Source organism: Capra hircus, chromosome 7 (assembly GCF_001704415.2).
Source record: "Capra hircus breed San Clemente chromosome 7, ASM170441v1, whole genome shotgun sequence".
Lineage (NCBI taxonomy): Eukaryota > Metazoa > Chordata > Mammalia > Artiodactyla > Bovidae > Capra > Capra hircus.
This window is the reverse complement of record NC_030814.1, coordinates 67135971-67271826: the sequence shown is the minus strand read 5'-3', so window position 1 is coordinate 67271826 and position 135856 is coordinate 67135971. Positions and strand designations below refer to the sequence as shown.

General features: G+C 57.3%; 9 protein-coding genes across 16 annotated transcripts in view; 6 read left to right on the top strand and 3 right to left on the bottom strand.

The window, feature by feature from the left end:
- The window catches only part of BSG (basigin (Ok blood group)), a 6958-nt gene extending 4987 nt beyond the window's left edge, over positions 1 to 1971 (top strand). The window contains exons 3-7 of the mRNA XM_018050513.1: positions 113 to 195; positions 290 to 703; positions 1055 to 1079; positions 1202 to 1268; positions 1357 to 1971. Of these exons, the coding sequence (XP_017906002.1) occupies positions 113 to 195; positions 290 to 703; positions 1055 to 1079; positions 1202 to 1265 (586 nt within the window). The 3' untranslated portion in view covers positions 1266 to 1268; positions 1357 to 1971. The remainder of the gene's footprint in view (positions 1 to 112; positions 196 to 289; positions 704 to 1054; positions 1080 to 1201; positions 1269 to 1356) is intronic.
- Positions 7295 to 27588, top strand: HCN2 (hyperpolarization activated cyclic nucleotide gated potassium channel 2). Its single transcript, XM_018050508.1, has 8 exons — positions 7295 to 7991; positions 17109 to 17532; positions 18500 to 18661; positions 19878 to 20096; positions 21179 to 21325; positions 24432 to 24672; positions 24835 to 24999; positions 26266 to 27588. The coding sequence occupies exons 1-8, from the start codon at positions 7342 to 7344 to the stop codon at positions 26970 to 26972; spliced, it is 2715 nt and encodes a 904-aa protein (XP_017905997.1). The 5' UTR covers positions 7295 to 7341; the 3' UTR covers positions 26973 to 27588.
- Positions 27661 to 40962, bottom strand: POLRMT (RNA polymerase mitochondrial). The gene is made up of 21 exons (XM_018050507.1): positions 40801 to 40962; positions 40217 to 40315; positions 37356 to 37951; positions 34386 to 34516; positions 34110 to 34302; positions 32987 to 33136; positions 32641 to 32805; positions 32340 to 32495; positions 31908 to 32132; positions 30910 to 31716; positions 30431 to 30553; positions 30017 to 30139; positions 29635 to 29814; positions 29408 to 29494; positions 29218 to 29331; positions 29088 to 29140; positions 28882 to 28980; positions 28216 to 28288; positions 27987 to 28078; positions 27841 to 27902; positions 27661 to 27756 (listed from the first exon to the last, which is right to left on the bottom strand). The coding sequence occupies exons 1-21, from the start codon at positions 40886 to 40888 to the stop codon at positions 27707 to 27709; spliced, it is 3666 nt and encodes a 1221-aa protein (XP_017905996.1). The 5' UTR covers positions 40889 to 40962; the 3' UTR covers positions 27661 to 27706.
- On the top strand, positions 50778 to 54593 carry FGF22 (fibroblast growth factor 22). 2 transcript variants are annotated; one of them, XM_013965510.2, is made up of 3 exons: positions 50778 to 51085; positions 53129 to 53232; positions 53349 to 54593. In XM_013965510.2, exons 1-3 carry the CDS (start codon positions 50866 to 50868, stop codon positions 53565 to 53567), a joined length of 543 nt encoding a protein of 180 aa, XP_013820964.2. In that variant the 5' UTR covers positions 50778 to 50865; the 3' UTR covers positions 53568 to 54593. The 2 variants fall into 2 exon arrangements, with proteins under 2 accessions (XP_013820964.2, XP_005683341.2); XM_005683284.3 differs by having other exon boundaries at positions 53326 to 53739.
- Positions 54617 to 62760, bottom strand: RNF126 (ring finger protein 126). 4 transcript variants are annotated; one of them, XM_018050509.1, is made up of 9 exons: positions 62579 to 62760; positions 57610 to 57668; positions 57398 to 57464; positions 57061 to 57305; positions 56290 to 56358; positions 56149 to 56218; positions 55608 to 55701; positions 55360 to 55475; positions 54617 to 55272 (listed from the first exon to the last, which is right to left on the bottom strand). In XM_018050509.1, the coding sequence occupies exons 1-9, from the start codon at positions 62651 to 62653 to the stop codon at positions 55126 to 55128; spliced, it is 942 nt and encodes a 313-aa protein (XP_017905998.1). In that variant the 5' UTR covers positions 62654 to 62760; the 3' UTR covers positions 54617 to 55125. The 4 variants fall into 4 exon arrangements, with proteins under 4 accessions (XP_017905998.1, XP_017905999.1, XP_017906000.1 ...); XM_018050510.1 differs by having other exon boundaries at positions 57061 to 57272; positions 62579 to 62737; XM_018050511.1 differs by having other exon boundaries at positions 57142 to 57305; positions 62579 to 62736.
- On the top strand, positions 71530 to 77856 carry FSTL3 (follistatin like 3). The gene is made up of 5 exons (XM_018050505.1): positions 71530 to 71723; positions 73072 to 73257; positions 75591 to 75806; positions 76361 to 76588; positions 76679 to 77856. Exons 1-5 carry the CDS (start codon positions 71621 to 71623, stop codon positions 76732 to 76734), a joined length of 789 nt encoding a protein of 262 aa, XP_017905994.1. The 5' UTR covers positions 71530 to 71620; the 3' UTR covers positions 76735 to 77856.
- PRSS57 (protease, serine 57) lies at positions 78662 to 83847 on the bottom strand. The gene is made up of 5 exons (XM_018050506.1): positions 83719 to 83847; positions 83305 to 83458; positions 82306 to 82450; positions 80384 to 80647; positions 78662 to 79034 (listed from the first exon to the last, which is right to left on the bottom strand). The coding sequence occupies exons 1-5, from the start codon at positions 83795 to 83797 to the stop codon at positions 78807 to 78809; spliced, it is 870 nt and encodes a 289-aa protein (XP_017905995.1). The 5' UTR covers positions 83798 to 83847; the 3' UTR covers positions 78662 to 78806.
- Positions 90564 to 115407, top strand: PALM (paralemmin). 3 transcript variants are annotated; one of them, XM_018050502.1, is made up of 9 exons: positions 90564 to 90668; positions 101301 to 101352; positions 101844 to 101924; positions 102131 to 102261; positions 104003 to 104156; positions 105659 to 105680; positions 107215 to 107274; positions 109664 to 109795; positions 113340 to 115407. In XM_018050502.1, exons 1-9 carry the CDS (start codon positions 90664 to 90666, stop codon positions 113867 to 113869), a joined length of 1167 nt encoding a protein of 388 aa, XP_017905991.1. In that variant the 5' UTR covers positions 90564 to 90663; the 3' UTR covers positions 113870 to 115407. The 3 variants fall into 3 exon arrangements, with proteins under 3 accessions (XP_017905991.1, XP_017905992.1, XP_017905993.1); XM_018050503.1 differs by lacking the exon at positions 109664 to 109795; XM_018050504.1 differs by lacking the exons at positions 90564 to 90668; positions 101301 to 101352 and having other exon boundaries at positions 102092 to 102261.
- MISP (mitotic spindle positioning) lies at positions 115487 to 125739 on the top strand. Of its 2 annotated transcripts, none has more exons than XM_018050501.1 (5): positions 115487 to 115644; positions 120632 to 122499; positions 123077 to 123207; positions 124595 to 124633; positions 125393 to 125739. In XM_018050501.1, exons 2-5 carry the CDS (start codon positions 120690 to 120692, stop codon positions 125480 to 125482), a joined length of 2070 nt encoding a protein of 689 aa, XP_017905990.1. In that variant the 5' UTR covers positions 115487 to 115644; positions 120632 to 120689; the 3' UTR covers positions 125483 to 125739. The 2 variants fall into 2 exon arrangements, with proteins under 2 accessions (XP_017905990.1, XP_005682939.1); XM_005682882.3 differs by lacking the exon at positions 115487 to 115644 and adding an exon at positions 116939 to 116994.

The following is a 135856-nucleotide window of genomic DNA, read 5'->3' as shown; positions in this document are numbered from 1 at the left end:
AGCTGCAGAAGCTGCCATGGGCTTGGACGGTGGCCAGGCCAGGGCTCCTGGGTGTAGTGCCTCCTCCCTGGGAACCCGCCCTCTTCAGCCTGCTCCCTGCATCTGCTTGCAGGGTGGACTCGGAAGACCGCTCAGGCCAGTACTCCTGCATCTTCCTTCCGGAGCACGCGGGCCGCACCGATCTGGAAGTGAGGGGTAGGCGCAGATCCCACCTTGGGGGCTGGGGCAGGGCAGCTCCACCTCCATCTCTGGCTGGGGGTCAGGCTCCAGACTGCCCTCTTCCCCGCAGGACCCCCCAGCATCAAGGCTGTGAAGAAGTCAGAGCACGCCACAGAGGGGGAGACTGTGATCCTGGTCTGCAAATCGGACTCCTTCCCGCCGGTCATCAACTGGCTGTGGTACAAGGAGAGCGAGTCTGGGGACCAGGTCATCACCAACAGCACCCAGAGCAAGTTCTTCGTGGTCTCCTCGGAGAGCCGCACAGAGCTGCACATCCCCAACGTGGACCTGAAGGAGGACCCCGGCAAGTACGTGTGCAACGGCACCAGCTTGGAGGGCACCAGCCAGGCGGCCATCACGTTGCGCGTGCGCAACCGCTTCGCTGCCCTTTGGCCCTTCCTGGGCATCGTGGCCGAGGTGCTTGTGCTGGTCACCATCATCTTCATCTATGAGAAGAGGCGGAAGCCAGACGAGGTCCTGGATGGTGAGCCGGTGCCACAGTCCCTCCACTCCCTCCTGGGTGGGGGACCCTGGGCCTCTCCGGGGGGATGTGCTCCCTTCCCTGGCAGGGAGTCTTCTGGCCCAGGAGACCTCACCTCCCCTCTCCTCCTCACTGGGCTGCCTGGTGGGGCATTCGGGGCCAGGTGCCTGCCTGCGGGGGTGCTCCAGGGTACCAGACCCACCAAGACCCCAGACAGCCCATGCGAGGGTTCCTGTCCCAGGGGCGGCTGAGGGCAGAGTGCTGTGTGTTAGGGCCACCCAGTGAGGGGTCTGGTGTGGGGAACCCCTGACGCCTGCCCCTTCTCTTGCATGTGGCCGCCTCTGCTCTGCTCAGATGAAGACATAGGCTCTGCTCCACTGTAAGTCCCCTGCTGTGGAGTGGGTGGGCAGGGGAGGGGCTGGGACCCTGATCCAAGGAGAGGGGGTAGAAGGAGCAGGGAGTCCCAGCAGTCCCTCTTCCTGAGGTCTCCTTTGCCCCCAGGAAGAGCAGTGGGAACCCCTTGAATGACAAGGACAAGAATGTTCGCCTGAGGAACTCCAGCTGAGAGGTGAAGGGGAGGGGAGGGCATGGCATCTGGGGCTGGGGCGGGGCTGGGGCCCTGCTCCTGGGCTGGTCTGAGTCCCCACTTCCCACAGGACCAGGATGAGTCTACAGGCAGCGCAGAGAACAGCCCCACGCTCTTCCCTCTCTGGAAACCCCCCAGCGAAAGTAGACCGTGTTGTACATTCAGACTACACATTTTCTCTCCTTTTTTAAAAACTGAAGTAGGGTTTTCTATGTGTAGAATTCTGCTCCTTAGGGGCTTTGCTTTTCTTGTTTAAACATCTAGTGAGCACCCCAGGCCTCATGAGGTTTGTGTAAGGCTCCTGCTGCACCCCCCCATCCCACTGGTCCCCTGGGGTATTGGTGTCCTGATCTATTCACAGGGCGGGGTGAAGGCTCCTGCCCCAGGTCCACCTCTGAGGCTGCTGGGCTGGGCTGGGCTGGGCTGGAGCCAGGCCCCTGCCCTTTGTGGAAGGTCACAGGAAGGTCCCAGGCTGTGTGCCGTGCCAAGCGTCCTGCCGTGTGGAGCCAGTGTTGTCAGGTCACTGCAGGTCTGACCACGTGGCGGCCTTAAGGGCATCTGCCTCACCAACCCCGTCTGCACACACGGAGGGAGGTAGTCTGGCCGACAGTCTCAGAGCCGCTGTGCTGGGCCTTAGCCCCACTCCCTACCATCCTGCTCACAATAAAGTCTGACCCTTATCCTCCGTCCTCTGTTGTGTGTCTATGCGGGGCCTGGGGCTCACTACGAGAGCTTGGGAGATGGGGAGGTTTAGATGGTGAGGCTGAGCACTAAAACATGCGGAGACTAGAGCATAATGGCTGGAGTGCTGGGGCCTAGGTGAGGGGAAAAGGTGGGAAGGGATGGGAGGAGCCCTGCAGCAGAACTGGAGTCACCCGCTGGCTCTTCAGGCAGCAGCCCTTCTAATAAGCCTGTTTATGTCCTTCGAAGGGAACCTGGGCAAAACCAAGGCATCCTTCCCACAGGGCCCCCAGGTCAGGCAGCCCTCACCCCAGCTGCCAGGCACGCCCTTCCTTGGCAGACCACTCCGTGTCTTGGTGGGCCTCATTCGAGCTGAAAGTCTGTCCAGAAAGCATAGTGGGTGGGGTGGGGGACTCAAGGAGGGGCAGGGCCAATGCCCTGAGACCCTCCAGGGGGAGAAGAGGGTTGCCTGCTTGCCCATCCTGTACCCTAGTAGCTGGGCCAAATGGGGAAGCATGAGTGGAGCCAAACCCTGGGCATAGGCAACCTGAGCCGCAGGGTTGTATGGTCCCCCAGGTGCCCTCTGGAGGCCTGCAGACCTTCAGGTCTGGATGAGGGGCTCGGACCCCTGCTTTTCAGGAGAGGCAGGGGTCTCAGTGTTGGGCTGGCTTTTCCCATATTTCCAGAGAAGCTGGAGATCTGGTGGTGGTGGTTTAGTCGCTAAGTCGTGTCCACCTCTTGTGACCCCACAGACTAGCTTGCCAGGCTCTTCTGTCAATGGGATTCTCCCGGCAAGAATACTGGAGTGGGTTGCCATTTCCTGAAGGGGATCTTCCTGACCCAGGGATTGAACCCGGGTCTCCTGCATTGCAGGTATACTGTTTACCAACTGAGCTACAAGGGAAGCATTTTTCAACACTGGCAAAAATCCCCTACATACCCATGTGGATAAACTAGGCCCGCTGGCCGCCAGTGTGAGGCCTGGTAGGTTCTGAGGTAGAATGGACATGCCTCTCCCCAGCAGATCCCACTGCACCAGGCTGCTGACCAGGTGTGTCACAAAGTCACCTGCTGCTCTGGTTCCTCTGAGCGCCCGTGGAGTGAATAGGGGCCCTTTACAGGTACTTTGCACCCCACAGCCTAGAGAAGACGCCCTCATTCACAGGAACTGAGGCCACTGGTCCCAGAAAACCCAGGGGCTGGGGCAGAAGGGCTGCTGCTGGCCAGCCATTCCCTCCAGCCACCACCAGAGGGCACCTCGTGCACACCCCTGAGAGTACTGGTTCCCATGAAGTCAGAGAATCCTGTCAAGAAGCTTTGGGTTGCCCTGCCTGGTCCCATACAGAGGAGCCTGGGAGGCTGCAGTCCATGGGGTTGCTCTGAGTCGGACACTGAGCGACTTCACTCTCTCACTTTTCACTTTCATGCATTGAAGAAGGAAATGGCAACCCACTCCAGTGTTCTTGCCTGGAGAATCCTAGGGATGGGGGAGCCTGGTGGGCTGCTGTCCATTGGGTCGCACAGAGTCAGACACGACTGAAGCAACTTAGCAGCAGCAGCAGCAGCCTGGTCCCAAGTACCCCTTGCTGGACACACTGGGCCCTGGGCCCCAGGCACCCAACACTTTAGCTTCTCTGGACATCCCTACTGGGCAGCGTGGTCAGCACTGATGCACCTGGGGCTGGGTGTTCTGCCAGCACAGAGGTGATGACAAGGCCGGACCTTCTGGGGGTGCTGCCGAGGCTGGGGCTCAATATCAGTATGGAGGGGCCACGGGTAGAGGTTCCCTAGCTTGGGGCCTGTAACTCCAGACCCCTGGGGCTCCACCCATTCTGCCCAACCCCTTTCTGTTGTGCCCCCAGCACCCACACAGCAGCTTGGGGTTCAGGAGGCACTGCTGGTTTTTTCATCCAAAATGTGCAGCTTTCCCCAGGCAGCACCTTGAGGGACAGGGTGGGTGGTCCATGTGATGTGGGGAGGGAATCGGCTCCGAGATAGGCCACTGCTCACAGGGCCAGGCCGTGGGGCACAGACACATGGCTCCGCCTGTCTCCTTCACCAAGTGTTCCTGGCCGTTTCTGGAGCAAGTGTTTGGTGAGCGTGGTGGTCTGCGGCCCCTGTGCCACAGGAGCTGCCTCACTTTCCCCCGGGGGGATGTCACAGCTGTGTCCCAAGATCCAGGGAGACTGTCTGTGGCAAACGCCTGGAGGCTCTTGACCTGGGTCTGCATTGAGGTCCAGTGGCTGAGGCAGGGGCAGGACTGGGTGTGCCTTCCCTCTGGGCCACAGCCCCAGCTGCCCACCCCGTCCCTGCGCCCACCGCCCCTGAAGGTACCCCAAGGTACCACGGCAGTGGGCAGTAAAAGACGGATTGAGGGGTCTCGCCCAGCAGCAAAGGGCAGAGCTGAGAAGGAACAGCCCAAGGTGTGGGGGTCCTAAGACCCTGGTCCCCCCGTGCCCTTGTGCCCCCACCAGGTAGTTCTGGGGCTCTGTAGGGAAAGGAAATTCCAGGCCAACAGAGGACCCACCCTCACTGTGCAGGTGCCAGGACTCAGACCTGGGCAAGGGGCACTCTGCTTAACTAAGGCCACTGGCCAGGCAGGGTCTGACAATGGCACTCGTGCAGGCACCCCTGACCAAGAGACTTCCTCTCCAAGTTAGCGGTGCATGTGGGCGCCAGGCCACCATGCAAGGCTGAGGAGTTGTTCGGTGTTTCCCTTGAACTTATACTCTGGGCCCCTCTCTCGCTGGTCCCAGGCCTGCCAAGACCCTGGCCTAGTCTCATTTCCTTGGCCTAAAGCTGTTTTTCCCCAGACTGTGGGCTCCATGACATCAGACCTGGCTCTGCCCTGGCTGAGCAGGAAGTGTGGGTGGTGTGCTGAGGAGGTGCTGAGAGTCTGTGGCAGGGGGCTGGACAGCCAGATTGCAGGACAAACCCTCCAGGCCCCACCTGCTGGAGGCCCCCGGGCCCAGAACGCAATGCCAGTGAGGAAGAGGCAGAGACACAGGGTGGCAAGAACTGGGCTTTCCTTCCACAGACAATGGGGGTCCAGCAGTTAGGACAACAGACTATTAAGGACTGACTTAGAGCTTTAGTCCATCTGCACAGTCTGGTCCCCACCCCCTCCATCTCTGTGTGCTCATCTCCTACACCTCCCACCCCCTGGGGCCTCAGTATTCCTTCTACTCCACCAGCCAGGCACCAAGTTGCCCAAGGACCTTTACACAGGCCATGCTGCCTGCTGGACCCTCTTCCCACAGAAATTCACAGGGCCCCATCCCTTCTGTCGGGTCCTGGCTTGGCTTCAGACACCACCCCTAGCATCTCCTCATCCCCTGTCCTGGCTTAGGCTGAGCTCACCACCCTCTGAAGGATACAACTATGTCTGCTAACATCACACCTGCCATGCTGACTGTAGCCTCCGCTCGACTGTCACCTACCAGGGTAGGGATGGCCTGTTAGGTTCACTTCTGAATCCCAGCCCCTGATCAAGTGCCTAATAAGTATTCATTGAATGAAGGAATGAATGATGCTAAGAACACTCTGGTTTGGGCAAGTGGTGAGAGTGGGAGGGAGGGACAGGGGGCCTGATGGCGGCCTGGCTCAGGGTGGAGCCCGTGGGTTGGGGAGGGGTCTGTAGGAGAGGGGTTGGGACCCCGTTCCCCTGTGACTTACAGGTCCCTGGTGGCAGGGTGCCATTGTGCCCTTCCAAGGTCTGGTGGGTCCTTGGGCTGAGCTGTGGGCCCGCCTCCTCCCTACTCTCAACCCAGAGCCCCGGGGCTCTGGCGGTCTGCCCAGACTGACATCTTCCCAGGGTGAGCATGAAAGATCCCCCTTCAGCCAGAACACACATCTGCCCGGGGCGGGCGACAGCCTGGCACTGCAACTCCATGGCTGTCCAGCCTCTCTCTCACAGACTCAGGACAGACGGTGGCCCAGCCTGTCCGCCCATCTGGCTTCAGGTCTGGCTGAGGGCACAGCAGAGATGGCCCTCTGGGAGGCCCCTTGGGGCTCAGAACAGTCTAGAGGGGGCATGAGATGGCCCAGTTCAGCCCACCCACGGTCCACATGGGCCCATCCATCAATCAATGTTGAGTATCACCTACTGTGTGCAGCGTCAGGGCCCTCTCCAACCTCACCATCCTGGTCCTGACATCCAGGTGGATGGAGGCTCCCAATATATCAGGCCTGAAACCATTCAGAAGGCCCGATGGTCCTTGGAGGCCAGGGTCCCCCCACCCTCCCCCACTTCTCCAGGCCGTTCCTAATCTCTGCTCTTTGTCCATCAGAGAGCTCTGGTTGAGCTGGGGTGGGGACTGGAGGCTAGGAGGAGTCCCAGGCTTGTGGCCTATGTTATCTAACGCCAGGAGTCACCCCTACCCTCAGCCTGGCTACAGCCCCAAAAGCAGAGCCTCAGGTGTTTTCCCAGATGCGGGGACCCAGGGGTGAGGGGACGGCTGGGGCCTGAGCCCAAGAGGCTGAGAGAGGAGGCAGCCTAATGGGGATCACATGCGACCATCTGGTGAGAAAGGGTGACAGACCCTGGGTTCCCCTGTGACTCTGGGTAACTCCCCACTTTAAAGTCCACCTGCCTTTTGGGAGATCCCACTTCTCACTGTTTGAAAGTGGGATCCACAGCATCCTTGGGTGGCTCTTCCTCTTGGCCTCATCCTGCCCAGTTTGGCCTCAGTTTCCTCATATGCAGGAGGTGGTGGGGAGGCAGGGAGGCCACCGTGGAACCCGGAGACTCCTGGCCTGACCGCTCTTTGCCCCTCCCCCTCCACAGATACCTAAGGGTCCTTGTGGAGGGGCTCAAGTGACAAGGCAAGGAAGGGCTCTTGTGGCCTTTTATTGTGGAAAGTCTCAAACCTACAGAAAGGAGGGAGGCTGTCGCGGGGGCGGGTGGGGGGGCGGCCCCACTTCTCCGAGCCCCAGCTTCAGTGGTTCCCGCCCAGCTCTGCCCTCTGGAGAGAGGAGAACCGAAGTGCCAGGAGAAGGCCCCTCGCCAAGGTCGTGCGCGGAGGCCCCAGCTCCGCGGCTGGGCTCGGTGACCTTGGGCGCGTCCTTCCGTTTCGCGGGCCTCAGTTTCCCCTTCTGGGACTCAGCTTGATCGGGTCTCCGAGATCTTGAGCCGCGTGACCTTGGGCTGTCCCCGACCCAGCGGCCTCAGTTTCCCGGGCGCAGGACCGGGGCGGGGCGCGCCGGGAGTGGGCGCGGGCAGAGGAGGGGCTCCCACCCCCGCCCCTCCCCCGCGACCGCGGCTCCGCCCCCCGCGGCTCCGCCCCGCCCTACCCCCGCCTTCCCCCCCTCCCTCGGGCTCCGGCCGGCGGCGGCGGCGGCGGCTCCGCTCCGCACTGCCCGGCGCCGCCTCGCTATGGACGCGCGCGGGGGCGGCGGGCGGCCCGGGGAGAGCCCGGGCGCGACCCCCGTGCCGGGGCCGTCGCCGCCGCCGCCGCCGCCGCCCGCGGGCCCCCAGCAGCAGCAACCGCCGCCGCCGCCACCCGCGCCCCCTCCGGGCCCCGGACCGGCGCCCCCTCAGCAGGCGCCCCAGACCGAGGCGGCGCCCCCGGAGGCAGCAGACGAGGGCGGCCCGCGGGCCCGGCTCCGCAGCCGAGACAGCTCTTGCGGCCGCCCCGGCACCCCGGGCGCCGCGAGCACGGCCAAGGGCAGCCCGAACGGCGAGTGCGGGCGCGGCGAGCCGCAGTGCAGCCCCGCGGGGTCCGAGGGCCCGGCGCGGGGTCCCAAGGTGTCGTTCTCATGCCGCGGGGCAGCCCCGGGGCCCGGGCCGGGCTCTGGAGCCGGGCCCGGGCCGGCGGACGAGGCGGGCAGCGAGGAGGCGGGCCCGGCGGGGGAGTCGCGCGGCAGCCAGGCCAGCTTCATGCAGCGCCAGTTCGGCGCGCTCCTGCAGCCGGGCGTCAACAAGTTCTCGTTGCGGATGTTCGGCAGTCAGAAGGCCGTGGAGCGCGAGCAGGAGCGCGTCAAGTCAGCGGGGGCCTGGATCATCCACCCTTACAGCGACTTCAGGTACTGTCGCTCGGAGGGCCAGCCGGCCCGCGCGGAGGGGCACGGCGAGCGGACGCGCGCGGAGGCCGTCCTGGGAGCGCTTTGGGAAGGGCGGGGCGGTGCGCCCCACGGGTGACCTCGGGGCCCCCCTCAGTGACCTCGGGCGAGTCCGGGACCCGCCCCAGAAGGACCTGGGCGCCCAAGGCGCCGCCCTTGGAGGGGCGCTGGGAGATGCACGCAGGCTCGTGCCGTGACCCTGGCGCGCCCCCTCCCACGCAACCTGACATTCCCCGCCCTTCGAGTGGGCGCACGTCACGGGCCGCAGGACCAGGGTCTGAGCGCAGAGGGGCGGAGAGGACGAATAGAGGGGAACGTGGGTGCCGGGGAGGCGGAGGAGCGGAAGGAAGGAGGAAGGAAGGGCGCCCGGGAAGGACGCGCCCGGTAGAGGCTGGCGGAGAAAGGGTTAAGCGGACACGCCGGATCCCACGGTCTCCACCTGCGCCCCAGGCCGCAGAGAGGCGCGTCCCGGGTCCCTGGGCCTGGGTGTTCCGCGAGGAGTGGGTGCTGAGCGTGCTGATATCCCGCGGCTGTGTCTTCTCAGCCTCATCAGCTCAGGCGGCCGGGTGGCGTGCCCAGGTGTCGGTGGTTGGTTTGTCAATGTGGATTCAGCCGGCTGGTGCGTGGAAAGACTCAGAGCGAGGCCGGAGCAGGGTCATGCCGCGTTTGTTTGCAGTTCCGTTCCTGGGCGTGCGCTGTGTGGCCTGCGAGTGAGAACGATGCCTGTCACTGCAGTCTGTGTGTGTGATCAAGAGCATGTGACTGCGGGGGACGGGGGTCCTGGGGGGCGCGGGCTGAGCGCTCTGGGGGGTGTGTCTGCCCGGCAGATCGCGGCTGTATGTTGGGGAGAGATTGTGTTATATGTGTGTGTGTGTGAGTGTGTGTGAGTGTGCGAGGTGATGTGTCCATGACGACTGTGTGAGCTAGGGTGCATACGGTCTGTGTGCCCCCCTCCGCTCGCCTACTGGCTGTAGCTCCCAGGGCGGACGCGGTTTCAGCACCACGGACAGCAGTCCGGAGGCCTGCGGATCCTCTCCCTCCGCAGGTCTCGGGTCTCCCCCTCCTCTGAAGTCAGAGGTCTTTTGCTCCTGGACCCCCAGAGCTGGGAAAGGGGGCTGCGGGACTCTCCCTTTCTCTGGACGGCTGGGGAAACGGAGGCCCAGGGACACAAGTCAGGGGCAGAGGCTGGAGGAAAGTCCATGATTCCAGCTCCTCACCCTTCAGACCTTCCTGGGACGTGAGCGCAGCCTTGACTAGAGGTTTGGGTTCGGGAAGAGGCCAGGGGCAGAGGTCCCAGGGTCACATCCTTATGGGGTAGTAGGGGTCGGGTGGGGGGGCTCTGGATGGTCCCGACCTACCTGGGGCCTTTGCATCCTTCTGTAGATGGTTCTGGTCTGTGAAATGGGGAGGGACTTGACTTCCAGGGCTCTCTGGCCCACCTGGTCCCCCTGTGAACTGGGGGCTAACACCAGCTGGCTGGAAAGGGATATGGGGGACATGTGGGCAGTGGGAGGTAGCTGCAGAAAGTAGTCATTCCCCTGTCCCCTCCAGCATGTCTGTTTGCAGCTTCCCCAGGGCAGTGGGTGGCCTGAGCTTCCTCTCAGCTGCAGAAGCGGTGGTGGTGCTGGGAGAAGGAGCTGGATGTCCCCATCCTTCTGCCTGTCCCGCTCAGTCATTCGTGTGTCCCTGGGCAGATACCTTGTAAACTGGGGGTGATCAATGGGGTGAGGGTGAGGGAGGGGGCATGTGTGGCCTGTAGCTGGGACAAGGTAAGCCAGTCAAGGTAAAAACCCTAAGATCCTGCCAAGTTGGAGTGCAGCTACCCCAAATTTACACACCAGGAGAGGGGCACAAAGAGGTAAATTCACTTGCCCAAAGCCACACAGCTAGTCCCAAGCCAGGCAGAGTGGGGATTCGTGCCTGGGGAGGCTGGCCTCTGAATCCGCACTTTGAATTGTCAGGCAAGCTGGTCTCTGGCCATGTCCTGTCCAGGCCAAGAAGAAACAAGAGGAAAAAAGGCATCCTGTGTTCATGGGTGTGTGTTAGTTTTAAGAACCAGTCATGGAGCAGCAAGGAGGGTCCTTGGGTCTGCTTGTCCACATTTGGCTCTGTCTGTGCTGATGACCTGATGGTGCAGACACTGTCCCCGCTGGCACCCAGGTGAGCCCTGGACACGACTGAGAAGGGAAATGAGGCCAAGGGGCCAAGGCTCCCATACCAGCCCCAGGACCACTTCCTTGAGCAACAACTTTGTTCAGGTTGACCAGGCACCTGTCTGGTGTGGACAACAGGACAATTCACGTTTGATGAGCTGGAACAGCTGCAGCCATGCCTCACTCCAAGGACCACGAGGGCTTCCAGGAAGAGGGAGTGTCTGCAGAGGCCTCAGGGAGGAGGGCTCTTGAGGAAGGTGACCAGACCGAGACTGGGAGAGAGGAGTACAAAGTCTGGAACAGGCTGCGGAGGGGCTGGGGAAGTCTGCAGTGAGGCCCACAGCCCCTGTGTATAGCCTGGAGCCCTTCCCAGGCTTCCTTGCCTCAGTTTCCCCAAATTCAAGGTGTACCCCACTTCTCTTGATCCAACTTATGTATGCACCACCTGTGCACTTGGAAGCAGCCTTTCCCCCCTTGATACGCTTACCTGCCACTCTCACACCCTCCCGCACCATGGTTTCCTGGGGCCTGGCATGCAGGGGGGCCCAGGATGATTTGGGGAGCCCGCTGAGGGGCCCATGTGGGTGCCAGGTGAGGCCGTGAGTCAGGTCATGAGCGTCCGTGGGGTGGGGGAGGGGAGAAGCATGTTCCAGGGACAACAGGAAGCTCTCCCATTCTGGACCATCCACTCCTTCTGCCACTTTCTTCACCTCCTCGGATGGTGGTCACTTGGGGATCAAGGCAGCTGTGGTTGAGTGGGGGCCTGGGCATGTCTGGGATGGGGGGCCGGTGGCCCTATCTCCCCACAAAGAGTATGGGCGGTGGCTTCCCAGGGCCTTTCATCCTGTTTCCAAGTCTGTAAGCTCCTCTGAGTTCTGACCTGAGTCTCTCCTGCTGCTCAATGTTCCCAAATTTTGTGCCAGCAGAAGGCCTGGTTTTGCAGGGAAAAGAGAAGTGGGTCCCTTTCCTGGCCCTCAGCAGAGTTCAGACAAAGTCAGGTCCTGTGGATGCTGGCCTGTATCTGTGTGACACCCTAGGGGACCCCAAGAGCCTGGGGTGGTAGAGGGCTGGCCTGAAAATTCAACAGGACTAGAGGGCTTCTCCTGCCCCAGATGGCCCTATGGATCAGCGGGAGATGAGGATGCGTCAGCTCATGAGAATAAGCCTTGAATTATCCCGGGGTAGTGGGGGTGGGGTGGGGAGGGGAGGCAAGACAGGAACGGGGCCCAGAGCTTCCCTGGTTGTGAATCCAGTGCTCAGAGTTGGGGGCAGTGGACATGCCCATTTCCCAGGTGGAAGAGTTGTGGCCCAGGCCCACACAGCAGGGAGGAAGGGAGCTCCATTGTCCCTGTGAGGGGTCAGGGGCCCCTCGTCACTCTACGGCGTTCCTGCCTGAAGTTGGAGCTTCTGGTCCTTGAATTCCCTGCTTTAGATTGTCACACACCTATGCTCTGTGTCCACATCCAGGGCCTGGGCATGACCTGGGGGCTCAGGGGGAATGCTGGGAGAGTTTGCTTTATATAAGGTAGCTTCCTCAGCTACTCACTTGCTCAGAAAAGACCCTGCTTCACCTGGGCATGACCTGGGGGCTCAGGGGGAATGTTGGGAGAGTTCACTTTATATAAGGTAGCTTCCTCAGCTACTCACTTGCTCAGGAAAGACCCTGCTTCACTTCCCCCAAACACAGCGAGCACAGGCCACCCCACCTCCTGCCTGAACACCACCCTCCACCCCTTCCTGGCAGAGATGTTTGTCTTTCTCACTTTAAACTCACTCAGCCATGGCTATGGCTGACCCACAACCCCACAGAGCCCGGCTCCCACACCTCTCATCCCTTTTCACCTCCCTTTATGCCCCTGCTCCAGCCCCGGGCCTTCCAGCTGCCCAAAAGGCAAACTGCATGCTGGCTGTTCCCTGGGCCCAGGGTGCAGTGCCCTGTACTTTGCCTAGCGGCCCTCCTCCATCTTCTGCCCACATGCCACTTCCTCCAAGAAGCCCTCCTGATTCATCCTAGCTAAAGCAGCCCCTCTGAAGCATCTCAGTCATTTTTCTGTGTGGAACGTCCAGCTCCCCACCCGGGCTGGGGCCCTGAGGGAGTGCCAGGTTTGTCTGGTCACCACGTGTCCCCCTGGCCTGGCACCCAGTTGACCCCACAGTATGCCCTGTCTTGGGATCAACCAGGAATCCTCCCCCGGGGAGTCTCCCTTTCCAGATCACTGACACCCGCCTGGGATCTGTAACTCATGTCCAAGGGCTCAGGCTCTAATCCTCCACCCCCCACCCCCACCCCCAGGCTCATCCTTAGTTGCAGACCTCCAGCCCCTAATCCCCTGGGATTTGCCTGATCTGATCCATAATTCCTAGACTGCCTCCTGCCCAGTTCTTGGTTCTCCAACCTGGAATGGAGGGAGCTGCTACCCTTGTTCACCGTGTCCCTGGCCAGCAGCTTCAGGCTCCTGGGACGCCCCTGCCGGCCCCTCGCCTGGTCCTGCCTGCCTGGTACTGGAAGCACAGGCTGCTTGTCCAGTTTCCGGAGTTGAAGGGAGGGGCCTGGAGCACTGGAGATAGGGTGATCACGTGGTCCCCAGCTCTGGTTCTGAGGTCTGACTGCCTGGCTTCTGTCACTTAACCGTTTCCAGCCTCGGTTTCTCCATCTGCACAGAGAAAGGCCAGGCAGCTGCTGGAGCAGGTGCTGGGCTCCCAGTGGGCCCCACTGACATCAGAACCATGTGGCTGTGGCACCTGGGAGAGGGTTCTGAGTGTTCCTGTTCACAGAGTGCTGGGGTCATTGTGCTGAGCCCCCCACTTCCTGCCCGGGAGCCCTGGCCTCGCTGTCTTTCAGGGCCCAGTTCCTATCTGGGCACAGGTGGGGAACCAGGGTCTGAGTGTTTTCTCATGGGGTCTGTTTGTTCAGGGACTTCTCAATACAAGGTTTAATTACCGTCCCCAAAGACCCTGGGTAATTGAGGTAGCTGTGACCCCGGACCCTGAAGCCCTGACTTTGTCCTGGGAGTTCTTGGGGTCCTGGGGGGGGGGATTCCCTGGGTCCTGGTGAGAGGGGTCTCTGGGTCCCAAGGGTCCCTGGATCCCAGGGAATCTCTGGGTCCTGGGGGATGTCTCTGAGTCTCAGGGGTCTCTGAGTCCTGGGGATACTGGGAGGTATCTGGGGCCTAGGGGAGGTCTCTGAGTCTTGGGGAGTCTCTGGGTCCCAGGGGGTCCATGAGTTCTAGGGGGGACATCTCTGGGTCATGGGAGGGCATCTCTGGGTCTTTGGAGGTCTCTGAGATGGCCTACTGTTGGAGGGGCTTCCAGGATTGGGCAGATAAGGCATGGAGGCTTGGAGGAGAGTGATCAGCTCTGGGGCTGCACAGCCCAAGGGGGCAAGCAGGCCCAGGAGAGGTGGGGGTGCAGGGGAGGGGGGCCTGGAACCTTTACCCCAGGCCTCAGTCCTCTCCTCCTGCCCACCTCCAGGAGGACCACGTTGGCTGGAGGGGACGAGGCTGAGACCCTGGGCAGCCAGGGATAGTTCCCAGTGACCAAGGGGCATTGGCCAGGGCTCGGGCCTGCAGGTGGAGTTCCTGGCAGTGCGGGCAGTGGACAGGACAGGCCCAGGGGTGGCAGGCTGGCTCTCGGGTCTCTGGCCCCGCATCCCAAGGCTGGGCCACCTCTCTGGTCTATCAGTGGGAAGTGTGGTGTCTGCCCACACCTGCCCCCCCCTACCCACACCCTGACCACAGAACAAAAGGAGAGAATGTCTGTGATGTGTCACCTAGGGAGGGGAAGCACTTCTGCTTCTGGCCATTTAGACTTTCTGCCCCACCCTGGTGATTTCCAGGCCCCCCAGTTTAGACTGTTTCTAACCCCCTCTCATGGGTTTCTGGGCTCTCTGGAGGTTTCTTCTCCACTGGCCTTCAGTTACTCTTTCCTGCTTGCTTTGTCCTCAGGCATAAGCCCTTCAACCCCAAAACTGGGGCTCGGGGAGAAGGTCTCTATCCAAAAAGCGGGGTTTTAGGAGCTTTGCTGTGGATACACTGGGGGTGGAGGTGGGGAGCAGGCAGGTGAGGCCCCTCAGTCAGGTTGGGGCTGGGGTCCTGGGGGTCTCAAGGCTGAGAAGATGATGCAGAACAGAGGTCTGAGCCCTACATATGGTCTAGATTCATGTAAAGAATGCCTTGAACTGGGAGCAGTCCTTTGTTCTGCCCTTATCACTCACCCCAGATCATGTCGACACTTTCATCTCTAAAGGTCTCCATCCATCTCCACCCCAAGGTGGGTTTCCCAGCTGGAGTCCCCATGGCCACTGGGAGAAGCCCTCAGCATGTGTGGGTGGACAGGGCCAGGTGACCCTCAAAGCCTGCCTTTCCCTGGGCTCCTCCCAGACAGATAGAAGAGACTGAGGTTCCCAGGGGCTGGAGGGACTTGCCAAGGTCACACTTGCCAGTGGGCAGGAGCCCAGACCTGGCTGTTGTCACCACCGTCTTGGACTTTGGGTCCTTTCCAGGCTTGGCTCTTGCAGACCAGGCTGCTGTGAACATCTTGTTACAAATCACTTTTTAATTTTTTTCTCTTCCTCTTGGATGACTTCCTTGGGATCAGTTCCCCGAAGTGGAAGGCCTGGGTTACTGGGCAGGTGAGGTGCTATAGCTCTTCCCTAACAGGGCTGCTCCCAAGAGAGCTGACCCACAGCATCTCCCAAATCAGGGTGCTCACTGTAGTCAGGTCAGCACTGCTGTTTCCAGCTTTCTGTTAGTTTGTGCTAATTTGGGAGAGTCCCTCCAGCCCCTAGGAACCTCAGTCTCTTCTTCTGTCCATCTGGGGGAGGCCCAGGAAGTGGCAGGCTTTGAGGGTCCCCCAGCCCTGTCCTGCCTGCATATGCTAGAACCTTCTCCAAGAGGACGTGGGGACTCTGGCCATGAAGAGGAGGGCGCCTAGCCTACCAGATGGCCCAGGATACCTACCTCAGTGTGGGCGTCTCTTCCTGCACTGTGAGAGCCAAAATCAAACAAAGGACTCTGTTCTGAATTTTAGACCATCCTTTGTCTGAATCTTAACAGGGAGTGTGGCCTCAGACCCCGATCTGGGGCATCCTTTCATCGCTAAGACCCTGGTCCTCGGTGTTCTCTTTGTATACATGTGCTAACATAAATACAACATAGCATTTGGCCTTTAACCATTTAAAAGCGTACAGTCAAGTGACATTATGTACATTCACAATGTTGTGCAAGCACCACCTTTCATCCTTGCCAGAACGTTTTCATCTTCCCAAACAGAAACTCCACAGCCTCTGACAACCAGGAACCCACTCTCTGTGTCTGTGTATCTGCCTGTTCTGGACTTTTCCCATCAGTGGAGTCACACCCCATGTGTCCTCCTGTGTCTGCTTCTCTCACTGAGCACTGTGTTCTCAGGCTCCATCCACATGGTAGCGAGTATCAGGGCTTCTTCCCTTTTTGTGGCTGAGTGATGCTCCCATGTGTGGAGGGAACACATTATGTTTATATGTTCATCCACTGATGGATGCGTGGATTGTTTCCAATTCTGGCCAATGTAAGTTGTGCCATGGTGGACACTGGTGTACAAGAGTCTGTTTGAATACCTGTTTTCCATCCTTGGGTGTAGGTCCAGGACCCATGTGGAATTGCCAGGTCACATGGTAACTTTAACTTTCTGCAGCACCAGACAGTTTTGCCTCGTGTAGTTTTAATTCCTGTTTGTTGCAGGGCTGGGCATCTTTCCATGTGGCCTTTGCTGTGTCCATCTGTCCTCACAGGTAAATGTTGAACTCAGGACACGGTGCCCAGCTGTTGATAGATTTATTCCTCAAATGACAGGCTGTTTCACGAGAGCATAGCATTCCCAGGTGGAATTCTGGAATTGTGGAATTCTCAGGCACACGTTATCAGTCCTGGGTGTGTGTGTCTGGCAGTGGAAGCAACTAGTCATCCCATTTTCAGGCATATTTATCACATGAAACATCCAAGCCTGGCCAAGTCGGTTCACTCAGGTTCCTCTGTCGCCTATCCCTATGCTCTGCCTGCCAGGCCTTCCTCTTCCTTTCTCCCTGCCCCTGGGGCACCCCAGCCTCTTCCCTGTCTCCAGCGCCCCCCTACCCCCTGCACCCTGAGTGCTTTCAGAAATGGAGGGATAGCCAGTGACCCCTGCTCAACCTTCCAGTGCCCTACAGGAAAACTCAGCGGGGGTGGGGGGCCCGCACTCTGTCTGGCACCCATCCCATACCTGCAGCCACGGCCCAACCACCCAACACTCCTGGAGCCAATCCTCCACCCCACCCCTCCAGTTACTTCCTTGTCTCCTCTCTCCCTGCTCAGCCTTACTTCCTTTGGCATGCCACCCTTATGCCAGGCACATTGGACCTTTTTGGTCCCGGGAAACATTTAGTCAATTTTTGAGTGGCTATTCTAGGTCTCTGACTTCTTCAAAGAAAGATGGTCAGGCTGGGCCTGTGAGAGGAACTGGGCTGGAGGAGTCCAGGCAGCAGTAGAGTGCAATCTGGGAGGTGGGAGGGCTTCCTGGAGGCAAGGTCCACACTAGCCCTGTATGCTAAGTCACTCCAGTCGTTTTTCCGACTCTTTGCGACCCCATGGACTATAATCCTCCAGGCTCCTCGATCCATGGGATTCTCCAGGCAAGAATACTGCCCTCCTCCAGGGGATCTTCCCAATCCAGGGATCTAACCTGTGTCTCTTACATCCCCTGCATTGGCAGGAAGGTTCTTTACCACTAGCGCCATCTGGGAAACCCTCACCAACTATGACCCGGGGTGGGGGCAAATTGTCAGCTTTGCCCAAGTATGCGAGTTATGGGCTGGTCCTCAATGGTAGCTGCATGCACAGTGGGCCAGGCAGAAGCGCTCAGAGGAGGGCCCCACACAAAGGTGGAGTCGTGACCCACTGCGCCTCGCCCCCAGGTTCTACTGGGACTTTACCATGCTGCTCTTCATGGTGGGAAACCTCATCATCATCCCTGTGGGCATCACCTTCTTCAAGGACGAGACCACAGCCCCGTGGATTGTGTTCAACGTTGTCTCAGACACATTCTTCCTCATGGACCTGGTGCTGAACTTCCGCACGGGCATCGTGATCGAGGACAACACGGAGATCATCCTGGACCCCGAGAAGATCAAGAAGAAGTACCTGCGGACGTGGTTCGTGGTGGACTTCGTATCCTCCATCCCCGTGGACTACATCTTCCTCATCGTGGAGAAAGGCATCGACTCTGAGGTCTACAAGACGGCCCGCGCCCTGCGCATCGTGCGCTTCACCAAGATCCTCAGCCTGTTGCGCCTGCTCCGCTTGTCGCGCCTCATCCGCTACATCCATCAGTGGGAGGAGGTGAGCGGCTGCGCATGGGCGCAGGGGCGCGGCCACGGGCGTGAGCGGGGGTTGTGGGGCTGGGGCACAGAGGCAAGGGTGGGGTCAGTGGGGTCGTAATGGGCTGGAACTGGGCTGGGATGTAGGGGCAGGGTCGTGATGGGCGAGGGTGTGCTGATGGGTGAGGATGCTGTTATGGTGATGGGACCAGGCGATGGCTACAGGTGGCACCGGGAACAAAAAGGCCAGGCCATGATGGGAGACCCTTGGCAGGGGGTGCTGCAGGGTCCAGGGGCGTACTACAATGAGAAGACAGGCGGGATTAGACACACAAGAGTAGCGGTGTCACTGAGTACACTGCGCGGAGTTACAGGAGCTGCATAGAGGGTCCTTGGAAACTTAGGGGTGGAACCTGGGTGAGCTAGGGGCGTGGTCACAGGAGCCCCTACCTGCTGGGGAGTGGGGTCACAGGAAGCACTGCATGAATCCTTGACACATCTGCAGCCCTTCCTTCGTTCTGCCCTGTGAGAGGCAGAGTCCACAGCCCTGTTGGCAATGGGGAAACTGAGGCCCCAAGGAGTGAAATCATGACCCTCTCCCCCAGGTTCAGACCCACTTCTGGACTCAGTGTGACCTGACTTCTGCAGCCCATGGCCACCACACAGGCTCAGTCACCAGCACTTTCCAGGATAGTGACAGGCTGCCATCAGGGGAGCGGGTGGGGACTGGGTCACTGGAAGAGGTAGTGGTCCTCAGAGAGGACAGTGGATGGCCGGCCAGGCAGAGATTTGGTGCCTGGGCGGCAGGCTGGTAAGGGGCCATGTTCTCTAGTCTAGGACACTTCACTACCTTGAAAGGCCTACGGGGAGTGGGGGCTACGAGGAAGTAAGGGCTGCCCCTCACGGGGGACTGCGTCTTCCCACTGCTGGGGCACGAGTAACCATGGGTCTGCCGGACGCTCACGTGAGCTGCCCTGCCCTGCCCACAGATCTTCCACATGACCTACGACCTGGCGAGTGCGGTCATGCGCATCTGCAACCTCATCAGCATGATGCTGCTCCTCTGCCACTGGGATGGCTGCCTGCAGTTCCTGGTGCCCATGCTTCAGGACTTCCCACGCAACTGCTGGGTCTCCATCAACGGCATGGTGGTGAGCCCCGCGCCCGTGTCCCTCTTGCGTGCCTGGAGCACAGGGCGCCTGAAAACCCCTCTGGTGCTGAGCGCTCCTCTGGGCTGCTGTCCCAGTTGGAGCCTTGCAGATCCAGAACTATGGAGATCCGTTGCCGTTTGAGGGCACTAGAGCTGCTTTTGCCCCCCTCTCCCCTTTAGAAATCTCGTCATCTGCTTACTATTCTGTGATCCATTCCACTTTTTATTTGCACGCATGTATGTGCATGCTATTGCTTAGTCATGTCTCTTTTCGACCCTCTGGAGTGCAGCCCACCAGGTTCCTCTGTCCATGGGATTCTCCAGGCAAGAATACTGGAATGGGTCGCCATTTCCTCAAGGGCATTTTCCAAACCCAAGCATCGAACCCACATCTCCTGCATTGGCAGGCGGACTCTTTCCCACTGAACCACCTGGGAAGCCCATTTTATTTGCACCCATGTGTTTAAATGACAATTTTATCATAGTCCTCAGATGGGAAAGTAGTATCAACGGTCTTGAGAAGTAATAAATTGGGAGATTCAGGAGCACCTATTGCTTTCTGGCTGAGACTGTTAACAAGCCTTTCTCCTGCTGGGGTGCATTTGGGGCACAGGGCAGGTGGGCATCGATGGGCGGGAGCACTGGAGGGAAAACCCTTGGGCGCCCGGCCCAGCGCCTGGCACAGCTGCCTGGCTGAGGCAGCTCATTGTCTGGCCGGACACCCAGGCATGTGGTCCTGTTTCCTGAACAGGGCTCACTGCCCCTCCCCTAGCTGGTTCAACTGAGGACTGGTCGGGGGTGGTGGGTTTTTTCCTGGTCCTGTCTGATGCTTCTTCCACCCCGCCCCTCTGATCAGGATTTCAGTGTCCCCAGCTCGCTGTCCCCAGGACTTCCCCATTCTTTGGCCTCAAAGACACTCATCAGAGGTTGTGAAGTAGTGAGGGCTCTTGAACACCCAGGGCTGGACTCTAGCTGCTTGGAGCCTGTTTCCCCAGGAATGAAGTGGGGAGGTGGCTTCACGCCGGCCCTCTGCTGAGTTGCTGTAACATGTGTGCACATCACGTCGGCTGCCTAAATCTAGTTTCTCTTGGTTGACTCTGGACACAGGGAGCCGGATGCTTGGGGAAGGGTGGGCAGGCAGGGCCCTGGGGCGGGGCGGTCAAGGGGCTCCCTGGGGACGGCGAGCCCCTGCCCACCACCCACCCTTGGACTTGCAGAACCACTCATGGAGCGAGCTCTACTCCTTCGCGCTGTTCAAGGCCATGAGCCACATGCTGTGCATCGGGTACGGGCGGCAGGCGCCAGAGAGCATGACGGACATCTGGCTGACCATGCTGAGCATGATCGTGGGTGCCACCTGCTACGCCATGTTCATTGGCCACGCCACCGCCCTCATCCAGTCGCTGGACTCCTCGAGGCGCCAGTACCAGGAGAAGGTCTGAGGGGGGAGGAACCCCCGAGGGTCTGGGGTCCACCCCACATCCCTCCAGCTCCATGTGTTGTGCTCAGGATGGAGGCCAGAGGGGTAGAGGGGATGGGGACCTCATAAGGGCCTGTGACTGTGATCCGGACTGGACCCCCCCCCCCCAGTGGGGGGAGCAGCTCACAGAAGGACAGTGAGAAACCTCAGAATTCTGAGGAAGAAGTCTAGAGGGGACATAGGGGCTGATGAAGGGAAAAGGCCGGAGAAGAGGTCTAAAAAGGATAGGGCCAGGAGACCGCTTGGTGAGGGGTGTCTCTGGGCTGTCCCAGGAAGGGTGGGGGTGCTGGGGTTGCTCAAGGACACAAGGGAGGCCTCTGGGAAGCAAGGATGTCCTGGGACTTGGCCTCCCTGGGGCCAGTCCAATGTGGCCCCATAGGCCAGCCCTTCCTGGAGGTCAGCTTCAGTCTTCTGCCTCAGTTTCCCCTCCCTCAGGCCAAGGGTGGCCCAGTTCCCCAAACCCTGCCCCACTGTCCCTGTACTACTACCCCAGGGCTAGCCTTGGCCCAGTAGCTGCCTCACCCCCAGCAATGCCCAGCAGTCAGGTCGGCCGGGTCAGCTGGGCCTGGTGCCAGGCGCCCCGGCTGTCCGGAAGCCACCAGCCTCCCACCCAAACACGAGCTGGTGCCGCCACCCGCCTGCCGTCACGGGTTCCGCTGAGCTCAGGACAGCTGTGGCGGAAGCAGGGCCAGAGCTCCCCTGGGGGTGCCACCCTGGGGACAGTAGGGCCTGGCACCCCTAACTGGTGCCCTTGCCCCCAGCCCTGTTCAGGAGGGGCTGGGCTGGCAATTTCTAAAAAGATCATCGAGGAGGGGGCCACCAAAGGGTCGGGGGCGGTGGCAGGGGTTGCCAGAAGATATTCAGGACACAGGAGTTAACTTTTACTGCCAGGGTTAAACTTACCAGGGGCATTTTAGTTGTTCATCTGAAATTCAGATTCCCTGAGGGTCCCATATTGTCGTGGTCATAAGCCGAGGCCCGCTCAGGCTGGGGCTCTGGAGCAGACACTGCTGACCCGGGCCCCCTGTCCCGTTACAGTACAAGCAGGTGGAGCAGTACATGTCCTTCCACAAGCTGCCAGCCGACTTCCGCCAGAAGATCCACGACTACTACGAGCACCGCTACCAGGGCAAGATGTTCGATGAGGACAGCATCCTGGGCGAGCTCAACGGGCCCCTGAGGGAGGTAGGGCTTCTGAGAGAAGTGAGCTCCTGGCAATCTGTATTTGATCTTTACTTAGTCATTTACATTGTTAAACTGGCAAAACTGGATATAGGCAGAAAATACCCATCTTCTGTCCTGTCCCTCCACCGGGTTCCTCCGGCTCTCCATCCGTTTTCTTACGAAACCATGGACATCTGTGGGCCTCCAGGTGTCCGCAGCCCCAGTGCCCCCTCTCTGAGCCCCTCCTCCGCATTGAGGGAGGAGCTCACAGTGCCCAGAAAGGCGAGGGAGGGGCACACCCTTCGATCCCTCTGAGGTGTCATGAGGGACGCCCTGGGAGATGGTTCCCAAATGCTCAGTGAGAGGTGTGCCCCAAGGAACTACACTCAGGTGCATTCTCTTCTTTTGCGAGAGTGTCCCTGTGATCAAGGGCTTGTTTATTTGTGTTTCTTTTTCTGTGAATTATCCATAACTTTTGTTTGCTTTCCTTCGGAACTTTTGGCCTTTATTCGAAAATTTTATTTTTAATTGAAGTATAGTTGATCCTCTGGGAAGATCCCATGGAGGAGGCCACAGCAACTGACTCCAGTATACTTGCCTAGAGAATCCCATGGACAGAGGAGCCTGGTGGGCTACAGTCCATGGGGCCGCAAAGAGTCAGACACAACTGAAGCAACTTAGCACAGCACATAGTTGATTTATAATGCTGTGTCAGTTTCTGGTGTACAGCAAAGTGACTCATCTATCTATATACACTTTTATAGATTGTTTTCCATTATGGTTTATTACAGGTTGTTAAGAGCTTTCTGTGCTACATAGTAGGACCTTATCTATTTTACATATAGTATCTGCTAATCCCAAACTCTTCAATTACCTACGCCTTTCCCCTCTGGTAACTATTTTGTTTTTGGCCAAACCACGAGGCTGCCAGATGGTTCCTCAACTAAGGAACAACCCAAATCTGGGCCCTTGGCAATGACAGCATCGAGTCCTAGCCACTGGACCTGCCAGGGAATTCCCTAAAAACCTGAAGGACTTTACCTCTTGGTGATGTAAATTTCCACCCCGTAACCATTTGTCTTTTTAAAGATTTTTTTTCTGATGTGGACCATTTTTAGTCATCCTTGAATTTATTACACTATTGCTTCTGTTTTACGTTTTGGTTTTCTGGCCACAAGGTGTGTGGGATCTTGGCTCCCTGACCAGGGATTGAATCTGCTGCACTCCCTGCATCAGAAGGTAAAATCTTAACCACTGGACTGCCAGGGAAGTCCCACCCATTTGTCTTCAAACCTTGCTGATTGTGGTTTCTCCCCTATGTGGAATTTTTATGCTGTATACATCAGGTGCTCTGTGTATGCTTGCTGTGTACAGCAGGTATTCCATGTATGCTTGCTGTATACAGCAGGTACTCAAACCTGACTGCTGTACACAAGTTTTCAATATCTCCTCTCTGCGTATAGCAGGCATGCAGTACATGCTCGCTCTACAAAGCAGGTACCTACACCTGCCTGCTACACACCTAGGTTTTAGAGAAATTCTGTGTCTTCTTCCGGTATGTGTTTTGCATGTGGACCCCTGATGCCTTTGGAATCTGTCCTGGAACCTGGTGTGAGGAAGGGTCCAGGCTCTCCTGCTGTGGGGCTGCACCCTCAGGCTCTGGGTGAACCGCCCTTGTGCTTGGTCTGTTTCTGGACTTTTCTTCTTTTTTTTTTTTTATGTTTCTGGACTTTTCATCTGGCCCACAGGCCTGTCTGCTTTGTGTGCACCAAACCCACACTGTTTGCGTCGCAAGTTTTCAGTGTGTTTTGGTGCTTTGGAGGCTGAGTCCTCTGCTCTTTTTTATTTGGGGCTAAGCTGGGTCTTTGTTGCTACACAGGCTTTTCTCTAGTTGCGGTATGCAGGCTTCTCTTGTTTCGGAGCACAGGCTCTAGGGTGTGTAGGCTCATCATTGCAGTGGCTTGTTTCCTGGACACAGGCTCTAGAGTGTGCGGGCTTCAGAAGCTGCGGCACACAGGCTCAGTAGCTGCGGTTCCTGGGCTCTAGAGCACAGGCTCGGCAGTTGCGGTGCACTGGCTTAGCTGCCCTGTGGCATGTGGGATCTTCCCCAACCAGGGATCCAAGCTGTGGCTCCTGCATTGGCAGGCAGATTCTTTACCAACCGAGTCACCAGGGAACCCCCCTGCTCTTCTTTGTCATGGGTTTCCTTATGTTTCTGCTCGTGTATTCTGAGTGAACAGCCCCGGTTGTTAAGAAGCGAGCCAGGCAGCATTTTCACAGGCTGTGCACTGTGGCCCTACCCAGGGAGAATGGGTGTCTCCCGTGTCAAAGATGGTGAGCAGCGCATGTTCATGGCTCTTCTGTGCCTTTGGGGGGGTTACAGTGCATCTTCATGTAGGATTGGATGTGTCTTGTTAAACTCATGCTGCACCACCTCATGTAGCTCTTTATCTGGGTGGATACGGGGTCTTCTCACGCATTGCATCTTCTTTGGAGTGGCTTTGTTTGTACAAAAAGCTGGGTTTTCTCTTTATGGTAAGCATTCCTTCTTATTGAAATGTACCTTAGAGAAAAGTGCGTCTCCTGTCATCAGGGCTCACCTGATGGACATTCTATCAAGTAAAATCCACACGTAACCCCTACCCAGATCAAACATGGAATCTTCCCATCCCCCGAAGCTTCTCCACCAAAGATAAATGGTACCCTGTCTTCTACACCATGCATTCACTTTAAGGCTCTTGGTTTTCATGTTGTTTTTTAAAAATCACTTGCTATTCTGACTAACTTCCCTTGTTATAGTTTTCCATGGACTCTCTTGGTTTTTTCAGGCAGTCCTATTAATAGAAAGAGTAAAGAGATAATTTTACTTTTTCCTTTCCAGTTCTTATAATGCTAGAATGCTTTCCCATGTCTAATAGCATCGACCAGTGTTGCCAACACAGTTAAACAGTAGGGAATCTTTCCTTGATCCTGACCTTGGCAAAACCTCCAGTGACTGCCTATTAAGACGCTGGTCTTTGGGCTAAAGTGTTCAACTGCTTTCACAGACGGAGAGTTTGAGAGGTACAACCTCCAAAGGGAGGGTAAGATGGGGAAGCCTGACACTGTCCCCCTCCCACCCCCACAGGAGATCGTCAACTTCAACTGCCGGAAGCTGGTGGCCTCCATGCCACTGTTCGCCAATGCTGACCCCAACTTCGTCACAGCCATGCTGACCAAGCTCAAGTTTGAGGTCTTCCAGCCAGGCGACTACATCATCCGTGAGGGCACCATCGGCAAGAAGATGTACTTCATCCAACACGGTGTGGTCAGTGTGCTTACCAAGGGTAACAAGGAGATGAAGTTGTCTGATGGCTCCTACTTCGGGGGTGAGTGTTGGTGGGGAGCCGGAGGCCAGGGTGGCGAGCTTAGGGGCACAGGTGCAGCAGGAAGGACCCCAGATTGGGTGAGGGGAGCTGGGGCGCTATGCTGGCTGGAAGGGCCCTGGGGGATGGCCCAGCAGTGAGGCTGCCGCCCCTGGCCACACGCAGAGATCTGCCTGCTGACGCGGGGCCGGCGCACGGCGAGCGTGCGGGCCGACACCTACTGCCGCCTCTACTCGCTGAGTGTGGACAACTTCAATGAGGTGCTGGAGGAGTACCCCATGATGAGGCGGGCCTTTGAGACAGTCGCCATTGACCGCCTGGATCGCATTGGTGAGTGGACACAGCGGTCAGCCTCAGTGGCCGCCCAGCAGGGACAGTCTCGGGGGTGGTGGTGCTGTGGCCTAGCTGACCCTCAGGGCCCCTTCTCTGGTCCTGGGACCAGATTCCCCAACCCATTTTCTCCCTTGACCAAATACAGCCTGAGTTTCCCAAGGAAAAGGAAATTTCTGCTCAGCAGGCAAGTATTTGAGAACCTGCTGTGTGCTAGGAGGTGACAATGTGGCCCCTGAGAAGGATGGGGCAGCCACCCTCAAGTTTGTCATGGAGGAGAGGTGTGGGGGCAGGGAGCTTCCTTGTGATTCCAAGCAGAGACCCAGATGTGTAGGTGTTACCAGTAGAAAGACAGAGAGCATGACCTGGGAGTGGACACAGCATGTGCCAAGGCCCTGAGGTGGGAAAGGGGCCTGGATTACCGGGAGTCAGGGAAGCTGGGAGGAGGGAGGCTTGAGAGGCGTGGGCAGGCACAAGAGCCCTAGCGGGTGGTAGAGGAAGGCATTTGGACTGTAGATCAGAAGCAATAGGGAGCTATGGATCATTCTAGGCAGGGGAGGACCTGATCAGATGTATATCCTATGAGGCTGTGTATATACAGGAAGACTCTTGGAGCCTGGCCTGTCTATGTGTTGGGGGGTGTCCTGGGGAACTGGGGAGAGGCAGGGCAGGGGGTAATCTCGGAAATGGCTGAGCACTAGCTGAAGACTAGATGCAGGAGTCAGGGAGGCCCTTGGTACCATGTGTGGGAACAGATACAATGAATGGCTGCAGGACTGAGAGAGGGTAGAAGGGAGAGGGGAGCCAATAGAAAGAGGACTTCCCAGGATACAGAAAAAACACTCAGTATGTTTATAGACAACAAGCACATACAATGTAGCTCTATACAATAGGTGCTTAACATATGTACTATATACAGTAAGTGCTCAACAGCAGCTTGCTACATATACCACAGACCTTCAGCATGCTGAAGGCAGTGCACAATGCGCGCCACGGGAATTCCTGACTCTGTACAGGCAGGAATTCCACATGCTAGCTACACAGAAAGGTGCCTGCTTCCTGTATACAGTAGGTGCACAATTTCAGCTTCTTATACGCAGCAGATACTGGACTTCTGTTCACTCTGGCTGTACAGTCAGGGTCCAGTACGTGCTTGCTGTGCACACCAGGCACTGGGACACTGGCCTGCTGGTTGGAGGAGGCGCCCAGGCATGCCTGCTGTGCAGAGGCTGGCACCTCTGATACCAATCCCCACCCCGCCCCCAGGCAAGAAGAACTCGATCCTGCTACACAAGGTGCAGCACGACCTCAACTCTGGCGTGTTTAACAACCAGGAGAACGCCATCATCCAGGAGATTGTCAAGTATGACCGCGAGATGGTGCAGCAGGCTGAGCTGGGCCAGCGTGTCGGCCTCTTCCCGCCACCACCGCCACCTCCACAGGGCACCTCAGCCATCGCCACGCTGCAGCAGGCCGTGGCCATGAGCTTCTGCCCACAAGTCGCACGCCCGCTTGTCGGGCCCCTGGCACTTGGCTCGCCGCGCCTCGTGCGCCGCCTGCCCCCGGGGCCCGCGCCCACTGTCGCCACTGCTGCCGCCTCGCCCGGACCCGCCCCTGCAGCCAGTCCCCCTGGCGCGCCTGCCAGCCCCAGGGCACCGCGGACCTCGCCTTTTGGTGGCACACCCGGCTCCCCTGCCGCGCCTCGCGCTGGGCCTGCGCTACCTGCGCGCCGCCTAAGCCGCGCCTCGCGCCCGCTGTCTGCCTCACAGCCCTCGCTGCCCCATGGCGCACCCGGCCCCGCGGCCACGGCGCGACCGGCCAGCAGCTCCACGCCACGCCTGGGGCCCGCGCCCGCCGCCCGGGTCGCGGCACCCAGCCCGGACCGTAGGGACTCAGCCTCGCCCTCACCGGGCACCACCGGCGGACCCGACCCGCTGGACTCCGCGCGCTCACGCCTTTCGTCCAACTTGTGACCCTCACGCGCCGCCCCGAAATGGGGCGGGGCCGTCACCCAGACCAAAGCCATGCCATTGCGCAGCCCGGGCCGCCTGCCCCAGAAGCCATAGAGGAGATATAGGTAGTTGTAGTCGGACGGGCGGCCCGGGTAGGTGGGAACAGCCCCTCGCCGTGCCCCACCCCCCCATCGCCCTGCGCCCACCCACATCGCCCCTGCCCCCGGCAGCCGCGCACGGGCGAGGGGGCTCCCTTCACCTCGGTGCCTCAGTTCCCCCAACTGTGAAGGGGGGACGGGCTGGCCGCGGCCGAGGGGAGAGGGCCAGGGAGGCTGCCCGCGCCCGCCCTCTGACGAGGATCGGTTTTTAAGTGCAATACTTGGCCTGCCGGCTTCCTGCTGCCTCCGTTGCGCTCATGCAATAACCAGACCAGTCCCTGTCCAGGCGCATCCGCGGTGACCTCCCCTGAGCGGGCACACCCTTCTCCCTCCAGCGCCCCGGCGTGGGGGTGAGGCCGGGGGTCCCCGCCGTCGTGATGAATGTACTGACGAGCTGAGGCAGCAGCGCCCACCGCACCCCCCACGCCCCACTAACCCCCACACCCCCATTCCGCGCAATAAACGACAGCATTGGCGCCCAGCCTGCCGAGTCTGATTGCTCCGTGAGGACACAGCATGTAGTCACCCCTCCCCAGGCAGCAACCCCCATGTGGCGACAGACCTTTATTCACACTAGAGTACAGGGTGGCTGGGCAGTCAGCTGAAGAAGAACGTGGAATGCTTCACCTGCTCCAGGTCAAAGGTCCCTGCAGAGCAGAGGGAAACTGTGGACTCGATCTGGAGGCCCCACCCCCAGCCCACAGGGGTGGCCACCCCGCCGGGGGTCCCACCTGTCGGAGGCACAGACAGCAGCGTGTCCTTTAGCCTGGAGACCCACATGCTCTTGGAGGTTCTGAAGGCAAAGACAGGGTGGGGGTGAGGCCAGGGCAGCCTGGGGAGAGGACAGTAGCAGCGCTGGCGGGAGGGGGGCCCTTACCTAGAATCGGGGCAGAACCGCTTGAGGAGGAACCTGGACAGGTCATGGAGGATGGGCTGGCTGTGCAGTCGGACAAACTGCTCCCGGCAGACCTGGGGACCGGAAGCAGGGGAGGAGGGCATCAGCAGCCAGAAACCAGGCCCAAGCGGCGTGGAGAGTGGGCTCCCCGGTCAGGCAGGGTGGGGAGGAGGCTGGGGATGCGAAGCCACTAGTGGGAGCAGGGCCACACCTGGTTCATGACCCCGACGTCAGCCGCATGCGTCCAGAAGCAGTCGTGCACCGAGACGAAGGTCAGGCCCTTCCTGCAGCCAGAATGAGGGGCTCCTGTGGAGGCGCTGCACCTCAAGGTCCCCTCCCCACAATCCTCACCTCCCCCAACCCCCTCCGTTGACCCAGTTCTCACCTCAAGCCCCTCCCCACCACTCAGTGATGCCCACCCTCCTCCTGCCCATACCCCTGCGCACTCCAGCAGCTGTCTGTATGCACGCCCCATTCAGTGGGTAGGTGACAAGTTCTCCTCTCAGAAAATGCCTCTTTGCCACCCAACCCCAGCTGCTGCCTGATTCTTAGCTCCCTGTATGGGGCTGCTGATGCTGGGCCCTGGTCCACCACAGGGCTCCATCCCAGGGTAGCCACCCAGGGGGAGGAGGGGTCAGGAACACAAAACTCCAGTGGACACCAGGCTCACAACAGCCACACACACCACCCCCCACCATGTGAGCAGCTGTTCCTAACAACCGTCAACACTTCCCACCAGGTCAGAGGAGCTCAGGATAAACCAGACACCTCTGCCCGCCCCTAGAATGTCCATGCATGTTAGGGGACCCTCAGAGGGCCAGCTTCACACTCAGAGCCCCTCCCCTACACCCCCACACGAGGACCCTGACCGGCACACCTGTAACAGTGCAGGGCCGTGAGCATCATGTGCGTGGAGTCCAGTGAGTGGATGAAGTTGGGTGGGAAGCCGTTCTTCTGCTTCAACGTGTTGGGCTTCCTGGCGGCGAGCGGGGTACACAGTCAGGACTCAGCCTGGCCACAGCCTGGCCCCCGCCCATCCCTACCCAGATGGCCTCCTGCATGTCTGCCTGTGCCCACACTCACTGGTTGGTGTCCACACTGCTGCTGAAAGTGAGGCTCTGGAGCCCGCCTTTTATCTGCAGGGTGGATATGGGGGACACAGAGGTGAGTCCTGCCCTGCTCAGTGGGGGTGGGGGGCGGGGACGGCACATACCATGACCTTGGAGTCTCGGTGGTAGGGCTGGATGATGGGGACGCCCAGGGGCGTGATCCACTCCACAGCCGAGCCCGTGAGTGAGATGAGCCGGGCACTCTCAGTCAGCCAGCGCTGCAGGGACGGCCACCGGGTCAGAAGGGCTGGGTCTGGGGCCACAGCCCAGGGCAGGGGGAGGATGAGGCCTCACCTGGATGGACCGGGTGCCAGAGAACATCTCCTGGAGGCTGTTGAACACCTGGCGCACGAGGTAGTGAGATGCCTCCCATACGAACTCCTGGAGAAGAGTAGGGTGGATAGGGTTTGGGGTCCCTCGCAGGAAGTCCCCCCACACTCAGGGGGTGGGCTTGCTCTGGGGACCCCGCAGCGGGTAGAGCCAAGCCCCTCCATCAGAACTACCTACTGCCGGATGCGCACCTGGGGGAAGTCCTCGAGCTCCCGGAGGCGCCTCTCGATCTGCAGGCGGCCGCCATAGCGGGTGACACCATACACCACGGTCATCACTGTCTGCTTGACCACCTTGCGGCTAATGAAGCCCTCCAGCACCTGGGCCACCCGCACGCCCTGCTTGGCATCCTGCTTGCGGAATACCTCCACCTGCAGAGGCAGTGGGTGAGGCCACCCACCCAGAGGTGGAAGTTTCCTCTCCTCTTGTGAGTCACCCCCTCTGACACTTCCCAGGAACCCTGCTCATGGCCTGGTATGGTGAAAGCTGGTGGGCCATGGGGTCCAACATCCAGGCCCTGGTGGGTTTGGGGGATCAGGGCACACAGGGGTAGGGGGAGGTCATGGTGCCTACCTGTGCAGCCACCTCACTGTACACGTCCTGTGGCAGGTCAGAGGGTGACAGGTTGACGGAGGTGGCCCCCGTGCTGTCCCGGCCCAGGGCGGCATAGTGCTGGAGACCATTACAGGAGCCGTCCTGGGCAGGGGGTGGACAGTGACGGGCTGGGTGAGGTGGGCCAGTGTCCACGGTAGGGGGCTGGGGCTCCTGTTTCCCCAGCTCTGCTTAGGCAAGACCACCCTGGACCCGCACACTGACAGGCAGCCAAGAACCTCTGCAACGGGGAACTGAGGCACAGAGAAGCCCTACCCAGGAACACCAGCCAGTGCAGAGTGGACACCATGCCATCCCTCAGCTCCGTAGCCTGAGGAAACTTTGGCCAAGCCCACGAGGGATGGGCATGCTCCATAGCAAGGTCCCCCAGCTCACCTGGTGAACCGGAAAGTGGGAGATGTAGGTGGTAGGGTCGGGGGAGTGCACCACCTGGGCAATCTCCATGCAGCAGGCCAGGGTTTGCCACGGCTCATCCGCCTCCATCCACCACTTCCGGCCCTGTGGGAGGTAGTGGGCAGGGTGAGGCCAGGCCTGGCGTCTCCAGGCCCCACCCAGTGGGGTCAGAGCCAGCCTGGGAGTACTTCCTGGGCACAGGCAGCAGCTTGTTGGGCCCAGGTGGTAGGAAGACATAAGGAGGGCCTGGAGGCACGGAGAGTGATGGACCAGGGAGGGGACGGGCCTGGAGAGAGGGCCACTGTGGTATGAGAGGTGGCAGTGCTGTCCACGACCCAAGACAGAGCAAGAGGCCAGCAGGAGAGTGCCAGGAAAGAAGCAGGGGGCCGGGTTGCCTGCAGGGTTCCGAGGTGGGTGCCAGGGCAGCTGGGCACACCCGATGGTGAGGGGTCAGAGCCCACCGTCATGGGTCGTTCAGCTGAGTCCAGGATGTCCTCCATCACTGCGTCTGCGTAGTCCCGGCGCGTCTGTAGTGACTCGCGCTTCTTGAGCCCTGTGAGGTTGACCAGGTGGATCTTGAGCCAGTCGAGGCCATGGGGGCCAAGTGGGCGGCCCTGGGCAAATTCCAGCAGCGCGCGGGCCAGGTCACTGCCAAGGTGGTTGAAGTGTGGTGAACAGGGGTAGGTACGGCCTCGGAAGTCCATGTTGTGCGGCAGCCAGAAGACGTGGTTCCGCAGATGCTGGGCCAGCGACAGGCGGTAGAGTGCGTCTGCGCGCAGGCTCTGCATCTCCCGTGCCACCTTCAGCCGCCGTGCCAGCTCCCGCCGCATCTCTGCCTTGTCAGCAGGTGAGGCCTCGGGCAGCAGGCAGCCCTTGGGGGCCTGGCGGCCCTCGGGGGGCCGGGGGGCCTCGGTGGGCGGGGAGGGCACGCCCAGGCGAGGGCAGCCCTTGTCCCTGAAGAGGTCAAGCACCAGGTCGAGCACACGCCCATTGACGCGCCAAGCGCAATTGCCCAGCTGAGTGAGGGCATCCAGAGCGCCATGCAGCTCGGCGGGCGGGCAGCGCTCCAGCAGGAGCTGGTGCTGCTGGGTGCCCTCCAGGGACCGCATCATCTTGGTGGGGCTCAGCAGGAAGGCGCCCGAGTGTGGTGACGTCCAGGGCAGGGGTGGGCACAGCATGGGCACCTCCGTGGACTCAAAGATCAGTGTGCGCTCCGCCGCCGTCTCCTGCAGCTGAGTGAAGGCTGGATGTGGCTTCAGGATCCCGATCTGGGGGCAGGACAGGCCAAGAAGTCAGGGTGTACTGGAGGCAGCGAAGGAAAACCCCAGGGTCCCCTTAGACGCCATGACCCTGAGTCCAGGTCCTCAGGGTCTGGAGCCACAGCAGGATCCCAGTGCCCCACAGCCCCTGGGGCGCCCCCTCCCCCTTCCAGCGCGGAAAAGCACCACTGGAGAAGCACCTGGCGGAAGCTGCGGAAGGAATACACGTGGTAGAGCACAGGAATGAGTGTGCTGGGGCCCCGGGGCGCTGCCAGGCTGCTGGGCATCTGCACGGCTCGTACCAGCACCTCTGCCAGCTGCTTGCCCAGCTGCACCAGCACAGACATGGGCCAGGGCTGCTCCGGGGGGGCCTCAGGCATGCCCAGCGCTTCCCAGTGCTGGCGAGGCAGACAGGGCTCTGCTACCTGTGGGTGGGAGGGTGGTTCAGAGAGCTGAGAGTCCAGGTGCAGAGCTGAAGACCCTGGCTCAGCCCCTGGCAACGAGCAAGGTTAGGTGAGGAAACTGAGGTGGAGTTTGGGGGCCAATCTGGCCACCCCAGGCAAGGAGGGAGACCTCTGCTTGAGGCCTGGGGCACCCGGCCTGGGCCCCATGCTCAGGTTCCCCAGCCTCACCTGGGTGTCCGAGGCCAGCAGGTGCAGGTACTCAGAGTAGCGCTGCTCCAGCTCTTCCACCTGGTTCCTGAGCCGCTTCCTCTTCAACACACGCACGCCCAGCTCGTGCGCCAGGAAGAGGAGTGACTCTCCATGCGGGGGCAGCGCCTGCAGGGTCTGAGGGGAAAAGCCCGGGAGGACAGCACCATAAGCCCCATGCTCCATCGGGACCACCTGACCTACCCCCCACCCCCCGCAGCAGCACTCCTCCCACAGCCCCCCAACCTATAGCAGTGGCCCTGTCCCCTCCTGGTGTGCACACCTGCAGCAGCAGCCCCACTAATTCCTTCTCACTGAGCAGGCACAGGTAGGGGAAGAGGGATGGGCGGCCTTCTGCGGCAGCGCGGGCCTCACTCTCCTTGATCTCCTGCAGCTCCAGGGACAGCACCGACTCCCATTCTGCGCGCAAGGCCGCCAGGGTCTTCCGCTGGTGAGTGGGGGGGACAGGGCGGGGTTGCGCAAGGAGTCACCACTGTGCCCAGGCAACCTGGCCCAGCCCGGTGGTAGAGGTCCTGGCTCAGAGAAAGGACCTGGTGGGACAGGTGCTGGGATGAACCCTGCCCAGCGGATACCCAGCTCAACAGGCAGAAGCACCCCCAGCCCCTTACCGCCTGTAGGACCTCCTCGGTCAGGAGCGGGGCCTTCTCCACGGACTCCACGGTGACAGTGGTGGCCATCTCCACGCCCAGCTGCTGTCGGAAGAGGCCCTGCAGCTCCTTCAGGGACAAGTGCAGCTTCGGGTAGGACACAGAGGGGTCCTGCTGGGGCAACAGGCTGCCAGTGAGGCCCCGCTGCTGACCTCTCCACCCACCAGAGTAGCGCAGCGTCTCCCTGGCCTGGGGTGCGGGGGCGGGGGGAGGTGCTGGATACAGCGCGAGGCCCGGATGCTGCTGTTTTCTCTTCCAACTTGCAACTGTGTGACCCTTCTAAAGATAGGTACACTAAAGATAGCAAACCCAAAATATACATCCACACAAAGACTGGTCCACAGCCAGCCACAGGAGCCTGGTTTATGGTGGTCAAGTGTCCACCAAGGGATGATGGATAAACACCACGTGATCCCTCCACACATGGTCACCCCTCAGCTGTGAAAAAAGCTCAGATACTCGCTACCACCTGACCCTGAGAACATGATGCTCAGTGAGAGAAACAGACACAGGACACACAGGGTGTGAGTCCACTGATGGGAAACATTCAGAACAGGCCGATCCACACAGAGAGTGGGTTCCATGTTGTCAGGGGTTGGGGAGAGGGTAGGGGGTGACCACTGATGGGGATGGGCTTCCTTTCAGGGTTATGGAATGTTCTGGAAATAGAGATCAATGTACTAAAAACAACCCACTGGATTATACTTTAAAAGGTGAACTGCAGGTTAGGGGAAGCCTGTCCCAGTCAAAAAAGAAAACTCCTTGCGTCGCCCCAGGGATCTGGGTGTTATGCTCTCCTTCACCCTGGGAGGTGGCTTCACCTCATGCGCCCTGTGCCGCCTGCAGCATTAGCTGTGCAGTTTCAGGTGGGTACACTGGCCCTGCAATACCCCCATGCTGTGCCTAGGGTGCATCTCCATGTGGAAACCAAATATGGCAGGGTGTGGGCCCCCCTCGACAGGGCAGCCTCCCATCCACCAGCATGGGGTGGGGGGGCCAGTGCTGCCAGGAGAGACGAGGGGAGGGGCCGAGGTATCCAGTGACCACTCACCCCCTTCAGGTTCCCAGATGCAGGCCCGCTCACCTTGGCGTAGATCTCCTGGAGCAGTGGCGAGGTGTTGACCTGGGGTGGGGGCGGGGGTGGCGGCTGGGGGCTGAACGCTGGTCTGGCCTTGCGCACAGCACGCAGGAGCTCCTCCCGCTCCTCAGCGCTCAGGGGCACAGCTGAGAAGAGCCCCTGCAGCGACAGCCTGTCCTGCTCCATCTGCTTCAGGCACCTGAGGGCACACGCATCCAGCTGTTAGCACCAGCGGGGAGCCCCTGGGGTCCCATCCCAGCTCCACCACCACCCCTCACCCACCTTTGGATGGTGCCGGCATCCTGGTCCAGGCGCCCCATGCACTGCAGGGCGGCTGCATAGGACAGCAGGTCCGGGGCCAGGCCGGCATCTTTCAGCATGAAGAACACGTACATCAGCTCTTTGAAGGAGCCCTGGGGGGACCAAGCCAGGTGAGAGCTTGCAAGGAGGGTACAGGGGTGGGGGGGCGCCTGCTCCTTCCCCCAGTTACCCCACCACAGGCCTCCCAGCCAACTCAGTCAGCACCTTCCCCTTGGCCCTGAGGATCAAGGAGAAGTGCCACAGAGATGAGCATTGTCTGTGCCCTGCCCTGGGGCCCGCTCCCTGTCTGAGAGGTGAGTCTGCACGCGGGCCAGATGGGCCGGGGGCTGCCCAGTGCGGTAGTCACAGGGCACGCCGACCAGAGCTGTTTCATACCCAGTTTGGCAGCAGCAGGAGGCTGGTGCAGCTGAAGGAGATCGGCAAGGTCACAGAGAGCTCCATTGGACATGGCTAGTCTAGAACCAGACCATCTTTCCTGCCTTTCTAAACTCATAGGACTGTCACCACCACCAGGAAAACATGCACAGACCCTGCACACCATCCCCCCTTTACGGCTCCCCAAACCCAGCAGGGCTCGCCGTTCTGCAGATAGGGAAGCCAAGGCCCAGAGGGGATGGGAAGGGTGTGGCTCGAGGGGACCACGTGGCAGAAACAGGAGGGCTGCCTGACACATGCACCTGGAGCCTGAGCAGAGGACCTTGTCTGGAAGTAGGGTCTCTACAGGTGCTGTATACAGCCTGGACGCTGTATGGCACTCAAGGCAGAGGTCAGGAAGGAAGGATGGGATGCAGGGAGGGGGCCTGCCTCACCCTGACCTTGGACATCAGGCCTCTGGGACTAACAGAAAACGCGCGTCTACTGCTGGAAGCCTGCTGGATGGTTCAGCTGTTCTGGGGCCCCAGGAAGCTCGTCTAATCAGAAACCCGCTGCCCTGACAGAACTCTGTGCCAGCGGATGCCAGAGGGCCAGCACCGCAGGAAAGGAGACTGACGCCTGGAACTGAGCAGGCCTCCCACAAAGACAACGCAGGAAACCCCCTGTGACTGTTGCCGTGGAGACCCTGGCGCCTCCCAGGGCTGCCAGGCTGCTCTCGGCCCCATTCTGTGCGTGAGTCAGCACAGCTGAGGCCCTGTTGAGAACCTGCCTCCCGGAGCTGCACCCGCATTCGCAACCCTCCTTCACCGGCGCTAACTTTCTCCGATGCTCCTCAGATGAGGGTGCAGACGCACAGCAGGGAGGGTGCTGGGGAAGTCGTCTCCACAAGGGTGCTTAGGCAACTCTCCTCAGCAGTCACAGGTCAGAGGAGAAGTCACAAGTGAAAAGAGCACTTCCCTTGAGGGAAGTAGCTAAAGCTGCACCCAGAGGGAAATTCACAGCTGCGGATGGCTGCACCATAAGGTTCTCGTCCCAGACAAGAGCATCAAAGAGGCTGCCCTGAGAAGGGCCTACAGCGCCCCATGCACCAGAGCCCTGGCTGAGTAACCACACAGGAATGCTGTCTTCTGGCCCTTTTGTCATTTTCACATTTTCCATTGAGGGCCACGTGTGACTTATAATTAACAAGTCTAAAGAATTGTTAAATAGCCACACAAGAAAAGATGCTCAACATCACCATTAAAGAACGCAAATCAAAACTACAATGAGGCATCACCACACACCAGTCAGAATGCCATCATCAAAAACTCTCTACAAATAATAAATGCTGGAGAGGATGTGGAGAAAAGGGAACCCTCTCAACCTGTTGGTGAAAATGAAAATTGATACAGCCACTACGGAGAATGGTATGGAGATGCCTTTAAAAACTAGGAATAAATCTACCATATGACCCAACAATCCCACTACAGGCCATATACCCCGAGAGAGCCACAATTCTAAAAGACACATGTAACTCAATGTTTGTTGCATTCTAAGTCACTTCAGTCGTGTCAGACACTTTGAGACCCTACGGACTGTAGCCCGCCATGGGAGGAAAGAATACTGGAGTGGGTTACCATTTCCTTCTCCAGGGAATCTTCCTGACCCAGTGATCGAACCCACGTCTCTTATGTCTCCTGCACTGGCAGGTGGGTTCTTTACCACTAGTGCCACCTGGGAAGCCCCCAAGAGGTGGTACATATATACAATGGAATTTTACTCAGTCGTAAGAAAAGAACAAATTTTGAAAAGTAAGTCCAAATGAGGTGGATGGACCTAGAGCCTGTTATACAGAGTGAAGTGAGTCAGAAAGTGAAAAACAAATACTGGATATTAATGCATATATATGGAATCTAGAAAAATACTGCTCATGAACCTAACTGTGGGGAACGAATGAAGATGCAGGTACAGAGAACAGACTTGCGGACACAGGGTAAGGGGAAGGTGAGGGCTGGACGAAGGGAGAAAGCAGCAGTGACATATATACACGATCGTGTGTGAAACAGACACTGGTAATAAGTTGCTATGTGACACAAGGAGCCCAACCGAGCGCTCTGTGATGACCGAGAGGGGTGGGGGGAGGGGGAGGTTCACAAGCGAAGGTTATTTGTATAATTATGGCTGATTTGCGTTGTTGTACAGAAGAAACCAAGACAGCATGATAAAGCAATTTTCCTCCAATTAAAAAATAAATCAATAGAGAAGGAAATGACAACCCACTTCAGTATTCTTGCCTGGAAAATCTCATGGACAGAGGAGTCCGATGGGCTACAGTCCACGAGGTCACAAAGAATCAGATAGGACTTAGCGACTAAACAACAACAAAAAGAGTAGATATAACTGATTTGCTGTGCTACCTAACAACACTGTATATCAACTATACTCCAATAAAAAAAATCTAAAAAAACAAAGCTGTCAGCATAATAAAAACTGAAGGCCTGACTCCTGGAGCTGAGAGACCAGAGTTGGGATCTAGGTGTCCCAGGTTGGCTCCCGCCTCCGACCCCAGCCCCTCACCTGGCGAGCCCAGCCAAGCATGACGGTGTTGTACATGGGGAGTGTGAGCAGCTGCTGCTGTGGGGCCCGGCTGTGCTGTGCAACCAGCACGTGGTGGGCCAGGGGCAGGTGGCCCGTGAGCAGGCAGCATTCCAGGAAGGCCAGGAGCTTCTGGCGCTGGCCCTCCAGCCGGGATTCAGAGCCCTCATCTGCCTCCCGGCTCAGTCTCTGCGGGGCCTCCTGCAGCAGCCGGGCCAGCTGCTCCTCCCAGGGGCTCTGCGGCCTCTTGCGCTCCCACTGCTGCAGCTGGCCCGCCAGCTTCCTGCTCAGCAGCCGCGGCTCCGTGCGCAGATGCTTCTCCCAGGTCGGCTTCTCCACCATCTTCGGCAGCTTCCCATCCAGCTGCTGCCAGCGCTTCTCTATCAGGTGCTGATCCTTGTCCAGCTTCTGTGCCCAGCGGCTGCTGAGCATGGGGACAGCCCCTTCAGCCCCAAGTGGGGCCTGCCTGGGGGGCCAGATGCCACCAGCCTCCGGCGCCTGAGCCACGGCCACCCTCTTCACCGTCACCTCCTCTGCTGTGCCCTCCGCCTGCAGTTGCCGCACCCGTGCCTCAAGCACTGTGGGGAGAGAGATGTCAGGGGACCCCGCTGTCAGGAGGGGGGATCAGTCCCAGGTGTGTGTCTGCTCACCACCAAACGCACAGGTCTGCCTGGGCTGCTCAAACCCAGCCCCGAAGGAGCTCCTGAAGTTGCCCACCACCTGCTCCTCAACATCCTCCCGCCCCAGCAGCTCTGTCCTTCCCAGGGCTCTCTCCCTCCAGGTCCAGCCAGTCAGTGCCTCCTTGGGGCTCTGCCTTCAAAATCTACCCACAGCCCCCGGCTCCTTGAATCCCTGCCTCCCTTCGCTGTCTCCACTCCAGCTGTAATGGCCTCAGGGCCTTTGCACATGCATAAGCGTTCACAGCCACAGCCCACCCCTGCTCTGTGCTGCTTCACAGACAGCCAGCTCTCATGACTATATGGAGTCTGGGGCCACTGAGTTGGTGAACAGGGATCGACCACACCCAGGGAACACAGGGTTCCTGAGTACCCAAAGCCACACTTCCACTAGCAGATCCATGCATCACTCTGTTGTGAGTTTTCCCATCTGATACACCTTATTTCGTACACATATCCGTGATATGTACATATACAATGGCCAATACTGCTAGAACTCACTCCTGAACAAACTTCGCCGATGAGACAAACTTTCTCCAAAAGGCACATTACAGTCCCCTGGAGCTGAGGGGCTCAAGACGGTCCTGCAGCACCATGCCTGGGTCCATTTTAAACTGCTAAACCACCAACACAAAGCACAAAATGCAAACACAGGGCACTAGATATACCCTGAAAAGGATTCCTATTGACAGAGTGTCACCCAGCTCCACCTCAGCTGAGAAGGTGTACATTGACTGGGGTTTCAAGTAAAGTTCAGCTGGTAGGAGATTGTGCAAACACAGAATCCGCGAATGTGAGGACCTACCTGTGCCTCACTCACATAACATCAGCCCAGAGACAGGAGGGCCAGTCTGGAGCAGAAACACAGCAACAAGAAAGGCACAGCCCCCACCTCAGTGGATGGAAAGTCAGCAGACACTTTCTGAACGTGCAGGAGATGGTCAGTGGCAAAGTGCCAGAAAGGGCACGAGGTGGCCACATCTGAATCCCCTGGGGGGTGACCGGGGACAAGTAGGTACACTGATCACGCTGGTGGAAGCCAAGGACGCTGGCAGAGGCCACAGGGCTCTGAGGCCCTCAACAGGGGTGGAAAGGGAATTCTGCCAGAAAGGATATAGCCAGCTGGAGGGTCGAGACTGGGGAGTGACATGAAGTGATCATATTTTCAGACCCTGGGCTTTGCCTTAAAATAAGGTGGGTGAGAAATCAAAGAAGGTTGCTTCTAAAGCTGGTAGGACCTGTGGTTTCACTTCTGCACGTTTGCGATTTTCTGAAATCAGGCTTTTCTTTTTAAAGGCTCCCACATCCCACTCCTGGCTGCTGGCCACTCACCGGATGTGGGGCAGGAGGGAAGCAGGAGGCATTGGACACCTGAGAAGGAGGGGACAGTGATGCCCCCAGCTCGCTCTGGAGATGCCAGGACCTGGCTGTCCATCCCCAGTGACAAAGACCACCAGCAGACCCTATCAGGCGCCAGCTCCGGGAAGTTGAGCCAGGACCACTGAAGTCCGGCATGTCACAGGGCAAAGCCCAGCTCTGCACACAGCAGGCCAGTCTCTCCAGCCACAATTTAGGCTTCAAGTCTCTCATCTATCAGGGCTTCCTTGAGAGTTCAGTTGGTAAAGAATCTGCCTTTAATGCAGGAGACCCCAGTTTGATTCCTGGGTCAGGAAGATCCCTCAGAGAAGAGATAGGTTACCCACTCCAGTATTCCCGGGCTTCCCTTGTGGCTCAGCTGGTAAAGAATCCGCCTGCAATGTGGGAGACCTGGGTTCGATCCCTGGGTTAGGAAGATGCCCTGGGGAAGGAAAAGGCTACCCACTCCAGTATTCTGGCCTGGAGAATTCCATGGACTGTATAGTCTATGGGGTCTCAAAGAGTCCAACCCGACTGAGCGACTTTCACTTCATTCTCTCATTTGGAAAGTGGGAGCCCCTGGTGGGTTTGGGAAGACAAGGGAACTATAAGAGCTCACTGCACCCAGCATTCACTTCACAGTGGCACCAAGGGGAACCTTGGACCACTAGAGAGCAGACCGACAACCCTTCTCAATGGGGTGGAACCAAGGAACCTTGGAGGAACGAAGGAGGTAACTCCCAGCAGTATGATCAGCGGGGTGACAGTGAGAAAGGAGCATCAGGACCAGTGCCCTGGGATCAGGCTCACCCTCCAGCAGTTCTGCGTGACCGCAGCCCTTCCGGCGGTCCTGCTCACAAGCGCTGGCAGACAAGCTCCTCTTCCGGCCCCAGACGCCACCAAGGGTCCCTGCGGGAGAGACCAGGGAGGCTGAGGCGGGCGTGTGTCAGGGCTGGGGCAGGGAGGGCCGTCGCAGGGTCAGGAATCGCAGGATCAGGGGCAAAGGAACCCTGAAGACAGTGCAACTGTCAGTGGTCACCCGTCTCAAAGTAAACACCACAGGGTAAGGGAAAAAGGAAACTGGGGCCTGAGTTCGAAGATAAATGGTTCCGCGAACTAAGGCACGGACAGTTCAAAGGTTAAAAACTCTAATTCGTAAATAGTGGGTCATAGGACTCCAAAAGAACCCAGGAATCAAAGGTCAAAGTGCGCCGACGACCCCGGTCCGTAGAGTGGCCCAAGGGTGATTGAAAGCGGAATACAGTCACTCGGTTCGGCAGAATCACCAAAGCAAGTTAGCTGGATCCCTGGGGTCGAGAAGCCAAAGGTCACGGCGGCGGGTGAGGGGGCAGACCAGCGGTCCTGGAGTCATCCCCGGGCCTCCCCTGCTTTACCTTCTTCGGCCAGGAGGCAGGGGTAGCCCTTCGGCCACAGGGCCCTCCGAAGCCCCGCCGCCCCGCGGCCACAGCGCAGCGCCGACATGCCGTCTGCACGCGGGACCACCGCGCCACCGCAACGCGCCTGCGCCGCCTGCGCCCGCCGGGAGTTGTAGTTCCGCGGCCAACGGCGGCCGCGAAGAGACCACGAACCGGGAAGGCACCAGGAGAACCACAACTCCCAGGAGGCAGCAAGACCTGGAGCGAAGCGGGGACGGGGCATGAGCCGGTAGTGCCCGCCGATTGGCTGTTCCCTGTCCAGGAGGGGCGGGACAGAGCCGTTGCTTGGGCAACACTGTAAGCCATCTTTGGGAGGACCCGGAACCTGAGTTTTATTGTTATTTCTGTTTAAAGCGGTGGTTTCCAACGTTTTTGGCACCAGGGGCCGGTTTCGAAGACATTTTTTCCATTGGGGCGGGGGAGGAGGAAGATGGGTTGGGTTTTCCTCACCACTTACCGCCTTCTGTGCAGCTGGGTTCCTAACAGACCACAAAGGGCTTGAGTAGTGGCCCAGGGGGTTGGGGATCCCTGGTTTAAGGACTAGTCCTCCAATAATTAGGCTTTTTAGGTGGCTCAGTGGTAAAGACTCCACCTGCCAATGCAGGAGACACAGGAGACACGGGTTACATCCCCGGATGGGGACGTTCCCCTGGAGGAGGAAATGGCCACCCACTCCAGTATTGTTACCTGGAAAATTCCATGGACAGAGGAGTCTGGGGGCCTTACAGTCCACGGAGTCGCAAAGAGTCAGGGACGACTGAGCACTCATGCATGCCAAATAATTAGGACACCATTCTGCAATTTGCAGATTCCTGTCCATCTTCATTGATCCAATGATAGCTTTGGGGACGTAACTATTACTATCTCCAGTTTATCGGGAGGAAACTGAGGTTCAGAAGGTAAATAAAGTTGCCCAAAGACACATCACGAATATCAGAGACAGTGGAATGAAGGCCCAGGTCCATCTGACTCCAAGCCCCAAAGCCAAGGGTAGGTTACATCACGGTGTTTCCTAAACTTTACCCTTATACACTCTTTCTGGCCTCTGTTTACCCACTAGTTTCCAGGGCCAGAAGTGGAGTGGGGTGGGGAGAGCAATGATAATTGGAATGAAATATTCCCTGGAGCCTGAAACGTCTCCACCCTAGTCTCCAGGCAGATCCCACCAGAGCTTTGGAATCAGACCTGAAAGGTATGCCCCACCTTATCATTCAGGTGGAGAAACTGAGGTCAGAGGAGGGAGTGTCTGTTCTGGGATCAGCTGGTATGTGAAGGATGATAATAGGAATAAGTGGTGTAACTTTCCTTCAAGCTGCAATCCTATCTAATGCAAAAGCCTTGAGGTGAGAAAAATTGTGGATAAACTGTTGGAGCAGTGTTTGGGAGAGAAGTGGTTGTTGTTCAGTTGCTATGTTGTGTCCCATGCTATGTTGCTATGTTCTTTCTGACATGGACTGCATCACACCAGCCTCCCCTGTGATGCTATCTAACCATCTCATTCTCTGTCACTCCCTCCTGCCTCCAATCTTTCCCGGCATCAGGGTCTTTTCCAACGTTACCTCTTTGCATCAGGCACCTGAAGTGGCGGAGCTTCAGTTTCAGCATCAGTCCTTCCAATGAATATTCAGGGCTGATTCCCTTTAGGATTGACTGGTTTGGTCTCCTTGCAGTCCAAGAGACTCAGTAGAGTCTCCTACAGCACCACAGTTCAAAAGCATCAGTTCTTCAGCACTCAGCCTTCTTTATGGTCCCACTCTCGTATCCATACGTGACTACTGGAAAAACCAAAGGTTTGACTAGACAGACCTTTGTTGGCAAAATGATTTCTCTGCTTTTTTAATAATCTAGGCTTGTCATAGCTTTCCTTCCAAGGAGCAAGTGTCTTTTAATTTCATGGCTGCAGTCAGTCACTGTCTGCAGTGATTTAGGAGCCCAAGAAAAGAAAATGTGTCACTGCTTCTAGTTTTTCCCCTGTTTGTCATGAAGAGATGCAACCAGATGTCAGGATCTTAGTTTTTTGAATGTTGAATTTTAAGCCAGCTTTTTCACTCTGCTCTTTCACCCTCATCAAGAGGCTCTTTAGTTCCTCTTCGCTTTCTGCCATTAGAGGGGTATCATCTGCATGCCTGAGGTTATTTATATTTCTCCTGACAATCTTGATTCCAGCTTGTGATTCATCCAGCCTGGCATTTTGCATGATGTACTCTGCACAGAAGTTAAATAAGTAGGGTGACAATATATAACCTTGACGTACTCCTTTCCCAGTCCGTTGTTCCATGTCTGATTCTAACTGTTGCTTCTTGATCCACCTATAGGTTTCTCAGGAGACAGGTAAGATGGTCTGGTATTCCTGTCTCTTTAAGAATTTTCCACAGTTTTTGTAATCCACACAGTCAAAGCTTCCCTCTTAGCTCAGTCAGTGAAGAGTCTGCCTGCAATGCAGGAGACCCAGTTCCATCCCTGGGTCAGGAAGATTCCCCTGGAGGAGGAAATGGCAACTCACTCCAGTATTCTTGCTTGGAGAATCCCATGGACAGAGGAGCCTGGCAGGCTATAGTCTATGGGGTCGCAAGAATTGGACACGATTGAGTGACTAAGCACACACACAGTCAAAGGCTTTAGTGTAGTCAATGAAGCAGAAGTAGATGTTTTTTCTGGAATTTCCTTGCTTTCTCTATGAGCCATACATGTTGACGATTTGATTTCTGGTTTCGCTGCCTTTTCTAAACCTAGCTTGTACAGCAACTTGTATATCTGGAAGTTCTTGGTTCACATACTGCTGAAGCCTAGCTTGAAGGATTTTGAGCATTACCTTACTAGCATGTGAAATGTGTGCAATTGTACAGCACTTTGAACATTCTTCAGCGTTGCTCTTCTATGGGATTAGAATGAAAACTGACCTTTTCCAGTCCTGTGGCCACTGCTGAGTTTTCCAAATGTGCTGATGTATTGAGTGCAGCACTTTAACAGCATCATCTTTTAGGATTTTAAATAGCTTAGCTGAATTCCATCACCTCCACTAGTTGGTTCATAGTAATGCTTCCTAAGGTCTACTTGACCTCACACTCCAGGATGTCTGTCTCTAGGTGAGTGACTGTCATGGCTATCCAGATCATTAAGACCTTTTTTGTATAGTTCGTCTGTGGCATAAGTAGCTGGGTCATAGACTTGGATTACCATGATGTTGAATGGTTTGCCTTGGAAACAAACTGAAATCATTCTGTCATTTTTGAGATTGCACCCAAGTACTGCATTTCAAACTGTTTTGTTGACTATGAGGACTACTCCATTTCTTCTAAGGGATTGTTGCCCACAGTAGTAGATTTCATGGTCATCCGAGTTAAATGCACCCATTCCCATCCATTTTAGTTCACTGATTGCTGAAACATCGATGTTCACTCTTGCCATCTCTGGCTTGACCATTTACCTTGATTCAGGGAACTAACATTCCAGGTTCCTGTGCAATATTGTTCCTTACAGCATTGGACTTTACTTTCATCACCAGACATATCCACAGTTAAGCATCGTTTCCAGTTTGGCCCAGCTGCTTCATTCTTTCTGGAGCTTAGTAATTGCCCTCCCCTCTTCCCCAGTAGCATATTGGACACCTTCCAACCTGGGGGGGTGGGACTCATCTTCTGGTGTCATATCTTTTTGCCTTTTTTGTTGATGGGGTTCTCAAGAATACTCAAGTGAGCTGCCATTTCCTCCTCCAGTAGACTGCATTTTGTCAGAACTCTCCATCCTGACCCATCCATCTTGAGTGGCACGGCACAGCACGGCTCACAGCTTCACTGAGTTGCGCAAGCCCCTTCGTCATGACAAAGCTGTGATCCATGAAGCGGTGGGAGAGAGGAAGCAGAGACAAAGCTGGAAGGGTGTTCAGGGGTCACACCACAGCCGGCCTTGGGGCCTCAGCTCAAGCCGACACCTATCCCCAGATGCTCAGACCTCAGTCTCCCCAGTGTCAGTGTCGAGAGTGGAGGCTGAACCTGAACTCTGACGGGCCTGACTCCCAGGTCTGGGAGCTCTTGACAGCACATTCCAGACGCAGCTGCCCACGCGGGCCTGTGCGCCGTGATGCCACCGGCTGGGAATGTTTTCAACAGATGGCAGCGTCCTCTGGAACCCACCCATTCCACCCCAATATGCCCTGGGGGGCCATGACCTCAGAAGTGACTCACACCTGGGGTTGCCTTCCTGGCCTTGAGCAGGGTATGCTGAGTCAGCTGGGCCCCCCACTCCCTGAGACCTAAAGACAGCCGCATACATCCCCACAGGCTGGCAGTGCAAGGAGCCTGGGCTGGAAGCCAAGACTTCTGAATTCTTTTGCCTCAGTTTTCTCTTCTGTTCACTGGGACATCACATGCCCTAAAGCAGTGTCTCCTCACAAGCCAGCTCTTCTTCTCTCAGTTTCTGCTCAGTTTCTGCCTCTCAGTCTCACTCAGATTCTGAGTGCGGGTGGGCTCTCTTGGTGCCACCTGTGTGTCACCACATCACAGCTCCCAGGCTGGGATCCTGCTGCTCTGAGACCTTTTCACATGGTCTCTTCTCTTTGTATTTCTTCTTCAGCTGTCAGTGAGTCAGTGTGTAGCTCTGGTTTTCCACTCCTGATGGGGATATCACATTTCCTTATAAAACTGAAGCAAGAAAATATGAATAACTCATGAGACAGGTGGAGACAGATGCCCTTAAGAGAGGGATGTGGTGTCAAGATGTTGGGGCTTAGGCAAGACTACATTTCAGAAGCTGTTCATGTATGCCAGTGAACATACTAAAGATGCCAAAACATCTCACCCAGATCAAACAAAGAGACGCTCAGATGAGTTTAGGCTGTCGGACTCTCTATGTGACTTCAGAAGTGTTGAAAGGAAGGAGAGGGATAACTTGGGAGATTAGGATTGACATATACACACTGCTATATATAAAATAGATAACTGAGAGGTCCCTGGTGGTCCCAGAAATCTTCCTGCCAGTGTAGGGGACATGGATTAGATTCCTGGTTGGGGAAGATCCCTTGGAGCAACGAAGCCCATGTGCCACTTTGGGCTATTGAGCCTCTGCTCTGTAGCCTGTGCTCTGCAACAAGAGAAGCTACCATGATGAGAAGCCTGCATGCCACCACAGCGTAGCCCCACTTCCAGCAACAAAGAGCCAGCAGAGTTAGAAAAAAAAAAGGGGGGGATAACTAATGGGACTTCTCTGGAGGTTTAGAGGTTAACATTCCAAGTTTCCACTGCAGGAGGCATGTATTCAATCTCTGATAGGGGAATAAGATCCCACATGCTGCACAGCGTGGCCAAAAAAGTAAAAATAATTTTAAAATAAGTAATGAATAACTAAAATAGATAACTAATAAAGGACCTACTGCATAGCTCAGGGAACTCTACTCAATACTCTGTAATGACCTATATGGGAAAAGAATGTAAAAAAAGAGTGGATGTGTGTATACGTATAACCAATTCACTTTGCTGTACAGCAGAAACTAACACAATATTGTAAATCAACTACACTTCAGTAAACAATTAATTAAAAAATGAAGACATGTTGAGAAAGGCAAGGGCAACTCTCTAGATGGAAAAGCATGGCATCAGATTCTCTGGGCCACTGTAACAAATGACCACAAACTTGGTATCTCAAACAACAGATATGTCTTTTCTCATATTTCTGGAGACAAGACTTTCAGAACTAGCATCACTGAGATGAATTCAGGGTGTGGGCAAAGCCGTGACTTGTTCGGAGGCACCCTGGGAAGGTCCTTCCTGCTTCTTCCAGCTTCTGGGGCCCCAGGCATCCTGAGCTGGTGGCAGCCCCCCTCCAGCCTCTGCCTTCATTGTCACGTGGCCTCTGCTCTGAGTCTGTGTCTCTCATAAGGATACCTGCAGCTGCATTTAGGGCCCCTGAGGATGATCTCCTTGTCTGAAAACCTTAATTTAATGGCAGCTGCCAAGACTCTTTCCAAATAAGGTCAAATCCACAGGTTCTGGGGGTTAGAATGTAGATGCGTCTTTGTGGATCTTTATTCATTCAGTCACAGAGACAAAGGGGAAGGGAGGGCCCTACATGTGCCCCACCTAGATTTGGGATGAGAAAAAAGGGTGTTGGAGGATGTCACAGTGACAAGAGGGGACACTGGAGCGTGGATGAGGGATGACGTTGCAGCCTGGCTTCTGTGGAGGACCTCAGGGTTCAAGGCTCGTTTAGGAATTCCCTGGTGGTCTAGTGGTTAGGACTTGGCTCTTTCATTGCAGAGGGCCCAGAGAACTAAAATCTCACAAGCTGTGCAGCCTGACCAAAAGGAAAAAAAAAAAGCAAAACACTTTAACCAACAGACTTAAGGGTGAAGCAGCTGAATGTCAGAGGCTGCCTCTCAAATAGCCATGTACATAAACAGACCACAGGTGTGTATTTGGTAGAACATGGAACACTGCACACGTCAAAAATACAGTTCAATTAATCTTCCAGAACACAGAGTGTTCCAGAGAAGACCCAGCCTGTGAAACCCTCTCACGCCCCCCATCACTGCCCTCAAGGATGACACCCTTTGGACAGTTCTCACGGTGGGTGGGTTGGTTTTCCAGACTGTCCCATAGATCTCTGCTGTGTCCAACTGCTTCTTGTTCTGAAAGTCATCCATGTTGTTGTGTGTTCAGGGCGTTACTCTTTTTTCATGGCTGCATAGTGTGATTTTGCTGCAGTGTATATACCCATCCTCCAGCTGATGGAAATAAATAATATGAAGAATTGAGAACTCCCAGAACAGGGCGTTCATTGTGCTGCTCTTGTAACTTGTTCATAGGCTTGACATCTTCCAGAAAACCACAGCAACACACCGCTGTACCCTGCTGGGATGGCTGCAGTCAAAACCATGGCCCATAAACAGCTGCCAGTGAAGAGGTGGGGACACTGGAGCCCTTGTGCACAGCTGGTGGGAATGTAAGATGGGGCAGCTGCTGTGGAATAAGGCCCTCAGAAAGCCAACCAGGGACTTTCTTGGTGGTCCAGTGGTTGAGAATCTGCCTTCCAATGCAGGGGATATGGGTTTGATTCCTGCTTAGGGAACTAAGACCCCACATGCTGCAGGGCAACGAGGCCTGTGTGCCGCCACTAGAGAAGCCTGCCTGCCACAGCTAAGACCCTAGCCAGGCAAATAAATTAATTATTTAATTTTATAAAAAGAAGCCAACCACAGAATCACCATATGACCCAGCAGCTCCACTCCTGGGTACCTGCACGAGAGAAATGGAGACTTATGTTCACACATAAAGCTGTATATGAACGTCCACAGCAGCACAATTCACAGCAGCCAAAATGTGGAAACAACCTCAAATCCATCCATAGATGATTGATAGAATATGGTCCCTTCACACAGGGAGCATCACTTGGTCATGAAAAGAAGAGAAGCCCTGACACTCACTACCACATGGATGGACTTTGAGAACACGATGCCCAGTGAGAGAAGCAGACACAGAAGGACACACAGGGTGTGATTCCACTGATGGGAAACGTCTGGAACAGGTAGATCCACAGACAAAGAAATTGGGTTGTCAGGGGCTGCGGGAGGGGGTGGCAGTGCTGCTGATGAGGACAGGGCTTCTCTTTGGGAGATGGAATGTTCTGGAATTAGAGCTAAGCATTGACAACTCTGTGCTGAAAGCACTAATTGCAGTTTCCTGGGTGAACTGTGTGATGTGTGAATTCTATCTCAGTGATGCTGTTGTTAGCACCTGGAGCACAGCTATCTTTCGAGGCATGCTCCCCTCAACCCTGGTCACACAGAGTCCTGGATCTTGTCCTTCTGGCAGCTGGGGTTGGGACAGTCAAGGAAGGGAAGACCAAGCTCCTGGTGGGTGGGGACTGAAGGTGTCATTCTGAGGACAAGCAAGGTCATGGACTATCTCATCCATCCTTCTGGCCTGCCTCTCCTGCCCTATCTTCCAGAGGAGGAGCCAAGACTTGGGAGGGTGATGCCTATGGGCAAATCCCTCTGAGTGTGAGGAGACAGGCTGGGCAGGACCCCCATCTCAGTCCTGGGTGTCTGTCACACCCCCGCATGACCCTACTAGGCAGGAAGAAGAGTGGGGGAGCCCCAGAGCCACCAGGGAGGCATGTTGGCCATGCATCTGGCTGGACTGGTTACCCCCCCCCCCCCCGCAGAAGTCCATTAGAGCAGGCTTGTCACTGTTTCCTCACCCCAGTGCTACTTAAATGTGCCTTCTGTAGCTGTGGCCGTAGGACTGAGGCACTGGAAGCTGAAAGGCAGGGCTCTGAGACCAGGCACGTGTCCTGTGTGGGGTTTGGGGGAAGGCCCTGCCCTGCTTGGGCCTCAGTTTCTCTGCTTAGCAATGTTGCTGCTTGGCTGAGTCTGTGAAGCTTTACTGTACTCACCTTGTGGGGCCTATGGCTCCAGGTGTGTCTGTACATGACAAGCAGGTGTGGGTGTAATAGCCCCATTCCTACCCCCTTGGACGGGCAAAGCCAGATGCTAGGGATGGGTGCTGGCCTTGGTCGGCATCCTTGTTCCCACTGGCTGGCCTCAGACATGCCTACCTCTCCATCCTCCCGTCAGCCACCTTCCCGCCCAAACACCTCTGCTCACAGTATCCTTCAAATAGTTCACCTGCTCCTCTACCACATTTCCCTGGGCCAACCCTTCAGTGGAACCGCAGCCACCAGCCTGGCTCTCAGAAAGCTCCAGTTGGAAGGGTAGACTGATCCCCCTGTATTCCTGGGCATGCCCACCCAGTCCAGGGGTCTGGGTAACATGGGCAGACATTTGGGCCAGAACTTCCATCCCAACCTCCAGCCCCCAGGCAGCTCTCTGTCTCCTATTTTTCTGTCCAATTTTTCCTTACCTCTGTCTCTCTCATACTGTCTGTTTCTGTTTTACCAATCTTTATCCCAACTGGCTCTGTCTCTCCTTGTAGCTTTATCTCTTGTCTGTCTCTCCCTTTCAGTCTCTTGTCTCTGACTGTCTCTCTCTCTGGCTCGCTCTCTCTCTTTTTTAACCTTTTTTTAAAACAAATTGAAGTATAGTTAATTTACAATGTTGTGGACTTCCCTAGTTAAGAGAGAACACCGGTTCAATCCGTGGTAGGGGAAGAATCCACATGCCATGGGGCAACTAAGCCCATGCGCCTCACCGCAGCTCCAGAGTAGCCCTCACTCGCTGCAGCTAGAGAAAGTCTGTGTGCAGCAACAAAGACCCAGCACAGCCAAAAAGAAATATATAATTTTTTTTACAACGTTGTGTTAGTTTCACATGTATAGCAAAGTGATTTGGTTATACATACATATTCCTTTTCAGATTCTTTTCCTTTATGCTGCTCCTGCTTAGTCGCTCTGTGTTCGACTCTTTGCGACCCCATGGACACATGGCGCCCTCCAGGCTCCTCTGTTCATAGGGATTCTTCAGGCAAGAATACTAGATGGGTTGCCATGCCCTCCTCCAGGGCATCTTCCGAACCCAGGTCTCCCTCATTGCAGGCGGATTCTTCACCGTCTGAGCCACCAGGGAAGTCCAAGAATACTGGAGTGGGTAGGTTATTATTAGTACCAGATAATGAACGTAGTTCCCTACACCTTGGCTCTGTCTTTATGTCTCTCTGTCTCTGACTCCCTGTGGGTCTCTGCAGTCCACCTCTTTAACACTCACACGTCCGCAGTCCGTTCAGACCAATCTGGTGACTCAAGAAGCACCGCTTTCCCCGCCCCCAAGACAAACACGCGCAGTGACCACAGAGTTCCATCAATCTGCTGGGGCCGCCCACCCTCCCGGCTCCAGAGGCGTAGTTGTTCCGCAGTCTGCGGCTCTGGCCCCGCCCCTGAGGAGCCGCATTGGCCGGCCCCCGGACCACAGCCCCGCCCCGCACCCTGACCCGCCCCATCTGGCGCTGGCCCCGCCCCCGAGGCTTCCAATTGGCCTGCGTGGGGCGGCCGGGTCGGTTGCTCTGCTTGCTGATCTCGCAATGGCAGAGCCGCGGATGCTCGCGGGGAGGCGAGAACCGGCGGCGAGTTGGGCGCATGGCCATGCGCGGCCGCCTATGGCTGGGCCTGGTGTGGCTATTGCTGGCACGGGCGCCCGGCGCCGCGGGGACACCAAACACTCCGCGGAGACCACGCAGCTACCCGCACCTGGAGGGCGACGTGCGTTGGCGGCGTCTCTTCTCTTCCACCCACTTCTTCCTGCTCGTGGGCCCCAGCGGCCGCGTGCAAGGCACCCGCTGGCGCGACAACCCTGACAGTGAGTGGCCGGGGCCGCTGCCCGGGGGCGGGGGACAGGTAAGATAGGCGGACAAAGGCAAATAGCAAAGGCAGGGCAGGGCAGCAGGGATGTTGCACCAACTCAGGTTCTGTGCACTGTTCTCGTTCCTTCTCTCACTTGAGGGAGGTTCTGGAGGCTCCTCTGGCTGCGGGGTGGCGGCCAAGTCATTTCCCATCTGGGGCCTCAGTTTCCTCAACTATAAAATGGGCCCAACCCACTTGGAAGGAGAGTTGAACAGTTGAGGTCAAGGTCATGGGGGAAGCTCCCACCTCCAGGCCTGGCTCAGCAGCAGAAGGGTCTCAGAGAGATAGTTGAGGTTGGGACCACGGAGGCTCCAGAGGGGAAGGGGAGGGGAAGCTGGGACTGCGGGAAGAGCCTCCATGGGCCTGCGGGAAGAGCCTCCATGGGCCCAGCACATAATGAGGTGAGGGCAAAGTTGAGTCTGAACTCTGAACTCCCCACCCTGCAAAACCAAACTCAGGACCCATCTGAGTTGGGGTCCCCTGTATGTCTTCCTGGACACCCACTTGGCAGATGAGGAAACTAAGGCACAGAGAGGGCAAATGACCTACCTGGGGTGGGAGGTGGGGGCATGGAGCTGGGGCTCTACAGTGCCCAGAACCTCAATGAGTTGGTGTCACATCCCTGCTGCCCTGACCAGGAAAGAGTAGGCACTCAATAAGTGTTTGTGGAATATATAAGGTAAGAGAAGATGAAGGGGCAAAGAAAGAGAAGGAGGAGATTGGCAATAAAAGGGAGGCTAGGGCGGTCAATGACCCCAGGCCTGTCTCAGTTTCCCTGCAGAGTGGGAGGGGGGGAGCCGAGGCAGTGCTGGCCACTGCCTGAATCACCACCATTAGGGCAGATAATCACCTTGCCCTTCCCAGTTGCTTTCATCTGGGGCTCTCAAGGCCCTCATTAGTCTCACCAGACGAGGGCAAGGACAGGGGCGCTGGCTGGGCCAGTCGTCGCTCAGTGGTGGGCATGGCCAGGCAGGGTGGCCCTGGGCTGGGGGTGAAGTCTGGCTCTGCTGGATGGCTTAGGACAGTCACTGCTTCTCTCTGAGCCTTGGTTTCCCCACCTGGAATTGGATGTCTCACCAAAAAACAGTAGGTGCAAATGTCCTGTGGGACATGGGGTGAGTGCCCCATCACCAAAGACATCCAAGTCCAGGTTGAACACCAGAGGGCAGGGCTTTGACTCCAGATTAGGCCCCCGTCACTGGGTGGGGCTCAGAGTGTGAGCTGGGGCTTGTCCCCCAACCCTGCTCCACTGGACAGGAAACATCAGCTCAGATGGGGCAGGGCTGCCGTAGGGTCACCCATCCAGCAACAGGGCCTGAGAAACTGGCTCTGCCCCTTCTCAGGCCTCAGTTTCCCCACCTGAGAAGTGGGCACAGTTAGCACCTCTCTCCTGGAGCTGTGTGTGGGTTTGGTGGGATACAATGCCTGGCATACAGTTGGCACTCAAGCAGTGTTAGCAGGTAGTGTTGATCTGAACACCTTGTGCCCCACGCCCAGGCCGTTGGCTGGTTGGTGTCTCCTGTGTAAAGCTCGGCCCTGGCTAGCCGAGCTGTCAGCGTCAGATATGGTAACAGCACTGTGGGGCCTGTGCTCACTGCCAGGGATCTCTGTCTATCACAGAGGCACTCACCTCCTCTGACTTGGTTTTCTCACCCCTGACTAACAGGCTCCCCGCTACTGCAAAGCTTGGGGATGATCTCCACTGGCCTCCAGAGAAAGGCCTTACTCCTTCCCCACTGATTTTCACTCCTACCACCCCCCCTGCCCCGCCCCCCGGCCTGGAGTACTCTTTCCCCCACTGATCAGTCCCACAGCTTCAGGACCTGCATGGCTCCTGGTGCGTCCCCACACCCAGCACAGGGCCAGGCACACAGGAGGTACTTGGGAAATATTTCCAATAGGGAATGTTTCCCGCGTGAATGAATGAACAGAGAGAACGGGTTGGGGGGCAGTAGGGGAGTGGGGAGTGGGCGGGCCCTGACAGAGCCCCTCTCTGCAGGCGTCCTGGAGATCCGATCCATCCGTGTGGGCGTCGTGGTGCTCAAGGCAGTGCACAGTGGCTTCTACGTGGCCATGAACCGCCTTGGCAGACTCTATGGGTCGGTGAGTGGAAATGCACAGGGCGGTCGGGGGTGCGTGAAGTGTGCGGGGGCGTGTCCGGGGCGTGTCCAGGGCCGCTCACCGTCCACCCCGCAGCGGTTCTGCGCTGCGCACTGCAGGTTCCGGGAGCGCATCGAGGAGAATGGCTACAACACCTACGCGTCAGTCCGCTGGCGCCACCAAGGCCGGCCTATGTTCCTGGCTCTGGACGGTCGGGGCGCCCCGAGGCTCGGGGGCCGCACACAGCGACACCACCCGTCCACGCTCTTCCTGCCCGTCCTGGTCTCCTGAGTCCCAGGGTCAGTGACGCCTGGTCCGAGATTCCGGGAGACGCTTGAAGCTGGGGAAGGCGGGGTTTGGGGCGAGCCCGTGTCCAGTTACTCACTGGTTTCACCTGCATTGAGCACCTGCTCTGCTGGGCACTGGGGACGCCACCAGACCCCACAGATGTGGCCCCGCGCTCAGAGAGACTGAGTTGGAGGGGTGGTAGACAGTGAGCTGAGCAGGGGCGTAAGGAATTCAGCCACAAGCTGGGGGCCAGGGAGGCTTCAACAAAGGCACCGGCCAGGCTGGACATGGGGAGGCAAACATGCCGGGGTGGGAACCTACTGGGGTGTTTGAGGCAGCAAGGAGGTGGGGAGGCTGGGGGCTGGGGTACACTGATGCGATGGACTGGCAGCGACTGGTCCCAGGGCCCATGGACATTTCACCTTATGGGGCATAGGGGACTTTACAGGTGGGATTAAAGCCCCTGAGATGCGGACAACCCTGGATCCTTCGGGGGGCCGAGTGTCATCACAGGGTCCTTGTAAGAGGGAAGTGGGAGGGTCAGAGGCAGAGAGACGAGATGCTGAGCTGCTGGCTGTGAGGATGGAGGGAAGCTGTGAGCCAGTGATGTGGCACCTCTAGAAACTGGAAAAGTGGGGAGTCGGTACTCCCCTGGAGCCTCGGGAGGGACTAACCCTGCCCACGCCTGGATTTAGCCTTCTAAGACCCAGACTGTGACCCCAAGACTGAAGTTGATAAACATGTTGTTTGAAGCCATCAAGTTTGGTGATTTGTCACAGCCATCCTTGCAGACCCACACACACTGGCCTCAGATCCCCTTATAAGGTGTGCAGCCCCTCGGGGTGTGCAGGCCCAGGGGGATCCCAGGTCAGCTTCCTGGGGGCTGAGCTCCCCTGGGGGGGGCAGGGGTGGAGCCAGGAGGTGGGGGAAGGCTCCCACCCCTCCCAGTGGCCATTTCCACTTAAAAGACTAATTTGGGGGGCACTCCCATGGGGCACAGACTGGACACTCACCCACAGAGGGAGCAGAGTGATCCTGCTGTGGACAGACTGGGCCCCAGGCTGCACCGACGCACACAAGGAATAAACCGACCACCGGCTTTTTTCTAAGTAGGTGTATTTTTAAATAGCTTTCAAGATACACATATTTTCTCCTTTAAAAAACGTCTGTCAGAGCAGTCTTGTCCTTGTTTTGCTGGTTATCCTGGTGTCCCAGGCCCCAGTGCTCAGGGTGGGGAGCAGGGCCTGTCCACGCAGCCAGGACCCCAGCCGAGTGGCTCCACCCAGTCTCTCCACAGATCATGCAGGGCCGCAAGTGAGCTCAAACGTCCATTTATTTCAAAGCAGTAATAATTTAAAATTATAAAAACCTTTCCGCCGTTGAACATGTAGAGGGTGAGGTCAGAGACAAAGGGGAGGGAAGGTGGGACGCCCGGGCAGTGTGTGCGGGCGCCCGGCCCAGCCGGGTTGTCCCTGGGGAGGCCGAGCTCCCTCCGCAGCCTGGAAGGGTGGGTCCTCCGAGCCTCCTCCGCGGCGGGCCCGGTGGCGCTGCAGTCCGTGGGCGCGTGGGCTGTCTGCTGTTGCCCTGGGGGCTGGCCGGCCGGTGTGCTCAGGAGCTGCTGGCCGGGTTCTCATTGCCAGGTGAGCTGGAGGACGACGACGAGGAGGAGGAGAAGCTCACCCCAGCGAGGCCCGGGGGGTCAGTGGCTGTGTTCTGTCCTGTGAGGCTTTTTCGGCAGACGGGGCAGCTGTCGTGCTTTGCAGGACAGAGAGGAGAGGGAACAGTTCAGAGGCAGCGGGGGCCAAGGGTTAGGGGGAGTGTCCCGGCCGGCCCACTGCTCACCTGCTCCAGCCAGGGCACGATGCAGCCGTCGTGGAAGAGGTGGTTGCAGGGCAGCTGCCTCACATGCTCACCCAACCCATAGTCATCCTTGCACACGGGGCACTCCAGCCCTGAGCCTGCAGGGCAGGAGTGCATCTCTCAGGGTAGCTCCCCTGCAGCCCTGCCCAAGGTGTCCCAGGGAGGCGGGGTCACTAGCCCAAGCCCACCCCCCGCCCCCCCACTCCCCTACTGGCCCCTGGGGCTCGTACCAACGTGCTCCTCAGTCACAGGCACGGTGGGGAGGGCCTGGATTTTCTCTTTGTCTGCGGGTGGGGGACCCGTGTTTTCAAACTGATTGAGGAGCTGAAAGATAAAGAGGCCAGAGAGCAGGTGGGCTGGTGGGGCCCCTCACCCCACGGGGCTATGAAATGCAAGGCGGGGTTACCTGCAAAAGCACCGTGGCCCCGTTTGTCCTGGCCTGACCCTGAGAGGTCAGAGGTCAGCTGCCCCAGGAGGCCCAGCCCTGGGCTTCTGCCCACTCTTCTGCTCATCACCACCTTGTAGCCAGGGCTGGTAGCCACCCCAGGGACACCACGGCTCCCTCCTATGGCCAGGGTGGCTCCCAAATCCTCACGTTGCTACAACCAGGGGGCAGGCACCGGTGACAGAATATGCAGCAGAAAGCCCCAAGGTGGTTACAGCCCCGCCTCATAAGTGCCACCCAAGACACAGACACGGGAGACACTCTGTCCTCCTGGGCCCAGCCTGTAGGGTTGTGGTCCCCACACCAGCTGAGCAAGGCCCTTGTACCTGCGTGATGATGGCGTCCAGGCCGTTGGCCCCCCAGGCGTAGTCCATCGGGTTTGAATGCAGGACGCCCCTGGGCAGAGAAGGCTGGGGTTCAAGTGGCAGAGGGGTGGGCCGGGCGCAGGGGGCCCCTCCCCTACTCACCAGGGGCCCAGGCCCAGGTTGGGGATGGTGGCCGGGGTGATGATGCCGTTGACCAGCTGCTGGATGATCCTGGAACAGAGTGGCCAGGCCCGTGGTTAGTGCCTTTATGAGGAGGGGCCAGCGTAGGGGGCCTGGACTCTCAACTGGTGAGAAAAAGCCCAAACACAAGGGTGCTGGGATAGAGGTCTCCTTGAGGCCTGGACAGTGCCGGCTGACATAGTTGCGTCCACCCCCATTTTGCAACCGAGGAAGTACCGTGGGGGGCCTAGGGGGGCCCCAGGAGCCCTGCAGTCAGCCCTCTTCCTGACAGTGGCCCTGAAACATGCCAGCCGAGGTCACAGTGAGCCAGGCCATGTCCTGAGCTGGACCAGCCTCGGCCTGCCTGCAATCAAGCTCCATCTACAAAGACCCACAGGGCGCTCAGCCTCGTGTCCCGTGGGGCTGGAACAGGCCTTCTAGGTCTTCCCATTCTGTCCTCAGGATCCTGCACACAGGAGGGGTGCGGACACTGGATACTGCCGTTCCCGGGCCTGTGCCCCGGGGCGGAGGCCTCTCTCTGAAGGATGCTGAGGGGCACACCGTGGGCACACGGCCCCTCAGCCAACCTGGACCCACAGGGGACCCGCCCTGCCTGGAGGACGGCCCGAGCCAGCACCCACGCCTTGTGCCCACAGCACCTCCTGAAAGGACAGCTAGTTGTTCTGCCTGAGCGGGAGGGGTGGGCTGGACGCCCCCAGCCCCCCGCCCGCGGCCGCCCCCAGGCCCCCTCACCCTTCCAGCGTGGGGACGCCTTCGTGCCGGCCGGTGGCCCGCCGCGCGGTGAGGCGGGCGCGGGGCTGCCGGGCGCCGTACCGGTGCCGGGAGTGCTGCTCTCGCTCCCGCCGGCTCTCGGGGTCCCTGCTGTCATCAGCCTGCGCCCCAGGGGGGAACGTGGGGATCTCGAAGCTGTCGTCAAAGATGCCGAAAGCAAAGTGCCCATAGCCCTGCGGCAGCGTGAACAGGGGCTGGTCCACATTCTGCAGAGAGGAGGGCCATCATCATGGGAGAGGGGCCAGGGCTGGGCGGGAGGTGGGCAGCCCTCACAGGGAGCGGGGAGGCTGCCTCTCACCTCGAACGGTTGCTGCCGGCTCTGGTCCGCAGAGGCTGTGGAGGGGGCTGAACCATTCTCTGCACTCCTGAGGACAGGCACCATTAGCAGCAGGAGCACCCCACCCCAGACAGATGGCCAGAGGGTCAGACGAAGGCGGACCCCCTCCACCCCTGACCCAGGTCCAGGCAGTGCACCCTTGGGCTGAGGGTCCATGAGGGGGGCAGCCTTACCTGGTCTCTTCCGGAAGCTCCTCGATAAACCCGGACTCGCATCTTGGGCAGATGTAATCCTGGGGAGGAGAGGGCAGGCAAGCATGATCTCAGGGCAAGGCGGTGTGTGTGTGTGTGTGAGAGACTCATCTCCAGGGCCCAGGTGGGAACCTACCAGCTCCAACCAGGTGGCCCCAGGCAGGGCTGGTGCACTGACTTCCTCGCCCACATGGTGGGCCTTGACCTTGGCAGTTACATCCCCAACCTCCCACGTCCCTGAGTCCATCAGCTTGTGCTCCCCACAGTGACAGCAGTCACAGTTTCGGGGCCTCCACTCAGCCACGTGGCCTGATGAAGGCTCTGACAAAGCCGGCAGCAAAGGGCCAGCTGACATGGGTCCAGGGAAGTTTCCCCACTCGGGGGACCTGAGAATGTTCCCTAACAACCCCACACCCACACAAATATAAAGGAGGGCTAGGAGAGTGACTAGTGGGGCTCCAGGACCACCTGGGCCTCAGAGACCAACTCCCAGGAAGGCAGCCACAGAGGGTGGGAGGCACACCCAGGCAGAGCAACCGGCCTGCAGAACATTCTGGACTGCCCGAGGTATGGCCTGTGACCCTAGGCTGGACAGCCAGCGGGCAGACTGTGATGTCTCCAGTCAGCAGAGAGGTGGCCCTGCCCCTCAGGGACAGGGAGCCCGAGCACCAAATCCACTAGTTGGGCCTGGAACTGGCCCAGGTCCACATGTGTTCTAAAGCTGCAAGCATGAGGTGCTTCCACTGAGGCCACCCATGGTCCCAGTTCCCAGGAGCCTGGGGCACCGATGACTGGGCCACCCTCTGTAGGGAACAATATAGAGGTGTGTGGGGTATGGCCTGCCCTGCAGATGCTGGGGGCCGGGCACCTGTCTGGAAGGTGGGAACCCCACCTGCTCCACTGCAGAGAGCAAAGGGGCCAGGGAATCAAAGGACACATCTCCTGAGCCAGGCGGGAGGGTAGGCCAGAGCTGCACATGTCCCATGAACCTGTGTCCAGATGTGTAATGAACTCTTACGATTCAACAACAAAAGACAAACGCCCCAGTTAGAAAACGGCCAGAGGATCAGAACAGCATTTCTCCACAGACAGATAGGTGGCAACGAGCCAAGAAGGGATGCACACATGGTCTGCCAACAGGGAAATGCAAACCAAAACCAGTAGGATACACTCCACATCCACCCAGATGGCTGGACCCACAGAGCTGACAGGGACCACTGTGGGAGGCGGCGCAGAAACTGGAACCCCCACACGGCAGGTGGACTGTGAAATGGGGCAGTGTCCTCAGAAAACAGTCATGGTCACCCCATGGCCCTGCAATCGCCCCACCAGGCACCCACCAGAGGTGACGGAGACATAGGCCCACACAGAAACCCACACATGCACAGCAGCCAAACACAACATGTCCCTCCACTCCCAGGAGCATCACTCAGACATGGAAAGGGGAGCCCTGACACTTGCTATCATGTGGATGGACCCTGAGATGCTCATTGAGAGAAGCAGACACAGCACACACAGAGTGTGATTCCATTGATGGGAAACATCCAGAACAGGCAGATCCACAGACACAGAGTGGGATCCTGGTTGTCAGGGACCATGAAGGTGACTGCTGATGGGGACGGGGCTTCTTTTTGAGTGACCAAATGTCCTGGACGAGCACACTGGTGACGGCCGGCTGCAAGACCTGAGCTTTAAGTGGATGGGACATGTGGCACTGCAACTGTGAACCAGGAACAGCAGGACAGCAGCCCTCTGCCCTCCTGAGCAGGGGCGTGGCACCCAGGGAGGCTCCCCCAGGGAGTGCCCACCATAGCTGTCACTGGTGTGGGGTTTCCAGGGCTGTCACTCAGCCTGTCATTTACTTCAACATTTCATAGGCCAAGAAACGCAGTCACTGGAGGCTCTGTGCTTGGTAGCCAAGGTTCTTGCCCCCTCCAGGAGCCTGCAGGGGGGAGGCGATGGACAGGGACAAATGTGGCTGCAGTTGAGTCTGAGCTGACTGAGGTTAGGAAGCTGGGAACCTTCTGGCCTGGATCAACAGGAAGGCCCAGAACCTCCCTGAAGCCTGGTGGAACCCCCATGGGAAAACTCTCTCTCACGGGCACCCTTCCCCAGGCCTGCACCCTGCCCCGGGCAGGCCTGGGAGAGCCAGGGCGGGGTGAGCAACACACCCACTGGAGATAGGGTGCCTGTCCTCCACCCCGAGGCTCACTGCTGCTCCTGGGGCCTGGGAGCCGATCGCCATGCCATCCTCAGTGGTCCCTGTGTTCCCCGAGCGCCAGCACAACCCAGACCAGCCATCTCAGGGCCTGGGCCTCTCCCCGTCCTGGGTCCCCGCAGCCTGAGCTGGTATCTACCTGGCTTGCCCCCTCTTGGAAGCTGGATCCCGGCTGCAAGCCTCCATCTCCCCACCTGCAAATGGAGGGTGGCCTCAACCCCAGGATCCGGAATTGGCCCCTGAGCCACAGTGACCTGGTTTCAGGGAGGCCCCAGACTCTGCTGCACATGCAGAAGGTCCAGACCTGGGTCTTCAATGCTCCCTCCTCCAGAGGCCGCACGTCCCAGAAATTTAATTACCTCACCGTGACAGAAATGGGGGACAACCTGGGATGAAATGATCACCCCCACAGGGCAGAGTCTATATATCTTGGCAGGGCCCTAGCTTGTGAGCTCCTATCCCCAGCTGACAGCTTCTCTCCTGAGGAGACCAGGGTGAACGCTCCCTCATTATTACCATGGCAACAGCAGCCCATAGGACAGACCATGCACTCCATTCATTCAGCACTTGCTCCCTGCAGTAGGCCCCTGGAGACAGGCTTCACCCTTCATGCCAGATGCAGACCCCAGGTTCCTGGTCAGGTGAGTATGAGGGAACGGAGGACATTGAGGTGGGAGCTAAAGACATGCTGGCCTTAACACTGAGCAGGCAGGGGGACCAGCCTATGCCCCAGGGGCTCCGTGCAGAGGATGGACCTCTCTTCACCCTGACGGCTCTCAGAGGTGGCCTGTTCAATGGAACAGAGCTTGTCCCTGTCCCCCCGACCCTGCTCAGGGACACTTCTGAGAGGAATCAGGGGTGTCCATAGGACAGCAGACAGAACCACGACCGCTACCAGTCAGGCCACCAGGAGCCTTGCCCGTGGATGTCCCAGATCCACCTCATCCCTGGCGCTCCCGTTTCCTGGGGGATCGAGTCTGGGCCTGTGCACCCGAGCAGAGGCCTCTGAGCTGGCCGGCCTGCCCGGTTCCTGCTCCCACACGCCCATTCCAGGCAGGCACCCGCCCTTCCGGGGTATCCTGGCCCCCCCTGTGCCGGCACTCTCGAGACCAGGAGTGCCCTCGCCAACTCATCTGATGGGCGAGGAGAATGAGGCAGTCTCATGGCTGCAGGGAGAAACCCTGGGAGCAGAGGGCCTGCAGCCACCCGAGTCTAACTGCCCCACTGGGACAGGGGGAGGTAGGAGGGGTGCTGCTGGCGGGAGCCTCCCACTGTCACCAGGTTAAGAGCCCACCTCCCTACCCTCACCAACACCAAGTGCACCCCTACTCATAAACAGACACCTGTCTACAAGACCCCGTCAAACCCACAAATCAGTCCCCTTGCCTCCAATATTTGCTCCTAACAGAATTTACCAACATTCCAACAAATCAAATATTTGCCAATCATTTGCTCAGCATTGGCTCCCTGTAAACTGAGAGCAAAGGTCATGGCTACCTTGTCACCACTGGATCCTGTGACTAGAAAGGCCCTCGCCAGCTCAGTGTCCACAGACTGTCCACAGAGATCAGGATCCTTCTGGTCCGAGACTACATGGCCAGGATCCGGCCGCGTGCTGGCCCTGGGAAGGGAGGCCAGAACAGCTAACTACACAGACTACTTGGCCCCGGGCTGCCGATGGCTGTGGACAGGTCACTCTGGGGTAAGCCCAAGGCCCAGGGCTTGTCCGGGTCTCACACCAGCTGCAAGGGGCTCCCTGCAGCTCACCTAGGCTAGAGGGCTGTCCCGCCAACCCGACCGTTCCTGCCAGTGGAGAAAACCAGACCCAGAGCTGGGGCGCACAGGAAGCCGGAAGAGGCAGAAGCAGTACGTCTTCCGGGAGGCTGGAGGGGGGTAGTCGGACAAGTCTCGGCTCCTCAAGTCCGCTCGCACACCGAGGTTTCCATTTATCTGCCGGTCCCCATCCCCTTGCCTCTGGAAGCCACACCACCCTTCTCTTATCTTCTCTCCTCCTGGGTCCAGGCACCCGTCTCCATTCCAAACCCTGACTCTAGCTCACTCTCCTCTGTGGCTGGGATAATGCCCACGACTCCTGCTGGCTCCCCCAGTGAAGTCCACAGCAAGAAAGGCGGGGATGGGAATCTGGTTCTTAAATCAGCCAGATGACCAAGGAAAGCTGGTGCTCAATCAATCGTCGCCACCCACAGCCCCTTTCCCTGGCCCCCCACATCGCCCTCTTCCTGCTCATCGTGAGCTGGCCGAGCGGCAAATGCCACGAGCGGGGCCGGCCAGGGGCGCCGTGCCTTCTAGCCTTCCTCTCAGTCAGCGGGGGAGGGTCGGCCAGGCGGGGGACACCGACCCCATCCCGGACCTACCCACTCGGAACTTCCGGGCTGAGGGGCCTGGAAGCCGAGCCTTTCACCAGCAGCTGTCCCGCAGCCTCCACCCGGACGAGAGCACAGGGCCCACCAGGGTCCAGACCCCGGGCCCCGGAAGGCGCAAGAACGCCGGCTCGGGCCGCCGTCGGGCCCGGGAGAGCTACGGCTCTCTCCCACGAGGCGTCCTTAGCGCTGACCGCGCTCGGGGCCGACTCCGCTCCCTCCCGGTCATCGGCCTCGCTGCGCCACCAGGGCCGCCGCTTCCGGGCCCTCCGCGGGGACCTCAGTTTCCCCGTCCGTGCCAACTCGCCTCGGGCCAAGGCAGTGGCCCCCGCCCGCCCGGCCTGGGCCTCACCGGCAGGCGCGGCACGATCTCGACTGAGCAGCAGTGGCAGAAGTACCGTCCGGGCTGCGGCGACGCCTCGGCCATGGCCACCGCCGCCTCCTCCGCGCCGCCCGCCCCCCGCGCGGCGCCCGCCGCCGGCCGTTTGCTGCTCCCTCGCCGGCCGACGAGCCCGCGCACGCTCACGCACGGCACGCACGGCACGCACGGCGTGAGGAGGGGAAGGGCAGCGGAAACGGGACAGGCAGCGCGCGAGGCGGGCGGTGGCTCGGATGACGGTGGCCGCCGAGGAGCAAACTAGGGGCGGAGCTGGGCGGGGACGGGGCCATGGGCGGGGCCTTGCTGGGCGGTTGCCTGCCTTGGCAACCTGGATCAGGGCCTGAGGTGGGTTTGGAGGAGGGCCCGGCTCGAAGGCTGAGGGGAAGGCCGAGGGCGGAGCTGGGGCGGGGCTGGGCCAAGCCCCTCCTCTTCTACAAATCTGCTACCAGCTCCCACCCCGACCCCCCTAGTTCTCTCATTATTTTTCTTATTGCCAAGACCCACCTGTTTGGAAATCAGTCCTGAATATTCATTGGAAGGATTGATGCTGAAGCTGAAGCTCCAATACTTTGGCCACCTGATACGAAGAGCTGACTCATTGGAAAAGACCTTGATGCTGGGAAAGATTGAAGGCTGGAGGAGAAGGGGATGACAGAGGATGAGATGGTTGGATGGCATCAACGACGCAATGGACATGAGTTTGAGCAGGCTTCGGGAGTTGGTGATGGACAGAGAAGCCTGGTGTGCTGCAGTCCATGGGGTCGCAAAGAGTCGGACACGACTGAGGAACGATTGAGTGCCTGAACCGAATGACTGACTGACCTGTTACTCACTTCTCTGTCCTCACTGCTCCTGGGATGCTCTGGTGCGCTCTCACCTCCCGGCCTTTGCACGGGCTGTAACCTTGGCCTGGTGCACCGTTGCCTAGACACCCGCATGGCTTTCTTCCCCCACACCTTTCAAGTCTGCTCAAATGTCCAACATGTGGAGGCATGTTCTGCAACAGAGCTTAGGTCCATATGATAAACTGTAGGGTCAGTTCCACAACAAAAGGGATTTTTGTATCTTGTTCCCAGCTGGACTCAGAACAGGGCCTGGCACACAACCTTTACATAAACAGTCTTTGAATGCATGCAGACAGGAGACCCATTCTTGGATCAAGGAGGCCTGCTCTCCCATGCTTCAGTGTGACACGTGGCATAAGAGACTCTGAGTGAGGTGTGGCCTTGTTTCCATGATGCCTCAGGGTGAGGAGAGGACAAAAAACCTACCCCTCCTCTCAAAATTAATCAGGCCAGGATCATTTCTGAAGTTAGTTCCAGGACAATTATGTACTTATTTCTTTACCCACTAGACAAACATTCATGAAGCTCCTGTTGCATGCCAGACTCTGCTGGGGTGCAAGGACACAGCAGAGGAAACCACGGACAGGAAATGAAAGTGGTTTTCTGAAATACTCCATGACTGGAGGACACAGAGCAGGCTGCAGACGCCTCCAGCCCCACGAGACTGAGCCAGGGGATGAGCCCCTAGGGTATCCTTGGCTCTGCCTGGAGAGACGGACAGAACTTCCCAGGGGAGAGGACCTTAGAGTCAGGACTTCGAGTAATGAATAGGAGTTAGATGGAGGTGGGATTCCTGCTGAGAGTTGGAAGTATTGGAGCCAGAGTGTCAAAGAATTACAAACTGGAGCCTGTGCATAAAGGATCTTGAATGTCAAGAGGCAAGAAACAGGGACTTGTCTGCCAGCCACCATCTTGCACCCCTCAAAGCTCAGAGGTGATTCCAAGGCATTCCTGCTCTGACCACCAGAGAGCGCCCCAGCCCCGTTGCTGGGAAACAAGCCCTGTCGCTGGGGCAAAAGACACCCCCGCCACCCCCCTGCAATCTGCCTCCACCCCACCCTCCCCTGAGGGGTACAGGGAGGGGCCCTTTGCTTCAGATCTTTACTGCCTAGCTCCCTGACTTGTTTCACACCAGACATACATTCATTGATTCATTCATTGTACAGAAGTTTCTCTTTTGTGTTTGTTTGGTTGGTTTTTCTTTTCCTTTTGACTTAAGGGATCTTAGTTCCCCAACCAGGGACTGAACCTGGGCCCAGAGCAGTGAGACCACCTAGTCCTAACTACTGAACTGCCAGGTAATTCCCCATCCTGCAAAAGTTTATGAAGTACCACCCAACAGGCCTTGGAGTCAGTGGGCTCACAGCATTCAAATCCTACCAAGTCACACTGGATGTGTGGCCCTGGGCAATTCACTTAACCCTTCTGGGCAGGTGGCAGAAACTTCCTCTTGGGTGTTTGAGACTGGATTATGCTTGAGGTACCTGTGGGCCATGCGGCCTCCCTGAGTTCATCTACCCTTCTGGCACCTATCCCCAGCACAGCGCAGTCTCATTGGCCCCCACGGGTGGGCCGAACTGCAACCCTCCTCAGGGCCTTTGCCTGGTCATGCCCTCTGCTGGGAGTCCCATTCCCACCATCCTTTCTTTTTTGCTGCTTCTCAGAAGGCTGCTCTGATCCTGTCCTGGGGGAGCCCAGTGCCCTCTTCCCTCTCTCCCCAACTCAGCCACCCCCAGATCCAGGAGTTATCAGTGGTATCTCCTAATATGTGAAGCCAATACCCAGAATATAGTAGGTGCTCAATAGATTCTTGAGTAAAAGAACAATTAGTGAGTGTCTGCTGTGTACCAGGCCCGAGTAGGGTGCTGGGAATGCAATGGGAACAAGAATATGGAGTTTTGTATCATAAAACTAAGCGCTTAGGATGTGCCAGCGAGATATTTAATCCTCACACAAGCCCCAGGACGTGGGAGCAATGAAGACTCCTGTTTTACAGAAGAGAAAGTAAAAGTGAAAGTCACTCAGTCCTGTTTGACTTTTGGCAAGCCTATTAACTATATGGTCCATGGAATTCTCCAGGCCAGAATACTGGAGTGGTTAGCCTTTCCCTTCTCCAGGGGGTCTTCCCAACCCTGGATCGAATCCAAGTCTCAGACTGAGGCTCAAACACGGTCACACGGCAGACACAACCGTTGGACCTCTGGGTCTGGGCTCCTTGCCTTGCTGGTTACCCTGGGACTGGGACAACCAAATTCAAGTAATCAGGCCGGTATCTGCATGTGATCCAGAGGTTCTGGGGCCTCATGCATCCATTTATGACCAGTGGCCACGTTGCTGCTTCCACTGATGGGACAGATGTGTGATGGGAGGCCTGGCCCTCCAGGGTTCTCTGATTGTGGGGTGCCTCCTGATGGGTTCTCAGCATTTTCTTGAATAGTCTTTGAAAGTGGATTAGGAAGTAACCCCTCAGGACAGGACCATTTCACGCCCTAGTCACTGACTTGGGTTCAAATCCAGCCTCTGGGAGGGAGCTTTGGGAATGCTAGAGCTGGAAAAAGCAGTTCTGTCACCCACTTCCTAGGGAGGCCACCGCCCTACCGGGCATTATTTCAACAGGCATGAATACACTGCTATCTGCTTAAGCATTTTTTTGCTTGCTTTTCAACCTTTTACTTACATATTTTGACTTATGTCCTTTTTATTATTTGTATTTGTTGGTTTGTGTGTTGTATTTTTTATTTTAGACCCCTGAGTCACCCATACCCAGGACCTGGCAGCCCCAGAACCTCAAATGTCCTTCAATCTATTCTCCTGGGGTCAAGTCACCATCCTTTTAGGTCAAACTTCCTTCATTTTCATCTGCTCAAGGAATCTTTCAGGATTAAGTCGTCAGGACCAGGACCTGTGAAACCAGCGGGGGAGATGGATGCCTCCATCCTCTCTCTCTCTTGAGCTACCTCTCTTGAATGCTGCTCAAAAGTTGTTATTTTAAACAATTTCTAACTTCCAGAAGTGTTTCAAGAATAGTACGAAGGATCCCACGTGTCCTTGACTCGGGTACACCAGTGGCGAACTTTTTTTGCCCTCTCTATGTGTCTGTGTGGAATTTTGGGCAAACTTGCTGCCCCCAGCCCCTTTATCCCAAGCACGACCAGGTGTACTTCTAAAGCTAGGCCACTCTCTTATCTGAAGCAGCAGCACATTTACCAAATTGGGTAATTAAGCTTTCATAGCTTTATCAAGGCTGCTCTGCCTCCCTCAAAGGAGGTGCGGTCGCACCACCTCTCAAGCTGGCAGGGATTGAGATCACCGCGCAATCCCTCAGTCACAGATGCTGGTATCGACCGTGTGCCAGGCGCAAGAACACAGCCGGGATACGGCAACAAATGTCTGCAAAGTCAAAGTCAGCCACTCAACAATATTGAGCACTGTGTTGTACAAAATAAAGGCCCCCATATACGTCTGATATTTTAGCTCAGTAAGACTCCTGTCAGACTGTTGATTTCCAGAACAGTAAATAATGTCTGTGCTATTTTAAGCAGCTAAATTTACGACATTTTGTTAAAGCAGCAAACAGGAAACTCATACGTCAAGCTATTACATGGTCACCTCCAGACACAGGCCGCCTGAGTATTTCCGTATTTCCCTGAAGTCTCGCCCCAGTAGGCTATCCCTCCTGTCATTGGCCAGAGCTGGATCACATGGTTGTACCTGACATCATTTCAACCCTGTTCAGCCAATCAGGATTCGCCTCCAAGCTGAGGGCCGGTCCGGCCTTCTGGGTCAAACGTGGCCGCCAGATCCTGCGTAAATTCCTATTATTCTTTATAGGGAAGAGGATGGCATGGGGACATTTGGGGGCAACGTGGGAAAGTAGCTAAAGGAAGGGGCAAGAATTGAGTAGTCTCTGAAGGAAGGGCTTCAAACCTAGGCCGGCAAGCCTGGACTCCATCCAGGGGCTATGGGGAGCCCTGGGTGGCATTTGGAGCAGAGACCACACGCATGTTTTGGACGTTACAATACCCAGCTCTATTCAGAGTTCTCCCATGCTATCTGCCATGGCCGAGTCTTCAGTGTTGTCTTGTGTGAAGTATTAGTCGCTCAGTTGTGTCCAACTCTTTGTGACCCCATGGACTATAACCTGACAGGGTCCTCTGTCCATGGGGTTCTCCAGGCAAGAATACTGGAGTGGGTTGCTATTTCCTTCTTCAGGGGATCTTTCCTACCCAGGGATCAATGCTGTGGCTCCTGCATTGCAGGCAGATTCTTTACTGTCTGAGTCACCAGGAAAGCCCTTGGTTATCATCATATGTCCCACTAGAGAACCAGCAAGACCTTACTTCCCACAGCCTGCAGAGTTTCAGGTCTAGTCCAAGGGTTGCACAGGTTAAGCTGATGTGGGGTCTATCACAAGCATTCTTCTGGCTTGAGTAATATGGGATCCAATGACCCTGAGTGTTCTTTATCAGGCCATCCTGGAGGCAGTGGTTGGTACAGCAGCGTGATGTGATTCCCACAGCCCCTATAGAATCTGCTGCTCTGGGTTCTAAAGCCTTTGCCTGAATAAAATATAAGCAGGATTATTGAAAGCTGGTTTCGTTCCCTGCAAGGGACAGAAATGCTGCTTAGATCAGCTTTATCTTATGGGGAAGAGGAGTTCAGGCACAGCTGGATCAAGGTCCTCCAATAACACCACAGGGCATTACTGCTGCCTCTCTTGGTTCAGTGTCCCACTGAGCTGGCCTCTCCCTGGACATTGGCAGAAGCCATCTGCAGCCCCAGGCTCACACCCCTCTAGCTCAGGCAAGGAGTGGGTGGTTCTTTTCAAGCTAATGTCTCAGAGCTGACTCTTCCTGTTGCTAAATGTCAGATGATTCTAAGCGGTCAGGCCTGGGTTGAGGCCACTCTTGGGGGCTTTTGAGTTGGGAGTTCAGGAGGTGATTCCCCAAAGGAAAACCCAGCTCTGGGACCTGAGGAGTCCCACAACCTGGGGATGCACCCCGATTGCTCGGGTCCTGGAATCTTGTTTGCCTGGTACTGACTCCATTCCCGACCCTGCGGGGCTTTGAGACTCCCAGAAATTCACTTTCCTTTCTCCAACCTCAGTTGACCCCTCTGTAAAGTGGATGCCTGCCTCGTTCTGAATGGTAAAATACTTATCTATTCCTTAACGGTAAAGCCTCTGTCTACAATGCGGGAGATCTGGGTTTGAGCCCTGGGTTCGGAAAATTCCCTGAAGAAGGAAATCGCAATCCACTCCAGTACTATTGCCTGGAAAATCCCATGGACAGAGGAGCCTGGCAGGCTGCAGTCTATGGGGTCGCAAAGAGTTGGACACGACTGAGCGACTTCACTTCACTTCATTCCTTTAGTAATAATCTCTGCACCCATGTCACGCCCCTCTCGTGCACCAAGCACTGTTCCTGGCATCCTGACTGGAATCTGCGGTACTGGGATCTGTGCCCATTTTACAGCTGAGAGCATGGAGGCACAGAGTGGTCACATGTAGCCTGGCCAGGGTGGCACAGACTGGACTGTGCTTCCACGAGATGCCTCCTCCTCCTCCCGGGCTTTAGAGTCACCTCCTCGGAGACCCCATGACCTCCCTGCTCCCGGAGTCTCTGTCCTCCACTGTCTTTACATGTATGTGTTCACCCCCTTGTTTTTCTCCAGCCAGGTAGGGATCATATCATTGCGACACTGAACCCCTTTGTATTAGCAGCTGTCACAAATCGACGCAAACTTAGTGGCTTAAAACAACACAGATTTTTTTTTCTTTTCCAGTTCCGAAGGTCAGAAGTCCAACACAGGTCCCTCTTGAGCTGAAATCAAGGTACTGGCAGAGCCATGTTCCTTTCCAGAGGCTCCAGGGGAGAATCTGTTCCTTGCCCTTTCCAGATTCTGGAGGCTGCCCACATTCCTTGGCTGGAGGCCCCTTCCTCCATCTTTAAAGCTGAAAATGGCAGGTCTAGTCCTCCTCATGTTGCATCTCTCTGACCACAGTGGGGAAGGTCTCCACTTTAAAGGATGCTGTCATTACACTGGGCCCACTTGATTAACCCAGGATCATCATCTCCCATCTGAAGGGCCTCAACTTACTCCTATGTGCAAAGTCCTTTTGCCATGGAAGGTGACATATTCACAGGGTCTGCAAACCCACATGTCTCAGAGGGCTGTATTCAGGCTTTCTCTTACTTGTAGCACAAACATCCCATGACTTCAGTTTCCATCCCCCCTTCCCTCATATCGTTCGATCTAACTCAACATAAACATTCTTTCCTTCTGAGAAGTCTGCCTTGTCTCCCTGGGCTGGGTCAGGTTGGCATCTTCCATCACTGATCTGATTAGTAGATTGTTTCCGTCAGTTTCCCTGGGGGTGGTAAGTTGGGACCATGGGAGTTAGGATGGGTGTGGGCCAGGAAACCTTAGGGCAGGCGGCTAGGGTAGGAAGCTGCTGCAGGCTGGGTCAGGGTAGAGAAGAGGGGATCCGCGAAGAGGGCCATGACCTCCTTAAGGTCATGCAGTACAGAGCTTCTGGGTTCAGGAGACATGCCAGCCTGGGAAGCAGAAGGCCACGGGCTGCTGGCCTCGGTTTCGAACCCACGCCAGGCCAACAATGGCCCTTTTATTTGCACAGCTCAGGAATGGGTGGCTGAGCCATGTACCGAAGGGTCAGGTCTCAGCCAAGGTCACCCTGTGTAGCCCCCGCACACCCTTGGTGAGAACACGGGGTCTCATTCGTGCCCCATTTCCCAACCAGGAGAGAACCCCCTTGGACGATCAGAGGCCAAGGGCAGGTCAAGACGGCTGGTGCCCTCCCTTGGTGCTGCTCTGAAGTAATGTGTCCCCTGGCATTGGCTGGGAGACATGGGTCAGGCCAGGAAGCTAAGGTGAAGGACAGGGTCTGGGGGGTGGTGTTGGCCACAGAAGATCTCGTGCATGCAGAAGAGGGATGTGGCTTTAGGGGTCCTGCTTCTACACCTGGGGAGGGGGCAGATGCAGGAATGGGGAGCATTGAGGCATAGGTGGCCCTGGGAGATAACCAACAGCTCTCAATCGTTTGTTTTTCCTAAAAGCATTTTCCACTCCTTAAAGTTACACATTAATTTGTCTGTCTATGTATTTTGTTGTCTATGACCACACAAGCTCATTGAGGATGGGAGTAGGTCTGCCTTAGTCAACGTGTTGCCCCAGTACCCCCAAAGGTCCTTGCCTCCAGGAGACTGTCACTAATTATTCCCGAGAAACACAAACACAAACTGTGTAGAGGGGCTACACAGGGTCCATGAGATGTGGAGGTGCCCTGACAGTTTTCTGGGGCCCCAAGGACTGAAGGGATCAGCCCAGAGTAGGAAAAGCATCCTTCTGCACCAAGGCCCCAGGGGGCTGCATGCTTCCCAGCCCATCATGCATTTTGGGAAACCAGGATTCCAGGTGGCAAAGGACAGAGAGCACTGACCCTTGGAGGGGAGGAGCAGTCAGGTTATTCAAGCCACGTGAGGGGTTGTTGCAAGGGTAGGAGGGGGGCAAAGGCGAGGCACACAGTAGGCACTCTGTAAGATTTGCGGTATGATTATTGTTGTTGGCATGTTGTTGGGACCACTGGTATGTCTGCATCTCTGTCTCCTCTCCACAGCCCCTCCCCCCACGTGCTCACACCCAGTTGTGCCCACCGGCTCCAGGGACCAGGTGGCCAGGCGGGTGGCCTGGAGGGTTGGATTAGGGAGTGGCTGGGGCTGAGGTCCCTGGTGTGTGGGAGGGGACGGGGAGGTCAGGCTAGGAGCCCAGAGCACACTGGGGCCAAGCCAGCCATCACATGCAGACCACGATGCGCAAGGCTCCGCAGACGCACTCTTCGTGGGTCACTGGCCAAATCCCCCCGCCCCAAACGCACGGTGACATCTCGAACTCGAAGCCACGGGCCCGGCTCCCGGGTGGGGCCCCCGCCCCCCACCAGCTGCCGCCCACATCGCGCGCGACACTGCCCCGAGCCTCGCCGTCCCCGCGCCCCGCCCCGGCCGGCCCGCCCCGCCCCGCCCGCAGCCCGCGGGACCTTTATAGGGCGCGCCGGCCGCGCGCTGGAAGTGGTGCCGCCGCCGCCCTCCCTGCCGCCCGCCCGCCAGCCGCCCGCGCGTCCGACGCGGGGGTCGCCGCCGTGTCTGCGTTCGCCATGCGTCCCCGGGCGCCGGGGCCACTCTGGCCACTGCCCTGGGGGGCCCTGGCGTGGGCCGTAGGCTTCGTGGGCTCCATGGGTTCGGGGGACCCCGCGCCGGGTGAGTGGGGCGGCCGGAAGGGGCGGGCGGGGCGGGCCACCCACGTGGGCCTGCCGGGAATGCGGGCCGGGGGATAGGTCGGGGGGCGCGGCGGCGGTGGCAGCTGGGGACAGAGAGCAGTGACCCGTGATGACCCATGGCCGCTGCAGGTTGAATGTGGGAATGCTTGGGGCTCCCCTCCCCCAGCCCTAAGAGACCTGAAGGAGGGTCACCAGGAGGTCAGGCGAGCAGATGTGACTCCTCACAATTTATTATCAAGAACTAGTCCCCAGGGGCTGCTGACAGTTACTGAGTACTCAGGGTCTGCCGCCTCCCTCCTGGAATCCAAGCAGCAGCCCTACAGTGTGAGCACTCTTATGTCCGGTTTCCAGATGGGGAAACTGAGGCACAGGGTCAGACGGCTTGTAAAGGGCAAAGCGGATATGAACCTGGACTTTCTGGGTCCCAGTGTCCCGGAGAGGCAGGGCTGGGTGGTTGGACTCAAGATCTCCAGCCAGGGTCTCAGATCTTTCCTGGGTCTGGCGCAGGCAGACTTGTTAGAATCTCATACCCGCCAGTTGTGAAGACGCTGGGGAAGTCACACGCCCCACTCTGGGCCTCAGTTTCCCCTTTTATAAGGGGAGCAAAGATGCCGAGCTCCTCGAACTGAGCTGGTCCCTCGGAGCTCAGCGCAGTGCCTGGGAGCTCCTGGGATGGGGGCCCTGGCCACTCGTGCCCCCACTTAACGGTGCAGAAACTGAGGGCCATCTGTCCCCCCCACCCCACCCTGCAGCCCCACCCCAACCCTGCACTGAGGGGGAGCCAAGCCCCCTCCCCGAAGGCCGCGTCCCCGGGGAGACAGTGAGCTCATGCAAGGGGAATGTTCCCAAGTTGGAGTGAGTAAGAGGCGGGCCAGGCGAGGGGGGGCTGCCGGGCGAGGGGGCTCCGCGTGCCCTCGGGCGCTGTCTAGACAGAGGGCAGAGGCGGGAGAGGCAGCTCTAGGGCCCACTGACCCTGACATGTCCAGCTCCGGGTGTTTGACTGGTCGGGCAGGATGCCAGGCCTGGGCTGGGGGCCTGGAGCCATGGGGAGAGCTTGCCGGGAGGGGAGGGGGTTGGCAGTAGAGCCGTGTGGGGGCCGGAGCCCAAAGGAAGGATCCCAGAAGAATCTGCAGCCAGAGCCGGGACACCTGTGTGGTTCTCTATCCCTCCCTCCCAGGTGGGAGGTGGAGCATCCCCTTTGCAGTTACTGAGCACCAACTGTATGCATCCCCATGGGCCAGCAGCTGGCTGGCAGGCCAAGGCTTGAGTGTGGGCAGGAGCACCTGGGGGCACCTCTGGCCCTGTAGGACCTGCCCCTCTGTCCGCAGGTGGTGTCTGCTGGCTCCAGCAGGGCCGAGAGGCCACCTGCAGCCTGGTGCTGAAGACTGATGTGAGCCAGGCTGAGTGCTGTGCCTCTGGCAACATCGACACCGCCTGGTCCAATTTCACCCACCCGGGGAACAAGATCAGCCTCCTGGGCTTCCTAGGCCTCGTCCACTGCCTCCCCTGCAAAGGTGAGACCCTGTATGTCAGCAGAAGGCCATGGTCTCTTGGTCAGAGGCGGCACAGGCAAGAGTGAGCTTCCTGTCTTGGGGGCATGCGGGAGGTTGAGGCTGCTGGCAAGGGGATGCCAGACTCAGAGAGGGTTTAGGGGCCTTCGGGCTCCCAGGACTCAGCCTCCTGCAGAGAGGATTCCCCAGTTTGGTTTCCAGCCTCTAGGGTCTCACTCAAGAGGAGCCCTCTGCCCTGACAGCCTTGCTCACCTTCACTTCACATGGTGGATAGACAGGCACACCTAGCTCCTAGAAAGGTGGATTCTCCCTGACTGGCCATTAGGGTTTGTGACCCCACACTCAGTGTTCCCAAACACATCTGCCCTTAACCTCGCAGATTCCAGGGTCTGTGGTTAGGGCCACAGCTGTATGTTTAACAAGCATTTGCCTTCTGGACTGTGTTCTGTGAAATGCCACCTCCTCCATGAGACTAGGAGCTCTTTTAAGGCACAATGAATGAATAAATAAGTCAAGACATAGTCTCGTTGGAGACCCTCTCAGCCCACTGTGAAAGACTGAACCTGCAAGGACCCAGAGAGCGCATGGGGACATGACTTGAAGGAGGTGGGCTCTGGAAACCAGGGTGTTGTTGGATGATTAGGAGTTTGCCAGCTGGAGAGACCATGGTGGGGTGGGTGGGGAGTGGGACCATGGCCTGGGATCAGACCCGGGTGGGTGGAGTCAGGACAGGGGTGCCGGATGGAAGCTGGAGCTGAGGGCTGCAGACCTGCAGGCCAAGCCGAGGAGCCTGGCTGGCCGGCTGGGATGTGATTAATACCAGATCAGCCTGGCTGGGTGGTCCTGAACTCAACTGCCATGTGCCCTGGCTCCCTCCAGAAGCCCCTCTGGGTTTTGGGAGGAGGACAGACTTCAAAAAGTGCCTGGCCTGGGCCTGACATGGTCTAGGATGCCCTCCCCCCACCTCATCTGGCCCTGGCAACAGGAACTCAGCCCTGCTACTTCTGTTCTAGCCTGTGTGAAGCCACCCGGGGGGGAGCGTTTCCAGATGTGCGTGTGGGCGGGCAGCACAGGAGGCACCCAGGTGCAGTCCACATGCCCTGGCAGGGAGACATGAGGGACTCTGGCTGGCCTCTAAAGGAGCTTCCATCATTGTATGCTCACCCTGTAGGGTGGAGTTCCCGATCAGCCCCACTGTTACACTCAGGGTGACTGAGGCTGAAACTTCAACTCGAGCTCAGAGATAGGCCCAGACCCACAAATCATGGAGCTGGGGGTCCATCTGGTCTGGCCTGGAGTTCTCACACCTAGGTGCCCTGGCTCTCCTCAACTCACAGCTGTGAGTTTCCCGCTTTGGTGTATATGTATATATTTGCTCAGTTGCTCAATTATGTCGGACTCTGGGGCCCTGTGGTCTGTAGCCCGCCAAGCTTCTCTGTCCATGGGATTCTCCAGGCAAGAATACTGGAGTGGATGACCATTTCCTACTCCAAGGGATCTTCCCGACCCAGGGATCAAACCTGCATCTCCTGTTCCAGCGTTGGCAGGCAGTTTCTTTACCACTATCGCCACCTGGGAGGCCCCTTTGGTAAAATGATGACAAAAGGGCACCACCTTGTGGGGGCATGTGGGAGGCCGTACTGGGCCTGGGAGGCGAAAAGCATGCTTTTTATGGGGCCGGAGTGGGGGCGAGGACGCCAGAGATTTATTTCCCTACCTGAGAAATGGGGTTGCGGGGGGCGATAACCCCTGTTTCGAGGGCTCGAGCTGTGCGAGGCCCCCTCCTCAGGAAATGAACCGCAGACCAGGCCAACGCCCCGCCCTCCCCGACGCCTCTTCAGGGGAGGTCCTGGCAGGCGCGAGGAACAGACGCTGCCCATCCTCCCCAGCCCCGCGCCTGGATGGGGTGGAGCCCCCCGGGCTGACGCAGCCGGTCCCCCGCCGGCCTTCCCAGAAACGCGCGTAAATCAGGGAACAGACGTCAGCCTGAGCGGGTGGCCCAGCTGCGGAGCGAGAGCAGGACTGGGGGTGAAGCCTGTTCTTCCCAGACCCCCAGATTCCCAGCAGAGACCCCTCGCTTTCGCCCACACGAAGCCCTGCACCCTGACAGAGGCCCGTCCCACGAAAAGCGTCGAGTACTAGTCCACCTCGGAGTGGCTGAAATTCCCCCAGACCCCAAATCAGTTCCCCCCCCTCCGTGGGCCCCTTCTTCGGACTGCGCCTCACTCCGGTCCGGCCTTTATCCGTCGGAACAGGGAGCGAGGGCGCTGGGCCTCGGAGGACCTCCGGCCTCAGCCACGCGCCGCAGCCCACGCGTGCGTGTCCTCTATCCACAGATTCGTGCGAGGGCGTGGAGTGCGGCCCCGGCAAGGCCTGCCGCATGCTGGGGGGCCGTCCGCGCTGCGAGTGCGCGCCCGATTGCACCGGGCTCCCGGCGCGCCTGCAGGTCTGCGGCTCTGACGGCGCCACCTACCGCGACGAGTGCGAGCTGCGCGCCGCGCGCTGTCGCGGCCACCCGGACCTGCGCGTGATGTACCGGGGTCGCTGCCGCAGTACGTTGGGGCGGAGCCTTGGGGTTGGGCGTGGCCACTGGACCTGAGCATCCTGTTAGAGGCCACTGCCGCAGCTCGTGGGGGTGGGTCACTGGCAGGAAGGGGCGGGGTCTACAATCCAGGGTGCTTATTGTAGGTCTCGTGGATTTGGGTGCGGCCCATGGTGGGCGGGGCCTAGGCGTGAGCTCGTGGGCGGGGCCTATAGTCCCAAGAGAGAATCACAAGATCAGGTCTTTTGTGGGATCGGGAATGGGGACGAGTAGGGTACAGGTTTGGAAAGGTGGCTTCTGGGGCTCCTATGGGATGAAAAGTACGAGTATGAGAGTCAGAAACTTATTGGCGCAAAGTGGGGAGAGATTGAGGGTAGGTCTGAGGCGTGGCGTGGTTCGTGGAAGGGGTGTGACTGCGGTGCAACAAGGGGCGGGTCTAAAGGTGGGACCAGTGAGTGGCGGGACATTGGAAGGGGTGTGGCTTCTGGCGCAGCAAGAGGGAGAGGCCTGAATACCCCGCCCTGTCTGAAGCGCTCTTTACTGGTCCCCACGCCCCACCTGCAGAATCTTGCGCCCACGTGGTTTGCCTGCGGCCACAGTCGTGTGTGGTGGACCAGACTGGCAGCGCGCACTGCGTGGTGTGTCGCTCTGCGCCCTGCCCCGCACCATCCAGCCCCGGCCAGGAACTCTGTGGCAACAACAACGTCACCTACCTATCCTCCTGCCATCTCCGCCAGGCCACCTGCTTCCTGGGCCGCTCCATCGGCGTGCGCCACCCGGGCAGCTGTGCAGGTGCGGCACGCGGCGGGGAGCAGCGGCGGGGTCTAGCCCCCAGCCCCTCTCCGCGCCTGCATTTCTCTTTTGGTCCCTCCCACTCTGCAGGCACCCCCGAGCCGTTAGATCCTGAGTCCGAGGAGGAGGAGGAGAACTTTGTGTGAGCCTGCGGGACCGGCCTGGGCCTGGCGTTCAAGGCTTCCCCATTTTATTTATTGCCACAGCAGAGTCTATTTATGTCCAACGGACACTCCCCAGAACCTGGACAGGGACCACTGTGGGAGCCCTGGTGCCCCTCGACGATATCTTGGAAGGACTGGGGAAAAGAAGCCTGGGAGCAGGGCTGGTGGGTAGGGGCCCAGCCCCCCCAGCCCCCACCCCAGGTACCCTATTGCCCAGGAGGACCTCAAACTTATGGTCCCTTGGGGATCACTCTGATGATTGTCGCTGCCACCAAGAGGTCTAGGGATTTCCTGCCAGCAATTAATGAGGAGGTACCCTGGCCTTCTAGAACAGGGACCAGGGGTGAGAGGGGGTTCACAGCCTGGGTGTGAATAGATGAGCTTCAGAACATGCCCAGACTGCAGACAGATCAAGGAAGCAACCACTGTCCGCCACCAATCCCAGGGTGACCAAGGGACTTACCTTCCCCCTGCTTCACCCATTTCCCAGCATGTCCCTGGAGGATGGGGGTGCCATCTGTGCCTCCTGACACAGGCCTTGGGTATGGAGAGGCATCTGCTAGAACAAAGCAGGCGCCATGTTGGGTGGGAGGGACCCGGTGGGGCCTGTGAGGCCCTGCTCAACCACTGGCCCAGGGTGGGGCGTATATGCCAAGACCTGCTGCACACCTGGCATCCTGGAGCTGTGTGTCTGAGGGGCACCCCGGTACCTGCTACCCCATCCACAGGTGGCGTTCCCTGTGTCTTGCCCTGGCCTCTAGGCCCAGTTCCCAGCTGAACCCTCCTTGCTTGCCAGCTGGGTTTCCTCCTGCCAGCTGGGTTTCCTCCTGCCACCTGGACTGTTGCTCTGTGTCACCTCCCCATGCCCATCTGTAGACCAGAGGTGCAGACCCAGAGTGGAAGGGGCGTCCAGCGGGGCAGGAGCACAGCTCCCCAAGGCAGTGGTGCTCATCCATGTCCTTCCCTGCCTCCAGGAAGTGCCTTACCTGTGACACCCAAAAAAGTGCCCTTTAGTAATGGGTTCGCCCAAGCCTGCCAACAGGGCAATCTCCCCCGCCCTGGGGTCCTGCCTCACCTGCCAAAGAAATAAACACTGAAAAACACTGTGGGTGTTCAGACATTGTTCTGCTCCCCTCTCTCTGATCCTCTGTGTCCCCCCCACTTTCGGAGGGGGTTACCAGCCTGGGGTGCTGTGGGGGTTTCTGGAAGCATCCAGAAGAGACACAAGCGCATGTTCTTGGGGCAGGTGCTGCCTACTTCTGGGCCTCAGCATCCAGCTTCAGTTGTGGGCAGTAGCAGGCATAGAACTGAGGCAGGTGGCATGGGGTTGGGTGGGAGAGTCTTGGCCTTTATGGGGTAGGGGAGGAAAGGAATGGGGTCTGGGTGGCTTAGGGAAGCCCCAAGAGGCCACCTGGTTTAGGGTCCAGAGATGGCGGTGTGGCCCAGAAGGGTTGGAGGTGCCCAAATGACACTGACATGATTAGTAAAAGCACTGGGCTGGGGCTCACCCAGCCTTGCTGCCAGCCAGGCACCATTTGCCTGAAGTTCCTTTCGAGGATCAGGCTTCACACGGAGGTGGGCCAACCTGAGACCCCACTCTCTCCCAGCCTTGGTTTCCCCATCTGTGAATGGGTCTAGCCGGAGGACAGAGGAATGGCGTTCTAGGCAGGGGCTGAGGAGGCCAGGAGGCTGTCCCCAGCCTGGGCTGTGAGGCGGGGATGGGAAACTCCAGGGGGTTCAGCGTGGGGAGGGGGAGGGAGGATGGTGAGGAGTCCAGGTCCTGTGGCTCAGGGTCCCTCAGGGAGCGGGTGGTGGAGCTGGACCCTTGACCACTTGGAGGCCAAGGAGAAGCTGAAGGACATGTAGGTGGGCCTTGGGGGTAGACCATCATATCTGTGAGTCAGTTAACACTTTATTGTTATTTTGCCCTTTTGTTGGGAACTGATGCCCCCTACCCGCCCTGACACCAGGCTTCCTGGGGTTCAGGGGCTCATGGACCCTCTGCTCCAGCCTCGGAGTTTTCCAGGCCAGAGCTATTTGTATCGTTTGCCATCTCAGTGGTGTACCCGGTGCTGCTGTGGTTCAGACAACGCCTGCCGGCCCCCAGTGGTCCTGGGCTGAGGGCCATGCTGGCCACGCCAAATCACGTCCCAGATCCAAGTCACGAAGGCGGATACCTGTGTGTACACATCGGGTGTCTTGGGATCCCCACACCAGAGGCCAGAGAAGGAGACGAGGCCATAGGCCCGATTTCTGCATACCAGGGGTCCTCCAGAGTCCGCCTGGGGGTGGAGGCAAAGGTGAGGTCAGGGGTCCCTTGCTGGGCCTCACTTTCCTTAAAAGAACTAATATATGTAGATCTGATCTGGACCTTCTCTACCTCAAAACCCTTTTATGTCCCATGGACACTCCCCAGAGCCTGGGCCAGGACTATGGCTCCCCAGTGCTCTTAGAGCAAAGACTAAACACGTCATCTCAGCCTTTAGGGCCTGGAGGAGCCAGCCCCCATTGCTTATCTGCCCTCCTCTCCCCCAACTCACTTGGTTCCAGCCAGACATGCCAGCTGTTTCTGCAGCAAACCCAGCTCCAACCTCTGTGTGCTAAGTTGCTTCAGCTGTGTCCAACTTTTTGGGACCCTATGGACTATAGCTCTCCAGTCTCCTCTGTCCATGAGATTCTCCAGGCAAGAATACTGAATTGGGTGGCTGTGCCCTCCTCCAGGGGATCTTGCTGACCCAGGGAGGATCAAAGCCACGTCTCTTACATCTCCTGAATTGGCCGGGGGGTTCTTTACCACAAGTGTCACCTGGGAAGCCCAAGCTCCAACCTCTAGGCTTTTGCCTATCCTCGAGACCCATTACTTCCCCCTGCTGGACACTCCTTGTATACCACACAAGTCTACAGCTCCTTGTGAAATGTACAACCTGCGGGACTGTACACAGCAGCCCTGTGACCGGTCTGTCTGCCTAACTTGTCTCCCCTCAGATATTCTCAAGGCTCCTCCAGTCTCAAAAGTACTGTCCTCAGAGAGGCCTTCCTGAATACTCACCCTAAAATCCCTGCTTCCTCCTCTCCCCAGACCTGTTAGCCTAATTTTCACCTGAAATCAGTTCGGACCCAAAGAAATATGTCCTATTGGTGTGACCATTTTACAGATGGAGACAGTGAAGTCCTGAGAAGTGAGATGACTTTTCCAAGACCATATGTGTAAGAAGTGGCTCAGTCTGAATGTGGACCTGGGCAGTTGGGCTCTAGAATCTGAACCACACACTCTCTTGGCTAGAACAAAAGACACTCCCCTGCTCCCAGTCCAGGCTGTGTTTCTCCCTGAGCATCAGGGCCAGGTTTGCCATTAGTCCATACAAAGGCTTAGGAGCAGAAGCATCTTCCTTGAGATCTGGACACCACTTTTAAAGACACAAGTCTGTAGTCCTTTGTGCAGTGCACAACCTGTGCAGCCATACATGGCAGCCCTGTGACCCTGGAGGCTCCCTCCCCTTCCCAGGCCTCACCAACTGGTCAAAGGTAAGCTGGGACTTAGTTGCCAAGGCTCTCTGACCAGCTCTGACCTCTCTGAGGGCCTCAGTTTCCCTACACAGCAAGCAGGCAGGACTGAGAATGAACATCTCACCGAGCAGAAGCCACGTCGCCGGCGGTCCCCACTGTGGGTGCAGAGCATGGCAGGGCTCAGCTGCCCCTTCCAGGAGCTGTTGCAGGCATCCAGCTCCAGCACGCGGACCTCGGCTTCCATCAGCCCGGGGGGCAGTTCCTCGAAGTCGGACACGGAGCCCCAGCCAGCCACCTTGCAGCGCGTCCCGGCCCGGGGAGGCCTGGCACCCCTCCGCGGCAGCCCCAGTAGTCCCACTGCAGGACCCAGGGTGGCAGAGCTGTTCAGCTGCGGGGGCGGAAGGTGCCGGGAGGTTAGGCCTGCCTGCGGCCGCCCTCTGCCACCCCTTCCTGTCTACCTTTCCTTGTCTCTTCCTGTCCTTGTGGAAAGAAGTCAGTTGTAGCTGTTAGTCTGTCAGAGGGCCTGGCTGCTTCTGTCACCTTGGGGCCCTGCTCGTCAGACCTCACCAGCCTCCATGCTTCTAGTCTCACCCCCGCAGCTGCCCAGGGGTCCTGCTAACCAACATCTCCTTCCCTGCTCTGAGCTCTCCTCCAGTGCCCATTGCCCTTAGGACACAGGGATAAAAAACCTCTTGGCCCATCAATTGGCCCTTCCCTCCGCCCACCTGCACAGTTGCTCACACTGTAACACTGCACCCCTTGCTGGGGGCACCTTTCCTATCCAGCTTTTAGGACTCAGCTTAGACACCACTTCCACGAAGTCCTCCCAGATTGCCAGTCTAGGACAGATGCCTCCTCTGGGCTCCCATGTGCTCCTGTCAAGGCTGATTTACTCAGCTGCCACCTAGTTAGACCGGGAGTTCAGAGGGAGCCAGGCCAGGGCTATGTGTTCATGGCTGTGTATTCATGGTTTCCTGGCACACAGATGGCACTCAATCAGCAGTTATGGAATGAACAACTTGGACCCCTAGTTTGAGTGTTCGCTCCCTGACCTTGGGTGCATCCCTGATCACCCCTGGCCTTAGTTTCCTCATCTGCAGAGTGGGCTAGGTGAACCATAGCAGGGGTTCCAGGCTACAGGGTTTCACAGAGGAGCAGAATTCATATGCCAGGTTTGGCTGCCAACACTGGCTTCCCACATTATATTTTGCCAAGAAAACCCCACACCCTAGACCCTCCTGTTCCCAGGGTTTCATTTTTGTTGTGTTGATGTCCCCTCTGTTTGATTTTCACCACATTTCAAGGGCAGTTTGGGGATATTCTCCCTTTAAATGGCAGCTCCGGGGTGCCTGGGGTTGAATTTGGGGCCCCCCAGGTGGGGGCTGTGGGAAGGGTTGTCGCCCAAGCAGGAAGGGCCATGTGAGGTCCAAATAGAGGTGCATGTGCATGTGCGGGGAGGGAGGAAATGCCCTGGAGGGCCTGAGGGGGCAGGGATCAGGGTATTTGATGGCCCCACAGCCTCACTGTCTCCCTCTTTCAGCGTGAATATTGAGCATCTGCTGTGTACAATAACTCACCACAAATGAGATAAAAATCCCCGCCCTCGAGGGCAGAGGTGGAACCAGTGGTACAGGTGCTTCCAGAAGGTGTGGGTGGTGCTGGACACAGAAGAGGGGATGGAGTGAGAAGGGGGGAGCCAGGGGCAGCTGAGAACTGGAGGTCGTCAAGGGAGGCTGCCCGAGAAGGGGACAACTGAGCAAAGACCTGAAAGCCACAGTCTGGGGAGTCTGGGGAACATGGGCTGGGCAGGGCCACAGCCAGTGCAAAGGCCTGGGGGTCAGAGCCTGTTAGGGTGCTGACCACTCCGCGAGCAGCAGGCCAAGCGCGCGGTGTGGGTGTTCCAGAGGGCAGCAAAGGGAGTGACTTGACTCACGGGTGCTCACAGGCACCTAACAGCTGTTTTTAAACAAGTCAGGCCATGGTAAGGGGAGGGGTAGGGACAAGTCAGACCTGCACTGAGGGCCCGATCCCCACGCAGTGGGTCACCTGCAGCAGACAGATGTCACTGGTGTGCGTGGTGGGCTGGTAGTCTGGGTGCGTGATGACAGCGGAGATGCTGAACACCTGTTGTGTGGCCTCCACGGTGTGCAAGGCATGGGCTCCCAGCACTACCAGGCCTGTCCCGGGATCTCTGTGGGGGGAATGGGTGGGGAATGTGAGCAAGGCTGAGGTGAGGGCCACCTCACACAGGCTCAGTCTCTCGCATCCTGGGAAATAAGCCCATGCTATCCTCCTGCCAGCTTGTGATGATAAATGTTGAGTTGATCACCCTCCCATCTCAATTAAGGTATTAACTTCAATCGCTGCAATATATATATATATATTTTTTTGACCACTCCATATGAGATGTGGCATCTTAGTTCCCCGACCAGGGATCAAACCCATGGCCCCTGCAGTGAATGTGTGGAGTCCTAACCACCAGGTCACCAGGGGAGTCCTGCTGCACTATTAATTTGAATACTTATTATAACAGTATACTTCAAATGAATATAACACTCATTATATTTATTCTAATTCCCATCTGGATTATAGCATTGCCTCCAATAATTTCAATAGTAATGTTAGTAATTATTGTATCAATATACTCAGAACGAGGGCTTCCCAGGTGGCGCTAGTGGTGAAGAACCTGCCTGCCAATGCAGGAGACTGCGATTCGATCCCTGGGTTGGGATGATCCCCTGGAGAAGGGCATGGCAACCCGCTCCAGTATTCCTGCCTGGAGAATCCCATGAACAGAGGAGCCTGGTGGGCTACAATCCGTGGAGTCTCAAAGAGTCAGACATGACTGAAGTGACTTAGTATGCATGCAAGCACACACTCAGGATGAATGCAACAGTTGTAACTCTGCTTATGGTCACGGCTGCCGGTCCGTCCCTCCTTCTGCTGCCCCTTTTTCTCTGTTAACTCCCCCTGCCCAGTTGAGAGGCCCATCTGCACAAGCCCCCTCCACCCCCCTGCCCACACATGCCCTCATCCCAGACTCACCGGCCGCTGAAGCAGTGGGCAGCCGACACGACCCAGCGGGCCCTCAGCAGGAAGCCTCCACAGTTGTGCTGGCCCTGGAACTTCACGGATGCCATATAGGGCCGGGAGTGGGGGGTCACCTCGTGGCCCCCAATGATCTGTGCCCCCCAGGAGCCTGCAGGCAGGGTGGGTGGCCTGTCAGGGGTGGGGCAGGATGGGGTGGGGGCCAGGCTGGCGGGAGGCAGGAGAGACAGAGACGGAAAGAGAAGACCCTGGAGTTTGCGGAGTGGGGGGCCAGACTCCCTAAAACCTGAGGCTGGGGTTGGGCCTCCTGCACCCCCCCAAAAAGAAGCAGCCATGCAGGGGGCTGGGGCTTCCTGGGTGGGTCCCTGTGGGCCTCTGGCAGGCTTGGGTGGAGTACTTGGGGGTCCTCACCTGGGGGCCTCATGGGCAGTGTCAGGACAGCGGTCACAGTCAGCAGCAGGCGGCCCCAGTCCCTCACCCCAGGCCCCATGGCTGTCACAGGCAGGTGTGTCCTTGGAGAGCTCAGTGGGCTGCACCCCACCCAACGTCCAGGAAAAGAGGAATGGGGCTGTGGCCTGTGGTCGGAGGCCCCGCCAGCAACGGCCGGTTCTGAGCCAGCATTTTAGAAAACCCGATGATTCTCCTGCATTGGGGTTGTTGATGACAATCATAATTGCCTGGGAGACCAGCAGTGGAGGGGGTGTGAGGGCTCCAGGGCCCTGTTGTTCACCCAGAAACCGAGTAACCAGTAACCGGTTCACCAGAAACTGCTAAGCAGCCAGCAGCACTGCAGCCTTGGCCACCTCTCCAGGTTGGGGGCCAGCTCACCAGATGGAGGCAGTCCCGCCCCAGCCCTGCCGGTCACTGCCTCCGGCCTCAGTCTCCCCATGTGCAATCCCAGCCCCGGAAAGCCCTGTGATTCCTGCTGCCTTTGCTGCATGTGTTGAGCACCTATTGTATACCAGCCTCTAGTAGGTGCTAGAGGTGGAGCGTAATGTGACAAAGACCCCCACACCCTTGGTGCTGATGTTTCTCCTGGTTAAGGGTGTAGATCCACTGATCTGGGCTCACAACGGAAGCACAGGGCCTGGTGGTCAGATAATATCGAGCTCATCGGGTCAGTTCAGGCCCTCGAAGGTGGGGCCAAGGGGCAGGGGCTCCTCCTGTGGGCACTGGGGAGCCAAGGAAGCCTCAGACCAAGGAGGGGGCAGGGAAGCAGGGCTTTCGTAAGCCTATGGACACACAGGTCAGAGACCCTGTGCTGCCCTGGGGAGGCTTTGCTGAGGCCCCGCTAATGTGGAGATGCAATGAGAGGTCTGGGAAGCAGGTTAGAATTCCAACATGGGCTCATAGGGCTGAATCCAGGGGTGGGCAGGGTTGGTCCCTTTGGAGGCTCCTGGGGAGTACTGGCTGCCCCTTTTCCAGCTTCTAGAGGAGCCCCGTCCCTGACTTGCGGCTCTTCCCTCCATCCTCACAGCCAGTAGCACAGCATCTCCCGTCTCTCTGCCTCTGATCCTCCCCTCTCGCTTTTATAAGGACCCTGTGATGACACTGGGCCCCCTGGGGAATCCAGGGTAGTCCCCATCTCAGGTTGTTGTTGTTCAGTCACTCAGTCGTGTCTGACTGTTTGCGACCCCATAGACTGCAGCAGGCCAGCCTCCTCTGTCCTTCACTATCTCCTGGAGTTTGCACAGATTCATGTCCATTGAGTCAGTGATACTATCTAACCATCTCATCCTCTGTCACCCCCTTCTCCTCCTGCCCTCAATCTTTCCCAGCATCAGGGACTTTTCCAGTGAGTCAGCTATTCGAATCATGTGGCCAAAGTATTGGAGCTTCAGCTTCAGCATCAGCCCTTCTAATGGATATTCAGGGTTGATTTCCTTTAGGATTGACTGGTTTGGTCTCCTTGCTGTCCAAGGGACTCTCAAGAGTCTTCTCCAACTCCACAGTTCAAAAGCATCAATTCTTCGGCACTCAGCTTTCTTTATGGTTCAACTCTCACTTCCATACATGACTACTGGAGAAGCCATAGCTTTGACTAGACAGACTTTCGCGACAAAGTGATGTCTCTGGTTTTTAATATGCTGTCTAGGTTTGTCATAGCTTTTTCCCATCTCAGGGGCCTTAACTTAATCTCACCTGCAAAGTCCCCTCTGCCCCATGAGGTGACATGTCCACAGCCCTCAAAATGAGGACAGGGATGTTGTGGGGCTATATTTAGCCAGCCTCAGTCCCCTGTGTTAATTACTATGTTGTATTATCGCCTATGGTACTGACAAGGAAACTGAGGCACAGCCTTGAAAGTGGCAGGATGAGGGTAGAACCAGCTGGTTTGGAAAGAAACATGGCATGCAGGTACCTGGATCTCATCTCAGAGAGGCTCACCAACCAGGCAAGCAGATGTGATTTTTTTTAATTAATTAATTTTTGGCTGTGCTGGGTCTTCATTGCTGTGTGGGCTTTCTCCTGTGGTGGTGAGTGGGGGCTACTCTTCAGTTGCAGTGTGGGGGCTTCTTATCACGGTGGCTTCTCTTGTTGCTGAGCAGGCTCAGAGCACAAGCTCAGTAGTTGTGCATGGGCTTAGTTGCTCCATGGCTTGTGGGATCTTCCCAGAGCAAGGATCAAACCAGTGTCTCATGCGTTGCAAGGTGAATTCTTAACCAGTGGGACCACTGGGGAAGCCTGGACACGTGATTCTAGGCCACTAAGTTTGTGGTGATGTGATAGCAGCTGCAGGAACCATCAGGCCTTGAACACAGAGCAAAGTGGGAAACAGGGTCCACGTGGAAGTTGTTTCCGGGGTCTAGGCCAGGCTGGACCCTGTGCTTCCCTGGAGGTCAAAGCAGCTGGTAGGGGATTATTCCTTAGGTGACTTCAGTGGCTCCTGTCCACTGTGGGGCCCTGGGATTGGCCTGTCACAGCTGTGCTCCCGTGTCGGTCACTTCCGCCAGCCACATGCCCCAGGATGTGTAGGACTCATGCAGTCCTAGAGAAACCCAAGGCTGTTGGAATTGTTGCTGTCCCCATGTTACTAATGGGGGAAACATAGGCACAGAAAGGTCAAGTGCTTTGACCAAGGTTGCACAGCGAGGGAGCGATGTGCCAGAGTTGCAGCCTCAGACCAGCTCGTGCTATCTCTGCCAGGGGCCAACTCTGCCCACAACCTGGCACATTTCCTTCTTTTCTGGTGAGAGTTGTGAAACCAGCAACCGTCCTTCAAGGATCTGAATAACCAAGCTCGTTGAAGTCCTAAGGAACCTCCTGTGTGGGGCTCAGTGTTTCCATTTCCTAAACCAAGGCCCAGGGAGAGGAGCCTGGCTGGTCTGGGGCTGTACAGCAGAGGGTCTTGAAACCAAAACTCTGAGACTTGAAGGGTCTTTGCATGGAGGATTGGTGGCTTTCTAAGTCACAGCGTGATGGTGATGATGATGATAATGATGAGAAAACTCCCTTTACTCCTCTTAACTTAATCTCACTTGCAAAGTCCCCTCTGCACCATGAGGTGACATGTCCACAGGCCCCAAAATGAGGACAGGGACGTTGTGGGGCTATATTTAGCCAGCCTCAGTCCCCTGTGTTAATTACTTTGCTGTATTGTTATCACCCTTACTTTTGTTGTTGATTTGTGGGAGCTTTTTATATATTGAGGAGGTTAGCTCAAAGTCAGTTGCTGAGCACCTGAGTAGGGCACACATGCAGTCGGTGTCTATCACCTTGCCCTGAGTGGGTCATGCAGTCAGCACTCAATAAGTGAACAGGCCCTTCCTTAGCCCAAATTAGCAGCAGAGGTTCAAGCAGTCAGGAGAGGGATGAAGTTTGGTCAGAAGCCCCTGAGAACTTGAGAAAAACTCAAAATCTTCTCAGTGAACCCCTAGACACAGTGTTGAAGCCCAGGGACCCCACCCACCCCAACTTGGACTCCATGTGCCTCAGTTTCTTCATCTGTGGATGGGGTTGGTGCTTGGCCCGGGGCACAGGCCACGCAGGTGTCAACTAGTGACACTTACCCTTTACTTTTTTAACCCCTTTAACTCACACTCCAAGGAGACTGCTTCTTATTACTTGAAATGGGCGATAGTGCCTTAAGAATAAACAGCCCAGGGATATCCCTGGAGGTCCAGTGGCTAAGGCTCTGTGCTCCCAATGCAGGGTTGCCTGGGTTCAATCCCTGGTCAGGGAACTAGATCCCCCATGCTACAATAAGACCCAGTGCAGCCAAATAAACAATTTTTTTTTTTTAAAAAAAGAATAAACAGCCCAATCCACCAGCATCTTGTATGGCAGTCACTCCCCTGTGGGTGCCAGCCTCAGCCAGTGAGGGATCGTGCCGGACACCATTGCACTTCCCAGACTTTCTCCTGGACCTGCATCCGAGGACCTGGCAGAGAACAGAGAAAGGGATGTGTGGGTCTCAGTGGGTGGCACGTGGGCGCACTGAGCAAACCCGTTCAACGAATGGGTCTCTGAAGCAGCAGGCAGAGCCTCACCACTTCTCTCCACCTTGTCTGCCTTTTCAGCCTCCAGGATTTCTGCAGGGGGAGGATGGGTCACTGCTGGGGTCCCTAGAGCTGCCCCCACAGCTGTCTGGGCCTCAGTCTCCTCCTTTGGGAAACAGATGACCTGAGAGGGTCTCTAAGGGTGTTGGTGAGAATTCAGCAGGGGGCTGGGTGTCCTGTGCGCCCCTCATCTGTAAACCGCAGGCTAGTGCCACCACTCCTGCTGAGAAGATCAAAGGAGACAGCAGGAGGCATGCAGTCCTTCACTCCGTGAGTGTTTACTGAGCGCCTGTTGTGAGCAGGCACTGGATGTGGGGGGAAGGGGACACAGAAGGAGGACCCCTGCTCTGGCGGAGAGCTGGGCGCGAGACACCACAGTGAGTGACATCATCAGAGGCGGAATTCAGGGGGGAAAGTGAAGTCGGCAGGAAGCAGAGGGAAGAGAGTAGGATTTTAGGGCAAGAAGAAGACCCAGGAACACGGGGAAGGTGGGGAGGGGGCTCCTGGAGGAGGGTCCAGTGGGTGAGCGGCAGGGTGAGCAGCAGGGGCAGGGGAAGGAAGGGCGCTTCCAGGGCTCAGCTGGGACTTGAGAGCCAGGCTGCAGGGCACTGGGAAGCTATAGAAGGTGCGTGAGTAGGGCAGGTGGGGGAAGACCCTCTAGTGAGAGTGGAAAGGAGAGAGGAGGCAGGGAGACAGGGAGAGGGCAGTGAAAGGAGGCAGGGGTAGGAGACACAGGGCCTGGGCTAGAGTCAGGGCTGGGAGACATGGGGCAGGGTCTCTGACCAGGGAACAGGAAAGGGGTGGTGACCGGGACCCATGCAGAGCCCAGTGTCAGACCCGCTGAGGTCCAGATGCCCAGAGGATGTCCAGCAATGGCGAGAGCTGTGAGGTGGGTATGCCTGTTTCGTAAATAAAGTTTTATTGGCACAGGGCCACTTGATGCTGCAATCTACTGCCTCTGGCTGCAATGGCAGAGGTGAGTCCTTGCAACAGATCGGCCAGCCCGCAATGCTGGGAATATTTACTATCTGGCCCTTCACAGAAAAAGTGCCAACCCCTACACGAGTGTGAGCTGGGCCCTATTCCAAGTCCTTCAGCAGCCCTAGGAGGTAGGGAAGTGAGGCTCAGAGAGGTTAAGGAGCAGACCTGGCATCACACAGCACCTGAGGAGCTGAGCTGGGATTGGAACCCAGGCCCCCTGATGTTTCTGAGTCTTTTCCTTTGTTCTGTTTGGTAGTTTATTTCATTCTTTCCCTGCTAAATGGTGCATGTTCACTGTAAAAAGGGGGTGCAAAACCTTTGGGGGTAAAGGCCGACAGCCCCGCATCTGGGGCACATCCTGTCCCGTCTTTCTCCAGACCTCATCCAAGCCTGTTTCATTTGTTTTTGTCATTCAGTTGCTCAGTTGTGTCTGATTTTTTGTGACCCCATGGACTGCAGCACGCCAGGCTGTCCTTCACCATCTCCCAGAGCTTGCTCAAGCTCACGTCTATTGAGTCGGCGATGTCATCCAACCATCTCATCCTCTGTTGCCCTCTTCTCCTCCTGCTCTCAGTCTTTTCCTCCTGCTCTCAGTCTTTTCCAGTGAGTCAGCTGTTTGCATCAGGTGGCCAAAGTATTGGAGCTTCAGCTTCAGCATCAGACTTCAAATGAATATTCAGGGTTGATTTCCTTTAGGACTGACTGGGTTGATCTCCTTGCTGTCCAAGGGACTCTTAAGAGTCTTTTCCAGCACCACAGTTCCTTTACACACCCATTTACTGAGCACCATTGAGCAGAATCGTTTTACAAAAGCTGAAGAAGGGACCAATGATGCCTTGTCATCCCGCATCCCATCCTGTGGCCATCTGCAGCACCACCTTTCAAGATCCATCCAGAATCTACCTGGTTCTCAGCCTGGCCCAGCCTCCACCAGGTCCCTGTTCAGCCACTTCTGGACTCCAAGCCCCCTTCCCTTAGCGCCCCTTCATCCGCTCCCCACCTTGCAGGCCAAGTGGCTTTTGCAAACATAAATCGGGGTGACCCTCTCTTCCTCTAAACTCTGCTGTGGCTCCCCAGTGCCCTCAAGACAGTCTGAATTCTCCCTGCTTCTCACTCACTCTGACCACACAGGCCTGTTTGCCCCGAGAGAGTTATGGGTCAGATTAAGTTCCTTAACCCTCGTCCAAACGTAGGGCCAGGCCCAAAGCCCCGCCAGTGCTCAGAAGACCAGCAATCGCTTCCTCCTGGAACGGGCCCGGCTCGGTTCTATCGCCGGCCTTACGCGCTCGCCGCGCCCGCCACCCGAACGCTCTTCTCCAGACTCTCCGCGGCCCGTCGGCAGGACCTTCCGTCCGCAGCGGGACCGTGAACTCTTGGAGCCGCCTGCCGGGCCTCCCCGAGCAATTTGTCCCCATTGGCGCCCCTCTGGCTGGGGAGCCGGGGAGGGGCGGCATGGATGGCGGCCAGACTGGGTCCCCGGCCGGCGCCCGGATCGGCTCGGCACGAGAATCAGACCCGCGCCCAGATGGAATGAATGGGTCAGGGCTGCAAGAGCTTCGGGCGGACAGGGCGGGAGGGCGCGCGGTGGCCGGGGCGCAGCGGCGGCCGGCAGGAGGCGCAGGCGGGCGGCGGCGGGAGGCGAGGAGCCGGCGGGAGGGGGCGCGAGCGAAACGCGGCGGCGGCGGCGGCGCGCGCGCCCAGCCCACCCCCCGCGCCCGCCACCGCGCGGACAATAAACAGCCGCGCGCGGGGCGATGCCCGCGCCGGTGCCGCCGCCCCCGCGCCGCGCAGCCCCGGCCGCCTGGCCTTAGCCCGCCGGCCCTCCCCCGCGCGCCCCCGCCGCCGGCCTCGCGGACCCACTGATCTCGGCGGGGAGATGGAGTGAGTAGCGCGCTCGCGCCAGGGGAGCCCCGGAGGCTGAGGCCCCGATTCTCGCCCCCACAGCGCTGGCGGGGAGGTGGCGAGGGACTCCCGAGACCCCCGCTCAGCCAGGGAGGGACTCGGGCTGGGCCGTGCCCGCCCCAGGCCTCCCCCTCGACCCGGCCCCGGCGGCCCACAGGCTCACGAGGACTCGGGCGGCGGCGGCTGGGGGCGGCCCGGGACGCGTGAGCGTGTGGGGAGGGGACGCACTGTGCCTCCGCCCTCGTGCCCCGGGCGGGCTGCGGTCCTCCTGCTTCTGGGGCGGCGGGACGACCCCTCCTCACTGCACCGCCGGGCCTGGAGCTCGCTTCCCAGCCCCGGCCTGCGCTCGCTGCGCCCTGTGCCCTGGACGCGCACCGGCCGGTCCTCCCTCGCCTGGCTGCCCTCCCCAAGGGCCTCAAGTGCTGTCTGGAGCCCTTGCTAAGGCGGGGGTCCAGCCGCCCGATTTCCCGGCTTCTAGTGGGCTTTGCTCCAGGCTTCCGGGTCTGGCATGTGTGTGAGCCTAGGGGTCCCTGTGCTTTCCAACAGCGGAGCTTGGGTCCCCTCCCTTCCTGGGGAAAGTGCCTCTGAGATGGGGCCCCTAATGATGTAGCCAAGAGTCTGCTAGCCTGGGGCTCGGTGTAGGAGTGGATGAGTGGGCTGTGTGCCGGGGCTTGGATGAAGGACTGTGAGGCAGTGGCGGTCTCTGCACTAGTGGGTGCCCAGTGTGTTTGCCTGGTCATTTACGGGGCGGGTCCTCTGTTCCTGGCGTCAGGCCATTCCCCCCCCCCCCCCTACTCCCACAGGTGGGTGCAGGGAGGCTGTGGGGTGTGTTTACATGGGCAGGGGCTGGGAAGGCGGTGTCTGGTGTCCTGCAGCCCCCCTGTCCTATGCGGGGGGCCAGCGACTGCCCCACTCTGGGCCAGATCCCCACCCTGCCCCGGGGCCCAGACATGGAGGTCCACCAGCCCACCCGGCTGGCTCCTGGGCCCTTCCCACTGGGTATATTTTCCAAGCCTGCAACTTTCCTCTGGGGATTCACCCATGACCCACCACACCCTCAGCTGGGTGGGAGCCACTGCCTCCTTCCCCCACCTCCCGGCAAGGCAACACCCTGTGTCCTCTGCTTTTGAAAACCCAGACAAAGGCCCAGCCTGGCCCAGGAGCCCAGCCAGGAGCTCAGGGGAGCAGGGGACCAGACCTGTCTGTTACGGTCCCCTCACTTGTTTATCTGCTGTGCTCCCAGGGGCCCAAGGGAGCCTCTGGGCCTCCAGACAGCAGGCCCTGGGCAGGGTGTGGCCTTGAGAAGGGGGCTGCCTGGGGGAGGAGGCGAGTAGACAGAGGAAACGCCCACCCAGAGCAGAGGAATGAGATGAGATATTCATGATGGACCCCATTGTTTCCTTTCCCGCCACCCCCTTCATTCTGCACGGGTTTATAGAGGCCCAGCGACAGGCAGCTGCTGCCCCAGGGCCACAGAGCACACAGAGGGCTCCTGGGTGCTTGCCGCCCTGACCCTAGGCCTTCTTGGTCACAGTCAGATCTGGTGTCAGAGTCCCCCCATTAGGCGGATCCCTGCTTTTTCTAGGTGCAGGTGTAGGATGGGACTTGGTATTAACTGCCTGAGTAGCTGTGCAAGGAAGCCAGTCCCCAGCGCTGGAGTTGACGATGGGTGGGGAGGGGCTACATCTGCTCCCTGCATGAACACCTGCCCGGCCCTCCGTCCTTCTTCATGGGAGCACAGCCCCCGCCAGGACACAATCGTTTACCTCCCTCCGTTTCCATGGATTCTGCCATCACTGGAGATGGTGATGCTGGAAACTTTCTTCTAAAAAGACGTTTAGCATTTGACAGATTTTTTAAGGATTAAACAAATTTTCACTAATTTGAGAAAGAATTCTTACCAGCCAGTGGAGGCGATAGGTGGTGCTCTAAAGGTGGAACAAGGGTGGGGCCGGGAACTGGGGGACAGGGAACTGGGTGCATCCTGCCATGGGGAGGGTCTGCTGGTGGCCCCAGGGGAGGGGCTGCTCCTCTGGCCCCTTAGCTGGAAGCAGCCGTCTCAGATGTCCACATCTTCTCTGGTGAGCATGAGGATCGGGCCCCGCAGGGGGCAGGAAAGCAGAGTTGGGTCAGGACTCATCAGGTCCCTTCTCATCCTGAGGCCTGAACAGTTTCAGAGAGATCATCAGCTCACCTGGGTGCTAACTGCATCCTTAATGCTCCTTCTGCAAGTGCTGGTCTCCCTCTCTAATGAGAAGCAGAACCAGTATCTAGTGATAATAGAACTTAATAACAAGTTTTTATTTTCATGGTATCTTTTTTTTAAGTGTTTTTACTCTGATGGTTTTGGCACTGGCTTCTGGTTTACTCAGCCTTGGTAACATTTCCTTTGAAAACAAAGGGGTTGGATTTAAACAGTGAGTGGATTTGAAGGGAAGAACATGACGATAATCCTAGAGGTGGTGGCAGGAAGACAGGAAAGAGGCCTAAGAGGTGCAGATGTGACATTTACTTGACGATTATTGAGTGCTTGCTGTGTACTGGGCCCCTTTCTGAATGCTTTGTTCCCGTGGACACACTTGGTCCTGTGAGGTGGGGAAACTGAGGCACGGAGAGGTGACTGAACACGCTCGAGGCCACACAACCAGAAGAGGGTGATGCTGGCATTTGCTCTTGGGCATTCTGGTGCTGGGGAGGGGAGCTGAGGAAGGGCCTTTGCACCTTCTTGTCCAGGGGCTGTGGACTGGTGGTTCTAGGTATCCAGACATCAGTTTTTCAGCCTGGTTGGCTGATTGGATGGCACAGAGGTGGACTTTGTTGTGGTCTGGTCTCCCAGGGGCCATCTACCCTTGACCCACTGCCAGGGAACCCTCTGTGGCTGCTGACTTGGGAGTGGAGCATGGAGAGGGTTTCCTCACCCACCATGGGGTCTTGGTCAGGCTGCCCCCTTCTCTGAACCTCACTTTTCTCTTCTGGTGAATGGAGCATCCTGGGTGGTCCCAGCCCCATCTTCAAAGGGTTCAGGTTTTGATGCAGGAAAACGAATTGACTTTCTTAAAAAAACATCCCATCACCTTTCCCCCAGTCTGAGACCCTACTGCCTCCATCCTTTCTCTACCCAGGAAGCCTGGCATCTGCTTTTTTGGGGGTTGTTTGTTGGTTTGTTTTTGGCCACACCATGTGGCCTGCAAGATCATAGTTTCCCTACCAAGCATAGAACCTGGGTTCTAGCAGTGAAAGCACCAAGTTCTAACCACCAAACCGCCAGGGAAGTCTCTCATCTGGTCATTTAAGAAACACTTCCTACTGACCACCGTAGCCCTGTGCAGGATCAGAAGGCTCTGAGGGAGCCTGTGGAGGGTCTTCTTTGAGGTGTGGGAAAGGTATCCTGCTCCGTTGTATTATGGACCTTTTTTGTAAAAGATACTTAAAAGTTTTCCTAGGTAGGCAGAAGGGTGCAGCAGGTGGGAAGACTGGTTCGTGCAAAGGACCAGAGGTGGGAAAGTGTAGGGAGAAGAGAGCATTCTTCAGTTTGTGCTCTTGGGGCCAGGTCCTCCTGGGCCTACACTGCTCATCTGGGGAGCCATCGGGAGCCATGGGTGGCGTCTAAGCAGAAGAGGAGAGAGGTGCTGACCCAGGCACCAGAAAGAGGCTCTGCTGGCTAAGGGGCCAGAGCAGGGAGCAGGGAGAAGCAGCTCAGGACTCAGCCTGGACAGGCGGCCATTGGGGACAGCCGGCAGAGAAATGCCAGAGCTGGGGGAGGAGTGGCAGGACCCCATGTCTGGATGGGCGTGGACCCGACTTCAGAACTCTGTGATAGTCAGAGCTGCCTACAGAGAGGGAGGCTTAGTCAGGGTGAGACAGCCCAGTCCCTGGGCGTGCTGGGAGGCTAGGGGGCATCAAGACCATGCTTCATAGGGTTTCTGTGGAGCACGAGGTGGCTGAGCAGAGGTTGTGGTGTTGAGGAGTGGAGATCTGGGCTGCTGTTTCTGTCTCCTGCCTGTGGGTTTCAACTAGGAACTCAGGGCAAGTCAGAACCATCCCTGGGACAGCCTGGATGGGGCCAGGTATTGGGAGGAGAAGCCTGACCCAGACCCCGAGGTGGGAAGACAGGTAAGAACAAGAGTGAGTGCAGGCCTGGGAGCCCAGCCTGGGTGAGTGGGGGCACAGGTCGGGGGCCAGCAAGGCTTGGCAGGGGCTTCTAGTAACAGCTGTCAGGGAGTGGGCAGGCGATGACCAGGTCAGGTTGTGTTCAGATCCTGCTAATCCTGAAGAGCCTCAGAGCAGGGCTGGAAGGACCTTATGATGTCCCTGGGCTGGCTGACTCGCCCCCTAGTATGGCCCTTGGTGAGACAGTCAGCATCTCTGCTGTATCTGTGTGTATATTTATTCTTACCAGGTTGTTTGAGATCATTCACACACCACACAATGCACCTGTTTAAAGTGGCTCAGTGGTTTTCAGCACATGCATAGAGTCCAGTGGTTTTTAGTACATGCACAGTACAGCCATCGCTTCTAATTGCAGAACATTCCATCAACCCCCCCAAAACCCCATTCCCACCAGGACTCACTCCCCACCCCATCCCCCAAACCTGCTGCTGCTGCTAAGTCGCTTCAGTCGTGTCCGACTCTGTGCGACCCCATAGACAGCAGCCCACCAGGCTCCCCCATCCCTGGGATTCTCCAGGCAAGAACACTGGAGTGGGTTGCCATTTCCTTCTCCAATGCATGAAAGTGAAAGTGATGTCGTTCAGTCGTGTCCGACTCTTAGCGACCCCATGGACTACAGCCTACCAGGCTCCTCCATCCATGGGATTTTCCAGGCAAGAGTACTGGAGTGGGTTGCCATTGCCTTCTCCCCCCCAAACCTGGACAACCACTAGTCCCCTGTCTGTGGATCGGCCTGTTCTGGACGTTTCCCATCAGTGGAATCACACCCTGTGTGTCCTGTGTCTGCTTCTCTCACTGAGCAGCGTGTTCTCAGGGTCGGTCCACCTGGCAGTGAGCATCAGGGCTCCACCCCTTTTCAAGGCTGAGTGACCCGCCCGTGTATGGAAGGACCACTTTGTATTTACCCATTATCCGTTGGTGGGCACTTAGGTTGTTCCTGTATTAATTTGTAAGTCACTTCTCAGGCAGCTGGGGCTTGTTCTTTGTCCTCTCTTGAATGTGGGGAGCCCAGGTACTATTTTAGATGAATTTAAGATGTGACAGTGAATTTCTTTAAAAAAGATAAAATAAAAAGTGATCACAGGACAGATGGTCCGGGGTGGCGTCAGGCAGGCAGGAGTGCAACAAAGTGGGGGAGCCCTTAGGTGGGGCCCTCTTTTGGAAATGGAAGGACCCTAGCACACATGTTCACCCAGTGGACATTTATTGAGTGCCTGCTGTATACTGGGGACATGGCAGAGACAAAAAGAGACAGTTATTGTCCTTGTGGAGAAATCAACAAAATAAGTAAAATCATTAGGTTTTCTGGATGATAAGGGCTAGGGGGTGGGGGTTGGAGGTGCTGGGGTTAATTAGGGTCAGAGAAGGCCGGAGTAAGGATGTGACATCTGAAGACAGGCCCCAGGAGTCGTGAGCCCCTTGGAGACCTGGCAAGGGTGGCCCAGGTCTGGACACAGTCCATGCAAAGGCCCTGAGGTGGGATCGCACCTGGAATGTTTGAGGCACTGGAAGTGGAGGGGTGGGGAGGGATGCAGGTCTGTGAGGCTGGTCCCTGCAGAGGCATTTGCTGGAAGCCAGAGGAGGCGTGGCCCTGAGGGTGGGCGGGCTTTCATGCCCTGCTGCCCTGTTCTGTTGTGAGGGCCCTGGCCAGGGTCCAGCTCCCCTGCCCCCTATCCTAGGTTAATAGGCAACAGTTTTTCTTTCCTGGGTCTGTGGCCTGCTGCAACTGCCGTCTCCACCTTGGTGGTGATGTCTCTCTGCCTGGAAACTTTTGGAAAGCCCATGCCTCAAGGGCTGTCCACCTCACCAGTGACATCAGTGGTTCTAGGGGCTCACCTGTGCTGAGGGCTGAGGGGCTTCGAGAAGAATTCCTTCCTGATGAGGGGAAGAGACCCAGGAAGGCTCCCTGAAAGAGGCAGCTATGTCTGAGTTGAGATTGGAGGTGAAGGAGAGAAAGGGGAAAAGTGAGGGGCAAACACAGGGGCTTGAGTGGCTGCTGAGAGGCTGAGGTTCATTCAGGGTGATGGAACTGTGGGCGGATCTGTAGCGAGGAAGGTGTTGGTGCTTAGGAGGGGCCAGGGATGGGGCTGGAAACCAGCCTCCCCAACTCCATCCTCCACTCAATGTGGGGAGAGGCCACCAGGCTCCCCTCACCTCCCCACCCCTGGCCCCGCGTGATTCTGCCTCCCCCGATCACCACCCGTGGCCAAGGTCGTTGTCAGCTGTTTTCTTTCAGTTAGCACAGGAATGTTCCAGCGCTGGGCTCCATGCCTGCCTGGACAGGGACCCCCTCATTCTGGCTGTAGCTGCCGGGCGTGGGCTCTGGGAGGACAAGTGTGACCCCCACCCCCCACACCCACCTCCCACACTGGACCCTCCTGCCCCCTGGGTGACCTTGGGCCGGTTGCGTAACTTCTCTGGACCTTTGAAAAATAAGCGCCTGCAAAACTGAGGCCTCTGCCGGGCTTGCTGGGTTCGGGTCTCATTAGCTCATCTCCTGGACCACGATTATGTCACGCGCTCGCAGCCGACGCCCTCCCCAGTCCTGAGCCGCCCACAAGGCCGCTGGAGCCCAGAATCTGCTCCAAGCTCCGTAAATATAATCGCGCGGGGACCAGACGCCTGCGCGCGTTGACGGTGGGCGTACTGGTCTAGGGCTTGTCCCTCCTCAGCAGCTGCAAGCTGTCGCCCGTAGCCCAGCGCAGCCAGTGGAGGCTCAGAGACACAGGTGACTTGCCCCGGGTCACACAGCCAGAGGGGGGCAGCTGCCCTAAAGCCTCAGCCCAAACTCAGCTTCTCTGACCAGTGTGTAAATCACACATTTTGTGATCTGGCCTCTGCTTTACTCACTGAGCCCGAATGAGCTTCTCAGGTGTCCCACTGACCACCCCCACCGCAGCCAGGCCAGGGAGACCCTGCGCTCCCTGCGCCCCGGAGCCTGCCCGCCTGTCTGGGTGCAGATCTCACTTCACCATTTAGATACTTCATTGATAAAACGGCCATAATTATCCCACGTCCCTCACAAGATCTTCGGGAGATCGGACTCTTGGCTGCCACCAGACTCAGTTTCCTCTCCATAAAGTGCGGCTGAGTCCTGCCCGCGGAACATGGTTCCTATTCTATTCCTGATTTGTTAGGGAGTTCCAGCCTCTTGTTTTGTTTTGTTTTTCGGATTTATGATGCCGAGCCTTATCTTGGCTTGACCTTGGCTGCCTCACGCCAAGGGCGGGTTCAGACCCTTCCCGGATAGAAGCCCTTCCCTGGGTGGACGCCCCTATCGCCAGACCCTGGAAGCCCTCCTCCTGCCCCGGGGGTGGGACAGACCTAGTTACCCATTCGGGTCCCACCCGGTGCAGGCAACCCCTGAAGCCCTGGGCAGGCAGCCCCTCAGCCCCTTAGGGCCGGGCTGGGGGTGGGAGATGCTCGGCGCCGGCCCCACCCCTGAGCGCCAGCGGGCCTCTGCGTTGCCATGGGGATGGCGCGGTTGCCAGGGCGACCGCCTCCCGTGGGCCCAGCCATCCATCACCCACAGTGGCTGAGCCCAGGGGCTGGGTAGGGTGGGGCGGCTCAGGGGACCCCAGGCCTGGGGAGGGACACCTGAGTGGGGGCACATAGACCGTGCCCCTGGGGCTGAGACAGGAGACGGGTGGGGAGAGATGGAAATTCTCTGCCTGGGCCGGAGCCTCTCCTCACTGTGCTCGTCTAAACTTCCCCTGTCCTGGCTTGGCCCTGCAGGGACTGGCTGCCCCAGTAAGGACACTGCCCGCCTTGTCTCCAGCTTGGCGAGCTGGCCTCACAGCCATCTCTGTGTCCCTGTATCCAGCCTCAATGGCCACCTACCCGCCCCCCCAGGGTGGGGACCCAGTATTAAGCAGATTGGTCCCCCTGCCCTCTGTGGCCCTGTTTGTACTGGGGTCTCAGCTGCTATGCCTCCCTCTTGCAACTCTGCCTCCTGCCTGGGTGGGCTCCTGGAGGCTGAACTAGAGCTGTGCAGAAAAGGGAAGGCCTGTGGTACAGCCTGGGGCTGAGCAGCTGTGGTTCGAATCCCAGCTCTGCCACTTTGTAGCTATGTGACTTTGGACAAGTGACTCACCCTCTCTGGGCCTCAGTTTCCAACTATGGGAAGAGCATAGCAGGCAGAGGGAACATCAAGTGTAAAGGCCCTGAGCTAAGAATGAACTTGGTTCAGGGCAGGCGCCACAGGAGGTCCTGGTGGCTGGAACAGAGTGAGCACAAGCGGGAGGGAGAGCAGAGGTCAGGCACCAGGGCAGGGGAGAGGGTGGGGGCTGGGCTATGCCAGGGGGTGGGTTTTCAAGGGGTGATGGGAGCCAGGGGACTTGAGAGCAGGAGAATGATAGGTTTGGATTCTCATTTTGAGAAGCAGCTTCTAGTTGTGGGCTGTCAGGGTTCAGGGAGGTGGCAGGTGATGGTAGAGGCTTGGGCTGGGCTGGAGAGTGTGGGGTTTGCAAGAACTGAGGGGATGGGCCCATGTTGGGGAGCATGGCATGTCACCCTGTCTGTATCACACAAGGTGATGGGGCAGACCCAGAAATCCTACTGGTCTGGCCCTTCAGGAAGGGCATCTGAGCCGGTCAGCTGGACCAAACCTTTCTTGAACTCCACCCAGCTGAATGCAGGCTCCCTGAGGAAGGAGAAGGGGAAGCTACAGGGGTGCGGCTGGTGTGCTGGGCCCCTGGGAGGCACAGGGGGGCAGGTGCTGCCTCACAGGAAGGGAGAAGCTGGGTGGAGTCACCTGGCCGGGGCATGGGAGCCAGATGACTTCACAGGTCTCAGCATGGCCAGGAAACTAGACCCAAGTAAGGCGGGTGACCGGGTCACTGCTGCCCCGGGATAGGTGTCCGCCGAGCAGCTACAGGGGGTGCGTGTGTGTGTGTGTGTGTGTGTTTGTGTGTACGCGCACAGGGGCTTGGGCTGGGGTGGACCTTTCACACTGTTCCCCTTCTAAACCACGGTTTGGGGGTGACATAGCAGGAGGGCCCAGAGCTGTGTGCAAATGGGGAAATGAAGGCCAGATGGGCAGAGAGTGTGGAGGCCTCGGGGTGGCTCTGGGCCCTGAGTCAAGGCTGAGGGTGGGTGGGGTCCAAAGTACCGTCTGTAATTTCAGTGCCTGTGAAGATAAGGGGGTCGGGGCAGATGGGGGGGCGGGGGGAGGTGGGGAGTGGAACAGGTCGGGGTGGTCTGGCTCCCACTGCCAGGCCCTCCCATATGAAATGAGGCCTCCCGTCAGTCAGTCCCTCCCAGAGTGGCCCTGTGGTTTATCAGAGGTTTGAGGCAGATGGTCTGGAAGCCCCCACTCAGGCTGAGGACCCTCCACCCGCTGGAAGCTCGAGGTTACCCTGAGGAGGAGGAGATGTTCAGGGCATCATTCGTCTGACCATTTCACTCTGCAGCTACTGTGTGCAGCTTCCAGAGACCGGGAGACCTGGAAGGGAGGGGGCGGGTTCTGAAAGCTCCTCCCCCCTCCACCCCAGGTAGGGAGGGGGATGCAGGGGATCAAGGGGAGGGGCAAGGATGACCTATCTTCCAGGTCCTGTGCCGTCTCTGAAGTCCCCAGATCCTCAACAGCATGATGTCCTGTCCCTTTAAGAGCATCTGGCAACACTGGCATTTATCTAACTCTTACTGCATACCAGCTTAAGGCTAATACTGCACTGGGTGGGCTCTCAGAAAACATGGATGGGGGACTTCCCTGGCAGCTCAGTGGTTAGGACTCTGCTGTCACTGCTGGGGCCGGCTTCAATCCTTGGCTGGGGAACTAAGATCCTGCAAACCTCATGGTGCAGCAAAAATAAAAAATGAAAGAAACAAGCAAAACATGGGTGAGATGAGGAAAGAATCTGGGGTTGGATTTAAGCTTTGCTACTTTTTTGCTGTGTGTTCTTGGGAGGCTCACAGCTCTCTCTGAGCTGTTGGGGTCCTGGAAGACTCCGGAGGCAGCCAGTGAGGGAGACACCAGAAGTACCAGAACAGCATCAAGGACTTGGCAGCCAAGGGGTAGGGGGTGGAGCTGGAGGGTCTCTCTTCCTCCAAGTGTTTCTCCCAGAGCTGGAGAAGGATGAGGAAGGGGCTGTCTTGGTCAGTCTCTCAGTCTGGAAGAGACCCTCTAGTCCAGGTTTCTATTCCCAGGGAACTCCTATGCATCCTTCAGAGCCCAGCTTCAATGCTCTCCCCTTCCCAAGCCCTCCCTAGGTGTCTGGACCAGGCCTCACCTGTCCTGTCCCTTGTCCCTGCCCTGAGGAGTGGCAGGAGGGTTTGTGGGAGAATTAATGCAGGGATAATCTTGCATGGGGACAAGGAGGGTGTGGAACGATCTCATCTTGGGCTCATCCAGCAGGAAGACATAGGGTGGGAATTTGAACTGGATCTGCTGAAAGCAATGTTGGGGGTCAACCCCCGACTTGATCTTTTCTGTCCTCCCAGGGTCCTGGCGGCAGAGACCCCATCCCAGCAGGAGCGGCTGCAGGCCATTGCAGTGAGTTGTTCCGGGTCCCAAGGATGGGGTGGGCATGGGGGGGAGATTGGGGGGGACGCAGGGTCTCAGGTGCTCCCCACACCCAGCTTGGGGCTCAGGGTCTCAGATCGCAGGTGCAGTGTGGGACACTTCAGTGCCTGCTAGCATCTCCCCACAAAATTAAAACGTTGAGCGCCCCTTAGTCTTCAGCATGTGGACTTCGGCTGAGAAGCTTCTCAGAGCCCCTGGGCAGCCCCCCTGCAGTGGAGGGGGTGGCGGGCAAGGAACTTGCCCTTGTGGCAAGGCTGGGGGAAGTTTGGGGGAAGCAGGTAGTCCTTCCTGGTGAAGGGACAAGGTGGGGGAGGGTGGGGGAACAAGCTGGGTGCAGGTGGAGGTGCAGTGGGCCAAGTGGGTGCTGTTCACAGAACAAGTGGGACCTGCGTGGGTGAAGTCTGGGTAGCTGTGGGGTCTCCGCGGCCCCAGCCTACCCTTACCATGTGCGGGGTCTGCAGGAGAAGCGGCGGAGGCAGGCAGAGATCGAGAACAGGCGCCGGCAGCTGGAGGATGACCGGAGGCAGCTGCAGCACCTGAAGGTCCGCGCGGAGCCTCAGCTGGGGGTGGGGGGGGCGGAAGGGGGGCAGCATCCAGGGACCCCTGCCTCAGCCGGATCCGGGACTTAGGGGCGGGGAGCAGGAGGGCTGAGACGACCCCCACCCTGATTCCAGTGCCAACTCAGACCCTCATCTGACCCCGACCCCAGCCCTGACCCTGACTTTGACCTTGGTGCCCACTGCCCCAGTCCAAGGCGCTGCGGGAACGCTGGCTGCTGGAGGGGACACCGTCTTCGGCCTCAGAGGGGGATGAGGACATGAGGAGACAGATGCAGGAGGACGAGCAGAAGGCGCGGCACCTGGAGGAGTCCATCTCCAGGTGGGGGGCCACAAGCCTCAGAGCTGGGGAGTGACTGGGGGTGGGTGCTGCCCGCCTGACCCCTCCTCCTCCCAACCCCGCAGCCACGCAGGGGTGAGGGGTGAGCAGTCTGGGCCATGGAGGTCTCTGAAGACAGGTCTTTGAGGACGGAGATGCAGTCTCCCCCGGGGCTTCCTGGCGCCAGCCCAGCTGGTCTTCCCAGCGCTCCTGGAGCCACAGAGGCAGGAGGCACTGCAGCTGGCCTGCAGGAAGCTGGGGGAGGGGGCAGGCCGGGGAAAGTGACCATCCCCCTGGCCTGGGACAAAAGCACCGAAGAGTTTCCGAGCAGGCGGGCAGCCGGGCAGGAGGCCCGGGCTCAGTTCCCGGGGCAGCGGGGTCAGGCAGAGGGAAGTGACAGCCAAAATTCCAATGTCCACTGGCCAGGGGAGGCCTGAAAGGCATGTGCTGGCTGTGGCACCCTGGCCTGCCGCCCCATGGGGACCTCAGGATCCTGTCTGGGTGCATTTGGTTTGGAAGAAAGTGGGGGCAGCTTGGCTGGGGTCTCCTCCCCAGGCCTCAGTTCCTCAACCTGGGAGCATGTGCCCAGAGGAGGCAGGGCTGAGACGTGGCCTGGAGGGCCACTCAGGACTAAGCAGGTTGAGGGGCACTTGCAGGTGGGAAGGATGGTCAGTGGGAATTACCAGTCCCTGGGGGTTGGATGAGGTGGGCTTCTGCTCAATCCATCCTGCTGGGTGCAGCCCTGGGTAGGGGGTGGCAAGGAGGGCATCCCTTGAGCCCCACTGTGTGGCTGGCTTTCGGGGGGCCTTGGCTTTCTTCCCCTCAGGGCTACACGCTCCTCAGGTGGTTCCATCACCTGCATTTTGCCCGATCAGTGTCTTCACCTGGACACCTCCTCCGGGAAGCCCTCCAGGCTGACCCCAGCTGTGTCCAGTCTGCTGAGCTGGGCTCAGTTTGTTAGGGGGCTGCTGAGAAGGCAATGGCACCCCACTCCAGTACTCTTGCCTGGAAAATCCCATGGACGGAGGAGCCTGGTAGGCTGCAGTCCATGGGGTTGCTGAGAGTTGGACACGACTCAGTGACTTCACTTTCACTTTTCACTTTCATGCACTGGAGAAGGAAATGGCAACCCACTCCAGTGTTCTTGCCTGGAGAATCCCAGGGACTGGGGAGCATGGTGGACTGCCGTCTATGGGGTCGCACAGAGTCGGACACGACTGAAGCGACTTAGCAGCAGCAGCAGCAGACTACCCACCTCCCTAGTCTGTACTGAGTCTTCAAGGAAAACATCTCCTATCTCCCGGGTCCTGAGTGCCTGCACCCCAAAGGCGTAGGCAGTTGATGCCTGGGGCAGGATTGAATATGCCAGCTTTGTTTTTACTGCATTTATGAGCACCATTATCTCCTAAAACTTGGAAAGTGACATGGTTTTTCCAGTTTCCCTGGAGAGATAAAGTTTCTTGTAAACATAAATGTATTTGAGTGGAAAAAGAAGAGTGTGTTGGAAGCGAACAGAGGAGTAAACAGTGACTCGGGCAGCACAAGGGTCCGGGACCGGCCGGCCTGGGTTTGGGTCTCGGCTCTGCAGCTTACTTACCTCCATTTCCCCGCCGGGAGCGCGAAGGAGACCACCTCGCAGGGTCGTTAGGAGACACGCGAGTCAAGAAAGCCCTCCTGGACGCGCCTGGCGGTGCCGGGCTCCAGAAGTGTCCAGCAGGGTGGTCACCTCGTGCACACTCCCCAGGCTGGAGCAGGAGATCGAGGAGCTGGAGAACACGGATGCGCTGCCCACTGCCGCCGCCAGGGGGAGCGTGCCTGCCCCGAGCCCCGCCCCCGGCCCCGCCCCGAGCCCCGCCCCAGAAGACCAGAGAGCCGAGGCGGTGCCGAACTCTCCGCAGGTAAGAGGTTCCGGGGCGCCACCCTGCTGGCCCAGGTCCTGAAGCACCCACTGCCTCCGGGGCTGTGGCTGTGGGCGCCCTACATCCCAAATGCGTGCACATCCACATCCCAGCCCGGCCACATCCCAGCTGCGTCGTCTGCACGCCTTGCTTGGCCTCCCGGGGCCTCAGTTTCCCCGCCAGACAGGGGCGTCACGGGTATTTAAAGAATCAGTGAAAAACGAGCGCTTCATGGGTAGAGGGTCTTCCCCGAAGACCACCTGCTTGTCATCCTTCCTAGGTTCACCAACACAATGGGCATCACCTGTTTATCTGCATGCAGCCCTTTCAGGTGGAGCTGCACTCCCCATTTGATGAAAAAGACTTCGGCCCAAAGAGGTTGAGAGACTGGCTCAAGGCCACACAGTGGAGTAGTCTTTACTAGGCTTAGCTGTTAATTCTAGGCTGTGACGTGTATGCCAGGCTCAGGTGAAACCAGACCCTGAGCTCGTGGTTACCGCAGCATGTTAAGGCAAATTCGGAAGTCTCCTGACGACCCTTGTTGTCTTTAGGACTCAAGGGCCCTGTGGGGCAAGCCTTCTCTCCCCCGACCTATCCTTGTTTCCCCCACCCCGGTGAGCTCCAGCCCAGGGAACATCCCTGCTGTGTGCCTTGCTGCTCCTATGATAGTTTCAGTCTGGAGCCGACACACCCACCCTCACTGCTTGCCAAGGCTTGGTTGGGGCAGAACCGGAGGATGTAGTCCCAGACCTTGGCCTTCTTGAGCTGTTTTTAAGTGGGCAGATGTGCATGTATCAATCAGCTGCAAACACGGGAAGGTGTAAGGACCTATCCTGGGGAAGCTTAGGGCACTGTGGAGTCCCCAGTGAGGTGTTTGTTTCATGGGAGAACTGGGCAGGCTTCCTAGAGGAGGTGGGTTTTAAAGACTGAATAAGAGTTCTCAAGGCACAGACTCAAGTTGAGAGGGGGCTTTCAGTGAAGTTGACTGAGCACAGACTGAGTGCTGGTATGGCCACTCCCCTCACTATACCTGCCTCCTGGCCCATCTCCTGGCCGGGTAAATGACATGGTAACCTGAGGGACAACCCGGGATGGGGGCGCGGAGACACCTTTAGGTCGGGTGGTCATGGGGGCTGAGCAAGCAGCCAGCCAAGCAGAAATCCGGGAAGGGCCTTCCAAGTGGAGGGACGCGGCTCACGGAAGAGCCAGGAGGCCGGCCAGGGGTGGGAAGAGGCGGAAGAGGCCGAAGAGGCCCCAGGGGTCATCAGGAAGGGTTGGACTTTGTTCTGGGAGCATTGCGAGCCCCTGGAAGCTGAGCAGGCAGGAGCGTTTCTGGCTGTCACAGGCTAGGGCGGGGTGGGGGATGGGTCCAGAAGGAGACGGTCCCTCCAATGGGGTCAGCGCTGAACCACGCCCCGCTCAGGCTTGGGCCTCGGCCGGTGGGACCTTGGGCGGCGGAAGGGGGCGCCAACACCCTGACCCCTCCCCTTTCTTTCTTGCAGACCCCGGTGGGCACGCCCAAAGGTACGTCTTAGGGAAGGGGCGGGCAGGGCCCCGGCGCCCTCTGGTGGCCAGACAGGAGATGGCAGGCAGGGGAAGGGTGCCTTTAAGTCGTGTGCGACTCTTACGGCCTCATGGACTGGAGCCTGCCAGGCTCCTCTGACCATGGGATTTGCCAGGCAAGAATACCAAGGCATCTCCCCGAATCAGAGATCGAATCCACGTCTCCTGCATTGGCAGACGGGTTCTTTCCAGGGAAGCCCCTTTAAGGTGTTATTGTTGCTAAAAAGTGATAATAAAAAAGCTTAATGGCTTGCACTGTCATTGCACTCAGCAAACCCAGACTCTGAGCTGGGCCCAGGGCCCCTCAACATCATTTCATCGAATTTTCACAAGCTCCCTGGATGGACTGATGTAGCACCTGCATTACAGATGAGGAAGCAGGCCTCACAGGGGCATATCTGCCTGAGGTCTTAGCCCCATCGTGGGTTCATAGTGTCCACCTGGAGTGCCTGGCCTTGGCGGGCCCAGCCCTGGTTCCATGCCCACTTGCTCTGGGCTCCAGGGCAAGTGGGGGCCTCAGTTTTCCCATCTGTGAAATGGGGTCAGTGAGGATGAAAAATCAAGATCCTGGCTGTCCTGGAGATTGTGCACCACTTAAAAGGACAAAGAGGAGTTCCCCTAGTGGTCCAGTGGTTAGAACTTGGTGCTTCTGTTGCTGGAGCCTGGGTTCAGTCCGTGATGAGGGAACTAAGATCCTCCAAACCGCGTGGCATGGCCATAAAAAAAAAAAAGACAAGGATCCTCCACACACAGAGATGTGGAAGACTGACATCCAGGAAACAAAAAAGCCCAGAGTTTGAATTCTGGGAGAGATTTTAGCCCACGTACAAATTTATTATAGGTATGTGATGTACACATTTACAAATACTTCACGTGTACACATGACACTTCAATATGTACAGTTAGCTATAATGGTTTATTAGCTATATTAAAATTTCCTTAATACAAAGTTATATCTTTAAATATATATTCAGCATGTCTATTTCTGTGTGTAGAGCCTGGAAAGAGCACCACCAGCCAGGACTGGAGGTATGGTCAGAAGTGTCTCTGGCCTGATTTTTCAGGAGTTAATTATTTATGAGGAGAGTCTGTCTCCTCATCTTACTGTGGAATTAAAAATTAATAATTAAAAAAAAATCCATGCAGGCTGCTCAGGGATTTTGTGAAAATCATTTGGACCAAGAGATGGGTCATGGACTATGGGACTGAAGCGTGTTTTCTCTTTGCGGGGAGTGATTCCATGTGTGTCTGGGTGTTCAGGGCACGCACATGTGTGTGGATGGGTCCAGGTGCAGGCGTGTGTTAGGGAGAGGGTCCAGGTATCTGTGTGAGTATGTGGGAAGGTGGTCTAAGTGTCTGGAGGTGTCCAGGTGCCTGGAGGGTTTCCATGTGTCTGGGTGAAGTCCCACATCTTGGGGGGGGGGGGGCTATGTGATCTCCCCTCTGAATCCATCTCTCTTCACTCTTTTCCCCCCACCACCACCATCGTGAGCAGAGAAGCAAATCTCCAACACGCCTCTGAGGACAGTCGACGGCTCCACCATGATGAAGGCAGGTGGGTTGGCCCCAGGTTGGGGTCCACATCCAGCTGCTGTCCTGAGCTGAGTGTTGGCCCTGTGGGGGCTGGGTTGGGGGGCCAGGCCTGGTGCAGATGCAACCATCAGCATCACCAGGTGGGGTCTGTGGTTTTAGTGGGGAGTGGCTGGACCAAGGCCACAGATCTGAGCCTGGGTGGGGCCGGGTGCCCCCTCTGCTTTGGCACGCCCATCACAAGCTGGCCCAGCTTCCCTGAGAAGACGGGCCCCCTCGCATGGCGGCTCTAATCTGATGCCCCTTCCTGGCTTCTATCTCCCTAACATCACCACTTGCTCTGGGTCCTGGCAGGGGTGGACACAGGCTCACATGCTCGCTTCAAACTTTCCCTCCTTCACTGTCTTTGGGCTGCCTCGGGAGAGGAAGTGAGCACCCCATTCCTGGAGGTAACCAAGCAGGACAGACTTGGGATTAGTGCTCAATAAGGTTGGGTTCAAATCCCTGCTTGATCACTTGACAGCTGGAACCTGGTGGTGGTGGGGATTGTAGTGACCTTGTGCCCAGAGTCAGGCACAAATCTAATCCTGAAAGCGACTGAAGTCATGACAAATAGCAGAACCTTGTAGCTAAGTTTGGAGGCACAAAACCAGAGAGGGGAGTGAAGACCAGGATGTAATGACAGTCAAGAGAAGGAGAGGGTGGCAGGGGAAGCCTAGAGAAGGAGGGGGCACCCTCAGGGTCTCAGTGTCAGAGAAGTGGGCAGAAAATTACAAAGCTACATGCCCCCAGCTGGTGACCTTGAGCAATGCACAACCTGCCCAACTATGTCTGATGGTGGGGTGTTAGGCTGTGTAGGGATGTGGTGATACCGAGCATTTTTCATTCATTCATTCAGTCTCCAAGTGCTTGCTGAGCACCTGCTATGAGCCTGGCAAGAAGGTTGCAGCCCAGACAGCAGGTGCTCTGATGAGGGTCAAGGCGGAACGCAGGGAGCTGGAGTGGGGCACAATTTGAATCACAGGGCTCAGGGGAGGTCTAACTTAGGAGGTGACATCTGAGCAAGGATAAAGGAAGTGAGGTAGCCAGGCATGCAGACAGAGGGGCACTGCCAGTGCAAAGGTCAAGTCTGGACCACGTCTGGTCTGTGGGCACCGGTGGATGGCAGGGACCTCGTGCTGGTCGGTGTGGAATGAGCGAGGGGGAGGGGCAGGAGGTGAGGGCGAGGAAGAGACGGGGGCGGCCCATGCCGGGTGTGGGGCTGCAGAGAGCTGGGGGTGGGTAAAGCAGGGGCGTGCCTGCTCGCAGCTCACAGGCTCCCACTGGCGGCCTTAGGGAGAACAGGTTGTGGGCGGGGCGGATTGCGGGGCGGGGGGGGGGGCGGGGGCGTCCCGGAGGGTTGATGTTGGGGGTATAGTGGGTGGGGGGAAGGTGAGAGGAAACGGTGGAGGATAGGGGTATTGTGGGGGGGGGGGAATGATGAGTGGGATGGTGAGAGATGAAGGAAAGGGATGAAGGGGGACATGGTGGGACAAGGTAGGGGATGCTGGGGGGGTACTCAGGAGATGAGGGTCGGGCTGAGGGATGGTGTGGGGATGCGGTGAAGGGGGTTGAGGGATAGTGGGGGTGGATGCAACTTCTTCCAAGCAGGGGCTGTGGAGGATGAGCAGTGGGTGGATTCTGGGAGTCTTGAAAGCAGCTCCCTGGAATTTGCAGATGGAAAGGTTGGGGTGTGCGGGAGGTAGTGGGGTCGGTAAGAGAGGGAGGAGGGAGAACAAAAGTGTCCGTGAGAGAAATGGGAAGACCCAGGAGGGGCAGGTCGGGGAGGGGTCTTAGGCGTGGTCATGTGGGGCCCTCCCTGATGGGAGGAGGGGTGGGGGCCTGGTGGCCTCACTGCCAGGAGGCGTCTCTGTGTGGTGTTTGTGGCGACCTGTCTGCAGAACAGGGGCAGATGCTGGCCGTTGGATGTAATCTTCAGGGGTTGTAGCTCCATGCACTTCCGGGGGACCATCCCCTCTCCACAGTGAAGGGATGAGAATGTTGACACGTCAGTAGTGGCCTTACAAGAGCAGTGCAGAGGACGAGTGTCCAGGATGCTGAGGGGCACAGGCTTGCTCACTTGCGTTTGAATCCTTTCTGGATTGAGCCAGGCACACCCCCACCTCCCTGGAACTGATCGAGGCTTTGCAGTCAGGGCGGGGCGGCCGGAGTGGCCCAGGAATTCAGACCCCACGCCCGTGGGCGCTAGGGAGCCAAGGAGGGATACTGAGCTGGGAGGAGGGCCGCGTCGAGGGCACACGAGGGCACCCGCTGCTTGGCTCTGCGCTGCCGGCTCCCCTCCCTGGCTTGGCTGCAGCCCGGCGGGGGGCACGTGGGCAGGTGGGCGGCAGCTTGACCCGTGCCTCTCGTGCCAGCCATGTACTCGGTGGAGATCACGGTGGAGAAGGACAAGGTGACGGGGGAGACCCGGGTGCTGTCCAGCACCACCGTGCTCCCCCGGGAGCTCCTCCCTCAGGGCATCAAGGTCTACGAGGACGAGACCAAAGGTACGCGCCCCTCCCCTGCCCCGCCGGCGCCCCGTGGCCGGTCCTCCCTCCATCCCGGAACCTGTCTGGAGGCGTGGCCAGCGCCGGGATGGGCCGGGGAGCCGAACTCTGGGCCAGGTCCGCTCCATCTTGGGTGCCCCCACGCCAGCGGGCTGAGCCCTCCAACCCCTGCCACACAGATGTTGTTCAGTCGCTTAGTTGTGTCGGACTCTTTACGAACCCATGGACTGCAGCACGCCAGGCTTCCCTGCCCTTCACTATCTCCTGGAGTTTGCTCAAATTCTGCTCAGATATCCTCGCAGATAATTCATTTAAATAATTACTGTTGTGGTAAAGGCTACAGAGGGCCCCCCGTTAGAGATTCAGAGGGGGCCGAGGGAAGGTCCAGCAGAGTGGGGAGGGACAGAGAAGGGAAGCAGCTGCACAGGGGGCACCTAGTGTGCACACAGCCGGTGCAAAGGCCCTGGGGTGGGATTTGGTTCACAGGCTGGGGGTTGTGGAGTAGCCCGTGGAGCTGATGCAGAGAGGGTGGGGGATGGGGAGCCTTGGCAGGGGTGGGGTGTGTGTGTGTGTGTGTGTGTGTTGGAAGGGCCATGGAGCTGAGACCTGGTTTGGTTTCTAGGGTTCTCTCTGGCAGCTGGAAATAGGAGGGGAGGGCAGCCTTGGGCGAAAGCTCCAAAGTCCCTCCCCCCACCCCCATATAATTCACAGAATGTAAAATTCACTTTCTTTTTTAAAAATCTAAGGAAAACTTTCCTTTAAGCTGTGAGATCCATCAGTATTTAGACAACCGTCTCATAATGGTCTTGGCATTTAAACTTTTGTTCATTTTTGGTATGTCCCGCTTAGGGAGAGGAAGTTTGGGGCAACATTTGCTGTGCTACCAGAAAAAGAAGAAAACATACTTTCCTAAAGACAGCATTTCAAGAAACCTTTAAGAGACTTCCCTGGTGGCTCAGTGGTTAGGACTCTGTGCTTTTACTGTGGAGGGCCTGCATTCAATCCCTGGTTGGGGAACTAAGATCCCCAGGTACTGAGGGTGGGGTGAGTCAGGTCAGATATCCCCAGGTACCCAGGTGCTCCACACAAGCCATGGGCAGCAAAAGAAAAAAAAAATTAACGGTACATTTGGAGTCAAGGTAAGCATTTGCTTTCTTCAGGACCTGAGGTTCCCCGAGCTGATCGCTTGAGTTAGGTATAAAATTAGCACAGCTCAGCCCCAGGGTCCATTAACGAGTCTGGTAAATGCTTCCCTCAGGAGAAGATGGAATTTGGAGACAGAGATGCAGGACACACGTACAATTCCATGCACAACCCAGTGAAAACTCTCCATGTTGTATGCCCTCAGTATCTGGTTCTAGAACATTCTTTCCCTCAAATAGAAACCCCATCCCTCCCCATCCCCACCATGGCAACCCCGAACCCACTCTCTCAGTGGACTGGCCTGTTCTGGACGTTTCCCATCAATGGAATGATATACTATGTGACCTTTTGTTTCTTGCTTCTCTCACTGAGCATCATGTTTTCAAGGTTCATCCATGTTTATATTTTATGGCTGAGTGATAGTTCAGTGTGTAGATGGACCACATTTTGTTTATCTAGGCATCAGTTCATGGACGTTTAGGATGTTTCCACCCTTTGGTTTTATGCTATACAGGTTTTGTGTGGGAGTATGTTTTCATTTCTCTTGGGTAATACCTAGGCGTGGAATTGCTGGATCATGTGGGAATTCTGTTTAACTGTTTGAAGAACTGCTGTGGTGTTTTCCACAGTGGCATTACCATTTTATTTTTCCACCAGCAGTGCATTAGGGTTCCAGTTTTTCCGCATCCTCAACAACCCTTATTATCAACCATTTTAAATTATAATTGCCATCCTAAGTGGGTGTGAAGTGGTATCTCACTGTGGTTTTGATTCCAGAGCCTCGTGTTCTTAGAGGTTCAGGCCTCTGGGACATCCAGGATGTTATTAAAGAAGTCCTGTCACAACCCAGCTCTGCTGTACTTGGGGATCTTTGACCCAAGTGGAATCCTGGCTCCAGTTCTCACCAGCTATGTGGTTCTGGGCATGTCCCAGCTGCTCTATTTCCTGGACACAGGATGGCCACACAAGGCCAAGGGGCAGAGATGTCTGTGCTCATGGAAGGTCCTTACCTTGGCCACTGAGCCCAGCCTGGCCCAGCCCCTGGGGACTCAAGACCCGCCAGACTGGACTCTGGTTGCTTAGCAATGGGAAGGTCATCTGTTTCCATGGCAGCCAAGGGCTCGGGTTCCTACCTTGGAGCAGTGGCCAGTGGGAAATACCTAGCTTGGTTCTGCTCGGCCTGGACATCCCCCACCTTCTGGGCCTCCAGCCCAGAGTCACTGCAAGGCCTTGAATCATGGATGCCCCTCCGCAGGAGTTAGGAAACCGAGAGTGGAAAGCACTTTCCTTCTGGCCGGAACCCAGATACTGCCAAACCTGACCCTTGGCCCCAGAGGAGGAGAGTTTCTAGGGCACTCAGTGTGTCCCTCCCTCCACCCTAAGCAGCTGGGTAGCTGTGTTTCTAGAAGGGCTGTGATCCAGGGCTGGCGTCAGACCACAGTGGGGACTCCTCCCAGGTGCTGACATCCGGTCTTAGAGACTGTAACACAGGTTAGAAAATGACACATCAGAAAGACATGAATGATGAAAGCTGGAGAGATCTGGAAAATATGCTTAACAAGCTTGATTGTCCTTATAAAACTCTGCCCAAGGGAGGATGCACATTCTTGTCAAACAGAGGTCGAGCATTTTAGAAAGTGACTATGTCTTGTCACAATGTTATATCTTACATGCTGTGTTCCTGGACCACAGTTCTCCTCTTTCCCAGGTTTAAAACACTCTTCTAAATAAATCTTGGCTTAAAGAGACAGTCAGTCAAAATGGAAATGATAAGACATTTACACTTCAAACAGAATGACCTAACGTAATCCATGAGCTGCAGCCAAAATGTAACTCAGAGGAAAATGTATAGCCTTCGAGGGCATTGATGAGAAAACAAGAAAGATGGGTGAATGGACTAAATTTTTGTTTAAGATCATCCACATGAAATCAGACTCCCTGCAAATCCTCATGAAGGGAAATACACCTAGACTGGGGAGAAAGATCAGCTTCAGGCCCAGCCAGCTGTGTGACCTTGGACCAGTTACTTGTTACTTACCTTCTTTGAACTCCATTTTCACCATTTTTGCAATGGAAAAAATAATAGACCTACTTTGAAAAGTGATGGCCTGGGAGCAAGTTGGCTGGGGAATATGGAAATACTTCACGCTGCAGGGCAATAAAATCCGAGTTCATTTATTCTTTCTTGTTTTCTAACACATGCTCTTGTGTCTACACATTTTCCTCTGTGTGCCAACTTGGCCGTGCGCACTGATCCCAATCAGGGCTTTGCTTGTCAGTCGGTTCTAAAGGTGTAATTTAGTTTATGATTCCCCTTTAGCCTAGAGGTGGCTCTCAGCCTTGCCAGGCCCTCCCTCCGGTCTGGGAACCAGCTCACACTCTCTCTCTCCCCCCATACCAGTGGTCCACGCCATGGATGGCACGGCAGAGAATGGGATTCACCCGCTGAGTTCCTCAGAGGTGGACGAACTCATCCACAAGGCGGACGAGGTCACGCTGAACGAGGCGGGGTCAGTGGTTGGGGCAGTAGAAACCCGGGGGCCATCAGAAGAGGCTGTCCGGACCACGCCCTCCAGGCGGGAGATCACTGGCGTTCAGGCCCAGCCTGGGGAGGCCACCTCGGGCCCGCCTGGCATCCAGCCTGGCCAGGAGCCCCCAGTCACCATGATCTTCATGGGCTACCAGAATGTGGAGGATGAGGCCGAGACCCAGAAGGTGCTGGGTTTGCAGGACACCATCACAGCAGAGCTGGTGGTCATCGAGGATGCAGCCGAGCCCAAGGAGCCTGCCCCGCCCAACGGCAGTGCGGCCGAGCCCCCCGCCACTGAGAGCTCCAGGGAAGAGAACCAGGTGGGGCCTGAGGCCCCCGCCACCGAGCCCCAGGACCTCGACATGAAGAAGCAGCGCTGTAAATGCTGCTCCATCATGTGACCTGCCCGGCTCCCCCAGACCCTGGCCCTGCCCTCTGTACCAGACACCTACAGCCCGGCCCTCCCGGCGCCTGCCCACCCTCCACCCACAGTCACAGGCCCAGGACCTGCCGTGTTGTCACGTGTTCCTTCCGAGTTTTCTTTCACTGGAAAGAGAGGGACAGGGGTCCCCCATCCCATCACCACCCCCCACACACCCTAAACCACTGAGCCGTGCACCCACGCCTGGTAGGAGAGACATGGACACACCCGCTTCTCCCCAAACGAGGGCCTCCCATGTCACGGCAGCTCCTGGCCGGTGTGACCCAGGGCCTCAACGTGGCCCCATGCCAGCCCACCTCCCTCTGGGCCTCCTGCCTGTGCCTTCCTGCCCCCTCCAATGACGTCCCTGAGGGGACAACCCCCCAGGAGAGGGACCCTGGGAGCCAGGGGTCCTGGGAGCCTGCACTGTCCCCGCTCAGCCTCTGTGGCAGGGTTCCCAGGCCAAGGCGCCTGGCCAGGATCTCGGGCAACTGAGGTGAGGCTGTGCCTCTCCAGGGAGCCCCGGCTCAAGGTCTTGGGATGAACATGAGCCCCTCTGGACACCCCCAGCCAATGCGCCCCTCCCCTCAGTGCTCTCTTTGGGCACAGCCAGTGGGCGATGGAACATGGGAAGGGGGCACCCTGGGGCCACGCCCCCCACTTAGGCAGGGTGTGACCCCTGTGCTGTCTTCTGGCCGGGCTGGGCCAGGGGTCTTCGAGATGCATCCTGCACAAGGCAGGGCCGTGCAAGCCCCATCCTGAGCTCCCACTCCCACTGGGCCCCCCTATCCTCCTGGTGCTAATTTGGGGACCCTAGGGGACTGCCCCTGGCCCCTTTTCCAGCCTGCTTGGACCAGGGTCCCGGGTATCCCCTACCATACCACAGAGATTGGGCCCACCGCCAGCTCTGCTGGGCTTGGCGCATTCCGGGCAGTGGAGGAGGGCACCCTGCTTACCTGGGACAGGGAGCTTCCCCTGGATTGCAGCTGGAGACCTCCATTTGCTGCCCAGCCTGATGTGCACCTGCCTCCCCCACACTGAAAGGGGTGAGAGGCGGGGGGCTCCCCTCCTGGGGGTAGCTGACACCAAGATGTACAGACACATCTCCTTGGTTGCAGCCACACTTGTCCCCAGAGGCAAATTCGTGCACATGCTCACAGGCCCTCTCGTGTGTGGGCTGCGGATGACCAGGCCCCATCTTGGCCCCTCCACTAGGGGCCTGCAGCCTGGTGCCCACGGCCCAGGCTCCTCCCCACCTCAGAAGGGTGGGTGCAGGGCCCGCTCTGGATGGCAGCCTGGGTCCCCGTCTCAGCTCCGCCCCTGGGTGGCTGGGATGAGAGGTCCTCTCTGAGGACCTGAGTAGTGGCTGTGGGACCCCCCTTTCTCCTCGAGTTCACCCGAGTCCTCGAGCCGTGAGCCTCCGCTAAAGTGCCCTTGCTGCCCCCCTCTGCTTTCAATGTGTGATGAGGCCCCATGTTCTTGACTTTCCCAGAGAAGCAAATAAACAGTGTGAACAGCCCCAGGGCTGGAATTCTTGAGTTTCACCTGGGCGGGGAGGGTGCGGCCAGGCCAGAGGTTGTGGCCCTGCCCAGGCAAGGCGGTCCAGCCTTAAAAGGAGCCTGGTAGAGCCCAGGGGAACTGGTGTCTCCTGTCTGCGGCTCTGCACCCATCAGACTCACGCCAGTGCGGTGGGTAGGGGTGTTGGTGGAGTCCCTGCCTGCACCTGTGTGGCACCTGGGCCCGTAAGGCCTGGAGGTAAGGGGGCTGCTTCCCATGGTGCGACTTGGCTTCTGTTTTCTTGGGGCCCTCAGGTTCCACACCTGCCCACCCCACCTTGGTTGTGAGGCTGCTGCTTGCTGGGCTCACAGTCCCCTGGGGACAGACACCCTCAAGCTTGGCAGAGAAGCTGGTTCCTGGCAAACAGACGGGGACATGGGGCAGAAGCTGCTGGCCCCACTTCTCTCACTACATAATCTGGGTAGGAGTGGCCACCCCTTCTGGGCCTTGGCTTGCCCACCTGTACAGCGGCTGTGTGAGTCCTGCGGGGGAGGTCGCCCCAATCTGGGATCAGGAGTGCCCTGGCATGTGGCGTGATCCAGTCTCCACCCTTCCCCTGCACTGCGAGCAGCCCTGCCAGACTCGCAGCTGGAGGCACATCGGATGGAAGAAGAGACTGAGGTTCAGAGGGGGCCCACAGCTGGCCAAGGGGCAGGTCAGGACAGAGATTCCCATCCCCCACCGCCCGCCACCCCAGCCAGGAACAGAAGCCCAGCCCACTGTGTACCCTTCCCTGTGGACCAACCACAGCACCCGGTGGGCTGATTCTCCCGCAGACTCAGGGGCCCTGTGGTGAAAGCAGGTCCTCTGCACCTCGGCCAAGGATCAGACACCACAGCCGTGTGCTGGGAACACCTGCCTCCACCTTGAGCCTCAGTGTGCCTGGGCCCCAACAATCCCAAAGCTTTCTGACACCTTTATGTCCTCATTTGGTCATTTATTGGAAGTGGGCTGGGGGGCGTCCCCCCATCCTGTGATGTCCCCCGCTTCCTGGAGGAAGATGGGCTCAGAGTGGTTAAGTGGGATTTGAATTTAAACCCAGCTAACCAGAGACTAGGACGCTGGGCTGGTCCCAGTAAGGATCTCTCAGGAGAAATGGCCCCAGAGTGTGGGCTGAGCCAGGTGGCCTGGGTGGGGGTTTGGACTTGGACCTGCCTCTGAGGAACAGCAGCTGGCTCATGGACCAGCCCTGTGACCTGCCCCTCTCAGACAGATGGCCCCTCTCTGAGCGATGCTGGGAGGCGGTGGGGAGGCCCAGAGGGTTTAGGGGTGAGTTCTGGCTCCGGCTTTGTGGGCTGGGGCCTTGGGTGCCAGGGGGCAGTGCAGTGTGGTGCAGCAGCCACCCTCCCTCTGCAGCGGTGTCGTCTTTCTCTTCCTCCTCTGAACTTTGTTTCTCGAGCCCAGGTGGGGCCTAGGAGGAGGGGGTGCACCTGCTTCCCGGGGTGGGGCCCTGTTCCCTAGCAACCCGGGCCAGGGCGAGGCTGGGAGGCCTCTGTGCCAGCCAGGAAGCCAGAGCCAGGCTTGGAGTCTGTGGGGCTGAGAGCGCGGGTGAGGCTGGGGCAAAGGAGGGTGGGATGGACACTAAGGTGGGGGGTGGGGAGTGGGAGTCTTGCTTGGGTGGGGAGCTCTGCTTTTGGCATGGGGGTTTGTGTGTCATCGGCACCTTCTGATCCCAGTGGGTCCCTCCGGGTACAGGGAGGAAGTCCTCATCCCCACCCCAGCCACCTCTGGGTTCAGTGGGCTTCCGGGGACTGGGGGTCCTCCCCTCGCTCTGAGCCCCCTGGCTGGATCTGAGGCTGGTCTATGTCCTTCCCATGCTGCCCCTGCCCAGGGGAGCAGAGGCCGGTCCCTGAGCTTTACCAGGGGCCCAGTCTCTACCCTGGTCTTCAGGACCCCAAATCCATTGGCCTTGAACCCTGACCCTCTAAGGAAGGGGCCTGATCACACCCCTGGGGCCAGAGGCACAGCTCACCCCCGCTGATTCTGGGAATTCGGGGGTTTCTGGAGAGACACTTAGCACCAGCCAGAGACTTGCTTAGGGAGGGCTTGAGCAGCCTACGACACCCCCTTCCATTGGGCTGGGGTCTGATTGGGGCTCACTGGAGGGGGTGGGGTGGTCTCAGCATGAGGGGGAGTGTCCAGCCTCAGAGAGGGCAGCTGGAATCCCGTGGGGGTGGGGCAGAGACTCAGCCCAGAATCCAGGTGTGTTAAGGGGCCCTGCTACCAGGGTCTTGGGGACCTTAGCCCAGAGGGACAGAAGAGGAACCCCAAGAGCCTGTCCCTGCTGTGTGACTGGCCCTGTCTGAGCCTCAGGCCCCTCCAGCAGGCCTTTGCCCGAGGGCAGGAGGCCAGTTGCAGTGATGAGGAAGCAGGTATGTGGCCCAGGAGCAATAAACCCAGTTTCAGTTTTGGTATCAACAGGGTACAGAGTTGGGACTGGGGAGGAGCAATCCAGGGGAGCTTCCTGGAGGAGGAGGTAACTGCCCAGCTTCAGAACCTGTTGCTCTGTCACTCCCTGTGTGACCCCTTTCAGGGCCTTGGTTTCCTCTGCTTCATGTTGGGCACAGAATGATCCCCAGGTCGCAGGCTCTCGTGAGAGGCCAACAAAGTGCTGGCATGAGATGCCCAGTTGGGAGGAGCCACTCGAGGATTTGGAAGTCTTTAATTACTAGTACAACTCATTTGCACAGTTTGTGAGACCTCCAGGAAGGCGGTTTCTTCTCCAGTGTGGAGAAGAATGAACTTGAATGAACTCTAACCCTGGTGGTTTCTTCTGTGTGCCAGGCACCTGCTTGGGCCTCCCCAGGCCCTGATGTGGAGTTAGCATAGTCCCACCTTACAGACTGAGGCTTGGCGAGGGAGTGCCTGCCCCAAGGTCACTCTGAGATCAGTGGTAGATCCAGGGTTTAAAAATTAAAAGCATCAGCCACTGCTATAAAAGCATTTATCTGGTGCCTACTGCATACCAGGCTGAACCTGCATGGTGGCAGCCTCTCGTGGTGGCAGCCGCGTGCTCTGGACCTACCTACCATCCAGAGGGACATTGGGGTCAGTGGGAAACTGGAGGAGACTTGCCCAAGGACACAGGCAAAGAGGGACCCCACCCTGCTGGCCTCAGTGCATCACCCAGAAGGAATGGGCTGAGGAGGGATGTGTCCCCCGCCCTGCCCCACCCACCAGGAGACCCGACACCCTCTGGGCGTGCATTCCTGGAGTTAATGTCCCCTGTGGCTTATAAAGCCTTCTGGGTGAGCCTCTGCCCACTCACTAAGCAAACATTTCTGCATCAACCCCACCATGCCTGCACTCTCCTGCATTCCCCAGGAGTTCAGGGCATGGGGACCAGACCTGCCCTCCAAGGTGGGCTGGGGCTAGGGGGGAAGCCTGGAGGGGCAGCCAGCTCTCTGCTTGAATGAACTCTAACCCTGGCCCCTGGGCATGCGGAGTAAGAGTCAGGTAGCCTTTATTAAGCACTTGCTGTGTACCAGACTCTGGGCTACTGGGAGAGATGCTCACCTGGGCCCCTGGGAGGGAGGGAGGCCCCTGGGAGAGAGCTGATGGCTTGCAGTGGAAGGTGACAGGCCTTAAACAATCTTCTCCTTGCAAAGATGTATAAACACCCAGCCACTCTCAAGTCTTTGGGATAGGGGCTCAGCCCTCTTGGCTAGAACTTATCACCTAAGCCTGCTTGTTTTTAAATATTTTTTTCCTAGTTATAGTTTCAATATTTGAAAGACTGCATGATAAGAGTGAGTTGATTGTAGCATGGATCCCCATGATCGATTTTAGGTTGCTTGGTGTCACTTTTCCAGCTCAGGGAGGGTCTGCAGTTTTCTTTTAAAACCACATTTCACTTTCACAAGCAAGTTGGTGTAAAAAGGCAGCGATGTACCCAGTAGCCTTGGTGGCATCAGGGGGCTGAGGACGGGGACAAGGGCTGCTTGAGGAGTTGAGAACAGCTTAGCTTCCTTTCCTCAGCTGTACTGGGCCAAGTACACATGGGATGCTCAGGCCACAGGCTCCAAGGGTGGAGACAGTCTGGAGGGGCTTCCTGGAGGAGCTCCCTGGACTGCAGCTAAGGAGACTGTGGGAAAGCAGAAACCAAGGTCCTCCCAGCAGAAGGAGGAGGAAAGGGTCAGATTTGGGGTCTGGTGCCTGTAGTTCGTGGATTTGGGTTGAGGTGGTGGCCTTCAGTGCCCTGGGCAGGGTGTGAAGACTGCAGCCTGGAGATGCCAGGAGTCCTGGAGGTGTGAGAGCAGCTGCCTGGCCTCCACAAAGGCTCCTGGAGACGTGCTCAGAGGGAGCCCCAACTCCTGGTGGGGCTGGGCCTCCTGGGGCAGTGGGTCAGGGTTTTGCCTAGCCCTAAGGGACAAGGCCCACGGTACTCCTTAGCTGAGCCAAGTTTTATGGTGCTGAGGCCACAATCATCTGGATGGGACAAGGTGTCCCTCTGGGCAAGTTCAAGGAGAGAGCCAGATATGGGATTCTCTGTCTAATCACACCCCACTCTGGGCCTCAGTTTCCCCACTTGACATCCCTCAGTGAGAGGTGGAGCCATCTGTAAATGTCAGATGAAACAAAGAATCACAGAAGGAACCTCAAGATGTGGGTGCCCTTAGAGAGAGTTTGTCAGGGGGTAGCCGGCCCTGGGTCTGGACCCAGCGAGCTGGCACCCAACAGGGTATGCAGTGTCTGGGAGAGGAGGTGGGAGGGGTGCCTGCAAATGTTAGACACACAGGGGGCGAGTTGTTAATCAGCACAGAGGCCCCCAGGGATTCAGGTGTGGCTGGATCCAGGAGCTGAAACAATGTTTTTAGGGTGCTGTGTTGCAGTTGGGGGTGCTCTTAAGCAAGGTGTGTCCTCAAGGGCAAATATGGCCCCCCAACAGTTCTGTCTCATCCTATCAGCCTCACAAGCCCAATGAGGAAGAGGGTCCAATTTTCCACTTTAATTGAAAAGTCCCAGAGTTTAATGTCATTAGCCAGGTTGGGTCACATGTCCATCCCTGTACAAATAACAGAGGCCCAAATATAGAATGCTCTGATTGGCAGGGCTGAGTCACTTACCCATCCCTGAGCCAATCACAGAGGCCACTTGGCCAGGACTTTGTCCTTAGAGGGAGAGGGACTACATTTCTCCCCAAGTTCTCTGACCTGGTAATCCACACATCCTTCCCCTCCTTCAGTGAGCCCAGATCATCTCCACCCTGGGAGCCTGTGGTGGGCAGAGACCTCCCTCCGAACATGGACCGAGTTACCAGATATCCCATCTTCGGCATCCCTCACTCATCCCGCATGGCCGGTGCGGCCTTTGATGGTGACACCAGCTACACATTTGAGCTGGTGGGCGTGGGGCCCATGGCCAGTGTCTGGAGCCAGGACGAGACACCAGCATGGCCCACTGACCACGAAGCCTCCCTGGAAATGACACGGACTGGGACGTCCCGCAGCCTGCATGTCTTCCCTGGCCAGACAGCCCCATGGCCACCCTGCCCCCAGGATAATGAGGATGAGGAGATGAAGGTCTACCACCTGGAAGCCAGGGACACCCCACCCTGGCAGCCACAGAACCTGGAGTGGGAGCACCAGGCAGTCATTCAGGGCCAGGCCGTCAGGAAGAGTGGCACAGTGGCCACGCTCCATGGTGCCCCTGACCGCAGGGAGCCCGGGGGCCCCAGCCAACCACAGTCCATGCCCCTGGAGGAGAACGAGATAGACAGGGAGCAGATCGACTTCCTGGCAGCCAGGCAGCAGTTCCTGAACCTGGAGCAGGCGAACCCCCAACCTGGAGCAGCCCACACCAATGCAAGTGTTCTCCGGAGCCCCCAATCCAGGGTGGCCCATGCAAAAACAGGGGTCTCTCGAAACGCCCCACCTGGGGTGGCCCACATGAATCCAGAGGTTCCTCAGAGCCCCCAACCTAAAGTGGCCCATGTAAATACAGTGGCCTCTCAGAGTTCCCCACCCGGGACCAGTCAGGCCTCTAAGGCCCTTAGCAGGCCACCCCTGGCCAATGGGTATGTCCTCCCAGTCAAACCCCAGGTGAAGGAGGTGGTCACAGAAGAGAAGAGGGTTCACCCTTTGCCCACCAGGTCTGTTGCCCAAGCCCTGCAGGACCCCAGTTCCTGGTCCAGAGAAAAGTCCCCAGAGCCCCTCAAGGAGACGCCCATTGAGCGGGAGATCCGACTGGCACAGGAGCGAGAGGCAGACCTCCGAGAGCAGAGGGGGCTTCAGCGGGCAGCCAGCCACCAGGAGCTGGTGGAGATCCCAGCCAGGCTCCTGCTGAGCAAGGTGAGCCTGGCTGCAGCACCACGGCGGGACAGGGGCCGTCCATCACTCTACGTACAGCGGGACATTGCTCAGGAATCACGGCGTGAGGAGGATCACCGGCGGGAGGGGCTGCAGGCGGGCCGGGCATCCACACCTGACTGGTCCTCCGAAGGACCCCAGCCCAGACTCCGAAGAGTCCACAGCTCAGACTCCATCCTCAGCCCAATCCCTGATGCCCATGCTGCCAGCCCGGCCCCAGAGGTGAGGAAGGTGAGCCGTATCCCACCTGATGCCTACCAACCGTACCTGAGGCCTGGGATGCCCCCAGGAGAGTCCCCTGCCTCCCACGCCTACTGCAGGCCCAGCAACCTCTCAGCAGATGAAGCCAGGCCAATGGGCTCTCCCAAAGCCGCAGGGTCTCAGAGACGTCCCTCAGAATCCTCTGCAAAACCCTCAGGCATGAAGCAGGAGCCCCCCCGGGGACCCCTGCATGCCAGCAGGGGTGTCCTGAGACAGGAGTACTTCCATCTGCGGCCCCTGCGGTTCAGAGTCCCGGATGAACCTGAGAGACCTGAGGCCCCCCGAGTTTGGGGCTGGGAGGTGGCAGGGGCCCCAGCACTGAGGCTACAGAAGTCCCAGTCATCTGAGCTGCTGGAGAGGGAAGTGGAGAATGTCCTGCGACGGGAGCGGGAGATGGCTGAGGAGCGGCGGAGTGCTCTATACCCTGAGGTCTTCTCGGATGAGTGCTATGACCACGACTCTCGGAGCTCCTCCCGCACATCCAGTGAGAATGGGTCCTGGGAAAGGCTGCTTTGTGCAGAGTCTCAGAGGAGGGTGGCAGGAGTATGAGGGTGCCAGGAGAGGGTGAGGGTGGGGAAACGTCTGGGGGACTTCATTCACTTCCTGGGTTGACTGGTCTGTCCACTTGTCTGTCTGCTGAAGCAGTAGATTTTGGAGAAAGATGTTAACTTTGCCTTGAGTTTTTTGCTTTATGAATTTGGAGACTTTGTTGTTGGGTGCATAGAGGTTTACAGATGTTCTAGCCTCTCAATCAATTGATCCTTTTTGTCCATGTGAACTACCCCCACCCCATGTCACTTTCTAGTGTTTTTCTCCTTGCATGGTCAGCCCATCTGTGGATCCAGTTTCTCCTGACTGGCTATTCTGATCTGATCTACCAGTTTTCCCAACCAGCTGTCTGCTCTGTCTGTCTGTCCATTCACTCATCTCCTTAACTGGTCCAGCCTCTCAGCCAGAATCTGTGTCTCTTTGGCTGAGTCCTCACAGATGTTATGCCCTCAGGAGACTCTAGGACCCTCCGTGATGCCCTTTCATTCCTCCCCCTCCCCCACCCCCACCAGGCATCACAGGCAGCTACTCAGTGTCTGAGTCACACTATTTCACCCCCATCCACCTGCACTCGGACCTGGTGTGGACGGTGGAGGCCCCAGCTGAGGATGCTCTCCAGCAGAGAAAGAAGAAGGAACAGTGGGTGAGTCTTGAGTTCTGCCATCCCCCTGGAGGCCTGGCTGAGGTCTGACTCTCCATTAGGGGCAGAGAAGTTCAGGCGAGGTGCACAGTGGATAAACCAAGTTTCTCTTCATGTCTGGGCTGTACAAGCAGAGTACTCACCATGAGGTTGTTCCCCCTGAGCCAAAGGCTAAGGATGAGCTCTGCTTGGAGGAGAGCAGTGGCAGTGTATCAAAATGATCCTTATCATTTTCATGTGTTTATTACCATCAACATCATTTCTGATTATTATTCACATCATATGATGGATGTCTCAGGGCTCTGCAAGCACCGTGCCTTTAACATCTGGAGGGATTTTTGTTTCCCTCTTGTTGAGAAAGCCATACTTACACGTGCCCAGGGTCATACAGGGCTTCCTAAGTGGCGCTAGTGGTGAAGAACCTGCCTGCCAAAGCAGGAGACGTAAGAAATGCAGGTTGGATCCCTGGGTTGGGAAGATCCCTCGGAGGAAGGCGTGGCAACCCACTCCGATTTTTTTTTTTAGTTCTACCAGTTTATTGCGATCAACACATCTCCCTCGACCCTCATGCACGTGTGCTCAGTCATGTAACCCTGTGGACTGCAGCCTGCCAGGCTCCTCTGTCCATGGACTTTTCCAGGCAAGAATACTGGATGGATTGCCATTTCCTTTTCCACCACTCCAATATTTTTGCCTGGAAAATCCCAGACAAAGGAGCCTAGTGGGCTACAGTCCATAATGTCACAAAGAGTTGAACATGACTGAGTGACTAAGCACCCACGCAATGTCATATAGCCCGAGTTCCCAAGCCAGTGCTTGAACCTAGGCCTGACTCCAAACCCTACGTTAGTAACCGTGAGGCCGTCTTCTCTCTGGACAGGAACTGTTACACTACAAAGAATAACACCCTCTCCAGCCTTGCCCATGTGGTGCTCACAGTCTTGCCTAGTGGTTTGGGGCAGAGTGGAGCCTGGGGACCTGGGTTCAAGTCCCAGTCCTGCTGCTTGCTGACTATGTGATGGGCAAGACTCTGCCCTTCTCTGACCCTCAGTCTCCTTCCCTGTGAAATGAATGTGATAATAAGAATGTCCCCCTTCGAACCTTAGGGCAGGGCTGGCCACAGCAAGAGCTCTGTAAATGTCAGTTGTCTTTGTTATGATGAAGTTTACAAAGAGAAAACAGTTGCAAATGATGGGCAATGCTTCAATGAGGGGGACAACATGAGGGAACAGCATAGTGGGTGGTTTTGAGTTTGGGGTGATTGAGGAACACTTAGGGGACCAGAGTGGGCAGGTAAGGCCTTCCCTTCTGCCCCAAATGTGACTGTGCATCGAGTCCAGTGGGGAGGGCTGGAAGGCCCCGGGGACTAACATATGTTCCTTTCCTGTAGTATGCCGGCATCAATCCTTTGGATGACGTCAACTCAGAGGTGAGTGTGCCCCTGGGGCGAGGACCTGGGCCTTCCTCCCCTCCCCCTGCATCAGTGCCCCCGGTCCCCTGGCATCAGGGTCATGGGAAGCCTTTCTTCTGGGTGTGGGTACTTGCCCTGGTGTCTTCTTGATTGGTGGTGTCTGCCTGAGGTGGACTTTTCTGTGATCTGCTTTTGATGCCTGCCATAGGCACAGACTGTGGAAAGAGGGTCCACCTGCTGCCTTTTGAGGAGATGGTTTTGGGGCAGGCTTCGCCCAAGACAGGGATATTTTCTTTGAGGGAGGTGTCCACCTGAGAGTGTATAGAAGGTCACCTACCTCAGTGGTTTCGGGGAATACATTTGTGACCCTCTCTGCATGCAATGCAGGAAACTTGAGTTTGATCCCTGGGTTGGGAAGGTCCCCTGGAGAAGGGAATGGCAACCCACTCCAGTGTTCTTGCCTGAAGAATCCCACAGACAGAGGAGTCTGTCAGGCTACAGTCCATGGAATCACAAAGAGTCTGACATGACTGAGCAACTAAGACTTTCACTTTCATTTTGACCTGAGTCCACAATGCCAGGCTCGGGCATTTCCCTCCTGTGGGGTTCATCATGAGTTAGCACATTCCTTTGCGCTGTTACTAGGAGTGGAGGGTCTGAAACAGGAGGCGGCGGTCCTACTCTAACCGTTCTCCAGGCCTCTCCTAGGGGTTAGCGGTCGAGGGAGATGTTTGGGGGTTTAGAGCCCTGAGGAAACTCCATGCCTCCTTTTTGCAGATTCTAGAAGCCACACGGGTGACCCGACACAGGAATGCCATGGCAGAGCGCTGGGAAGCCGGGATCTACGCCAGCGAGGATGAGGACTGAGCCTGGGCCGGCGCTGCCATCGCCCTGGGGAGCTGCTGAGTCCCTGCCTTAGGACCTAGATCCCCGTTTAAACCCACACCCGAGACCTACATGTCTCCTGCTGACAGTCCCAAGGGTGGATGCATTTGTGGGGTGTGGGGTTTCTTTCCCATTTTCATTTTCCTGGAGAAATTGCTGTGCTTTGGGATGACTCCTTCTGCTCCTGTGACTTTGTCAAACGCTCTTGAATTCCGGGAGGAAAGAGACAAGTCCCCTCACCTCCTGATATAATTATTATGGCTGGTCTGAGAGGGGAGACACCCTAACCCTTCTCCCTCTGGGAAGTCCCAAACTGACAGGGGAGACCTGCCTAGCTCCAGCCCTTGGAAACCTCCAGTCTGAGGGAGGAGGCCTGAGCACCCCAATCCGAGGGTCTCGTGGCCTCCTCCGCAGCACACCCAGCACAGCTCTGATGTTATGGGATCCCAGGGGGACAGCGCCCCAGCCCCAGGCATTGAAAAGTGCTTGATTTAGGGGCTTCTGTCCTACCTGAAACAAAGCAGCTGCTGGGGTCCCTGCCTGGAGTGGGCGTGCCCTGAGCCTCTGCCTGCTTCACTTCTCCAGGTGACATCACTGCCCCACCATTTCACCTCCCCAGTGTGAGGCATACAGAAGGTGCTCAAGTAGTGCTTGTTCATGAGTGACTGTTCAGTTCTCCCACGTCGCCTAGTCAGTCACTCTCAGAGCGCTTATTCAGCGCCAGCTGGGTCCCCAGTCCCTCCGGCTCCAGGGACGGTGGTTGGAGAGGGGTCGTTATTAGGCTCTGAACTTATACCACAGGCACCACTCCTGCAGATTAGATCATTCCCGGGAATCAGCCGGTAGTGCTGACCCTTTTGTGGCTGGGGGCCCCTTTGCCCACCCTGCCTCGATTTCCTCCATGCATGGGGGGTGGTGATGGGACCTCTTCCGCTCCCCCAACCTGGACCTCAGGGGTGAAACCCCAGTACCTGTGCCTGGACCCCAGAGGGACCCCGACAGCAGCCCCTCTCCCTCTGACCCGAACCCCCAGGCTCCAAACTAGTAGCAGCTGGGGATGCCCACCCTCAGGGTCTGTCCCCACCCGCTGCCCGCCCCCACCCCACGGCCCGCGCCCCCTTCCAAGACAGGGAAGCCGCCTCAGCTCTTCTGAGAGCTATTCTTGAGAGCAGCCCACGCGGGGCAGGGAGGCAGTGCACCCAAAATAGCTGAGGCTGCGGGCGAGGGCGTCCCTGGGGGTGAGGTCGAGAGGGGCTACCGGGGGCAGAACAGATCCGCTGAGGGAGGGGCTCCCTGTCCTCGGGGGGCCCCAGTCTAGGAAGGAGGCAGTGTCTGTATTCAGGGGGATGCCAATCTGATGGAGGAGGGAACTTGTCCTCAGGGGGACCCCAGTCTAGGGAGGAGGCAGGGCCTGTGTCTAGGGGACCCCAGCCTGAGGGAGGAGGGGCCTGTGTCCTGTGGGAGCACTGGATCTGGCAGCATGCCTTCTGCCTGGTCCAAGGTCCGCTTATCTCTGGGGTTCTCACTGTTCTGTTCTAGCCCCAGGAACCAAATGTGCCCCTACCCCAGCCTTTTAGGAAGGCAGTTTTGGGGTCTTGAATACAACCTGGGCCTCACCGGTTCCTCCCCCATCTCCTACCACATCTGCTCCTCCTCCACCCCGGTGCCCACTGGCTGCTCCCCCTGTCCCCCTTCTCTGAGGATGCCAGTCTCTGGGGGTGATTGGAACTAGCAGGAACAGAGGGCTTAGACCAGCACAGCTTGGTTTTCTGACAGTCCTGAGGTCAGGAGTCCGGCTCAGGCCTCACGGGGCTGAATCCAGGTGTGGGCAGAGCTGGTCCCTCTGGAGGCTCCTGGGGAGCACCGTCTCCCTTTTCCAGCTTCTAGAGGCGCCCCATCCCTGGCTCGTGGCCCCTCCCTCTATCCTTACAGCCAGCAGCGCAGCTTCTCCTGTCTCTCTGCCTCTGACCCTACCCCTCCCTCTTAAAAGGACCATGTGATGACACTGGGTCTGCTGGAAATCCAGGGTCGTCCGAATCTCAGGGGCCTTAAATTAATCCCTCCTGAAAAGTCCCCTCTGCCCTATGAGGTGACACGGCCACAGGCCTCAGGACCAGGATGGGGACATCTTTGGGGCTGTTACTCTGCTGACCAGACACAGAAGGACACACACTGCCTGATTCCATTCACAGGAGGTCCCTGGAGGAGTCAAATCCGCAGAGACAGGAAGTAGATGGTGGGGCCAGGGGGTAGGGGAGGGGATGGGGAGTCGTTGTTTCATGGGGACAGAGTTTCAGTTTAGGAGGACCGGAAAATACTGGAGATGATGGTGGGGCTGGTTACACAACAGTGTGAGTGTGCTTAATGCCAATGAGCTGTGCTTTTATGTTATGTGTATTTTCCCACAGTTATTTTAAAAAGAGAAAAAAAGAAAAGTGTTGTCTCTCTTGAAGGCCTCAGAAGGACCTTGGAAAAGATCCAGGAATGATGCATTTACTGGCTTAAAACCTGAGGAGTGTCCTGAAAAGGGTACTTGTCCTTGAAATTCTCGATTGACCCTCACAGGCACATTTCAGGAGGCCAGTGGGAAGGTCTCGTTTTTTGATGATTCACTTTTGCTTAATTCTTTTCACTGTGCTGTGCCTTCGGGGAAGGGAGGGAGAATTCTATTTACCTGCCAGGCTGCCTTGTCCCACAGGGGCTCAGCAAGAGGTTTTTTTGTTTTTTTCTGGTGAGAGGTTTCAGCAATTCCCAACGGAGGGAGGGTCTGTCTGGATGGAGGACAAAGTGGAGACAGAGGCTGCGTCCACAGGTCCCTGCTCTCTCTTTCCTGGTTTCCTCCCAGATGGAGGTATGTGATCTGGGGAGGGAGGGAGTTTTCTCCAAGGCCATTAGAAAGGCTGAAACATAAGCCCGGTTTCCAGCTGAAAAGCCAGAACCTTTCCTCGCTCTCAGCATTTTTCACCTTCTCCTTTGGCGGTGTTTCTCTTATTCCATTAACTCCTGCAGGACCACGTGGGGATCAGGATCCAGGAGCTGGGCTGGGGCTGTGGCTCTGGGTTCTGGTGTGCCTCTGTCACTATCACTCCCTATGCACATCCGTCAGCTTGTGCTGTGTGACAACCATCCCTTGGTGCTCCGATAGCAGCTGCTATGAGCTCAGGATTCTGTGGTCAGCTGCGGGATTGCTGCTGGGTCTGGGGGACCCCCAGCCACATATCCGTTGGCCTGGGTGGCAAGGGGAGGGCTGTGAGATAACATTCAGATGCCCAGTTCTATTGAAAATCAAGCCAACCGTAAATGACGTTTCCAGTATAAGTATATCCCATGCAATATTTGGGACATTCTTATGCTAAGTAGCATAAGCATTAGATAGCATCACCAATCCAATGGACATGAGTTTGAGCAAACTCCAGAATACGGTGAAGGACAGGGAAGCCTGGCGTGCTGCAGACCATGGGGTCACAAAGAGTCGGACACAACTTAGTGACTAAACAACAACAGCAATATGCTAAATAAAAAATCATACACTGTCTATCTGAAGGTATGGATAGCCTGGGTTTGTATTTGTGGAATCTGTGGCCCTGGACACGGTGCCACAGCCAGGTCTCGTCAGGCTCATCCCTAAGGAGCTTGCTCACAGGAGTCTTGGGCACAACAGGAAAGGTTCCAAGGCACAGATGCTTGGGTGCTCGTGTCATTCTGGGCGTTGTCCCTCCGGTGGCGCCAGGGGTGTGGCCAGCCCTGAGTCAGGACAGACGGGGACTGCCAGGCTGGGTGGTGACCAGCACTTCATCCACCTGGCAGGGCAGGTGCGCCTTACATTGTCCTGCCCCTTGGAGGTGATGGGCACCATGTACTGGACTGAAAAGTGTGTGGACACCCAGCCCTGTGGCTTAAGGTCCAGCTCTGAGGCTTGGGGAGCCCACGTGCTGCAACTTCTGAAGCCCGTGTGCTCTAGAGCCTGTCCTCCACAACAAGAGAAGCCACCGCAGTGAGAAGCCCACACACCGCAACAAAGAGTAGCCCACGCTCACCACAGCTAGGGAAAGCCTGTGTGCAACAAAAGCCTAGTGCAGCCAAGAAAAATAAAATGGCCCACATTAAAAAAAAAAAATCTAAAAAACGAAATTAAAAAAGTAAAAACACCCATTATCTCTACACAGTTTCTGAGCATTGGAAGGCCAGCTCAGTGGGGCTGGGTCTTCAGCTCAGGGTCCCACCAGGCTGCAGCTGATGTGTTGGATGCATTCTCATCTGAAGGCATTTTTTTCCAGGCCCCTTTATTGGGTACTGGCAGAAATGTTTTACATTTGTAGGACTAAGGTCCAGGTATTATTGCTGGCCACCCCCAAGTCTTTGCCACATGGTTCCTCCACCAGCAGGTCATTATGTGGATATTTGCTGCTCCCAGGCCTTCATGAAAGCCTCACCTGATTAGGCCAGGCCCACCCAAGGTGATCACTCTTTCAATCAATTTGAGGTCAGCTGATTTGGGGACCTTAATCATACTTGAAAAAGCTCATCACCTTTACCAATAACATTCCACCCACACTCAAGGAGATTATTCAGGGTGTGCACACAGGGGCCAGAATCATGGGGACAACTCAAAGAGTTCTGGCCATTTTGGGGGGACCTAGCGTAGGGTTGAGGGCATGGGATCTAATGGGAAAGATTGGGTCTGAACTTCATCCCCAATTTGAACCTCACCCTCATCAAGTTACCATGAGTAAACTGGCCTCTTCCAGTAAAAACTGGTCTCCCTTCCAGTAAAGGTGAGGTAACCCATTTACCCACAGGCCTCGGGGGCCCATGTACGAGGGGTTTGGCAGTTCTTAACCCTTCAGGTCTCATACTGAATGGCAAAGGGGCAGGTTTAGAACAGAGGCCTCTCTTGGTCTCGATGTTTACAACCTTTTTTCTCTCTCTTTTAAAAGATTTGCTAATATTTAAAAACCAGGAAATTTTTATAAAAATCTGGATTTCTCACTTTTCTTGAGGAAGCTGAGCATGGCTGTGGCTGGGCAGCTCCCAGCAGATTCTGTGGGGAGAACCATCCCTCGGGTTTCACCACATTTCCCTTCTGCAAGAGAAGTGAGGAAACTATAATTGGATAAAAATTAGCGAGGGCAGTGCTGAGAGCAGTTTCTTTAAAAATAAATCCTCCTTTGCATCTTTTTTAACTTTCCATGCCCGCCATGCTCCCCCACCTCCATCTGCCTCTCAGACAGGCTGATGCCTGGACCCAATAGCATATTTCCAGGCAGCGCCTTCTGTTGTTGTTCAGTCGCTCAGTCCTATTGGACTCTCTGTGATCCCAAGGACTGCAGCACACCAGGCTTCCTGTCTTTCACCATTTTCTGGGGTGTGCTCAAACTCAGGTCCACTGAGCCATCCAACCATCTCATCCTCTGTCTCCCCCTTCTCTTTATGCTTTCAACCTTTCCCAGCATCAGAGTGTTTTCCAATGAGTTGGCTGTTCACATCAAGTGGCCAAAGTATTGGAGCTTCAGCTTCAGCATCAGTCCTCCCAGTGGGTATTCAGCATTGATTTTCTTTAGGAGTGCCCTCTAGTGGGACTGAATTTGGGGATAAAAACAGGGTCAGAGCTCTGAGGTTATTTGTGGGGTCCTGTGCCCCAGTTTTCAAAGGTGGTTGCTGCTGCGGGTTAGGTAAGCCCCCTTCCCTAGATTCACGTCTAATGAAAACTCAGAATATGACCTCACCTGGGGACCAGTCCGACTAGTCAGGGGTCTTTGGATTGCAAGAAAAAAAGGTTGAAGCAAACTCTACTCAAATGGGCTTTGGTGATACTGGGATTTACTGGTTCACATAAATGAATAGTCAAAGTATGACAGCTGCAGGCTCAGCTGGTTCCAGCCCCCAAACAGGGTATTCTTCTTCACCTCTGAGAGCCCCAGATTCAAGACCCAGCTCTGCCAGCCTCAGTTTCCTCATCTATAAGGAGACCCTGGTGCCTCAGATAGTAAAGAATCTGCCTGCCAATGTGGGAGACCTGGGTTTGATCCCTGGGTTGGGAGGATCCCCTGGAGAAGGGAATGGCAACCCACTTCAGTATTCTTGCCTGGAGAATCCCATGGACAAAGGAGCCTGGTAGGTCACAGAGAGTCGGACACAACTGAACGACTAATGCTTTCAAGAAGTAGTCTTGCTGACCCCTCCATAGGTGGGTGGTTATGAGGGTTACCAGGCAGCTGACACACAATCAGGGCTGCATAAATGCTGGCTCTTGTTGCTACTGACCAAGTAAATAAAGGAATCCTCACCAATCAGGGACTCAGATGCAACTTCCAGGATCGAGGCTGAAGGGAGCAAATGTATGCTACCACCAGAGGGCAGCAAAACATTAACTAAGTAGCACCTAAATCAAATGAACCCTGAATATTCACTGGAAGGACTGATGATGCTCAAGTAGAAGTTCCAATATTTTGACCACGACTCATTGGAAAAGACCCTGATGCTGGGAAAGATTGAAGGCAGGAAGAGAGGGGGTGACAGAGAATAAGATGGTTGGATGGCATCACCGAGCCAATGGATGTGAGTTTGAGCAAGCTCTGGGAGTTGGTGATGGACAGGGAAGCCTGGAGTGCTACAGTCAATGAGGTCAGACACAACTGAGCGACTGAACAAGCAGCACCAGTTCTCATCCAGCATGAGAAAGCTGCCTCCCTACTCCTCAAATTGACTGGCGTTTTCCCAGAACATCTTGAGGGCCCAGACTGGAGAAAATGCAGCATCCCCACCACCACACCCACCCTGTCCCTATTCTCCACCACAACCCAGAGAACCCCCTAGGCTGGTGAAGGTAAGAAGGAGTAGGGCAGAGTGGAGGCAGCAGCACTGAGCGATGTTAGAGGAAACTATTTGCCTTCTAGATGTGATTTTATGTATTTAAAAAATCTATTAATTTTTCCCAGAACAAAGTAGTTGAAAAAAAGCTCCCCCCCCAAAAAAAAGAAGAAAGGTAGGTATATTAAAATGCCATTATTTTAGGCTTAAATACGTAAGTTTCATTTCTACTCCAAACAGAATTTATGCTTTTGTCCACAGTCTTGCCCCTGCAAATTGCATTTCCTTCCTTGGTTTCCTGCTGGGGACCTGCAGTGTCTGGATAGAAAGTCCATTTGGCAAAGAGCCTCTGGCGTCTCCAGAGAATTCTAGACACCTTGAGGTAATATTTGGGGGGCTCGCTGGACAGGTGCCCACCGTGCGCACTTTGTCACGCAGGATTCGGAGGGAGGCAGAGTAGGGCGTGGCGGGGAGCTTTGGAGAGAGACCTCGTGCACTCTGCTCTCTCTCCACAACCTTCTGGGGCTCCCAGTGGCCAGAGGCCAAAGTCCACTGACAGCACTGTCTCCAAGTCCTTCCTTCCTTCATTCATGCAAGCCTCCAAGTGCTGTCAGACCAGCAACAAGAAATCATAGCAGCTCACCTTTGTGTGTGCTTAGGGAAACCCTTCTAAATCATCGTGGTCTTTATAGTCCTTGGAAACAGAACGCACCCCTGCTCGCCCCCTACGACCCCCACCCAGGCTGGATCCCGGCACCCCTCCCACCATCCCCGCATCATCCGTCCATCATTCTTCACCCGACCCCACCCCACCCCTCTGGGACCCCCCGCAGTCCTCTCCGCTGTCTGTTCTCCCTGTAGCCCCCAGAGGGCGCGTGAGCAGCAGGCCGGGCGCGTCCCTACTCTGCCCCGCGACCTGGGGGCTCCCGCGTCCCTGGGGGTGGGAGTCCAGCCTTCCGCGCCCCGGGGCCCTCATAGCCTGCTCCGCCCTCTACCCACTTGGATCTCCTTGCTCCTCTTCCAACACACCTACCCTGGCGCCTTTGCAGGTGTCAGGACCTCCAACAGGTATGCGCGTCCTCAAATGCTCCTCCCCGCCATGTGGTATTTGCTCTGTATGTACTGAGCGACTGAACTTACTGAACAACCTGAGCTTGTGAGGCGGGAACAGGCTAGTATGCCCAGGCGCAGAGGGAAGCCGGCAGGACCCGGCGTGCAGCCTGGGTGTCAGCCTGCGCGGCCCCTGGGGGCGTGTCCGGCGGTCACTGGCCGAAGGTGGGGCAGGGTTGAGCCCCTCTCAGGGCGCAGGCCCCCTGCACGCCAACCTCATGGGGCAGGATGCAGCCACCTGGTGGAGAGCCCATCCCGGGGGCCTGGCACACGGTGCTGAATAAGTGTCCACCGGCTGAAACCCTGGAGGATAGGGCTTCCTGGGGTGTCGCCTAGCTTGGTGTCCCCCTGCCTGTTTACCCGGGTGGGGGGAACTGCGGGGGAGGTGGAGGCTGGACAGTGGGGCCACCAGTGGCATAAGCCCCTGGGGCCAGTCCTGACGGAGTCCAGGTGACCAGTACTGGTTCCAGGCACAGACTCGGGTGGCTCTGGAAGCTGCGAGGAAAGAGGAGCTCTGACCCGTGACCCCCAGGCGTGAGCTTCAGCCTAGATTCCCTCCAGCTAAGCTGGTCTCTTTGGGCCCCTTGCTGACCCACTAGAGAAGGCAATGGCACCCCACTCCAATACTCTTGCCTGGAAAATCCCATGGATGGAGGAGCCTGGTAGGCTGCAGTCCATGGGGTCCCTAAGAGTCAGACACGACCTCACTTTCACTTCTCACTTTTATGCATTGGAAAAGAAAATGGCAACCCACTCCAGTGTTCTTGCCTGGAGAATTCCAGGGACGGGGGAGCCTGGTGGGCTGCCGTCTATGGGGTCACACAGAGTTGGACACAACTGAAGCAACCTAGCAGCAGCAGCAGCTCACCCACTCTGAGCCTCAGTTTCCTCCTTTGAAGAGTGGGCGGGTGGTCCTGGTGTGACAGTGTCACCAAGGCTCTGGGGGCTTTGCTGCTGAAATTAACACCCAGGATGTTGGCAGATGCCAGTCAGCCCTTTCGAAGGACTTCAGGGGATCTGGGCACGGCTTTGTGGGATACAAGGCCCAGCTCTCGGTGTTTCGTTTCCTTTAGACATATACCTAGAAGTAGAACTGCTAAATCATAAGGTACGTTGTTTTTTTTTTAACTTTTTGAGGAACTATGGACTATTTTCCACTGCAGCTGTACCGTTTTACATCCCACCTGCCATGGACAAGTGTTTGATTTCTCCACTGGGAGCTTCTTATAAAACAAAGCACCCACCAAGGGAGGCAAATGGCTCAGGAGGTGGCTTTGAACTGATGAAGACTCTTCCTGCCCCTGACTGACTGTGGGTCCCCCGGCCTGGTCTATTCTCTTACCCTCAGTCTCCTCATATGGGCCATACCATCATCCAGCCCTGTATCCAGTGTCTAGTGGACGAGGCAGGAATTAACACAGCCATGGAGAGGCAGAGGCCTGGGGGTCTGGAGTTGCCCTAGCTGTGTGGCTCAGCTATTCTGAGCTGCAGATTCCTCATCTGTAAAATGGTACAAGTTATCATGTGTGGGACTTACCTGGTGGTCCAGGGTTAAGAATCCGCTGGGGACACGGGTTCAATCTCTGGTCAAGAACTAGGATCCCACATGCCAAGGGGCAACTAAACCCATGCGCCTACAGCCCACGAGCTACAACAGGAGAAGCCTGAGCACCGCAGCTAGAGAGTAGCCCCTGCTCCCAACAACTAGAGAAAGCCTGAGCACAGCCATGAAGACCCAGCACGGCGAAAAAGAAATAATATTTTTAAATAATTTTTAAAAATTCTCATGTGAATCAGCACTTCCACGTGTGGGTATGTGCCCCAGAGAACTGGGACAGATATGCAGACAACTCCTTGTACCTGTACGTTCACAGTAGCCAGAATGCACACAACACAGATGTCCGTCAGTGGATGCGTGTTACACACCATGTGGTCCTGCTGCACCATGGAATATTATTCAGCCATTAAAAAGTGAAACACTGATTCTTGCTACAATGTGGATGAACCCTGAAAACATAATGTTGATTGAAGGAAACCAGACACAGGAGGACAAATATTACGAGTCCGCTTGTGTGTGTGTGTGTGTGTGTGTGTGTGTGCATGCGTGTGCTCAGTTGCTTACTCATGTCTGACTCTGTGACCCCATGGACTGTAGCCCACTAGGCCCCTGCCCATGGGATTCTCCAGGCAAGAGTACTGGAGTGGGTTGCCATTTCCTACTCCAGGAGATCTACCTGACCCAGGGAATCTTCCTGACCCAGGGATTGAACCTGCATCTCTTGCGCCTGTTACATTGGGAGGCGGATTCTTTACCACTCTGCCACCTGGGAAGCCATTCATTTATTTGAAAACCCTAGAACAGGCGGGTTCACAGAGGAAGACAGTCAATAGTGGTCACCAGGGGCTGCTGGAGCAGGTATGGGAAGGACTGCTAGA

Coding starts and splice junctions, on each gene's coding strand:
- FSTL3 (XM_018050505.1), top strand. CDS start 71,621: ATGCGTCCCCGGGCGCCGGGGCCACTCTGGCCACTGCCCTGGGGGGCC. Junction 73,258..75,590: donor CCACTGCCTCCCCTGCAAAG/GTGAGACCCTGT, acceptor CTCTATCCACAG/ATTCGTGCGAGGGCGTGGAG. Junction 75,807..76,360: donor GTACCGGGGTCGCTGCCGCA/GTACGTTGGGGC, acceptor CCCCACCTGCAG/AATCTTGCGCCCACGTGGTT.
- HCN2 (XM_018050508.1), top strand. CDS start 7,342: ATGGACGCGCGCGGGGGCGGCGGGCGGCCCGGGGAGAGCCCGGGCGCG. Junction 21,326..24,431: donor TCAACGGGCCCCTGAGGGAG/GTAGGGCTTCTG, acceptor CCACCCCCACAG/GAGATCGTCAACTTCAACTG. Junction 24,673..24,834: donor TGATGGCTCCTACTTCGGGG/GTGAGTGTTGGT, acceptor GGCCACACGCAG/AGATCTGCCTGCTGACGCGG.
- MISP (XM_018050501.1), top strand. CDS start 120,690: ATGGACCGAGTTACCAGATATCCCATCTTCGGCATCCCTCACTCATCC. Junction 122,500..123,076: donor GAGCTCCTCCCGCACATCCA/GTGAGAATGGGT, acceptor CACCCCCACCAG/GCATCACAGGCAGCTACTCA. Junction 123,208..124,594: donor GAAAGAAGAAGGAACAGTGG/GTGAGTCTTGAG, acceptor CCTTTCCTGTAG/TATGCCGGCATCAATCCTTT.
- POLRMT (XM_018050507.1), bottom strand. CDS start 40,888: ATGTCGGCGCTGCGCTGTGGCCGCGGGGCGGCGGGGCTTCGGAGGGCC. Junction 29,332..29,407: donor CTGGCACCCGGTCCATCCAG/GTGAGGCCTCAT, acceptor CCGTCCCTGCAG/CGCTGGCTGACTGAGAGTGC. Junction 28,981..29,087: donor AGCAGTGTGGACACCAACCA/GTGAGTGTGGGC, acceptor GCTCGCCGCCAG/GAAGCCCAACACGTTGAAGC.
- PRSS57 (XM_018050506.1), bottom strand. CDS start 83,797: ATGGGGCCTGGGGTGAGGGACTGGGGCCGCCTGCTGCTGACTGTGACC. Junction 82,451..83,304: donor GCCCACTGCTTCAGCGGCCG/GTGAGTCTGGGA, acceptor TTCCCCCCACAG/AGATCCCGGGACAGGCCTGG. Junction 80,648..82,305: donor GTGACATCTGTCTGCTGCAG/GTGACCCACTGC, acceptor CCGCCCCCGCAG/CTGAACAGCTCTGCCACCCT.
- PALM (XM_018050502.1), top strand. Junction 101,353..101,843: donor AGCGGCTGCAGGCCATTGCA/GTGAGTTGTTCC, acceptor CGGGGTCTGCAG/GAGAAGCGGCGGAGGCAGGC. Junction 107,275..109,663: donor CTCCACCATGATGAAGGCAG/GTGGGTTGGCCC, acceptor CTCTCGTGCCAG/CCATGTACTCGGTGGAGATC.
- RNF126 (XM_018050509.1), bottom strand. CDS start 62,653: ATGGCCGAGGCGTCGCCGCAGCCCGGACGGTACTTCTGCCACTGCTGC. Junction 57,306..57,397: donor GCCGGCAGCAACCGTTCGAG/GTGAGAGGCAGC, acceptor TCCTCTCTGCAG/AATGTGGACCAGCCCCTGTT. Junction 56,219..56,289: donor AACCTGGGCCTGGGCCCCTG/GTGAGTAGGGGA, acceptor TTCTCTGCCCAG/GGGCGTCCTGCATTCAAACC.
- FGF22 (XM_013965510.2), top strand. CDS start 50,866: ATGGCCATGCGCGGCCGCCTATGGCTGGGCCTGGTGTGGCTATTGCTG. Junction 51,086..53,128: donor CTGGCGCGACAACCCTGACA/GTGAGTGGCCGG, acceptor CCCTCTCTGCAG/GCGTCCTGGAGATCCGATCC. Junction 53,233..53,348: donor TTGGCAGACTCTATGGGTCG/GTGAGTGGAAAT, acceptor TGCGCACTGCAG/GTTCCGGGAGCGCATCGAGG.